The sequence below is a fragment of the Podarcis cretensis genome (assembly GCF_951804945.1).
Source record: "Podarcis cretensis genome assembly, chromosome: 6".
NCBI lineage: Eukaryota > Metazoa > Chordata > Lepidosauria > Squamata > Lacertidae > Podarcis > Podarcis cretensis.
In genome coordinates, this window is record NC_137175.1 from 11077174 (window position 1) to 11221352 (window position 144179).

The 144179-nt window shown below is 43.2% G+C and overlaps 2 protein-coding genes across 4 annotated transcripts in view; one reads left to right on the top strand and one right to left on the bottom strand.

Moving 5' to 3' along the window:
- Positions 1-256: 256 nt before the first annotated feature.
- OSBPL2 (oxysterol binding protein like 2) lies at positions 257-67582 on the bottom strand. 3 transcript variants are annotated; one of them, XM_079979578.1, is made up of 15 exons: positions 67438-67572; positions 52808-52907; positions 34672-34808; positions 17188-17323; positions 15845-15920; positions 14845-14979; positions 14034-14131; positions 12824-13006; positions 10904-11011; positions 9432-9521; positions 8689-8812; positions 7520-7639; positions 5476-5599; positions 4646-4736; positions 257-3301 (listed from the first exon to the last, which is right to left on the bottom strand). In XM_079979578.1, exons 3-15 carry the CDS (start codon positions 34706-34708, stop codon positions 3199-3201), a joined length of 1425 nt encoding a protein of 474 aa, XP_079835704.1. In that variant the 5' UTR covers positions 34709-34808; positions 52808-52907; positions 67438-67572; the 3' UTR covers positions 257-3198. The 3 variants fall into 3 exon arrangements, with proteins under 3 accessions (XP_079835704.1, XP_079835705.1, XP_079835703.1); XM_079979579.1 differs by lacking the exon at positions 52808-52907 and having other exon boundaries at positions 67438-67582; XM_079979577.1 differs by lacking the exons at positions 34672-34808; positions 52808-52907; positions 67438-67572 and adding an exon at positions 28309-28433.
- A 75598-nt stretch (positions 67583-143180) lies between these two features.
- The window catches only part of HRH3 (histamine receptor H3), a 24453-nt gene continuing 23454 nt past the window's right edge, over positions 143181-144179 (top strand). Inside the window, exon 1 of the mRNA XM_079979661.1 lies at positions 143181-144095. Within this exon, the coding sequence (XP_079835787.1) occupies positions 143849-144095 (247 nt within the window). The 5' untranslated portion in view covers positions 143181-143848. The remainder of the gene's footprint in view (positions 144096-144179) is intronic.

Below are 144179 nucleotides of genomic sequence, written 5' to 3' on the forward strand. Positions count from 1 at the left end.
AGTTAAAGCTTTTAAGGGCCTCAAACTTTAGTGTGTATTTTAATCGGAATCTATTCTCGTGCATTATATTTATATAAATTCCTGACCTAGCAATAGGCAGATTAGAAATTAAAGACAAAAGCGGGAAAATGTGTTTTCAGTTTTATAAACAAACATTTTCAGTGCAATTCATCATTTACAGAGTAGCAATTGCTAAACTAAACCACCCACTATTTTCTCCAGGATAGGTGGCAGCTCAGACTTCCTCTGATTGGAACCTACCAACTTTTCTTCCCACTATGTGTTGAATGGATCTGTGCAGGCACCACCATTGTGGTCAGGAGTGTACCTGGGAAAGATGGGCAGGAGGTCTAACCTGTGGGCATGACTCACATGTACGTATACCAAATGCAGAATGGAAGTAATGGAAATTATTCCCTTAAAAATCAAAAATCAAATTGAGCATACGAATGGAAATAAAGCATGGATTTTAAACAGTTACATATTTAAAAACTGGAGAATGTCTTTCATCTTGAGATGCAAAAAATATCCCTTGCCAACTTATTTTTAAGCTTTAAGCTGGGGCAACTGCATTTCTTCTGCAATTCAAAATTAAAAGTAATCCTTGCAAGCATTAGTGTAGCATGCCACAACTTGTCTATATGCACAAGGTGGGAGTAGCTGTAACTTTTTAAAAATAAAGATATTGGCTTAAAATTCATTTTCCTCTACCATTGGCCAGAAGAGAGGAGAGAGAAATTGAATGTGGGCATCTTCCCTCCCTCCTTCCTGCCAGCTATCTGTTGGGAAAAGGGAGACAAAACAAAAAACTCAATGCTGTCAAGACTGGGACAAATGCTGGGCACAATATGAGCAATGCATTAATTGTTCATGAACAATTAACATAGCATTAGGAAGCAGGTGGTATTCATTCATTGCAAGGGGAAATGGGAAATATACAAACTACAGTGGCACGAGCTGGGTGGTCCAGATGACCTGAGGGAAGGGCTTTCTCCATACGTTTTAAGCCCTGCTGAAATAAAGAACATGAAGCTGCAATACTTGGCAGATTAATGCCCAAGGACAACATCAAGTTTAGTGCTAAAAACAAGGCACGCTAGTCAAAGACAGTTCTCTCAGTAGTGTCTTTCATAGGCACCGACTCCATGGGGCCTGAGGGGGCCCGAGCCCCCTCAAAAATTCGTTTGGGGGGCTCCGCCCCCCCCCCAATAATTTAAGAAAAACAAAGCCACTCCTGATCTAGAGAGGGGGTGGGGTTGTGGGCTCTCGACCCATCAACAATCTCGCGGGGCTGGCGTCAGCCCCGCGAGAAGCGGGGATTCCCCCTAGCTCATTAATATTCACCGCCCACGGCAGCAGCCAATCGGCTGCCGCAAAGGGCGGGCCCTCACAGGTTCACTTAAGGTCGGGGCAGCCCGGAGCTCGCCCCTTTCGTTCCCCCAGCAGCAGCGGTTTGGAGGTCTTGGGCCCCCCCAATATTTTTTATAAGTCGGTATGGGCCCCCGCCCCCCCAATATTTTTTATAAGTCGGCGCCCCTGGTGTCTTTTATTGCCTTGAATGTTTTCATGGGAACTTCTTTGCTGGAAATATTAATGTAATGTGACTAAAATAATGCTGCAGTCAAATTTTCCTGCTCCATGGGCACTGCAACAAAATAGCTATGCAACCCCAACAGCTGTTTTTTAAATAAACGTCTCTAAAGCTTTACTTCTTTAGATGCACTTCAAATTTCAGGTCTTGGGTTGACATCTGCAAGTATGATGCTTCAAAATATATGTGAAAAGCAGATTGGACACCTTAAATATATAAAGTGGTAAATCTAGAATAGCCAAAATGCTATAGCCCCTCATATTATATCCACATAATTGATCACTAAATTGTCCTTGCAACCCCTCCTGATGTCAGTAATTACAATGAATTTCACAAGGAGCTTCTCTCTAATTTCATAGATTTCACAAATTTAACCATTTGTTTTTGAAAATGTTTTAAAATGGGTGAATTGCCCACCTGATTTTTCTTCAAGCCCACAACTAGTCAGTAATGTTTACCTGACTTCTAGAAATGTATAAATAACCAGAAAAACACTCCCCTGTCCATGACTCAAATAGCTCAGGGATTATATGGCTTTCCCAAAGTTTAAATCTGCAAAAATAAATCCACTCTCAAGAAAGTTCAATGAAAGCTTCCGTTAAAATCATCCAGCTTTAGCCAAAAGGTAGCAAGAAGGAATTGCTTTTCAAGAATCAGTCCTGACACAGTCAGTGCTTCAGAACAAGCATTAAAAAAAACCACACCAAATCATGACCTTTTTGCAGATACATTCCAAGTAAATCCAAAGAGAATGGAGTGTGTGCCTAAAAGGAGTGAATAATGTCAACCTGCCAAAGCAGGTATGTCTGAACAGAAGCAAAAATGTTGTTTCTTACATGTTACACACAAAGCACCCTGGTCCTATAAATATTTCCAGTGTCATGTGTTTTAAAAGCAAAACATTCTGAAACTTCAAACAAGGAAGTGCCTGCTATGAACACCTACAAACCATGCCCAACATTCAATGCAGAAGTTTGTTTGGGGGGCGGGGAAATCACAGGTACTTCATTTCACTGATAATCACAGTGCCCTAAAATTGAGGCAGAACAGAGTAACAGCTTCCAAAACTGCAAGTTAAGCCTAATGCTATATTTGTCAAACTTTTAAAATTACAGGCGATTCAGAAGACTCCCAATAATTCCAGTTGCTCCGATTCTCATTAGATACCTTTCCAATGGCCACAAGCATATATCTATCGTACCGATTCACCATTGTTGCTCCAAGTTCAGAATACTTAAAAGGCATCTCTTACTGCTGACACTTAAGAAATTCCTTGGCTATCATCTTTATTTAAGAATTTACACGTTGGAGTCAGTACTGCCTCCCCTCTGGCTACACTGCATTAGTTCTGGCCAAAAATAAAATGACAAATAAGGGGTATCAAACAAAAACGTGCAAACCACTTTCCTCTGAAACATGATAATTTCAGGTTGCAGCTTTAGGGAGACATTTTGGCAATCAAAATTGTGACAATTCCTTCATTGATGACTGATAATTTTCATTAAAATTTAGCTTTAGAAAAAGGATGGTTTCTGGTCATGGCGGTGCCAGAGTCACTGGAGTAAAGTCTGCCGAACCTGGGCAAAGGAGCAACTGCATTCAAGATTTCAGTATATATCTGGACAGTCAAAGAAGTTTCTATCAAAGTACCCTCCTGAGTATAACCAGTCAGGAGTCCCAAGGTATGGATTGGTGCCCTGATAAAACCATCTGTGGAAAAAAGGAGACAGTGGGTTGGGGAAATGTTAGGTGCAACCATAAAATACATTAATAAAGCCTAACCTCTGTTGCCTAAGCTCTGGTAACCTCCAGGCTAAATGACTGTACAGTGGTGCCTCGCAAGATGAAAAGAATCCGTTCTGCGATTCTCTTCATCTAGCGGTTTTTTCGTCTTGCGAAGCAAGCCCATTGACGGCTTAGCAGATTAGCGCTTTTAGCGGTTTAGCGGCTTTTAGCGGCTTATTGGCTTAGCGGATAAGCAGCTTAGCGGCTTAGAAAAAGGGGGGGAAAGGGGGGAAAACCCGCAGGAACTCGCAAGACATTTTCATCTTGCGAAGCTAGCCCATAGGAAATTCGTTTTGCGAAGCACCTCCAAAACGGAAAACTCTTTCGTCTAGCGAGTTTTCCGTCTTGCGAGGCATTCGTCTTGCGGGGCACCACTGTAATGCGTTATACATAAAGCTGCCTTTGAAGATGGTTTAGAAACTGCAGCTGTTGCGAATTCAGCATCCAGATTGCCGACTGGAGCAAGACAGTCCAAGCATATAAAACCAATTCTAGCACAACTACACTCTTAGTCTCCAGGCTCAATTCAAAGTGCTACTTTTGACCTATAAATGCCTACTTCATTTTGCCCGCTTTTGTTGCACTATAATGCAGGAGTGCAGATGGTCCAGTATAAATCTGCAGCTAATGCACCATTACTGTGTGAATGATGTGTCACAGAACACACCCACACAAATGCTCCAGTCTGGAGGGTCCCACAGCCATACCTTAACCTGTCAGAGAAGCATGGCCTCTGTCACTGGAGTATGATTAGAGTTATTACTTGCCCTTCAGCAAAAGGTCCCCGTGTGGGTTACAGCAATATAAAATACAGCATTGAAACAAATCACAACTAGAGTAGGTCCTATCTATCTAGTGTAAAATGCCAGGGTAAAGAGTTATGACCCTTCACTGGCTTTAAGGAGAACTTGCAGGTTCCCACCCAACAACCCATCGGAGCATTAGTCAGTTGCCAGCACTATTAACATTAGTATTAATAACACTTATTGAGCACACTGCCGTAGGAGTACCAGAAAAGGCTGCACTGCTTCTCTCTACTGCTAATTAAGAAGGCGCAGGGATTTCTGAGGAGGAAAAAGACTGCACAAACCAATTCTACACTACTTTGATCCTTATACCAACCTCATCTAGTTTCTCTGTTCACACAAACAGCCTCCCTCCTTAGAGTAAGCATGTTACCAACAAACATGCACTTGTGGTAATCTTCATATGGCCATAACTGCAAACAGCCTAACTGCACAGCCAGTTTCCGTTTCCACCATTAGTTACCTTGTTCTCCATTCGGTTTCATCTTTTGCACGTTCCTTACGAGCAGCTCTCTGCTTCTCTTCTAGTCTCTCTTTCTCTTTGCTAGCCAGATCTAACAGACATTTTAATAGGGACTGATTACTTTATAAAATAAGGAGAAAAAGTACAAAGGAATGGAAGGTAGAGAAACAAAATCCAGATAGTTTTAAGAACACATTTAAGGAAAGCTCACAACACAAAGCAATTTTTTCTCATTCTACTCAGACCACCACCTTAAACTTGGTCGCTGAAAGATGCCCAGACTTTGATTTTAGCAAGTTGCCCAGAAAGGCAAATCCCATAATTGTGAGGGGTCTGCCAGCAGGAAGCAAAGCACCGCAATCCATTAACAGCTGCACCCTTCCATTCACCAAAGCAGCTCTACTAAAAAGTAACACAGCAGCATGACTGCAAGATTACAAAGGCACAACTGTCAGGTCTGAATCAAAGAGAAAGCACTTCAGCCTGATCACTAGACGAAGCTGGGTGAAAGGTGGCTGGAATTAAGCCAACAGGGAGCTGTTCCGGAGTATCATTTTATAATTTGCAGTTTTATTATAATATGTGATACCTGAAGCTTTAAGTAGTCCATAGGCAGTTACGTGGGTGACTACTTCCCCGCCCCCCAGAGGCCCATTCTACCATCCACCTGCCTTGGGAACTTACTGAAGGGCAGGCTATAAATTTCTGCATTAACATAAATGAGAGGAAAGAGGCATGCAAAATGGCAGAATATAATGCTTGGAATTTCTAATCTGCATGGGCAGGCAGGCCGGCAGGCCCACTCCTAAAACCTACCCACTCACACATACCAATTTCTCCATTCTCCATGTATCTGATGTCTGGCCTCAATCGACAGTCAGTGGGAGCCAACACTTCTTCCATGCCTTTTTCTAGTTCGTTGAGACTGACGGCAAAATTGGTGAAATTGTACATCTTGAACGAAAACAAAAATGTGTTTATATTGTCAGGGTGCATCGACATTTGCATCCTCTAAAGATGTGCTATGGCATTACCCACCAGTGCTATGCAGAGATAAGCGAGCAAGCCTTCCTCCTAAACAAAGTAACAGTGAGTGCTTGGGTGGAGATCCCCTCAGGGGAAGCACTGAAGGAAAAAGTGCTTTAGCCTTTCATGCAACGTGATTCTCTCCCCCTCCCCTCATTGGAAACTGCTATTAGCTGCTATGGGGCAAAGAAGACAGCATTGCTTTTAAATTCCATATATAAAAAGGTAAAGGTACCCCTGCCCGTACGGGCCAGTCTTGACAGACTCTGGGGTTGTGCGCCCATCTCACTTAAGAGGCCAGGGGCCAGCGCTGTCCGGAGACACTTCCGGGTCACGTGGCCAGCGTGACATCGCTGCTCTGGCCAGAGCCAGAGCCAGAGCCAGAGCCGCACACGGAAACGCCGTTTACCTTCCCGCTGGTAAGCGGTCCCTATTTATCCAAAATGTGCTGTGCTTCCTCAGAGGGCCTACTTTTATCAGAGAGCTAACAGCACAATCCTAACCTAACTCAGAGGTAGGTAAGTCTTGTTTCATAAAATGGGGGTTATATTCAGGTAAGTGGAGTTAGGACTGCAGCCTACTATGCTAGGAGAAACTGCTGAGTCATTTGTCCGAGTCCTGTATGAACTGGTTGAACACTGAATTTGCCAAAAAAAGCAACCCAAAAATCAAAAACCCCTCCGATAGAATCATAAGCAACGTCTGCCCAAGAACACAGAGATGGCAAGGCAATCAGAGATGATGAAACACAGAACAGAAGCAATGTGAGAATGACCTGGAAGAGGTCATCTCTATTTTAAAAGGGGGGGGGGCAAATTCACATCTCTCATAACAGCAAAAGCAGCACAAAAGGAAGCCCATTAACAACAGTCCTGCCATTGAAAAACACGCAGCAGCCAAATGGAATCCTTTCAGTCCACAAGGACAAAATGTGGGTTGATCATCAATATTAGAGATGTCTGCTCTGCTACAGGGAACGAGCACAGGAAACAGTCCAAAAAATGGAGTTTTCTATTGTGTCTTGTACAGAGATGATGCAAGAAGTGACCATCAAAGTGAAATATCAGTTTTGGAGATCAATACTGTTTGGTTGCTGTGGAATACGTTTTGAGCTCGGAAATATTGTCTTTGGCAACCTGCCACAGCATTTTTGCACAACTGAAGAATATGCTTGTGCATTAAGGCATTTTGGAAAAGCTTGTGTCTAATATCCAAATTTAAATCAGCAGAATTTCAGTTATCTCTCTCATTCTGCCATAGTACTACCAATCCTCATTATGGCCAAACAGGAAAAAAGTACAGATAATGAAAAAATAATCTTGAGGCAGGTTGAGCCACATATATTATGTGGGTACATCAATAGGCAGCATGGCAAAATACTTAGCTTGGAATGACCTCAGAGTTAGTTTCCTTTTCCCCTATAGTTCCCACACTTTTAATGTAATATAAAAGAGTACTGGTAACCATCTCTACCTGGTGTTCCTTAAACCTTCCATGATAGGCAAAATAAAACATCTAATAACAACACTATTAATAGTAACAATACAGAGTCCAAAGGTCAAGATAGATTCTCTCTCGTTTGGTTGTAGCAGAGCTCAAGAGTAACAAAAGGTTTGTTTGTTCATTCTCTCTCTCTCTCTCTCTCTCTCTCTCTCTCACACACACACACACAAACACACAAACACACAAATTCTTACAGTAGGCATGTGGCTGATTGCTGTGAGAGCTGAATGCTAGACTAGATAGGCCTTTGGTCTGATTGTTGTAGTGTGATTAGTCTACCTTACTTGAACTAGGTCTGTTGAATTATGTCCCTGCTCCCAATATACCAATTAATAAGCAACTTACCTGGGATGAATTTGGTGGTCTAGTGCTTATCCTCCAAAGTAACTTACTGCCAGGTACAACTTGCACAGTCTCTTGGATCTCTGGCATATCATCTGCTTCATCATTATCAGGATCATCACTCTTGAAACAAAGACATAGTTCAGGGAAAATAAGAAGTATGTCAAGTTCAAAATGACACAGCATCTCTTCTCCTGCCCCCCTCTTGATTCTCATGCTTTATCAGGGCTTTAAATCCTGATTAAATGTGATATAGAGCAAGGCCAGGGAAGGACAAGACACAGCCTCTCCTTCCCCTACCTGCAGCATATGGTTAATTAGGTTTTGGGTTTTTTGTTTTTTTAAAGATGTAAAATAATCCTAACTGAACATATGCCCTGCCTCTGAATTGATTTGGGGCCAGATTCCCAGGTGTTCCCCAGATAGGTGGTGATCTGGCGCCCCAAATCAGGACTCCAGGACAAGTTCGGATGGGGGCTGTGAACTGTTATATTCTATTCCAGCCTCCATTCTCTTTTCTTCTGTTTTTGTTCATACAAACAAGCAAATAGTCATTTCCCTCCAAGAACCGTATGTAAGCTGAGGCCCAAGAATGGGCCCCTCTCAAAATAACAGGTAGTAACTCCCAAAACACAAATACATCAAGAAAGGAGATTGGATATTGGTACATTAAAATCTAGCTCTTGATCCCAGGAGATTTACAATCCACAGAGTACAGAAGAAGCGGGAGACAAAATGAAAACCTGAGATTGTTCACAGAGGGGCTCTATTAAAGGGTTTATTATATGCCCAAACAGAAAAAGTCGCAGAACAGCATAGCCTCAATTTACAGCTTTACAGATAAAAAACCCCAACGCATCAGTAGCATTCTCATTTTTAACAATCTAATGTGAAGACGATAAGATGTGATTAAACTTGGACAGCAGCTTCTCCTAATGCTCATTCCAGGCAGATACTGAAGTCTGTGGGAGTTCACAAAACACTTTATTTTGGAAGATCTGGACCCTTGTCACAAAGATAATCAAGTATAAGCTTTACTCAGTCCACCTAATACTGCATCAGTTTGGTTCCTTCCAATGTTTCCTTTTTGAGGAACACCTCATTTAAGTAGAAGAGTTTAAGTTTAAGAGTTTAAGTCCTCCTCCTGCCATCACAACATCAACAACCATTACCGGCTTTGGTTTCCTCTGGTCACCACCTCTCCTCTCGTTCTTCTTGTAGTTTTCGTAAGTGGAAGGATCAACACACCACAAACATTCTGTCCATTTGCCATAGATCACTGCAAGTTTCTTCTTACTGTTTATTTTGAAAAATAATAACACTGAACATAACTAAAGCCCAGACTGTATTTGGTTCAGACCAAACTATGAGCAGAACTGCATGTTACTCTCAGCAAGGAGCTGATGCTAAAAATGACACCCTGTTGAGCTCACTGTTGCTCCTCTGTAACATGGAAGATGAGTCACTTGCATCTCAATATCATCAAAAAGTGTATTTATCCTTCCTACCATCAGAAGGCAACAAATGGGGGGGGGCAGGTTTGGAAATGAACAATATGACACCACCAGGACACAGGAAGTGATCAAAACAATTGCAGGGGAAAGAGCAATACGAGGGTGTGTTTTCTGTAGAGTTCAACTTGAACTTCCACTCTAAGATTATATCTTCTGGTAAAATAAAATAAGGGAAGGGAATATTGCAGGTTTACTAAGCAACCTTATATTTACATTTTCCACCCAGGATGTCAGTAACATATTCTTCAAACAAATGTTTATTACAGAAGCTTGATTTACATCAGCTTCTGTGGCCAGGTATGTCTGCATACTCCCTCTCAAATTTTCCTCTAGCCGAGCTCAAACTAGAGTAGGGCAACTGAGCTCAATCCCTGAACACGTAAACAAGCACGTAGACTTACTTTTTGTCCTGAATGTAGCCCTCTATTCTGTGAAGCTCTTTCCCAAACAGACCACATGGTTTAAAGTTAAGGATACATTTATCTCCAGTACTGCAAAAGGAAAACAAAGTGTAGTTAACAGATTAATTCCTTGGTGTTGAATCCTCACAAAGTTCTTGTAAAAGCCTTCTGCCTGACACCAGCATGATTTCGGTAGTCACTGTGTGATCACTACAACCATACATGCAGAGTTTCAACAACAGGTTTAAGATACAATGTGATGCCGTACAAGTAAAAAGGAAAGGGGAAGGATGGAAAGGTATGCATGTACAAGAGGGATTGTGGCTGCTGTCTTGTGAAAAATGGCAACAGATCTCCATTGCTCCCCCTGGGCATGGATTTCAACTCCATGACATTTAAGTCATCGTCTGAAGGTTTGGTACAAGAGCTATTAAAAGGGAAATATAAGCAAAGAAGAGTGCACCAAACTTTCAGGCTTCTTTATGAAAGACAGGAAGCTTATAACTGGGTCTGGGAGCCACATTCTCCTTTGGCCAACTCTCTGGGGGCTGCATCCCAGCGGTGGGTGTGGTCACCCCACTCTCTCTCACACACCTACATACTGGACACACCAACACCACAAGCTGCTCCTCGGAAGATCCATGCACATTAGCCAAGGAATGCAAGGTCCTTTCGGCTCATCAAATGGTCCATCTGACAATGGTATAGGGGATGATCTGCTTCCTCATTAGGGCACTGGGCTCCACCCTTCCCAGTGCTAAGTTAATTTTAATTTTTTTACCCACTGCTGTAAAAGTCAGTGGCATCGTGGGGGCCAAAAAATATTTGCTTGAGAGGTTGGACCCCACATAAAAATCCATACAGGCGAAATTGTCAAGGAGGTAATGCTCAGAAAAAAAATTCCAGCAGAAGCAGATCACATACACGGACCTCCAAATTAGCAACAAATCTTTCAAACACAGGAACATCTCTACCAAACACAAAGGAGATAATAGTGCACACCCATTCAAATCATTATCACTTAACTGCTCCCCAAGTGACCAGAAGAAAACTGGACTTCATTACAATTGTGCCACTTAATGGAGCTAGAAGTATTTTATTTTAATTCATTAATCTATACATACTGTAAGATAGGAGTACAGTGGTACCTCGGGTTAAGAACTTTATTCGTTCCGGAGGTCCGTTCTTAACCTGAAACTGTTCTTAACCTGAAGCACCACTTTAGCTAATGGAGCCTCCTGCTGCTGCCGCACCGCTGCAGCACGATTTCTGTTCTCATCCTGAAGCAAAGTTCTTAACCTGAAGCACTATTTCTGGGTTAGCGGAGTTTGTAACCTGAAGCGTATGTAACCCGAGGTACCACTGTACTCTGTTCCACTTTCCAGTTTTTAAATGACACATAGTGGCAAAAATTGAGTTCCGTGAAGGTAAAGAGTTGGGAATACAAATGAAATAAAATAAATAAAGGATACCTGTGATTTATAATTTCTACTGTTCCATACTGTTCTATCCAGAGATGGCCAATAATTACATTATGTACACAGCAAGTAGGATTAGTCCATGTGTAAGCTTCATTATGTCTGTGGGGGAGAGAAGAAAGGCCAATCAGATACCAGGGACGCTAAAAGCAGAGAATCTGAAAAGAGAATCCAAGCGCTCCAGATCATTTCCCAATGAACAGCTCCTGTTTTTGTAGCGGTCTCTGCAATGTTCACCCTCAGTCATTGTAATTGTGCAATGTTCTGAACAGATGGAAGGCGAATAAGCAATTGAATGAAAGAAAAGAGGCTTGTTTGAAGTTCCTTAATAATCTGAATATGTGGGTAGTATCTACTGAGAGCCCTTGCTAAAAGAAGCTTGAGTTAAATCAGCAGACAGAAATGATTATTTCTGCTAAGGTGTTTATCGCCGGTGTCTTGCACTTCTGTCAAATCTCTCTCTTTTCTAGTACTAAAAGCTCTTGAAGCATGTTAAATGTAATCAACATGCAATTTCACCTCTAAACATGCAGTAATTGAATTCAAGATCTCATAATTTTACACCAAGTTACATATTATGCACATAACAGCAGTTTAGATACCCATTTAGATGACAGACATCACTACTTGTGAGGACAATCAAGAGCAGGTAGGTGGCAAGGAGAAAGAATTCTTAATTCTTTCCTCCCATACCTTTCCCATTTTCAATATCTCCACCTGCAAGATTTACCCTCCTGGGTTCCGAAATGCACGTTAATTTAAAACTGTGTGATGCATTGAGGGGACAGTATGGAATGAGGAAAGGGTTAACCACCCCCTCATCACTTCCTAGTCCCTTCACTGGAAGCACCTTTTCGTAATCTAAAATGGACTCATGGGCTACTGTTACATGCATTTGATTGTATGTGCAGTGTGGACCTTTGATACTGAGGAATATGCCTCCAAAATGGTGCAACAACTTCATTCTGAGAAACTGGCAAATTGCCTGCCCTGGGCAGGGGTGCTTTTGGTTGCAGCTTTGTCACTGGAGGCCCCAGTAGCCTCCGTGACTAGAAGCAACTTTAATCAGCTATGCCTGGTGCAATAGCTTCAATAATTCCTGGACTAGGAGAGCCTGAACACACACACACACACACACACACACACAATGTGTGTGTGAAAGATCAATAAATATGGCTGGAATATTGATTTCAGCAACAACATACAGGTAGCATGTGAGGGTTTAAATCTGAGTATTGAATGCTTAAACTGTAAAACGTGCTCTTGAGACAAATAGATTTCTGTACAGAAATACTTGCTGTTTGGCTCTTAAGCTCGTCTATATTTTCTATTTTGACTTTAGCTATTACATAAAGTATCATTTCTAAATTCTGTTTTCCATGTATGTCAAGCATCTCAGTAGTTTATTATCTTTTGTATCCCAGCAGTGCTCAGACTTATCTGTTTGTCCTTTATATTTTCTTATTGATATTCAACAAAGCAAACCACCAAACTGTTAAATCAATTGATGCCTATTTTGAACCAGTTGTTATCCAAGTCCAGGACAGCGATAACTTTGTGTCATCCATAAACAGCAGAGCTCTTGATCACATATCTCATAACAGTTTAAGAAGAATTCACTTTTTTTGTTTCAGTAAATGCCAACTGCCTAAGGGTTGAGGGGTAGGGAATGAGGCCCAAATGTTGAAGTCATGTGATTGTGTCATCATCTGCAGAAGTCTCAACCAATTCACACACTGTAATTTATGTATATGTGTTTCATCTCCTAGTACACTGCAAAAAAACCCTCAAATTACCTAAGCTCAACTACTCACAGGCCTATGCAAACCAGAGAAAGATCACAATACACTATGCATTTACATGAGACAGTTTGGAGGTCATACATAGGTAACAAGAGAAAATATATATACATACTTTAGGAGTTCCAATGTTATTGTTCCCCGTGGCTCTGCTTCTACACTCTTCCCCCAGAACTTCAGTTTAGGGTAAATTGATCCGTGAAAAATGAAGTCTTGGTTTAAGCCTTCTGAATAAAAAGCACTGATAGGTGGGTGATGACTGACTTGTTCAGAAATAAACCTAAATCCCAAATCCTCCCTACAAAGAAGAAAAGGCAATGATCAGTATAAATGAGACAGAATACCAGTTCTGAATTACTGCTGTACAATCCAACTGCTCTCCCCTACAACAGCTGGAAATAACTCTGCCCCACTACCCATGTTACTTATTAGTAGATAAACCTTTTTAAGCACTGTGATGAGGTAGATACTTGAGTATTAAGTACCAATATCATCACCAGCAAACTATATAATACCATTAATACAACAAAAACATGTCTACATGGGAATTTATGGCATTCTTGGCTTGGCACTTGAATATAAAACAACACAACTATCACATACACACGCAAATATTTTGGGCGGTACTGCACCCTGCCAATCAGAGTTCACTGAGTGGGCCCAGTGTGACATCCTGAAGAGCCGAATGCCCTCTGAACATTGAGGGGGCCAGCCTCCCTCTAAAAAACATAGGGGGCTCTGAAACTGCCTTTGCCCCTAGGAGCTGGGACATGCAAGGATTTTTGCTTGAGCAATGGGACTTTCTCCCTTATCTCTTACCCACCACCAAGGTGTGGAGCACAACAATGGATACAACCCCTTTCATTTGGTTTTCCACACCCTTCATCCATGTTTATCCACACCATCAGCTAAACAATGTAGCTAGAGAAGCCTGCGTGTAGTCAACATGGGGACTGGGATTTCAAAAATCCCCCACTCCAGAGCCCATACAGAAATGCCATAAAAGGACAGTAAAGATTCCAGTAGGAGATTATGGTGTAGTTCATAAGCAACCCCAATAGTCTGGGGCCCTCCTGAGCACCCTCTTTATACCTCAAGAAAATCTTCTTAACATTCATATTTTGCACAATTTCTAAACAATTAGACGGCTGGTCAAACAGCATATCTGATACAGATCAGAGAGTTTTGGCGAACATTTGAAATAGTTTACATTAACAAAGACCAAGCAGACTTTACACTCCTAGAAAAACCCATTTTGTTCAAGCCAGTTGGAATGTGTATATCTCAAAGGAAAAACAAGACTCTGACAAAGTTGGTATTCTCACCTGATTAATTCGTATGTTTCTCCAAGAAGAGGGTTAAAGGGTTTGCCAGTTCTCTCCCACTGAGAGGCTACAGCAGAAACTGCAAAAGCAGCAACAGCCTGCAAAAAGCATAGTGGTAAGGAATCTTAATGTAAAACAAAAGGCAATCCCAAATGGGCAATTATGATTTTTATATGCTGTAATAACTTTTCCTTTACTATTCTCAAATGGTGTTTAAATGTTCCCTAAACAAAAAAGACCAATTGCTTCTGGAGATGCAATCTTCTCTCTAAGCCACAGGTGAGGAACCTCTTCCAGCTGGACCTTTTGCTTCCCCAAGTGTCAAGAGTTTGATCCAATTTGACAAGTGGATGGGGAGACCAACTGGTTCATCACCTGGTGTCACCATGAATTAGGTGCATTTAACCTCTATATTTGTAAGAGTTTTTAGTGCTGTGAGGATAGTCATGTCTAAATTATGAGTGCTATAATTGTTGGGGTTTAATAAAGCAACAAGATCCTTTACGGGATTTTAATTTCTATACTGTTACCTCTGGGATCTGGTATTCTGCCATTTAGCTCAGTTCGTGACAGATTTACAATAATTTTGAAAAGGTGCTGCTTCTGCAATGGTTGAGAGACCTGAACATAAAACCTTTTCATGATACTTACTGAAAATTGCTAAACACTCAAATAAGCAACTTATTAGGACATTCATATAAGCTTGCTTCCTATAAGCCCCCACAACTCTCTACATAGGCAGGCAGCCAGCCATCTTACATGCATGATGGAAAGAATTTGAAGGACAAAGCTGCATGATAGCTAACATTACCTGCATTCTTTCTACCGAGTTTGAATGACTGCATGCTTTATTAATGAGGTATGTGTGTTCCATATATTCTGTTATCCGCTGGAGGAAGCTCAAGGGTTCATTGAAGGCAATGGGCATGGTTATCTTAGACAGCTCCTAAACAGTACAAGAGAAAATGCATACAATATGAATAAGAAACAAGGGCTTGAGCAACTATGATAAAATGCAGAGGCATGGTGTATAATGGAGCATGAGACATCAGCTAAAAATCACTGGCAGCCTCCTACTAAAGCAGCAGATATACAGAGAATGTGGTTAAAACAAAATTTAGAAAGCTTGCACTATCACAATAAGCATTCACGCCCCAGATGTCTTGTCATGTGTGCTAATGGCAAGAAAACACAAAAAGGTAAAAGAAATATTATTGTTAAATATCACCTGCTAGCTTGCCTCTCAATGCTGGGTAACTGTCTACATCAGGCAATTCATGGGACTGATGCACAGTAACAGACCAGTATCTTCAAAATATGGAATTATAATCACAGATACATAAATAATGTAATGTGAAAGCATAGTCTGAGGAAATATTTCAAATGTGTGCTCAACACGGAGCAGTACATTAAGGATTTAATTTGTATCAGGACTACCTACCAAATCGTCACAAAAATCATTTAAAGAAAAAGATTGAAACTTAAAAAAAAAACTTTAAAAGGTGGGAAAAAGAGAGAAAAGAGGAAAAATTAGCAATTAGGACCAGAAGAGTCAAAGTGCTGCTATTTCTTTTACAAAACTATCACTGCCTTCATTACCAGAACAAAGAGCAGTAATAATATTATGTATTTTTTGTACTTCAGTATGGATAACAGAACAAGCCAATTTCACTCTTTGCTTTCTGCATTGTACCACAACAGTTCTGGTACTTCTATTTTGCATCTGCAAACTTGACCTTTGCCCTCACTAAGCAATGCAAATTTTATCAAAAGCACCAGGTAAACTACATCAGTATGTGACAGTAACTCACCAGTCCAATGCATTTTTTTAAGATACTCCAGATACTGAAATCACTCCTAGTGAACATTGGTGCAGGTAATGATGTTCTGTAGAGGGGTGGGAGGGAGAGAGAATAGCAGGTTAAAACCATTACTGAACTCTTTTTGGTAAAAGCATCCATCTGCAACTGTCACTTCTAAGTCCCAACAATGTAGTCCTTACTCATGCAGAACTCCAATCAATTATCCAGGATTCCAGCACTTTGTCAAAACCACACAACTTTATGATGTTGCAAGAACAATCTTCTCACTGCTTACATGCATTTTTAAATACACCCAGAGGGAAAGACAAAGAAACTGATTCTAAGATTGTGATCTTAGGTATATCTACTTGAAATGAAAGATCCATTCAAAAGAATGAGACTGACGTACAAGTAAAATAAATGCAGGTTCTAGAACTAGTATTAACCATGCAGAAGAAAGCAAGAGAAAGTCTTGACAGTGAAATTAAGCTGACAAGGTCACCTGACTGCATTAGACTAGAATATGAGCACTCTATTTGAACTAAAGCTAACAGGCAGCAATCTAACCAAGGCCACTCCAGGCCAGTTCACATGACGTGGCAGCCTTGAGTTCTCACTTGCTTACATATGGCAAGTAACAAGTGCCTGTTACAAGTGAGTCATCCCCATTTTATTTAGTCAAGGAGATTAAACAAACATACAAAACTTCATTTTGCTGCTTTCCAAAAGATGTGACTCCCCCATCTTCAATTTATCCATAGTGTTCTCAAGTGATGATGTGGGAGACAGCCTTTAAAACCAACAGTTGCTGCTAGTTTTGTTATTGCTGCTGTTGTTATAAGCTGCTTTGTTTTCCTCTTTTCAAAAATAATTAGGTCAAAGTTTTAGAGAGAGAATTATTTTTGTTAAAAACAACCAAACAGAAATGTTTCAGGCTGCAGTACCACCCACAAGTAAGCTAGCTTCTGCTTCCCTTCCCTATCATAATTCTTAGAAGCGTTTCCTTAAGTTGTGTATATACAGTGGTACCTCCGGTTGCACACAGGATCCGTTCTGGAGCTCCGGTCGGATCCTGAGGAATTCACAACTGGAGATGCCTGTTCTGCGCATGCGCGCGTTACAGCAATTTTGCGCATGACGAAACCCAGAAAAATACTTCCGGGTTTGCCACATCCGCGTCCTGAAGGACACGCAACCAGAGGTGTGCGTATCCAGAGGTACCACTGTAGATGTATTTAAGCCTCTCTTCCCAGGAAGTGGCAAGGTTGCTTAATGGATGTCCAAACAAAAGAACCTGCTATGATTTGCATGAACCAGATAGTAATTGCTGTTAGGCCTGCTTTGGAGAATACCTGTGTTTCTTGATTCCATTCTCTTGCACTGGTCCATCGCCATTGTGTCTTCCAGTTCTATTACTTTGGTGGGCATCCACATCGACTTTATGAATTGCTTCTGAAAACTCCCCTGAAGAATTATCAGAATCAAAGCCTGTGTAAATAAAGTGCAAAAATTTGTCTTTAACTAGGAACTAGTAAAGGCAAGGATGCTAAAGGCACGATCAATTTGAATACAAAGCACATGTATTTCTTCAAAATGCTGGCACCTTATTTTACTAAGCTAGTACCCAACTGATTTGTGTTATAGTCACTAATGCAATTAACCCAAGTGTGGGGTATGTGTGTACATGCATGGCTGGAATAACTAAATTTTATTTTACTCCAATATGAAAGAGTGTGCATTTGAAACATTCCAAGCTACCTCCTGTGCTTGATTAATCCCCCTCCCTCGTAACTACCTGTACTTCTGCCAATCAGCTACAATGGCCAGCTGGCTTACACACACAAAATATATTTTATTGGGAGGATAGTCATTCTGAGCAGAGAGCAAGCTTGGTATTCTAGAACACAGATGGGCAGTCATTGGCCCAGAGGCTGTATGCAACCCTGCCCTTATTTGATGCAGAACCCAACATCTCCTGAAGCTGTCTCATTCTTCCTCTGTATTCCTCCCTCCATCCTTGTTTGGCCTGGCTTTTTAAAGAACCACTTCCCCCTTTCAATGTAGTTTCAGAAAAAGTTGAAGGGGCAGAGTTAGGGAAAAGATGTCCCCTCCGCACATGAGCTGTCTGAGAACAAACTGGTAAACTATATGTATTATACATAACGACTTGCTTTACTAAGAAATAAATAAATCCTCAGTATACACATTTAAGAGTAATCCCATCAACCCAATAGGGCTTAATTCTGAGTAGACTTGAACACACGTAAGCAAGGAGAGAAATGTCAAATAGTGCCCCAAGATAACATCATCCCTGATGTGAAGTAAGTGGCAGCACTTCATGTCTGCTCCACCACAATACTGTTAAAAGGAAAGTCTGGAGTTTGTAGCAATACTGTGGCTGAGATGGACATGCAACTTTCCTGATTTTGCACTGATCATATCAATATGGACTTCCTGGGGAGCCAATGTTCCTTAGAATTAATTCTGGCTCCTAAAAGTTGAGATATTTTCCCCAACACTGTCCATGAGTGACTAAAAGTAAAGTAGCCCAAACTAATCCTAATTCCACATATATGTTGATGGGTGCTGAAATGACAGTGATTGCCCAGGAACAAGACCTTCAGTGCATAGGAGACAGCTCAATGAAGATGTTGACCCAGTGCATGGCAGCTGTGAAAACAACAAATGCCACGCTAGGGATCATTGGGTGTGGGGATAAAATAAAGCTGCAAGTACATAATGTCATTATGCAAAGCTATGCTGCAACCACGTTTGAAATATTGTGTACAATCCTGGTCATCTGCCTCAAAAAGGATTTTATAGAAATGGAAAAGGTTCATAAAAAAAGGAACCAAAATGATCAAGGAGATGGAGAATTCTCAATGAGGAACAGTTACAACATTTGGGGCATAATTTCAATGAACTGTTCCACAGGGCGGGTGCCACTACCGAGAAGGCCCTCTTCCTGGTTTTCTGCAACTTCACTTCCCTCACTGAGAGAAGTGACGCTGCAGGGAACCAGGAAAAGGGCATTCCTAGTAGTGGAACCCACCCTGTGGAACACCCTGCCATCAGATATCAATGAGATAAAGAACTACACAACTTTTAGAAGACATCTGAAGGCAGCCCTCTATGGGGAAGTTTTTGAATGTTTGATGTTTTATTATATTTTTATATTTTGCTGGAAGCCACAGAGAGTGGCTGGGGAAACCCAGCCAGATAGGCGGGGTATTATTATTATTATTATTATTATTATTATTATTATTATTATTATTATTAACAACTCTAAAGTGTTTAGGAAAAAGTCAAAAAGGATATTATAAAGGTGTACAATGTATGTACACAATGTGAACAAATTAGACAGCAAAAAAACACCATGTCTCTTAAAATACGAGAACTTGGGTAAATCCAACAAGGCTGAATGTTGAAAGATTTGAAACAGACAAAAAGAGCTAATTCTGCACACAGTATATAGTTAAACTCTAGAATATGCTAGCACAAGAGGTAGTGATGGTCTCCAACCTGGATGGCTTTAACAGAGGATTAGACAAATTCAGGTATGAGAAGGCTACTAATGGCTGCTAGCCACAATGGCTTTGTTCTACTTACACAGTTGGAGACAGAATGCGTCTGAATACCAGTTTCTGAAAGGGCAAGTGGGGAAAGTGCGCTTGCACTCAAATCCTTCTTGCAGGCTTCCCATGGGCATTTGGCTGGGCACTGTGAGAACAGGATGCTGAACTAGACAGGTGTTTGGCTTAATAAAGTAGGGCTTTTATTATGATCTTATGATAAGACAGACTGGATCACATGTTTAAAGGTTAGTATAATCCTCCTTAGCTATCCTTTGAGCCAGGGGTCAGCAAACTTTTTCAGCAGGGGGCCGGTCCACTGTCCCTCAGACCTTGTGGGGGGCCGGACTATATGGGGGGGGTGAACAAATTCCTATGCCCCACAAATAACCCAGAGGTACATTTTAAATAAAAGCACACATTCTAGTCATGTAAAAACACCAGACAGGCCCCACAAATAATCCAGAAATGCATTTTAAATAAAAGCAAACATTCTAGTCATGTAAAAACACCAGACAGGCCCCACAAATAATCCAGAAATGCATTTTAAATAAAAGGACACATTCTACACATGTAAAAACACACTGATACCCGGAATGCCCCTGGGCCGGATTTAGAAGGCGATTGGGCCAGATCTGGCCCCCAGGCCTTAGTTTGCCTACCCATGAGCTATACATTAGCACTGGGTGTGGAAATAACCAAGGGTGGCATTAAAAGCCAACAATCAAAGTTTAATGCAGTATACTTCCAAGAATATTCCCCAAGCTATTGCCAAAAACAACACAATTGCATCAAATCAAAAACTCAGAAATGCATTTTCCTTTTCAAATGTCTTTCTTGGCATAGAACATGTAAACAAAACTGAATTGCTTAGAATTTGTTCTTTTCTTAACAAAAATATTCTCTCTACCCAAGAATATTCTGTAAACTGCATAAGTGACAGCATTCTGAAATGAAGTTTCCTATTAATATATTCTACCAATTAACCCTATTCTCTCCCCTTCCCCACTTTGCACCCCCTTCCAAGTTTAGGGAAGACTGAGATACAGGATCTCATCCTTTGTCGACAATGGACATTTGACCCTTCTAGCATTTTACCTGGAGAGAATATGGCAACAAATATAGGCATTCACTCCTAAACAGACAAATAAGCAGACTCATGTACTCGTGTAATTCTTTCATTCACTCATCTGGCAGAGAAGCATATGTCAAAGTTGTCACTGCAGTGATGGTCAACATAGGCAGTGATCTATTAAGAAGCCAGTCTAGGCTGACTGATATATCTGCAAGCACAGTGGAAGCCTGGAATCCAGGCAGCACAAATGCAGTGTGCACTGCTAAAGTTCCAGTATGACTAGTGTCCTGTGTGCTACCAAAAAGTGAGAAGACATGCATGTGCTTTCCATTAGTATAGAAGTAAGGAATGACTTTCCTCACTAGTGGATGTCAGGAAAACATGTTTTCAGGATGCAGCTTCTGGGCCAATCTACCACCCCCCTATGATCCACACAAGTAATCCACAAGTGAACAACCTATACAAGCTTTCAATGATGAATTTGGAAAACTGAACTATAGATATGTGCTAATACAGTTTAATAGGCAAGAAGAGCAGCCACTGGAAAAGTGTATTATGTAGCACTCTTAAGTGACCAGAAGATACTTTGGTCATACCTTTACCTTGCTAGAATAAAAATGTCATGGCTCTTTACAGCACTCTAGTTGAGCAGGTGGCGCTGTGGGTTAAAGCCTCAGCGCCTAGGGCTTGCCGATCGAAAGGTCGGCGGTTCGAATCCCTGCGGCGGGGTGCGCTCCCGCTGCTCGGTCCCAGCACCTGCCAACCTAGCAGTTCGAAAGCACCTCCGGGTGCAAGTAGATAAATAGGGACCGCTTACCAGCGGGAAGGTAAACGGCGTTTCCGTGTGCGGCTCTGGCTCTGGCTCTGGCTCTGGCTCTGGCCAGAGCAGCGATGTCACGCTGGCCACGTGACCCAGAAGTGTCTCCGGACAGCGCTGGCCCCTGGCCTCTTAAGTGAGATGGGCGCACAACCCCAGAGTCTGTCAAGACTGGCCCGTACGGGCAGGGGTACTTTTACCTTTACCTTTAGTTGAGCATAAAATGATTTGAAGGTTTGATATGCAGGGCATAGTAGATGCTGCAAGTTCCATAGTTAAGAACCACAAGAATAGGAAATATACCTCCCCACTGACTTTATACGTCAACTCATAACGTAGGGTGGGTTTGAAACAAAGCCTAGAGAGGTTCTAAACACTACCCATGTCAACAGAACTACAAACCTATTCAGCACTGGTAGAGAGATCCAACCACAGAAACCAACACAAAAATTCAGCAGAACACTTCTTGTGAAATCTGGACAATAATAAAGATTAAAATATACCCCGTAATCAACTTTTTCTAAAATGTCCTTTTCAATTTCTTCCATCGTTTTGATTAATGTACTGATCTCTCTATCAAATCCAGGCAGGTTGTAATTCAACTGAACATTAGCTGGTCATGCAGAAAGTATCACACACTCACTCTGTGCTCCTTTCTTCTTCTTGTGTGGGATTGCTGCAGCTTCTAAGGGTCATTCCATTCCAAGACAGAAAATTGAAGTTCACTCTTTTAAGGTGTACAGTCAACTAAAAAAACCACAGCCAACTGTAGATTCTTGATGTGTATGCCTGTACAACATACACATCACAGAACACACAGAGCACATTCATGTCTTGTATTTTTAGATGTACACTTTAAATGTAAGGCGTAAAGCTCCCCAATGACTTTATTTTAAAAACAACCACCTTGTATTGGTCTGAATAAATGCCACACACACACACACACACACAAAAATCTGGCTTCTAAAAACCTTAGTGCAGCCTCTCATTTTACATATCTCATTTTACAGTTGCAGCCTATGTTCAAGGGTGGCTTATATTCAGCCCAATACATACTGTATTTGTTTGTTACAAAAAAACAAGCAGCTGCATCTCAAGAGACAGCAGCTAAAAGCTTGGTAAAGCATGTGTTAACTGTTTCATCAATGCAGCATCACAGTCTTACATAAATATTATGACACTGAAGGTTAACCCATGAGTAAGGATGTTGAGATTTGCTATGTGCACTATCATTTAGGCATTGGAAAAGGTAGCATTAGTCTTCAGTAATGAACTCCTATAGCAACTGATGATTTGGGTTAGAAATCTACAGCCACATATTGTGGGAAAGAGAGAACAAACATACAGTGGTGCCCCGCAAGACGAATGCCTCGCAAGACGGAAAACTCACTAGACGAAAGGGTTTTCCGTTTTGGAGGTGCTACGCAAAACGAATTTCCTATGGGCTTGCTTCGCAAGACGAAAATGTCTTGCGAGTTCCTGCGGGTTCCCCCCCCCTTTTTCTAAGCCGCTAAGCCGCTTATCTGCTTATCCGATAAGCTGATAAGCCGCTAATAGCGCTAATCCGCTAAGCTGTCAATGGGCTTGCTTCGCAAGACGGAAAAAATGCTAGACGAAGAGACTCGCGGAACGGATTAATTTCGTCTTGCGAGGCACCACTGTACTGTAAAAGTTGCCACAAAAATTACATATTGATTTGCCCTCATTTCCCTGTTGTTGTTGTTTTAAAAAGACCACAAACAACCTTACAAGCCTTTGCAAAAAACAGATTTGGGATTCAGATCATACACAGTAATTTGCTCTAAATTATAGGCCAACTCCTATGAAAGCCAGTAGTGATTGGTATCCTGCTGGAAGTCAACAGGAACTCCATTTACTCTGCAATGATTTGATAGGCCCAGGATTTGCTCTTTCAACATCCTACTTTTTTCCTGCTTACAAGAAGGGATAAGCTATTTATCTGAGATAATGAGCACAGTAAGTGGAAGCTATGATACTTCAATGAAGAAATGATCCATGCCATTATGGTTGGTGCCAATACAACTACCCAAGATTAAAGGTAAAGGTAAAGGTACCCCTGACCATTAGGTCCAGTCGCGGACGACTCTGGGGTTGCGCGCTCATCTTACTCTATAGGCCGAGGGAGCCGGTGTTTGTCCGCAGACAGCTTCCAGGTCATATGGCCAGCATGACTAAGCCGCTTCTGGCGAACCAGAGCAGCGCACAGAAATGCTGTTTACCTTCCCGCCAGAGCATTTATTTCATTGCACTTGACATGCTTTTGAACTGCTAGCTGGAAAGCTGGGTCCGAACAATGGGAGCTCACCCTGTCGCAGGGATTCGAACTGCCGACCTTCCGATCGGCAAGCCCCAGTCTCTGTGGTTTAGACCACAGCACCACCCACACCCAAGATTAGGAGCAACCTAATAAAATAAACACATTCAGCATCTTCTACTGACCACTGGGCAGAATAATCTGTAAATGAAATCGTAAAGAGCCAAATTTTCTATGTTGCTTAAGTAGGATCAGGTCGGAAGTAAGGACGTAACCTATTGGTAGTACTGGGTAATTTGCCCAGGACCAATAATAATATATTGTGTGATGTGCCACGTGTTTTAAAGAAATGGGGCAGGTGGTTGATATTACTAACCTATCCATGTAGTTTGCATTAGCTAGAGCCACAAGGAAAACCAATACAATCAAATGTAGTATCTGACTAGGCTTGAACTGGTTTTCATTTTGTGTGTTGTTACTTGGGTCTAGCCACCTAAAAGGGGCTCCATTTAGAAAAAAAGAAAGGCAGCCACACACTAGAGATAACATGTTTCATACCCCATCAGAAGCACAACCCACTGATTCTACACAATGAATTACTAAGATTATAAAAGAGGTTTTCAAACTGTCCTCTTTCAAGGCATCATTTCACACAGAGTTGATTGGCAAGAACTCCTTGCATTACAATGGATTCTGGGCAGGGTGGCCAGATGAAAAAGAAGACGTGCTGCACCTGCTGAAATTATACCTTCTCAATATCTATTGTCTCCCCACACCCCCAGTCTGGCCACCTAAGTTCTGAGGCATGTTTAAGCATGCAGAATCAGTTCACACTGAATGATGATCAGAGGCCTATTCAACCTCATCACTCTGTGTGTGTAAACTCAAAGTGCATCACAGGCTATATAGCACTTTGCTGTGATTGGCCATTGTAGGGGAAGATTGTGAGAAATGGGAAAGCTGTCTTTCAGGGATGATTGTCCACTGCTTCGGATGTTCTCAGTGAGGAACTTGAGTAAGCTTCTGAGAAATCTAGAGTTCCCTAGAATGCAGTTCAAAAAACAAAGATAAAGCATAAAGCAACACGTACTACATGGGTAAAATAAAATTTAAAGGCCTATCTTCCTTTTTTAGTGTGTGTCATATATGCTGGTAGTAGCTGGTTAAGATAATGGAACCAGGGCCCTACTCTTGACAATATCAATACTAAAGATGGATCTAACCGACAAAATATTGTCTGAATACTGATTTTTTTAAAAAAAGTGTTTTTTTTATATTTGTCTTGTTACTTCAGAATCACAAAGCTTACTTTTTCCTTTTCTTTCCCCTCTATTTAACTTACAAGAGGGAAAATAACCGTATACTAAAACAGAGGTAACAGGTGGTGTGATCCTGTTCTATTATTTCTTGGTGTAACTGCTAAAGGTGATGTCACTCATTAATCCACACTGCTGTATCAGAGCATTCCCCTAAGTGTAATTACCTAATGATAATCAGATCCCAAGGTGTCATAACACCTAAATTGGGAACAATAATAGTAGTGTTCATGGGGAGCTTGGGTGATTAATCTGAAGAGCTACTTTTAGCACATGTGTCAAACACATGAGAGGCACTCTCAAATGTGCTGTACAAAACAATAGCAAGTCTTTAACTGCCAATTCAAACAAGATACAAAGTTAAGAAGAAATGTTAAAAGCGTGCATTCTTGTGAAGATAGGATCACACAACTAAGAAAGAGCTGTAAGAATGATCTGTAAGGTTTTACTAGGACTTTAGATCCTGGGCAGCATAAAAAATTGGTGCAATGTTGTTAAATATCCTTTTAATAAAACTTCCAGAAGGGTAGGTGTGTTATTCTGTTGCAACAACAGAGAGTCTTGTGCCACCTAAAAATCTAACAAATTTAATATGGCAAGGGTCACCAACATGGCATCCACAGGCACAAGTTTGCCCTTTACCTCCTATTGTGCTTGAGAAAGGAGTTTAAAAATATTCCCACAAAAATCCACATTGTCCCACCTACATTGAACATGCCTTCTTAAACCATGCTGACATTTAACTGGGCCTGAGCATTACATGCCCACCCTTCCACCTATTATTTCATTTTTATTTTACAAAATTTATACACCGCTTGATTACAGTAAAACTTCTAAGTGGTTTAAAAAAATTATAAAATTATAAAAAAAACCAATTTAAAACATTTGAAAATAACTAAAATTAACAGTAAAAAATATTCAAAAATGACTGTATATGTTTCTGGATATGTTTTCCTAAACAAAAAAATTTCCCAAAAGTTTGCCTAACGAAAAACCAGGTACTGAAAAGAGTACAGCGAAGGCACCTGCCTGATGGCAGGAAATTTCAAAGTGTAGGTGCTGCCACACTTTCTTAGAACTGTGGAATGAGTATGTGGCAGCTGTAACAGCACCAGCTCTGCAGATGAAAGCAGTCAACTGGGCACATATTAGGTAAGGTGAAGCCACAAGTAAACGGTTCCTAAGCCATCAGGGACTCTACATACCACCAGTTACCACTCTGAACTTGATCTGGTAACAAATCAGCAAGTGATGCAGATCTCAGGAGCAGAGGGGATATATGCTGATAGGGTCTCACTCTTGTCAGCAATTGCACTGCACCATCCTGTATTAACTGTAGTTTCCAGGTCTAGCATAAGGGGAGCTCCACAGAAAGTGCACTGCAGTAATTCAATCTTGAAGTCACCAGGTTCCTGAACTACTGTGGCCATACCCTCCGGGTCCTGGAAAGGCTGAAGTTGTTGTACTAAGCACAGCTGGTAAAAAGCACTTCTAGCCACTGGTTACTTGGGTCTCCAGTGACATAGCTAGATTTTGAAGCATGCCTGCTCCTTCAGGGAGAATGCAAGCCCACCCAAAACAACAAATTGACCAGTTTTTCAGACATAGGAACTACTTGTCCACAGTGCCTCCAGGATTCAAGCTAGGCTTATTTTCCCCTCACCCATCATACCACTGCATCTCAGGTACAGTGGTACCTCGGGTTACAGATGCTTCAGGTTACAGATGCTTCAGGGTACAGACTCAACTAACCCAGAAATAGTGCCTTGGGTTAAGAACTTTGCTTCAGGATAAGAACAGAAATCATGTGGCAGCAGCGCGGCGGCAGCAGGAGGCCCCTTAGCTAAAGTGGTACCTCAGGTTAAGAACAGTTTCAGGTTAAGAATGGACCTCCGAACGAATTAAGTTCTTAACCAAAGGCACGACTGTACTGGTCAAGCAGCCTATCCTGATTCAAATGTTATAGTGAAACAAATCAAGAGTGTCACCAGCATACTGATAGCATATTGCCCTAAAACACCTAATGACTGCTCTATATAGATATTAATTAACACTGGAGATAAAGTAGTGCCTTGCAGGACCCCATGACATAATTACGGCGGGGGGGGGGGGGTCATCAGCAAAAAGCACTCTTTTAATGTTACTCTCTGGATCTGGACCAGATTCACTACAGCACAGTGCCCCCAATTCCTATTCTATGGAGCTTGTCCAGGAAGATGTATGGTCATAAACTTTTGTAAACTAGAGTATTATTATTATTATACATAATAGCTAAATAAATATACAGACATTTAATACACTGCCCTCAAAGCCTGGCAACCACCATTGACAGTGCCACCATAATAAACTTTTGCAAACTAGAGTCCACATTATCAGATATTTATTTAGTTATTGTTATGTATAATGCATACGCATTCCGATTTAAAAGTTGGTAAACATTTCATACCAAAACTCTAGTCCATGGGCATAGCCAAGGGAGGCAGGGGGAAAAACTGCCCCCCCATCAAATAAATAAAAATACTTGACCAATTGCATCACAGGTAACTCAGTTCTGCCCCACCCCCCAAATAAATCCTGGCTACACCCATGCTCTAGTCAGGTGAGCTCAAGATGAATGAGTAAATTGACAGCAGCTACATAAACTTAGCTAACTGAAAATAATCAGACAAAATGCCAGTTACCAATAACTACCGACTTAGCCAAGATGAGTTATTTTTACACCAAAGCAGGATTGCCCAAATTTCAAAAACAAACTTTGGATATTACAGTTTGTTTTTCATTTTGTTGAAGGATTTAATTCCAAAGCTGACTTATACTGAACTGTAAAAAAGAAAGCTATGTACAACACCATATACTTAAGCACATTTTACCCCTGAATAATTTTTGGCACTATGGCCTACCTCTCACAAATATAAAATCCTCAGCACCCTCAACAAATTACAGGTCCCAGGATTTGAAGAGTGTGTGTTTTAAATGCATGGCAGGTACACAGAACAGTGAGGAAAGACTGTGAGCATGATGAAAAAGTCATAGCTAGAAATCTTATAGTAGATTTTTTTAAAAAAGAAACACATACAGACATCACATAAAAAAAAAAAATCTGAATCCATGGAATATGCAAACTGGAAAATGCTGGTCACTTGCAATTCTCAAAGCACCAGCTGGGCCTACTTAGGAAAGAGCATTGCTACTTATCTTAAGTTGGCACTATTGTTACACCTCTTCAGGAATATTTTGGGAGACTAGATAGAGAAAACAGAGCAGAAACAGTTTTGTTTCTTGGGAGGCTTATCAACCATGACTAGGAGGACATTATTTAACTCCTTAACTTCATAATACAAAGATACAAGAAAATTTTAATAGCTTTTAAGAATGGATGAACTTCACCATAAGAAAAAAGAGAGAAAAGGTGACTTACTAACAAATTTGTTTTTAGATGTCTTCTTCCTCTTCCACATCCTGTAAAGTAAACCTAGCTCCTCCTGACTAATCTCCACCTCCTTGAAATCCCAGAGGCAAACTACAGCCTGCGTCAGAATACAAAAGGAATAAGGCCGCCCTTTTTACATGTAACCATTTACATAAGTGTCAGGTAAGCAGGTCAGTAAGATGGAGGCTGAATCATAGAAAATCAAACCAGGAATCTTTAGAAGAGGGCAACTAAGAAGGAAACCATATAGAAGAATCACCACAGTGAAAGGTGAATCCTTTATAGGCTGTTTGTCTCAAGTCACAACACACTGAAGACAAATATTTTTCAACAGATAAAATGTTAAAATCTTCCACACAAGATATGCCTTCTACTAATTATAATGCAATACATTTGGAATGCAAAATATGTAGAAGCCTACAAGTCATCAACAGAAGGCTCTATCCTTGAAAAATGTGGCATAACAGGAAACAAAAAAAAGGTATGGTGCCATTTGGCTATATAGGTTATATACCTGAGTTTCTAACACTGGCTACAGCTATCCCTCACAATAACCAATACCAAGGTTCTATTGATTTTTTTAATGCTTTATTGAAATTAAAAGGAAACAACAAACAAAAGATTTTTCCAGAAAAAAGAAAAGAAAACGGTAATATTTGTTACATCATATCACAATAAGTTCTTCCTGCATTTCTAACGACTTCCCATCACCCCATCTTGCATCTACCACTTAATCTATCTAGGGCATTGTTTGTTTTCATTTTCTTTTGTTAATTTTCATCAGTAATATATTCTCTTATAATTATCCATCATACCACAGAAGTCATATTATTACAATAGTCCTTAAGATATTTTTGTACATGTCCCATTTTCTAATGAATGTTTGATCGATGTGACCTCTCAGTTTCTCTGTCATTTTTGCCAACTCAGCATATTCTAGCAGTTTACTTTGCCACTCCAGTTTAGTTGGAATTTTCTCTCCTTTCAAATTCATAGCGATTAGGTTCATATTGATAGGACCCCTAAGGCTTTCCAGTTCTGCAGGCCAAACACACTCAGTTTAATCAGCTTTTTCATGTTACACAGCTTTTTAGACATAGGATGCTGCCTTATACCAAGTCAGACCTTTGTAAACTACTTCAGTCTTGTCAGTCTTGCCTATGCAGCACACTCTCCAGGCTTTCAAATGGAAGCCATTTCCCAGCCCTACCTGGAAATGTCAAGGACTGAACCTAGGACCTTCAGCATTCAAAGCCGATGCTCCACCACTGAGACAAATTATGACCCCAACCCTTAAGTAGTATTGTAACTCTGAAGTCTTTTCCAATTTGAAAGGTCCTTCTTGAAACAAGGCACTCAAAAGCTAACTCAGACCTTCAAGCATTGTACAGAATTGTATAAACCTGTAATACCACATGCCAACTCATGTGGGGTTGTTATTAACTACAACCCCACAAACATCTGGTCAATTACTAGCTATTTAATCATCGTCTTCCATCTTATATACATGGTTCCTCTACAACCCCGTTCAAAGCCATTTTATTCCTAAATAGTAAGCCAGAACTAAATGGTGCAACTCAGCAGTCTGATGTTAAGAGGAATCACTGTGGTGAATTACGGTGCCAGCCATAAGATGGCACTTGGGGAACAATGCCCTATAAAAAAAGTCAGAGTGGCATTTCACTTGAGTTAATAGATCTTAGTCTCATGGACCATCTCATTCATTCTCATATATATATATATATATATATATATATATATATATGTTGTTGTTGTTTAGTCCTTTAGGACTCTTCGTGACCCCATGGACCAGAGCACGCCAGGCACTCCTGTCTTCCACTGCCTCCCGCAGTTTGGTCAATATATATATAGTTACTGATCAGTTTATATCAGAGTTCTCAAAGCACAGCTAGGGCTTAGCTAAGATTGTGCAGTTGGTACACAGAAATACATGAACAGAATTGTGTATAAAAGCAAAGGAGAGCTGTCAAATAAATGAATTCAACGTAACTAAATAAATAAATAGAAGCTTACATATCTCTCATGGTTGCCTCATACAACAAACAAACCAGGATCTAGAGACACTTGACCTGAAATGTTTAGTGAGTCAACCATCAAAGATCAACTCATCTCCTCAGTAATAGCTCCAACCAGTTAGAAACCAGGTAGAAACTAATCTCCACCTAGAAACTCAAGCACAAAATGTGTCCCATAAGCAACTGGGTGCCTCCCTGCTTGCTTTTATACACAATGCCATTCCCTTATAGGCAATATTAGGAAGAGCTGCCACAACATAAAACTGAGCCTCATGAAAATCGAAATCGCGTATATTTGAAACACAATTGGAAAAGCCTGCAAACACCCCGTTCTGCCCCCTTTTGAGACATTTTTGGGTCACTTCCGAGTTTGGCGCAATGTGTGTTTGTGCGGTTGCGCACATATCAGGCACACCTAAAATGGCTGCTACCTGTAACAGAGAAACAAAAGTGTGGAAAGGTTGTATGAAGTGCTGTTTTCAGAGTCAAGGAGAAGGTCTGTTAGGGGAGAATGCAAAAAGTACAGAACCGTGAGAACTGTAAGGTAAAGGTAAAGGGACCCCTGACCATTAGGGTCCAGTCGTGACCGACTCTGGGGTTGCGGCGCTCATCTCACTTTATTGGACGAGGGAGCCGGCGTACCGCTTCCAGGTCATGTGGCCAGCATGACTAAGCAGCTTCTGGCGAACCAGAGCAGTGCACGGAAACGCCGTTTACCTTCCCGCCGGAGCAGTACCTATTTATCTACTTGCACTTTGACGTGCTTTCGAACTGCTAAGTTGGCAGGAGCAGGGACCAAGCAACGGGAGCTCACCCCGTCATGGGGATTTGAACTGCCGACCTTCTGATTGGCAAGTCCTAGGCTCCGTGGTTTAACCCACAGCGCCACCCGCGTCCCTGTGAGAACTGTAGTGTTCTCCTAAAAAGCATTATCATGGGAGTCTTTTAGGTTGTGACAGAGACAGTATCAGAAAAAGGTAGCCCACTCTTTAGCCAAAGAGACGTCCAGAAGCGTATTTTTTAAAAAAGACATGAAAAGTCCTTGCCAGCAATTAAAAAAACCATGATAAAGAAAGGAAATGGATTGATAAGTAAAGAAAGAAATTAGGTACACAGGTATAAATTCTTAGTTACAAGTTCTGTCAATGACCAGATGGGGTGGGAAAATTCATGGATAATATGCGACAAAAGCTGCTGGTCTCTTAGCCCCACCTATGGAGTAGCCCTGCAGTCCCTCCTCTATGGCTTCTGAGCAGAGCTGGTGATGACCCTGCTACATGCCTTCTGTTCCTTTGTGGTGGCTTTGTGCAGAAATGATCCTCCGAATTATTTGATTTGTGCAACCTGGCCCTACAGAATTTGACCTACCCACATCTGTTCCTGTTAATCAAAATCAACCAAGGAGACTGTTTATTATCTAATCTATAAATTACGGTAGATTTGATGTCTGTTATTATTTCATGTATTGCAAACTGCTCAGAATGCTCCATTCTGGAGAACTATACAAGTTTAGAATTAATTACACCCTTCCCTCCAAATCTCATAACAGGTTTTAACTTCTCATGGTGGGACAGGGATTTATTTATTTAACTTTCAAGGAGATGAACTAATGCAGCTGGTGGCTAAATGCTGAGGCTACCAATCAATCTCAACTTTACCAGAAACTTACTAGATGACATTAGGTAAACTGGTCCCTTAGATCCCCACTTCCAATCTGTAATGTGATGATTTAATCATTTTTATTAAAGATTTTCTTGGTCTACAAAAATACGTGCTGTCAGGACTGGTGGTTGTCCTCTTCAGATCACCACATAAACGCTTCTTGTTCTTTTATAAAACTTTTTATTGCGTATTAACAAAACAATCTTATAAACGGTTCTTAAATATTATTCCTCAGAGTCACTTATTTCAGATACCTTCTGAGCTCTGCTTCTCCATGACCAGCCACTCTCAAAATGTCAAACACGCCCTTCCCTTTGTTTTCCCACTCTTTTTTCTAACCTCCTGGCTAGAGCTGGCCTGTATCTCCCCTCCTCCGAATCTGAGCTAGAACTTAACCCTTGCCTTTCCTGGGAACAGCCGGTCCCTCCCTGTTGTTCCCCTTGCTCCCTTCTATTAGATTCACTGCTCTCCTTCCCCCCTTGGGGAATGCTTTCTCCCTCTGAGAAACTGGAAACTTCTAACTCTTCCCTGACACGTGCACTGTCTCTTTTGACATAATACTGACCTACCTTGTAACAGTTAAAACAAAGCAAGACACTATATAACATTTTATGGAACTACAACCTATCCTTAAAACTTGAACTTTATTCTAGTGCTCTGTGAAAAGAATTATTGTTAGTGTTGATAGCAATTAAATTTCCACTGGCTCTAGGAATCTAACACCTAATGCAACCTACAATGCTGCCAAGAGTGTAAAATAAGGTTACATGTCATTCGTAGGTTCTTGAAGCAGAGCAAGGTCAGTGGCTCACTTATTTTAGGAGATGAATACAATTAACAGAGCCACCTGCTGGCAATAAGTGCGGTGGAATTTGTTGATGACTGCCACAATTACGTAAGTTGAAATGGAAGCAAATTTACTGAGAGTCAGAGACAATTCCTTGATGCTGCTTTTATGGCTGCAATCTACACTCTTTACTGGAGTAAGATTCATTAAGCTCAACAGTACCTACTTCTGAGTAGACATGCCTAGGACTCTGGTGTAACAAACATGCCCAAAAGCAGTTTATTAGCAATCCTTTGGCTTGTAGTAAGTTGACTTTGTATTCATCCAAAATAACCAAACATTTGACATAAAATGCAGTGTAACCACATCAAGAGCAGGCAATCTCCCATCCACCAAAGTGGATCTTTACAAACAATATGTGGACTGGTATGGTTACGTCCCCCTCTCAATTCCCTGAAGCATAATTACTTATATAGACAAGTACAGTAAGAGTTGCTTTTTTACATATATACTTTTATTTACAGAAACAGTCTCACAAAGAAATAGTCAATGAAATATTGGAGGGGGGGGGAGAGAGAAGAGCAGAGGGAAGAACAAGACAGACCCTGACAGTCATTATGTTTGGCAGGTGACAACAACCACTGCTTCATGGTTTAAAGTCTGTATTCTATAGAGGACAAAAGTATCTGCAACTAGGAGTTTCCCCAAAAACACAAACAATGTATTTCCAATTAAAAAAAAAATCTATTTGCCTTTTTTCTAGTAGTAAACATGTATATAATGCAGGTTTGCTCCTAGGTGTAGCCAGGATTCGGGGGGGGGGGGAGGCTTTATGTTGGGGGGGGCCAGAACTGAGATATATGTGATGCAAATGGTCAGTTAGTTAAGTATTTCTATTTATTGCTTGATGGGGAGGGGGGGGGCTGACCTCCCTGCCCATGCCCATAAGTTTGTGCTAGTTCTTAGACAGTAAGTTTCCAGTAAATTGCTCAAGTCCATGCCTTTCCCTCCGTTTCCAAACAGTTTTGGAAACCCCAGCTCCCTGTTTTTTCAGTTGTGTCTTCTCCTTCTAAAGCAATACTCTTATCTAAACCTTCTTATCTTCCTTTTATGAGTCACCACCCTCATCAGCTATGAGATGGCCATTATAACTCAGTTTTCCATTTTGGTAGAAAGGAAAAGTCAGGAAAATAGCCAAATTGAAAATATTTTATTAGAATGGTTGAATACATTTCTGTTTCTTTCTGTAAATGATAAATGGGGCCTGCAGCTCCATCTCCCATCAGCCCTGACTACTGGAAATGCTGGATGGGGCTGATGAAGTCCGATAACAGCTTGAGAGACACAGTTTCCCAACCCTGTGGGAATGTCTACCCTCACCAGAATTCACATTTCAAGGTTCCAACCTACCATGTTCTTCCTCATGAACTGTAAGCTGCAAGAATCTCAACCAATACAATTCACTCTTATGCCTTCATTTTTAACGTTTCCTCTCCGACTGACTATTGATTCCACTGTGGAAACAACTTGGTTTTTTTCCTGGGAAGAATTGATTTTTGGAGTGAGGGTGGGAGAGGGGATTGAAATACTGTACTTATTTTACTGCCTTAACCATCAAAAGATGCATTTTAACTTACAATAACCTAAGACACAGTATTAGGCTATGTAGCATATTCATGAAATGCACAGAGCAGTCCTATGCACATTTACTATTAAGCAAGCTTGGGTATTTAAGATAAAGCCACAAAAGTATAGAGATCTATTATTCAAAACAGACAGGATTCCTTCTCAAACTTTCCTCAAATGTTTAATATATTAAAGTATAATTTCCTTTAAAAAGACAGAAATGCACCAATCTCTACTCACCTGTGACGGCATCATAGAATTCTTCTTCACTATTCATTGTAATGTTTCTTCTGCACCAGCAGGTTACTTTCCTCTAATGCATGTTGCTCTTGGTGAGAGATAACTTTTATATGAAAAATAAAATCCGTCCAGATAATCTGTTTGGAAAGGGGAGAAATATAGTGTTTCAACTTCTATTTACATAGGATAATTCAATGGACCAAGCCCACCATTTCCATATATAATTGTCCAGTAGCACCTTAGAGACCAACTAAGTTTGTTCTTGGTATAAACTTTCATGTGCATGCACACTTCTTTCATATCTGAATAAGTGTGCATGCACATGAAAGTTTATACCAAGAACAAACTTAGTTGGTCTCTAAGGTGCTACTGGAAATATATATATATATATGTCAACTGCGTCAGACCAACATGACTACCTACCTGAAACAAAAGGGGAAGGGGAGAAAAACCTGTTTCCCTTTTTAAAAAACATGTGGCACACTGTAATGATTCTTTTCATGTACAATGCCATTGAGATATTATTTAAAATATGTATAATCCTCATTCCATATTTAAAGCAGCTTACAATAAAATAATCATAACATTCCCTCAAAACAATTATTTCTATCTAGCATGAATGCTGAGGCTCCTTACACCAATATACCCACATAGATTGGCTATTATAACCCATCAGGTAGTGATCCCTGAAGGTGCAAGGTATCACAGAATCATGGAATCCTAGCATTAGAAGAGACCCTGAGGATCATCTAGTCCAACCCCTGCAATGCAGGAATCTCAACTAAAGTATCCATGACAGTCATCCATTGTTTTCTAAATAAGTCAACAACTCTCCAGGCAAACTGGAGTCCCCCTTGTGTTCTCCCCTTAGGGTTGATTCTGGAATCCCTTCCCCATTCCATAGGCTCCAGTGTCCTGCTGAGCTCCACACCCGTAAATTTCCTGTTCCCTAATACAGCCAATGGAGGAGACTCTTGAGAGTCCCACGGACTGCAAGAAGATCAAACCTATCCATTCTGAAGGAAATCAGCCCTGAGTGCTCACGGGAAGGACAGATCCTGAAGCTGAGGCTCCAATATTTAGGCCACCTCATGCGAAGAAAAGACTCCCTGGAAAAGACCCTGATGTTGGGAAAGATGAAGGGCACAAGGAGAAGAGGACGACAGAGGATGAGATGGTTGAACAGTGTTCTCGAAGCTACTAACATGAGTTTGACCAAACTGTGGGAGGCAGTGGAAGACAGGAGTGCCTGGCGTGCTCTGGTCCATGTGGTCACGAAGAGTTGGACACAACTAAACGACTAAACAACAACAACAAAAATACAACCAAAATGAACAAAAAGGTAGATTTCTCCCTCCTCTGATTTTTTACACACACACCCAACTGAAATTCCCCTACTTCCCTTGAAGCCAAAAGTCACATGGCACAGCAGCAGCATTTATCTCACAACCTCTCAGAAGCCTCATAATTAAACCATTTCATTGTTTGTTCCTTGTGTTATATATTCTTTTGGTAACATTCATTTTCTCAAAAAGTTCCAACTTGTCTCTGCCACCCTCCGAATGACAGCACTCTGGTAACCAGGCTAGACAAAATGTTACACAACCTTGACTCCAATGCATTTTGATTAGTGTGCTGGTTTGGACCAGCTCTTCTGAAGCAAGAACATCCTGTGTTCCCAGCACATTTGAGCCAACTTCTCCCAATGTTAAGAAGGGCTTATTGCCCAAACACAGAAAAGAAGTCAGAAGACTTGTTCAGAGATACACATACCAAGCAAGCATGGTAACAAGCATCTTGAAAATAGGCAGCCACCTGCAGCAGATTTTGCTGTGTTTATTTTTCCATAGAAGATAGCCCAATACCATGGTGATGACAGATTGTGCTAATTTATTCAGGCTTCGCTGACTTCTTGTTACAAGATCATTATCTGCCTTTCACAAGGCGAAACTGCTTAATTTTTGGCAGCAAACTGGATGGCTCAGGACATTTTACTATAAAAAGGTTCAATATCTGGAAAAATAAACAGTATACCGTAATTACTACTGCTTTAAGAGAAATCAATTTGCTACTTTTCATACTTGCAGGCTCAATGTTTCCTTTTCAAAATCAGAGGGGAAAGCCCAAAAGTAATGAAAGGCAGCAAACTGACTACTAAAAGCGGCAGGAATAATACTGCTTACTTTTTCATAGATTCCTTTCTCATTGCAGCTACCGCACCTCTAATAATTTGTTAAGCAACAGTTACAAGTATTTCTCTTACAACACCAACAGATCTTGTAAAGGCTTCAGTGCAAATGATTCTACTGCCTTGAAATCAAGCTATTTATAATATACCTTACACAGTATATTCCAGTGAACCAAAGGTAATCTAGAAGTTGTGAGCATGCTTCACAAGTGACATCCACAGTTGAATGTGGTGGCGATGAGGAAGAGAGAAAGGGGTTAGATTGCTCAAATTCTTGAGATAGCACTGAAGAGGGTGGCCTGAATATTTATGAAATAGTTCACTTTTTCTTGGCAAAATGCACTGTAAATTGCATACATCCCAAATAACTAGGTTTTTACACAAACACACACACACACACACATATGCGCACACATACACACACCAAATACAGGTAATGGATCAGATCTCTCACAGCAGCACTAAATTAATTCTCATGGAATCTGAAAACCAGTTTCTCTTTCAGTAATAGTTCTGAATGCATGAACAAACAAGATAACAAATCTTTGAGACTTTCAGAGTCTACTGGTGCTACCCTTCCAGCTTGAGCTCTGAAGGCCATACCTTCTAAGCAAACATGAGAGCAGAAATTTATCAGAAGAGCATTTGAGATCCTCCCCCAAATAGCATACCTGATAATAATTTGCTTATTTCAGTTCTGTAGAAAGCTACAGAAATAATTTGCAAATTAAGCTGAACATGTAGCTGCTAATTCAGGTCACAATGGGGTAGGTAACCCATATCTTTGGTCTGATATGCTCATTTTCAGGGTGGTATGTCCCACTACAATAGATGCCTGTTTAGGAATGACAGTAGTACCATCTTGCATGTTTACTCTCTAAGTTAGGATTTATATGGCCATGTCACCTCCACACATAAAGCCAACTCTTGCATTCATATAGACTGCACAGTCTATATGAAACACCTGAAAGGATCCAACATAAATTCATGACTTGCTCTACCAGGAAAGCACTCCTGATTGATCTATTTTTGAAGGAAGCAACAGCTCAATAAACTTGATATGAGGCATTAATATCTGCAATTGCCTTTCAAAGTTACTGTTAAGATTAAATTTCTTTTCTGAAAAAAACAAATGAAAAATGGGAAGAGATACAGCAAAAAAACACACATTTAACCACCTGAAAGACATCCTGGTCAAAGATCTCAACAGAAAGGGGGAGGGGGCAGAAAAAGAATCAGCCACCTCCAGACATGAAGACATGATCAGTTTTCTTGTTTATAAACTGTTTTAACAAAACTAATAGAGCTTATGTAGCAGCCTTTTCTGTCCCACTTGACTAATCCCTGAAGTTTCATAAGTGTAATGAAACAGGTTGTCCAAGATGTTATAAATACCAAGATGCCCTGGAACACTGCGCAATGCCATTTGAAAATAAGATTTCTCAACCTGGCTTCTACAAATCAATGAAATATTCAAATATAAACTTGTTGAGAGCTTGTGGATCAGAGACCTTACTTAAAAAAAATAGCACTTCACCAAATACTACCTGATAAGATGTCTTAGGGAATACACATTATGAGATATAGCCAATGCTAGTCCTACAAAGAATAGACTCATTGAAATTAATCAATAGGACAAAATTAGGTCAATTTTAATGGGTCTACTTTGATTAGGGAGGCAGTGGAAGACAGGAGTGCCTGGTGTGCTCTGGTCCAGAGGGTCATGAAGAGTCGGACATGACTAAACAACTAAACAACAACAAACAACTTTAAATAGGACTTGATGCTCCATGTGGGAAAACAACTTGATGCTCCATGTGGGAATAAGATGAAAAGGTCTGTACAAAAAATGCCAAAGACATTCCAAAGGGGTATAAGAGTATCCTGAAAGTTAGTACATAGAAACAAAAGAGATGGGCCTTAAAGTGACAAGCCAAACACTAGCCACCTGAACACCAAGCACAGAGTAAATACAATCCAAATTTCTCTTCTGTGGGTTAATTGTCATTAGTAAGTGATGTCACAATGATTTCAGTGGGTCTACTTTAAACATGACCAAGTCTGGATCCTACCCGTATTGTCCAACAACCTTTCCTTTACCTAATGTCTCAGAGTGAAGTAAAAATCACTTCAGGGTGGCTAGTTCAACCTTGACATTCTAGTAGATCTGAGTAACTGTGTGGGCTAGTAGACAATCTGTACTTTGTGCCATGCTTTACATTTGTTCTTATGTGAAGATATGTAAACACCTAGTAATTGAGTTAAGGGTTCATTCCCCAGTGTTCTGTATAAAATAATACTCTGTCATGAGTCTATGGAGGTGTCATGGAGGAGGTGGTCAGAACCTGAGGAGGAATGGTAAGGGCTCAGGGAATTGGAACTGGATGACCCCAGGGAGCAGTTTGGGATAGAGGAGTTGAGATCAGGATCTCAAGAAGCATCAGAGTCCAAGGTAGGGATCAGCAGTTTGGGGAAAGGAGAACTGGATTCTGGGGAGGACCAGTTGGGTTGGTAGTGAAAGTTTCCACACTTACAATGTCAAACTCTCCCAGTGAAAATGTGGAGGAGCCACCTCCAGTGTTTCCTCCTGCCTATATGGGGCCTTTCTGTACTGGAGAGGCAAATGAGAGTAAGTCAGATTACTGACTGGGCAAGAAAATGACAGCTCCAGCACTTGCAGGTTCAACTCACTTGAAGAAGTGCCTGCTTGCTTGCCCAATCTCAAGATCCTGGCTACTTGCTATACAAACAGCATGTGCCAAAAGCTGTGCCTGCCCCATCTTTCAAAAAGACGAGGCAGTTGGCTTGTCATTTGTTAGATATATGTCTTAACTTGTGCACAGCCATTTATCTGTATCTCTTGCGTACCTGCTGTACCTTGTAGCCTATGCCTTGCCAATGAACTGATCTGATCTGGACATTAAAGACTTTCACAGAAACTGAACTGGGAGAGTTAATTGTCCAGCAGTGAAAGTCAAGGCATACCTTATGATTTCTATCTTCCAAATTCTTGCTCTATAAGCTTACACATAAGCCTTGTAGTTATAACTTCTCTCCACACCTTTAAAGTAAACACCAGCCACATATTTATCCTTGCACTACCCAAAGAGTGGCATTTATGTTAGTGTGAAAAATGCATTACTGCCACACCATTCTTCTGCTGAACACTGAGCATGAAAACATGGCCGCAATGAGACAAAACATATTATCTAGCAGTCCACTAATTTTGGCTTAGAACCCAGCCAACATTTTTGTTCATCAGTGACCCTGCCGCTCCTCCATGTTATCCAGTACACAGAAAATACACAAAAATGAAGCAGCAAACTTTTCAGTTCATCCCCACCAAAACCCTCAAAATCAGAAGCAGTAGATGCCTCTTCCACTGTTTCTGATCTTCCTAACTATCTAGTATGAACTAACTGTCTCATCTCACACTCAACATTAGAAGGTAAAACAGTAGAAAAGACTCACACGGCTTCTAATTTTCTCCAAAGCACAGCAGAAAACAAGAGATGAAACCCTGCCCTTTCACAGTTTTAGTTTTTTTTAAAAAGGTATCCCACCGAACAGCCTATTCAGGCTCTTGTGCACATTCCTGAGAAACTTGGGAAAGGGAGGGCTAGTTCCTCCCACCTCACTCAAAGTGAAACCAACACCTCCCCTTTTCAGAGTCCTCTTCACATGCACACAATTACCTAAATTGTCTGGTTTACTACAGTTTGTTTTAATAGTATCACTCGCTTTAGTCTTTAAGGCACCAAATTTATGGCTGGTATTGACAACCATCTTTGTGGGCCTCTGATTTTATGTATTAAACATATACAGCTATTAAGGAATAAACTTGGGGGGGGGTAATAGAAATTGGACCTGTAACAAATGTGGCAGTGTACCCTCATCACCTAGCAGAAGTGCTGTTCAAAGTTCCAGCCTGTCAGCCATGCACTCATCCAGGATACCATATTATTATTATACTATACAGTGGTACCTCGGGTTAAGAACTTAATTTGTTCTGGTGGTCCATTCTTAACCTGAAACTGTTCTTAATCTGAGGTACCACTTTAGCTAATGGGGCCTCCTGCTGCTGCCGCGCCACCGGAGCACGATTTCTGTTCTCATCCTGAAGCAAAGTTCTTAACCCGAGGTACTATTTCTGGGTTAGTAGAGTCTGCAACCTGAAGCGTCTGTAACCCAAGGTACCACTGTATTATTAGAGACTCAAGCAGGGCATTCCACTCCCTCAACCCCAGCTTTGTTTTCTTTTCCAACTGACAGTCAACATTCCATTGTTACAGAACTCAATCCTTACTGGGCTGTTTTGGGGAAAGGGATCAACTGTCCCCTTATGTCTCTCCAGAAAACATGTTTGTACTTCTGCATGTCCTGAAGTTCCCCTGAGCATGCCAGTAACTCCCCATTTGTTTCTTAATGATCCCACTGGCATTCACTACTTGGGTTCCCTAGTAGGAATAATCTCTCTCACTATTGCATAATGTCTGCTTGCTCTCATCAGCACACTACATTCTGTTCAAATGGTAAAATTTGAAACTCGTATAAAGATATTGGAACAGAGATAACACAACTAGTGCAGCACCTCAAGAAGCAAACATTTATTGGCCATAGTGAACACTTTCCAAGAGAATAATACCAACCCACATTCAGTGTTCAAAACTCCCATTGTTCTAGGCGCATTTTGCAACAGGGAATTACATTAGGGAGAGCAGTTCTTTAGCTCTGGGCATAGTTCCACGCCTAAGATTTCAGATTATAACTGCAGAGTGGAAGGAAAGGAAGACCTTTTTCTGCCTCCCCACTTTCAGCTACTCTCTGAAGACTGGAGAAGAGACCCTCCTAAGAATATTGGGGGGGGGCAGGGGAAGGACTAGGCCATGTGAAAAATGAACATAATATTTTAGCTGCAACTAAATTACAGTGGTACCTCTGGTTAAGAACTTAATTTGTTCTGGAGGTCCATTCTTAACCTGAAACTGTTCTTAACCTGAGACACCACTTTAGCTAATGGGGCCTCCCGCTGCCGCTGCGCCGCCGGAGCACGATTTCTGTTCTCATCCTGAAGCAAAGTTCTTAACCCGAGGTACTATTTCTGGGTCAGCGGAGTCTGTAACCTGAAGTGTCTGTAACCTGAAGCATCTGTAACCCAAGGTACCACTGTATATGGCTGCAACAACTGAACATCTAGGCATGCTTTTTTATAACAAAAATACAAAGCTGAAAATGAATGTTTTCTGCTTTATATTCTTGTTATAAAAAAGGATGCCTAGACGTTCAGTTGTTGTAGCCATAGCCTAGTTTTAAGGTGCCATTTAGCTCCTAGCTTTCATATCTCAGTTTCTAACACTGCTCACATTATAAAGGGCTTATAATGAACCTACTCTCAGCAGTCAGAAGCATCATAGCCAGACACCAGAGAGAAGTGTCATGAGTGAACATGGACCAGTGGTACCAAATTGTATGGGAAACAGCCTTACTAGAAAAGCTAACCAACAGACTGAAACTAGCACAGGGACAAATAGAAGAGGTATGGCTCCCCTTTATTACATACACAGTCCAACAAGACAACAAGAACCCACTGACAGCATATGACTCAATCTTTCTTTGGCGATCACTCGTAGCCAAGTAAGATTGTCGGCCATGAACACAGTCTTAACAGTGAGTCTGTGGGGGAGGGAGATTGTTGGGTTAAGTCAGCCATATTGTTTCATATTTCCATATGAATCAATATGGCTAACTTGACCCAACAATCTCCTCCCCTTCCCCATGCAAACAAATCTCACTGCAGTCAACTAAAAACAACTAAATGATGCCCTGTCAACTAAATGATGCCCTGGGCCCCATCCAATCTCTTACTACTGAGGAAATATAATAAATGAATAGACGGAGAACCTATCAAAATGAAGCTGACATAAAACCCCCACATATGAACCAAGGATTATCACCCCTCCTTCTGCCCCAACTTTATGCTGTATACAACATTAGCATCTCACTTTAAATGTAAAAAAAGATTCTACAACCCAAAAAAGAGACGAGGCATGTACTATTAAAGAAAATCTTTAACAAAAAAAATTTTTTTTTTAAAAAAAGGAAAGAAACAAGCATTTCTCTAGTACACTTACTTAGAGGTAAGCCTCAGTAAACTCAAAGGACACATACTTCCAAGAAAAAGGTATTTAAGAACTGAGTGAAAATGATCAATCCCTAAATTTGGCCACAGACCTTCCTCGGTGTTAAGGTGGCATAAAACTGGTCAATGTGAAGTTTCTCTCTTGCATAGGAACCGTTCAGGATCTCTTTACAATACACTTATGTCATTCTTGCTATATCATACAGTATTCTACAAAACTTGGGCAAACTACAGACTGGTACATCCTGATAAATATATCTATATTGCATTCAAGCATTATTACTTCTTCCAAGTACTCATCCCTCTTTCCTATTACACCATATACAAGCATGGTTTATGCCTTCATTTTTATAGGAGGAAAGCGCTGTAACTTAATTAACAAGCCAATCCCATGAGCCTATCTGCATCTACCAGCTTTGCATTTTTATCTCTTTCACCGCACTCCATGGCTAAACTCCTGGAAGAAGACTAACACTGGAATCCTATACATATCTAGTAAGAAGCAAGTCCTACTGAGTTCAGTGGGATTTTCTCCCAGGTAAGCAAATACAGGATTGCAGCCTCACTGAAAGCCCCATAAAGATAAAGGTAAAGGTACCCCTGACCGTTAGGTCCAGTCACGGACAACTCTGGAGTTGCGTGCTCATCTCACTCTATAGGCCGAGGGAGCCGAATTTTGTCTGCAGAGTTATGTGACCAGAATGACTAAGCCGCTTCTGGCAAACCAGAGCAGCACACAGAAATGCCGTTTACCTTCCCGCTGGAGCGGTACCTATTTATCTCCTTGCACTTTGACGTGCTTTCAAACTGCTAGGAGGGTAGGAGCTGGGACCAAACAACAGGAGCTAACCCCGTCGTGGGGATTCAAACCGTCGACCTTCTGATCGGCAAGCCCTAGGCTCTGTGGTTTAAACCACAGCGCCACCCGCATCCCACTGAAAGCCCCCATAGCCCCTCCCATTTTGGGAGCCATATGTGCTTTCCAATTCCTGAAATGGCAGAACTTGCTCTGGAGAACTTTGTGTACTCACTGTAGAGCAGTTTGTGTCACTTCAGGAACTAGAAAATTATTCCACGCTCAAGAAGTTACCGTGACAACATCCACTAAGTTCCTGCTCCCATGTTATGGCTGCTTTTATGAACTCAGTGCATCTAGCAACACACTAATAAAACATTAATTATTGTGACAAATGACCGCAACAGCTCTCGGTGAAACACACAAAACAAGGCAGATAAAAGTCACTCTCTGGGGAAGCATTTTTCTGTCAGTGGAAACATAAGATGACACCAATAGTTGCAGCTAATTAGAAGAAAATGCAGCATGTCAAGAAGAGTCTCTTTTCAAGACAAAGAGACTGAGTAAATTTGTACTGCCCATTGTCCCAGAAAACCTGAAGCTAAAGCTACACATGGCAGTTTCCAACTACAGTATGTTGTGTTATCATTGAGAGGGCACTTTCTTGGCAAAGTTAAGCAATTCTCCCCTTTCACTTCAATGGAATAGAGTTAAGCACATGCTTGACTCTCCTATGAAAATTAATAAAACTTAAGCATTTTAGCTCTGGCTATCTTGTGCTCAAAATGTATAACTATATTTTTATATAAAACATAAAGTCTTGACACCTTAAGTCTTAATCTTCAGATTCCTCAACTATTAAATAAATACATATATTCAAGGATGGCTAGTACCCCAGTTTTAAACATTTATGCAAACTTTTTTAAAAAAGAAATGTCATCTTTTTTTTCTTTGAAGCTTTGAGCTCCATCATTAAACAAAAACAAAAACCTAGTTTCCCTACTCAAAGTAGGTTCAATCTAAATATTGATAAGTTAAGACTTGTGAACTGATTCAGGCTACAATCCTATGCACACTTAACTAGAGATGAACCTCAATAAACTAATGGCCTTTATTTCTGAGGAAATATGTTTAGAATTCCCCTGCACATAAGTCTCTTTCCTTATGGTTCTACAAAGTCTAAAGTAGTTTCTGTAGCAGTCAGTAATGTCAAAGTAGAGTAGCAAAAGTTAAAGATCAACAAATAATCCAGAACAAGAAAAGTATATTGAAAAGTTGATATGAGTGTTTGGGCCAGGAAGGCATATTTAATTCCTTTAATGCTATCACCTAAATTGCATAAAGAAATTAAACAGATTTACAAATGTTTGGGCCCAACATTTAGTTAAAATGCCCTGTAAGTTAGTACTATAATCAAATTCAGACACATTTATTCAGGTTTAAAACCTTCTCCTATTTTTTTCTTTACATGCTAATGTAACAAAGATCCACCAGAATGACAGTGCAGCCCAGGGCAGAGTTTGATCAGCCTTTTATAATTACAAGTGAACTTGCATAAAGATAAAAATGTCAACGGACTTACATGCTCTCTCTCTGCTGCTGCTCCCAGTTGAAATTGAAAGAATAGTCAAATGTCATTGGCACATCCTTAAAGACATTCCTGGGTGTGTTGTGATTCCCTGTTTTGCCAAACGACGCACTAGGTCACTGAGGGACATGTTGGTACACACAGGTTTAAAACCTACACTTACACAACGGACCTTAATGTCATTGGCACATCCTTAAAGATATTCCTGGGTGTGTTGTGATTCCGTTTTGCCAAACGACGCACTAGGTCACTGAGGGACATGTTGGTACACACAGGTTTAAAACCTACACTTACACAACGGACCTTAACCAACTCTCCACGATGTTTTTTTAGATGTGGTCATTACACCTCATGTAAATATGCATTGCAGGTGAAAGAGTTTTCTAATAAAGAAGGCTTTAAGTTTGTTTTGCAATCATTTGCCACGTGCGCCACTTCACGCGTAATTTACGTGATTATGTGCAGTTGTGGGTTATTGTATGTAGGACCCGCCATTAGACCCATCAGGGTCAGGATATCTGAGCATCGTTCCAGAATCAGAAACGGTGTTGTTGACGTGCCTTTGGTACAACACTTTACTCAAGCGTCACATTCTGATGAGGATCTAACATTTTTTGCCATCTTGGCACATCAGGGACCTATAGATTAGAACAAGCTAAAAAGATTATTTTGCAGAAAGAAACGAGATTTATTTTTCTACTCAACACTTTACATCCTTCAGGCTTGAATACAGAATTAGATTACAGCTGTTTTTTATGAGTTATTACATGGTTAACATCTTAAAGGAATATTATCAATTTCTTTAAAAAGTTATTTGTGGTTTTTAGTTAAAATATGGTCTCTTTGAGAAGCATTTATAGAAATTATAGCCACCTGTGGTTGTAGCCAATATTGCCTCTCTCTATATAAAGAGGCATTAGGTTAAAGATCATGATGACTGAATCCATTATGTTCCATGTTTCTGATATACAAGAATACGGTATGTAAATTTATTGTTTAGTATGCGTGTTATGTTACTTGGTTTTGTATAAAATTACATCACATTATGTTCGTTTATATAATCCAGAGTATGCACAGTTGACGAAGCCCGGTTGGGCGAAACAAGGAATTATCATGGAATTCTTGTCTTATTTTCGGCATGTGCCATTCTTCCAGTTTTTCTTCTGATACCTACATACAAGGAATGCTAGAATTCTTAAGCATCTTCACGTGGAACACCAGAAGATTGGTATAAGAATTCCACACTGTGGATACTGCCAATATAAGAACTGAATAGATTGTATTCCCTGATCTATCTGATGGACTCTAATTTCTCATGTTTTGTTTATATAATACGTTGGTCTATAGAACCAGGGACGCAGGTGGCGCTGTGGGTTAAAGCCTCAGCGCCTAGGGCTTGCCGATCGAAAGGTCGGCGGTTCGAATCCCTGCGGCGGGGTGCGCTCCCGCTGCTCGGTCCCAGCGCCTGCCAACCTAGCAGTTCGAAAGCACCTCCGGGTGCAAGTAGATAAATAGGGACCGCTTACCAGCGGGAAGGTAAACGGCGTTTCCGTGTGCGGCTCTGGCTTGCCAGAGCAGCGATGTCATGCTGGCCACGTGACCCGGAAGTGTCTCCGGACAGCACTGGCCCCTGGCCTCTTAAGTGAGATGGGCGCACAACCCCAGAGTCTGTCAAGACTGGCCCGTACGGGCAGGGGTACCTTTACCTTTACCTTTATAGAACCATATATTTTGATATATGTTGAATCACATTTAAAAAGAATTTCTATAGTTACATACAGCCTGTTACGTTGTCTGTGTTATCAGCTGCTCCCAGTTCGCCACCACAAGCAGAACTGAATGAATGGAACTACATTTCTTGGACACTATTATCTCCCTAATCCTGTAAAGCAGGGGTAGCACCTCTGGTGTGTTGATATTTTCACCCCTCCCATTGACAGACTCTCCTGATCTGATGTTTTGAAAAAGGAGGGGGCGGAAACTGCTCTTCTACTCTTCTGCTACTGACTGACTGCTTGACTCTGTGTGTGGAGAGAGTCTCATCTATGTAGATGGCTGAGTGGGAGATGTAACACTCATGTAAGCCAATAGTTCGTTAGTTTGTAGTAGCTATTAGAAATAAAAGGAGTTATACTTCACAGCTAGCTTCCGCGTTATTTATACTCTGCATGAGTCTGGTGCTCACAATGCACAGTTGTGGGTCCAATGCACTGGGACCTGCATTCCAGGATTGGAAGGTCTCTGAAAGTGCTCCAGTCGCCTAGCCCAGTCAGGTCAGAACCAGTTATTGGGCCCATTCGCTGACATCGGTTGAAAGGCGTACTGACATGGAGTTCATGATGTGCTCCTTCTGAGGTAGTTTGTCCACCTTTAGTCCCCACCCCGCACTCAGCTCTCACCTGTGGCTCCTAGATGTTGAATGGTCTCTTTAAATGTGAATGTTCATTATTGTTCCACAAGATGTGTATGTCTTTAAGGGCCAGAGCAAATAACGAGACCCAGTTTTACAGCTGTGAAACAGTATAGCAGGTGCTGCTAAGTTGTGTTAATTAAGCTGTGTCAGCAATTGGGTATAGTATATAAAGAGCAGCACCTAGCTCGCTCAGTACCCTGGGGGATGGGTTGGTGGTTGGGTCATGCTTGTGGATATATTTAGCGTAAAAGGAGTTTTTGTTATTAAAACCTTGATAAAGTTATTTTTGAGTTCCTTGTAATGCGTGGTCTCCCCAGCAAGCTTTCTGCTGTGCAACTAAACTGCAAATAGCCAACACTAGAAGGTGTCAGCATGCAACAGTGGTCACATGCCAGGATCAGCTTCAACTGGCCGGGTAAACCAGGTGAGGGTAGCCAATGGGTCTCAAACCCTCAATGAGTTACGGACTTCCCCCGCATGTGTAGACAGGCTCAAGTGGATTGAGCAGATGAGACAAATAGTGGGTCCAACAGTCATGATGGTGGTTTCTGCACATGCTGCAGAGGGAAGTGACGGGCAGATGGGGCTCAACAACATAGGAAGGTAGCTCTAATCCTAAATCTCCTCTGCGTTGCGGGATATCTTCAGGAGAAGAAAAGGCTAAGGAGTACACCCAACACAAATCTGGAGTGGAGTCTCTAAGACAGTTGGATGGTGCCTTGCATGCCTCTTTCCAGCAACTCCTGCAGCAAAGTTGGTGCCATACATATGGCTCTGCTTTTCTTTGAACCACATCAGCAAGGCTGAGAGGAGTCTTGTCATCTGGGCAGTCCAGAACCTCCACACACACTGCCCAGGCATGTGCTCTGGGGAGGTCACTTTAGTGCAGCTAAAATAGCAGTTCAACTTCACCCAAAAAGGTGCATTCTATTGCCTTTCGAGGCAAATGGATAGCAATAACGACAACCTACACTTACTCCACCTGTAGCAAGAAGGAATTGTTGAGCCTCAAGCCCATTCCCAAATTTTCCTCAGGGCAAACCTCCTGAACAAGCAATGTTCCACATCAGCATTTTTGGAAAGCTTGTTTCCTAGGATACTTAAAGAACTCTAACAGTTTGAGCAGATCAATACATATATTCATAAGTTTTCTCCTTACAGCTCTGATAAAAAAACATCAAAATGTAGCTTTTCAACTCCAAATGACAGCTTCTCTTCCTATAAGAACTGATTTATTGAATTAGGTTACCAACTGCTTTCATCTAACAGCCTTCCCCAACCTGGTGCCCTCTGGAACTCTGGCCAGCACAGCCATACAATAAAATGGAATATGCACAAGGTACAATTGTAAATCAAATGTTCAATTCTTTCAATTCAATATATAGGCTGTGACAATACCAAAAGCAGCATGGTTAAACCAAAAGATACAGTTCTAGTTGATAAGTAAACCTTTTTCCTTCTCTGAACTGTTGCCCATATAACAATAATGTATTCTGCATCCAAAAAGTGCCTTGAGAAACTACACTAAATGAGCAAAAGCCTGTAAACAAGCAAAATACCTTGTTGTCTACATAAGCAACAGAAAAAAGGTTTAAAATCTAAGATGCCAGTTGGAAACAGAGACAAAGGATACAGCTACATTTCTTGTGAAACATTCTATCATTAATATTTGAAAACATTCTAAACCTTTCATCAAGTACAGTATAGTTCTGTGATTTCCAGTTTCATGGTGTGTTTTTTTAAAAAAAAAAACCTGAAAGATTATGTTCTGGACTACTGATGCAGACTATTATGTTTCACCACCACTGCTGTACATACAACTATCTGATATGAAGCAGCAAACAGGAATAACGCAATCCATAAAATTAATCATTCTTCCAGGTTTCAAGCACTGGGAGACACTGTAATGCTTCGTGTAAATTTGTGGGGGCTGGGGAAAGCACCCATTCTCCAAATATGTAATGAGATTTGAATACAGTACTAGTATTAAAATCAATTTCAAATACAAAACAGACCCAGACTGGAATAAAAATATCCACTTAAAAAGCTTGTTGAAAAAGGAAAGTCTTCAATAGGCACCAAGACAACAGCTGTCTGATGTGCAGTGGGAGGAAGCTCTAAAAGGCCACCTGCTGTCACAATAAACAAGATTCCTACTTCATACAGAATGGACCTCTTGATGAGATGGTATCTGCAGGGTGCCCTCTCCTGCAGAGGACAATGATCAGCTGGGTATATAAGGGGTGAGACAATCTTTTAGGTATTCTGGTCCCAAGCTACAAAGGACTTTGTACACCAGTACCAGAACCTTAAACTTAGCCTACTAGCTAACTGGCAGCAAGTGTAGCATTTTCAGCAGTAGAATAACATTATGGCAGTGACTGATCATTGGGCAGCCTACGTTAATGCATTCTACACAAGCTGTAGCATCTGAGCCCACAGAGAGTGCATTGTAGTAATCCAACATTAAGTTTACCACAGACAATCGAGCTATCCTGGTCCAGAAACAGTTGCAGCTATCTTTCCTGCCAAAGCTAGAAAAAGGCATTCCTAGCTACTGAAGTCACCTAAACTTCTAGTCAGAGAGATGGATCCAGGAGCAACCCAACTATGAGCACGCTCCTTCAGGGGGAGTACAACCCCATACAAAACAGGAAATTTCTCATTCTCCCTGTAATCCCCTGAAAAGCTGCTCTACAAGTTGAGGGATCCTCCAGAACAACATGTGAAGTGGTGCTTGGGTATGCAGGAGTGAGAAGGGGAAACTGGCAAAAAATCATTTCCCCTTCCTCTGGTGGGAGGCACCAATTGATCAGAGACCATTCTGTTCACAGAAGGGCATGTCTGGATCCAATCCATTATGATTTGATTGGGGGTTTTTTAATCACATGTTTCCATATGACCAATCATACTGAAGGGGTGGGGAAACTATTTTGGTTGAGATGTTACCCACACATGCCAATCTTATAAGAGGGTTTTTTTCCCCCCTGAATGAGAAAGAAGGGGAAATGTCTCTTCTAAAGCAATTTCTGCCACCCATGGTTTTAATGTACCTGCATTAAGAACAAACAATGGCTGTGCACCATTTCAACTGATAAAGTGTGGTCTTTTTTTAAAATCAACTAACTAAATATTGAACCCTAATTATTCTGCTTCATTAACTTTTTTACACAATGTGTACAAATTTTGACATCAGCTTGCAGTTAACCTGTGTACTCAAAATTCAAAACAACTGCCCTGAGACGTTTTATATTCATTTGCCTTTGAACATTTCTAGCAAAAACAGAGGGGGGGAGTGAAGGGAGAATCACACCCTTTTAAAAAGCCTCTTCTTCATACCTTTCACTATGCAAACACAACTAAATTATCTACTAGTTCATTTAAAGCAGCCTGGACAGGCTAATTGACTTAACAGTACTGTATTTACAATAAGGAAGAGGAAAGATTTCAGAAGTTCTGCCAAAATTTCTAGCTCTGGAAAACAGAGATGTTACCCAGAAAGATTACACCAGTTGGATACAATATTGGATACAACACTTGGCCACAAATTACAACCTGGGAAATCCAACATGACCACCAATCTGTCTTTATGCATTTTTCTACTTTGGGGAAACTTGCTATGAACCCAGTTTACCTTTGTATGGTTTGTTTAGGTTTATTTCACTGTACCTACATAATGGATTTGCTTTGTTTTAGTTATAGTGCAATAAATTTCCCAAGAGATATATAGGTCAAAGTTTCAGAAGTCTAATGTTTGACATTCTCACATTATGATCAATTTAAGCTATGATTAATTAACAATTAACTCTTAATCATTATAGTTCAGATATCGTATTTTTCGCCCTATAGGACACACTTTTTCCCCTCCAAAAATGAAGGGGAAATGTGTGTGCGTCCTATGGGGCGAATGCAGGCTTTCGCTGAAGCCTGGAGAGCGAGAGGGGTCGGTGCGCACCGACCCCTCTCACTCTCCAGGCTTCAGGAAGCTATCCGCAAGCCGTGGGAGAGCTGCACGAAGTCGCACAGCTCTCCCACGGCTTGCAGAGAGCTGCCTGCACCCCGAAGCCTGGGGCACGCTGAGCTCAGCGCCCCCCAGGCTTCGGGCTTCCCACGGCTTGCGGAGAGCTGCCTGTTCTGGGGGCTGGGGTTGGGGGAAGCTCGGGCTTCCCCCGCCCCAGCCCCGTGCCTGGGGGGGGGGAATAATTTTTTTTCTTTATTTTCCCCCCAAAAAACTAGGTGCGCCCTATGGGGCGAAAAATACGGTACTTGTCAAGCACTGATATTTAAAAAGAGGAATATTTTCAACAAAAGCACCAAAACATTACCTAATTCATTTGTCAGGTCAATTCAAGCTTGGGTCAGTAGTCTTATCAACTACCTTAAAATGTTAAAGACACTAATAATTGTGTAATGGTCTTCTACCAAGTAGAGAATCACCTACGTACATCAGTTGCTGAAATAATAAATTCAACAGATGGTAATTCAAATATATTAAAAGTTTTTTCCTCATCTCATCACGATCCCCAATGAATAATCAAATTTCCTTGGTTTCCTAATTGTGTGAACACTAGTACAGTTACTTCCACCTATTTGCAATAATATAAAGTTGATGGGGTAAAATGGCCTCTTGGGTCCCAAAACAGAAGCACATTGGTCAAGTTTACATCATCATTCCAGACTACATAAGTGTCTCTCTCCTTACAGGATCCTGCTCTCTTCCCTTCCCTCCAGGCCTTTGTCCTGGCTTATTTTCCTGCTTTGGTAACTTGACGTTAAGCCAGAATTCCCTGTTTCAAACAAATGGAAGGCTCTGGATTGATACAAGCCAGAATCTTCTCACCAAAGCTAGAGAACAAAGGAAGGAGGCAAAGGCAGAGAGGCCTAATTCTCATTCTCAACTTTATAAACTAGTAACAGCTGGGTAAGAATACAAGTTCTTGCCCACTAGATAATACTGCTCAAAAATTAAACAGCCTAGTTAATACAAAGGACATGTGTAATACGAATCTTACCTGTCAAATTAAATTTCACTGTAACATTGATTATATGATGGACTTGTAGACAGTCATTTGTACTGAAAAACTTCACACCTTTCGCTCAAGCTGTGAGTACCTAAAAATAAAAAATATTAGTATAATTTTAAAATGGTATTAGAGATGGCATTTCCCCCCACTACAAAGCCAAAGTTATTTGAGGCTGTTTACCTGCTCTTAAGGTGGTAATGGCAATTTCCTAGCCACAGAAGTGGGCCAGGAGACAGTTTCAGTATTTGCCCCTTCCAATGAGCTCTTATTTACAAATAATGTATGTTGCATAGATGAACTGACTGACAGTGCTGAAGGGCAATCAAGAATTACCACTTCCTCACTAGAACTTTGCCTAACTGTAAGCCCACTGGGTACCTGCATGCCCCAATTCCTTCATCCTAATTTGATCTTCCAAATTCTGGAATTACTACAACATAACAGTACCTATGGAAACTTCCTCACTGTGGTTTCTTGACACAGGAAGGCTTAACAGTGCAAGCTTTTAGAATCTGTGTTTCACTCTGCCCAGTGCTTTACACAACAAAGAAAAGCTAAAAATTAAGGAAGTGATTGGGACACAGGTGGCGCTGTGGGTTAAAGCCTCAGCGCCTAGGACTTGCCGATCGAAAGGTCGGCGGTTCGTATCCCTGCGGCGGGGTGCGCTCCCGCTGCTCGGTCCCAGCGCCTGCCAACCTAGCAGTTCGAAAGCACCTCCGGGTGCAAGTAGATAAATAGGGACCGCTTACCAGCGGGAAGGTAAACGGCGTTTCCGTGTGCAGCTCTGGCTCGCCCGAGCAGCGATGCCACGCTGGCCACGTGACCCGGAAGTGTCTCCGGACAGCGCTGGCCCCTGGCCTCTTAAGTGAGATGGGCGCACAACCCCAGAGTCTGTCAAGACTGGCCCGTACGGGCAGGGGTACCTTTACCTTTACCTTTAAGGAAGTGATTGCATGCAGCTATGTCAACCAATATTTTTAACCATATCCATAAGCCCAATATGCTATATTTAGTGTCTTAATATGATTAATTATTATTTGTCTTTAAAAATGGAGCCAGAGAATAAAGCCAGCCCTCTTGTGACATCTCTTCTGCTTCTAAATGAAACCAGGCTATTGTCCAAATATAGTTAGACTGAAGTGATAACGTGAGAAAAGCAGAGTCAATTGAATGGCTGTTAAGGATTAGAAATTAAAATTTATACTGAATGCAGTATTTATATTCTGGTTCCTTACAAAACAGACACAATTGGGCTAATCCCAAATATTTCACTAAACTATCAGCAAGCATATATGCACTAACTTTTCTCCCATTGCTTCAATTCACGTAAGATTTTTTTAAGTAAAGACATAATGCAAACAACATCAAACATACTGATACAAAGGAGAGAGAAAAGGAAAACTATAATGTGGTAATCCAGACATCCAATATAGGAAAGTCAATTTGTTTACCTTTTTTTACATAATTTAAGATTCAAATTATGAATGAAAAGGGAAGTCCCCAATATGTTTCTTTGTTGTAAAAAAAAAAAGAGATACACATATATTTAAAACTTACTTTACAGACAGTGCTGAAGACTCTTCCTAACTTCAATTTTAGAATACTTGGATATCCACCATATCAAATTTCTTTCCAGGGTTGGTGTGCTCTCTGATGGCCCTTTTGCATTTATTTAAATATTTTTTTTAAAAGACTGCTGATGTGTAAAAGGTTCCAGCAACAAGAGGCTTTTTTAATGTAAGTGGAATAGCTCAAGGGCAGAGTGCCATAAATTACAGCCTGATTTGCCAACAACAGGAGGCCCTGAAAAGATGCTAATCTGCCTGCACCAAGCAAAGCTTGAGCCTAATTGGCTGCCTTCTAGAGTTGATCCCCAATCATACAACCACCAAGGAAGTACTACAGAGGGAAACATTCTAGGTCAGAGATGGAGTAACTCTGCACTGAGTGTTTTGCACACAGTGGAAAAGGCAAATGCTATATCAGACAACAACACTAGCTTACATATCTGGCTGATTTTATATCAATTATGAAAGAGCCAGGATTATTAAACTGTATATTGATGGAAACACCACTACAAATAAGTATTTGTGTCAAATCTTTCCTTCAAACAAAGTGTAGGTTCAGTATGTTGGGTTATATTTAACTAAGTTCTACACAGAGTAGACCAGGTAAAATTAAAGAACCTAAGTTAGACATGTTCATTAAGTTCCATGGGTCTAACACTTGAGTAGGACTAGCACAGAATACAACCCAATATCTGTTATTTATCATATCAGTACCGTGCCCTTTCCCAAAGGAACTCAGGGCAGTGTTGTCAGGGAACCATGTCTCTCTGTCATTTTAAACATGTCTCTAGCAGCTCGATGCAAAAAGAACTCCATTTTGTCTTTGAATGTATGATAGGCTGACTTTTAGATACCCAGGGTAAGAAATCCCTCCAGTAATATAGATTATGAAGGCATAAGACGTAAGAGCCCTAGAATATGCAGGTTCTTTCCTCTCTGCCTAGGTCTTAATGGAATCAAATCATACAGGCACATCCATTTATCAACAATCGATCTAGAGTTCAGACTTAGGAAAATCTCCAGGGAATTTCCAGGGAACTGGAAAACCTACTAGGAAACAGATTAACACCCATTAAACTTAAGAACAACCACTGTTAGAAACTCAGATAGGCTAGGGTGACTGTGGTTGATTATCAGTTAAACACCTGGTTAGTTCAGATTACAACCTTGAGCTACTCCATGTGCCCCAGGAACAACACATCAGGTATTTTTCTAAGTCTAGTATTTGGTCAGGACTACTTCCCATTCCAGGGACATGGGTGGTGCTGTGGGTTAAACCACAGAGCCTAGGACTTGCCTATCAAAAGGTCAGCAGTTCGAATCCCCGCAACGGGGTGAGCTCCCATTGTTCGGTCCCAGCTCCTGCCAACCTAGTAGTTTGAAAGCACGGCAAAGTGCAAGTAGATAAATAGGGTACCGCTCCAGCAGGAAGGTAAACGGTGTTTCCGTGCGCTGCTCTGGTTCGCCAGAAGCAGCTTAGTCATGCTGGCCACATGACCCGGAAGCTGTATGCCAGCTCTCTCGGCCAATAAAGCGAGATGAGCGCCGCAACCCCAGAGTCGTTTGCGACTGGACCTAACAGTCAGGGGTCCCTTTACCTTTACTTCCCATTCCAAAATGAAACAAGGATTGCATTCAACTTTTATTCAGAGTAGACCCATTAAAATTAGCAGCCATGGCTAACTTAGGTCAACTAACTTCAGTGTGCCTACTCTGAGTAAAAGTTAGTTGGATATGACTGCATATCCCAACCTAACATTAATCCTAACTAACTGGCATCAGCATGAAACGTCACAAAACAAGCCCTTGAAAACAACCTTACAGCGCAGATGTGCTGATGCCCTTGCAAAGATAAGAAAGATAAATTACAGTTGCATACAAGCAGCAACCCTGAAACAAATATCAGGAGGTTTTAGTGTAAGCAGGACCAATGAAAAAAGTGCAAATGAGCCAATGCATGACAATATCAGTAGAGGACACTGAACAGCAATATTAAGGTATATTCACTACTACATTTGGTGGCAAATTACAAGCATGTGGCACATACCAAAAGACACACCCCCCACTCCTTTTATACTTTTCATAATCTTGCCTCTCTGCATTATAGGAAGCGCTAAGAGTATAAAACATATATAGGGGTTCAAGATACACACCAGTTCCATCACTGTGATCAACTAACCTTCTGTTGCATTGAAATAACCCTTTTTTCCTAACCTACTTGAGACAATCTCAGGTTAATTGATTGTGGGTGAAAGGAAAGAAAGAGAATTTTTTAGAAGGCATGTAATCCAGAGAAGTCAGAGAGACACTTGTTGTAGCATAAATATGTGCATTCCTAAGGACCCAGTACTATAGTTCTAAGGCTTGTAATCTAAGCCATGCTATGATGTGGGGTGGAAAAATAGCCATTTTATAAGTTCATTAGGAAGAATGAATGGATACCAATTATAAATACAATATTAGGTTAGGTTGGCAGTAAGTTGTATTAAATGATTTTCATCTGATTATCCCTACTAAGTATGTGAGACAATAAATGTATAGCACTGTTTTGTAAATTGGAATGAGAAAAATAAAAATGGGAGGTCAATAGCAATCACTAATCCACCCCCATTTAAATTTAAACAACACAAGGTAAATACATGTTATTGTCTTTTACTTTTTTTAAGTATTTGAATAAGAATGTCTACACAATATAACATTTAACCACATTAAGTATGTTTTAATTTCCCCTTCAAATACTGTATTTCAAGTCAAACACTTGTGTTGTATTGGGACCAAAATAAAAACAGGGAATACTTTCAATGTTTTCTAAATACAAATAAAACAAACATGTTAACATGGAAAAGCAGGTAGTTTTCCAATGTAAACTGGAACTTTCTGATGACAAGAGCTGTTTGACAGAGGACAGACTACCTTAGAACATGGTGGACTCTCTGTTATTGGTGTTTTTTAAATAGACATTGGATGGCCATGAGAGATTTTCAGTTACGGTTCCTGCATTTCAAGGGGTTGGAAGAGACTCTACAATTCTATGAATCTATTATTTCCCTAAGAAATTAGTCCAGTTTTCATTTTTCAATTCAAAATTTTCAAGAAAACACCACTAAAGCCATCTTCTTGTAAAAATGAATACAACCCACTTCTGCCCAAATATGCAGTTCAGTGCTGGAAAAATCATACATATGAATGAAACACGGTGAGTACACTTCCACAGTAGCTCTTCTGCTTAATATATATATGGTTGCACATCCTTAAACTCAGGCTCGGCTAAGTATACAGATCACCCAAGATAAGCAGGCAAGTAAAACTAGCCCCATCAATAAGAAATAGGCATAATGATGGAGATACCAGAAAAAGCCTCTCTGAAGTGAGGTTTATACAGATATAAAACTTGATGAGCTTTTCAAGCAATTTGCCCGCCCGCCCCCAGCACAGATTATGCAGAAATCCTTCCATAAGGATTTAACTGCTCAAGTGTCCTTACTTTTCATTCCTCCTGATTTTAGTTATGCATACCAATTACCTTCTATTCTTTGCATATATGGTCCTTGATTATATGTAATATTTTACTGATTTATTAATTTGGGGTTGAGGAGGAAGAGTACAGAAATTTACAAATAAATAATATTGCATAGATTTGTTATATTACACAGTGACCTTCCCAAAAGATATACCAGGTTCTTCAGTTTCGCCCCTACACCTCTGAGGCGGGAAGGGTTCACACTGCAGAAGATAAGATGTTCTCAGTTGCAACAATATTCCATACATCAGGGGTCAGCGAAGTTTTTGTGACTTGGGCCGGTTCACGGTCCCGCAGACACCACGGTGGGCCGGAGTGTGTGTGTGTGCGTGCGCAAACACTATTTCCGACACTCCTTCTGGTGTGGAGGAGGCACACACAGTTTCCCATTGGCTGCAGGAGCTTGCTGCAGCCAATGGGAAGCCAGCCAGCATCGCAGAAAGCAGTCCCCGCTCTGCTCCGTGCTGGTTTAACACAGCGCACGGGAGCCAACCACTGAGCGGGCGGCAGGGGTCCCCAAGCAGGTGGCGGGGGTTCATGGGCTGGTTAAACAACCCCCATGGGCCGCTTGTGGCCCATGGGCCTTAGGTTGCCGACCCCTGCCATACATCAGTATCAAGCACTTTGGGAAGGCTGGGATTTGGCAGCAAGAACTAAATCTAACACATTATTTGCACAATTGCTGCTTCTCAGCATATGCCAAGCTTCAGATAATACATCAAAGCAAGCTACAGTATACATACATTCTGCATTGCCCAGGAAGCCCATCATAAGAGTATTCATATTGGCTCCACAGACATCCTATATACTTTGGACATATTAACTTTCAACAGAATTCAGAATGCCTAATTGCTGTCTAAAACAACTGAGTTTTGCAATTGAGACTGCACTGCAAAATCCAAGGTGTTGCTTGTCAACATAAAATATCTCACGTCATCTCCATATCTAACCCTTTCAACTGTACAGAATAGTTTTAACTGTAAACCTCATTCATAGTCACAAACACACTGACTGCATTATTCTTGCAATGAAAGGAATAATAATAATAATAATAATAATAATAATAATAATAATGGTTTAAATTTTAGTGTTATGCAAATGAGTCTTGGGGTCCCTTGTTCTCCACTTCTCCACTCTCCACTGCAGCATAACCAGTGTCAGAAATTCAGATATGTAAAGCTAGGTGCCAAATGTCTCCTTAAACCAAGGTTACAGTCACCAAAATGGAATGTCCAGTTCCCATTTGGGGGCAAGCCAGCTCTAAACTCTTATTTTTCAAATGATGGACTGACTGTGATTGATTATCAGTTAAGCATCTGGCTACTTCAGATCACAACCTTGAGCTAGTGAAGAACTTTGAGAACTTAAAAAAGAAAAGTCACTTTATCCAGGGACCATCCACATATACATTGGGCTATTCCTACCTCTTTTTCTTAATAGTGACATGGACCATTCATAGCATAGGAATATTCTTCACAACTCAGACCAGGGTTTACGTGGTTTATGAAGATGACTTGTTTCAATAAATCAAAGTTAGGTTTAAGCACATTTAAGTTTGGATGTTATACTACACTGTGGTTAACTGAAAACAGAACCACAAGTTTCCAGCCTCATCCTCATAGCTGCACTAGAGGAGACCAGAACAAGGAGCTGATGAGCCCATGGCTCATTCAGCAGGCCACTGTAAATTAAATGTTATCATGTTCATGACATTGATGTGGCTAAGAGGGCAACTTGCACAGAACCTCTTTGGCGAAACAATAGCTAATCTAGGATTTGAACCCAGGCTCTAATTCAACACTGTCCAGGGATACCTTATCTTTCACATGGTCATGCAATACACAGTAATGGAAGTCTTGTATCTGTTATACAAACTCCTGTTGTCCCACAGATGTAGTTTTGATCGCTTCTATATGGCTAAGGGAGCAATTCTAATTATGGGAAGCCAATGTAATTCACACAGCCTTAAATTAAGCCAGTGTAAAGTACACAACTAGATGTTGTAAAGAAAAATATTGCATAGGAACCTGGAATGTAAGAACCATGAACATGGGTAAGTTGGAGGTGGTCAAAAATGAGATGGCAAGAATAAATATTGACATCCTGGGCATCAGTGAACTAAAATGGACAGGAATGGGTGAATTCAGTTCGGATGACCATCATATCTACTACTGTGGGCAAGAAACCCGTAAAAGAAATGGAGTGGCCCTCATAGTCAACAAAAGAGTGGCAAAAGCTGTACTGGGATGCAATCTCAAAAATGATAGAATGATCTCGATACGAATCCAAGGCAGACCTTTTAACATCACAGTAATCCAGGTTTATGCACCAACTACTGGTGCTGAAGAAACTGAAATTGACCAATTCTATGAAGACTTACAACACCTTATAGAAGTGACACCAAAGAAGGATGTTCTTCTCATTATAGGGGATTGGAATGCTAAAGTAGGGAGTCAAGAGATAAAAGGAACAACTGGCAAGTTTGGCCTTGGAGATCAAAACGAAGCAGGGCAAAGGCTAATAGAGTTCTGTCAAGAGAACAAGCTGGTCATCACAAACACGCTTTTCCAACAACACAAGAGACGACTCTACACATGGACATCACCAGATGGGCAGCATCGAAATCAGATTGATTATATTCTCTGCAGCCAAAGATGGAGAAGCTCTATACAGTCAGCAAAAACAAGACCTGGAGCTGACTGTGGCTCAGATCATCAGCTTCTTATAGCAAAATTCAAGCTTAAACTGAAGAAAGTAGTTAAAACCACTGGGCCGGTAAGATACAATCTAAGTCAAATCCCTTATGAATACACAGTGGAAGTGAGGAACAGGTTTAAGGATTTAGATTTGGTGGACAGAGTGCCTGAAGAACTATGGATGGAGGCTCGTAACATTATACAGGAGGCAGCAACGAAAACCATCCCAATGAAAAGGAAATGCAAGAAAGCAAAGTGGCTGTCCAATGAGGCCTTACAAATAGCGGGGGAGAGAAGGCAAGCAAAATGCAAGGGAGATCGTGAAACATACAGGAAATTGAATGCAGATTTCCAAAGAATAGCAAGGAGAGACAAGAAGACCTTCTTAAACAAGCAATGCAAAGAAATAGAGGAAAGCAATAGAATGGGAAGAACCAGAGATCTGTTCAAGAAAGTTGGAGATATGAAAGGAACATTTCGTACAAAGATTTCCATAATAAGGACAAAAGTGGAAAGGACCTAACAGAAGCAGAAGACATCAAGAAGAGGTGGCAAGAATACACAGAGGAATTATACCAGAAAGAAACGGATGTCTCATATACCCCAGGTAGTGTGGTTGCTGACCTTGAGCCAGACATCCTGGAGAGTGAAGTCAAATGGGCCTTAGAAAGCACTGCAAATAACAAGGCCAGTGGAAGTGATGGTATTCCAGCTGAACTATTTAAAATTTTAAAAGATGATGCTGTTAAGGTGCTACACTCAATATGCCAGCAAGTTTGGAAAACTCAGCAGTGGCCAGAAGATTGGAGAAGATCAGTCTACATCCCAATCCCAAAGAAGGGCAGTGCCAAAGAATGCTCCAACTATCGCACAATTGCACTAATTTCTCACGCTAGCAAGGTTATGCTTAAAATTCTACAAGGAAGGCTCAAGCAGTATGTGGACCGAGAACTCCCAGAAGTGCAAGCTGGATTTAGAAGAGGCAGAGGAACCAGAGACCAAATTGCAAACATGCGCTGGATTATGGAGAAAGCTAGAGAGTTCCAGAAAGACATTTACTTCTGCTTCATTGACTATGCAAAAGCCTTTGACTGTGTCGACCATGGCAAACTATGGCAAGTTCTTAAAGAAATGGGAGTGCCTGATCACCTCATCTGTCTCCTGAGAAATCTCTATGTGGGACAAGAAGCTACAGTTAGAACTGGATATGGAACAACTGACTGGTTCAAAATTGGGAAAGGAGTACGACAAGGCTGCATTTTGTCTCCCTGCTTATTTAACTTATATGCAGAATTCATCATGCGAAAGGCTGGGCTGGATGAATCCCTAGCCGGAATTAAGATTGCCGGAAGAAATATCAACAACCTCAGATATGCAGATGACACAACCTTGATGGCAGAAAGGGAGGAGGAATTAAAGAACCTTTTATTGAGGGTGAAAGAGGAGAGTGCAAAATATGGTCTGAAGCTCAACATCAAAAAAACGAAGATCATGGCTACTGGTCCCATCACCTCCTGGCAAATAGAAGGGGAAGAAATGGAGGCAGTGAGAGATTTTACTTTCTTGGGCTCCATGATCACTGCAGATGGTGACAGCAGCCACGAAATTAAAAGACGCCTGCTTCTTGGGAGAAGGGCAATGACAGGCCTAGACAGCATCTTGAGAAGTAGAGACATCACCTTGCCAACAAAGGTCCGCATAGTTAAAGCTATGGTTTTCCCAGTAGTGATGTATGGAAGTGAGAGCTGGACCATAAAGAAGGCTGATCGCCGAAGAATTGATGCTTTTGAATTATGGTGCTGGAGGAGACTCTTGAGAGTCCCATGGACTGCAAGAAGATCAAACCTCTCCATTCTGAAGGAAATCAGCCCTGAGTGCTCACTGGAAGGACAGATTGTGAAGCTGAGGCTCCAGTACTTTGGCCACCTCATGAGAAGAGAAGACTCCCTGGAGAAGACCCTGATGTTGGGAAAGATGGAGGGCACAAGGAGAAGGGGGCGACAGAGGACGAGATGGTTGGATAGTGTTTTCGAGGTTACCAGCATGAGTCTGACCAAGCTGCGGGGGGCAGTGGAGGACAGGAGTGCCTGGCGTTCTCTGGTCCATGGGGTCACGAAGAGTCGGACACGACTAAACGACTAAACAACAACAACAAAGTACACCAGATCCATACATGGTTCAGGAGCAGGGCTACTGCCGGCAGAGCCAATCTAGTCCTAACAGAGGGGAAACAAGCCTTTAAAATACAGTTTGACCTATACCACACTTTTTGCCAGTGCAAGTTCCACTGGGCTGGTAGGTCACATGACTGAAATGAACCAAGTCAGGAACCAGCACAAGTTCCCTCAGCCCAGTCTCCCACACAACACCCATTTTGCAAAGTTTACGCCAGTGTAAATTCTGTCAGTCTCAGCTCAGCCAACTTAGCCAGAGCTGGGGACTTATACCAGCTGAACTAGGTATCTGCTGGCTAAACTGGAGATTTGACACATCCTAACTCACTCAACCCAGCGGATCTAGGGTGGCACCCTAAAGCAGTAGAAATAGGGGTGCATAATAGCCATTAACACAATCTATGGAGTCCATTCCCTTTACTGCATAACTACAAAGATTATTACTGCTTGTGTTCATACTTTGCAACAGAGGTGGTCCATATAGTTCCAGTAAAGGTAAAGGACCCCTGACAGTTAAGTCCAGTTGCGAACGACTCTGGGGTTGCGGTGCTCATCTCGCTTTAGTGGCTGAGGGAGCCAATGTTTGTCCACAGACAATTTTTCCAGGTCATGTGGCCAGCATGACTAAGCTTCTGGCAAAACCAGAGCAACGCATGGAAACGCCATTTACCTTCCTGCCAGAGCGGTACCTATTTATCTACTTGCACTTTGACGTGCTTTCGAACTGCTAGGTTGACAGGAGCTTGGGCCGAGCAACGGGAGCTCACCCGTCATGGGGATTTGTTCCAGTAAGAGGTGTTAAATATTCACCCCACTGGATTTTAGTAGGGTCAACAAATCACAGCAGTTGGTTTTTCTCCCACTTCTAAATTCCAGGGTAGATTATCCCATTTGTAGGATCCACCATAAAACCCATAAAACCCTTCCTTTACATACGCTTTTCTCCATTTAGGAAGCTGAGTATCTTCCAAGACAAGGAGGATGTGATATATTAGGGTTTTTACTTTCATGCCTCATGAAAGCAGCCTCCTGTCTTATCCAAAATGCGGGTCTCTTCTTCATATCTTCAGGGAACAGAAGATCCAGATAATAAAGTTAAAGTCTAATCTCTAAACTAAGGACGAAGCAATTGTTCTATACTTTAAGATGGAACAAAACCAATCTGAAATATCAAGCGCATTCAGGATAATAGCCCTCTCTTTGATTTTCACCACCTTACCTATCCCTAAACTGGTGACTTCAAAACCAAGTCTTACCATTTGATATTTTCAAATCTTTAGTTACAATTCAGATTGGAGGTGAAGCAGGAGGCATAATTTTCCTATTTCACCATCTCTACAAGAAATAAAAATATACGTCGCTGCCAATGGCTGTGTACTGGTTTAAAATCCTCAATTATGCCAGAGATATAGATGGCAACTACATTCACATGTTCCAAATAGTCTCACAAACTGCAGCAGGAATGGTCAGCTATGCAATAAGGAACAAGATACAGTATCCAAATAGAAGGTCATTTCTGCTCCTATGCAAGATAGTCTCACTAGAGCCAGAGGCAGTCTCCAAGTTAGAAGGGACAAGGGACTTGCCACACCCCAAGGTACAAGGAAGTTAATTATCTTAGTGCACCTCCAGTCTAAAGTGAATTAGTCGAAGGGACAGGGCAGCAGATGTTATAAACAAATCTAGAGGTCTATTATCCCCTACAGTGCTATAGGCTATTCCCCAGGCAAAAGTCTCTCCACCCAGTTCTTTTCAGAGGAAGGAAATGGTTTCTGTTGTCACTGATACATCAAGTTACACCCTGGAGTAGGCCGAGGCAAGTTGTCAGCAACAAACAGAAGGGCAACAAACCTAACCCCAAGAATGACTCCTGCCTCCAGGCAAGACTGTCTGACTATTAAACCCTTAATGATTTGGGGCCAGGGTTGTTTTTTTAAAGTAGTCATCACTCATTCAAACCTACTAACCAATAAAATCAGTTTGGTTGATGGGTGCAAAAGATAGGGCTTTCTTGGTGGTGGCCTGGCAATTGTGGAACTCACTTCCTATTGCACTACTACACATTTAGCGCAAACCTTAAAGCATGCCCAGAAAACTCGTATTCCAGACTGCCTTTAACAATGTTTATGCTATTGATTCTTGATGCTCCATGCTTCTTCGCAATTTTGCCTTCTTATGCTTTTGATACGTTAAATGTATCCTAATATACCGGTATCTCATATCATTGTTGTACACCACATTGTGAGGGTTATGCACTAAAAGGCAGCCTATAAATACTTCCAATAAATGAATGTTGATGTCTATCCCCACAGCACTGGTAGCAAATTAGGTCCCACACTTACAGACAGGGATGTTCCCCTCCTTGACCTGTAATGAACTACACACTTTTGGCTTTAGTGCCAAAAGATGTGAAATATTTGCTATTCTCCTTTCTCTGCTTTCTTCCTTGCATTGGGAAAGTTGCAATTCTTCCTCTAAGAAAAAATATCACATCTTAAATGTCCAGGTTCCAGAGATGAAATTTCAGTTTTGATGACAATTAGAATCTGTTCACCACCTCAATCTAGTGAGTATAAAACCATCAGAGAAATATAGCCACACGTTCATGAACGGGTTCCTCTATCCCCCAAAGGAGGAATGAATAGCAGGGTGCATTCGGGCTTATGATGAGATACCACATCCACAAACTTCAAAGATCACATTGGGTTCCCTTTGCCTAAGGCAGTGTTCTCAAACCTGAAACCCCAGTTGTTGTTGGATTACAATTCCCATTATCCCTAGCAGCACCAGTGGTCAGGAATGGTGGGAGTTGTAGTCCAACAACAGCTGGAGATCCAAGTCTGAGAAACATTGTCCTAAGGTAAATGGAGCAATGCAAACCAAGAACATTGAGGAGGTTTTAAATCACAGTTGGGGAACATGAGGCCCAGAGGCTGATTGTTATCATGCAGGCCTCTCTATCCAGTTGTCAAAACTCTAACAGAGCACACCACTCCACCAGTCCTACTTCATAACTGCTTCATTGTTTTTGTCTCATCAGAATGTGTCCTAGAACTTTTATCATGTTTCTTGATTGCCTGGACAGAGGGGCATGTGTGCATGTGTAGAATGACTGTAGAAAGGTAAAATGTAAATTCATTGCTTCACCAACTTTTCCCTCTGGCACTGACAGAGCATATGTGCACCCCCCATCCCAGACTGCCCAGATGAGAATGCAGCCCTCCATCTAAAAAAGGTTCCTTACCACTGCCACAAGGCCAAATCATGCACTCAGCACCAGGATTATCAAAAACACAACCAGCCTCTCATGATGGCCCCAGGGAGTTGGCACCTATGGCCCACAGCAGTCTTGCGACCAGAACTACCTTATCTGCAGAAATCAGCAGGTGAAATTTTTCAATATGCAGAGATCAGCATGTACAGAGGTACTAATAAATGTCTGCAGATCAAGATGCTGTTCCGAGCACAGGAGCAGGAACCCCAGCAACGCACACACAAATAAGGAAGTTGGCAACCCAACTCAAAAGCAGAGAAGTGGAAATCAGATGTAGAAATGCTTGCTTGGACTTGCGGGAATGCGGGGGGGAGGGCAACGGGGCTGAAATGTCGATGGATATGTGTCTGTAAAGGGCGAGCTTGAACCCTTCAACAACACAGGGGCCTTATGAGGGGGGGGGAACCTCCTCCCTCCAAATAACATCTCAACCTAGGAGTGGCAAACAGGAGCATAAGAAACTGCTTTACAGACCACTGGCCCATCTTAGCCCAGCCCAGGAATGCCAGCTAGGCCCCACGACCATGGGTGCCCAGGGCCGTGGGTGCCATGCCAGGATTTTTGTTAGGGTGGGCAGGCAGGCTTTTACCGGGGGGTGAGTGGGCATAACCTCAGTTTTTAAAGTATTTTTATTGATTCTTGTTGACCTTTGGGGCGGCTGGCCCCTACATGGGGAATTTTGCGTGTGCTCAGGCACCCAGGAAACTGGCACCTACATCCCAGCTCACACGGACTGGCAGCAGCAGCAGCAGCAGCAGCAGCAGCCACCTTACCTGCAGGCGCTGGGCCCCGAACCTGGGTCCTCCTGCATGCAAAGCAGATGCTCTGCCGCTGAGCTGCAGCCCGACAGGGAAGCTGCCTTGCAGCAAGTCAGGCAAGCGCTGGCCCTCGGTACAGTCCACGAAGAGGCCGGATCTCGTCGTCGTCGTCCCTCCCCCGCCCCCACCCCGAGCCCTACCGGGGACTGAGGCGCTAGGGACCGAGCCCACTGGGTGCGAGGCACCTGCCCGGCCACGGAGCCACGGCCCTCCCTCGAGGAGGGAAGGCACGGGTCTGGCCCCTCACCGCCCCTCCCTCCCTCTCCGAAACGAGCCTGACGAGTCCGAAAAGGACAGGGCCTCTTCTTCCCTCAGAGTGGCCCTGTGAGGGGAAGGGGGAGAGGCAAAGCCTCGACGCTCTCCTCACAAGTAGCTCCTCTGGCTCCTTCTCCTCAGGCGGGCCGGGAGAAGGTTGTTTTTTTGGGCCCACCCGCCCCCCCCTCGCCCCGCTGTGGGGCTCCAGCTGTTTCCCTCAGGGCCAGGCGCCCAACCGGGTCGGGAGGTGAGGGACCAGAAGGACGGCGGCGGCAGCGGCGGCGACGGTTAAGCGCCCTCGGCGGTTGGTTACCTGGCACCGGCCTCTCGCGGCGCGCGCGCTCGCTCGCTTCCTCACGAGACCCGCTTGACACCAAGGCGGAAGTGGGACCCTCTTTTTCGTCGTCGTCGTTTTCACCCCCTTCTCCCTCGCTATCTCCCTCGCCCTCAACCCCGCCCTCAACCCTCTTTTGACAGGCAACCGGGGAGCTTCCAATCGAGCCCCGCCAAAGGGCCGTGACGACATTAAGCCCGCCCCGCGTCCCTCTCCTCCCGAAAGCCCACCAATAGGCCGCGGCCTATGCTAATGAGAGAGGGAGAGAGCGGCGCTGCAGACACACAGGCATCGTCTCTCCCACACGCGCGCGCGCGCGCGCGCGCACACACACACACAAACACACGCCCGCCTCAACGGCGCGCGCGCGCATGCCGCACGCTCGCTGGGGCGAAGGGGGCTTCGGCCAATGGCGTGCTCAGTACGGGGCGTGGCCATGCAAATAAAGGGGGGGGGGAAAGGCGAGAGAGGGATGCTTTGCGAAGCATCCTGAGCGCTGCGGAGGGGCTGGCCAGGCATGCGGCGTTGCACATCCCTAATGTGTTGCACGGGGGTCTTTGCACGGCGTGGGGTGGGGTGCTTGGCTTGCATAGCCAGGGAAGGTTCAGAGAAGTCCGTCGAAAGGGTCAAGGGGACGGAGCGACTCGCCTACGAAGGAAATCGGCGTGATGCAACGTTTGCGGGGCGACGGGGGAGGCGGCGCAGCATGGTGGAAGTTTTCGAAATCATGCATAGAGAAAGTGGACTGGGGAAAGTTACTCTCCACCCTGCTCTCTCTCATTTTGTTATTTATTATTTATTTCGACCACTTATATACCGCTCGTAGTTAAGCAAAACTCCTAAGCGGTTTACAACACATCTTAAATAAACAGTAAATACCAAAACAAAAAGGAGATAATTTCTACGTTCTGTAAAGCTTAACTAAGCAGAACACCCTCGTCAGTATCAAAATAAACATTGCCTCATAAAAACATAGCTGTCAACGTTTCCCTTATTCCGAATAGGATTCCTCACAAGAAAAGGGAAAAGTTGACAGCTATGACATAAAACTCAGCTGCAAAAATAAAATAAAATAAATGCAAGAGCTCATATAACAAGATTTCCAAGTAAGCTGAATGTTGTAAGATTCAGGACATGGGAAAGAAGTGCAGAGTTAAACCGTGGAACTCCTTCCTCCAGGAGGCAATGATAGCCACTGACTTGGATGGCTTTAAAAGGGGGTGACACAAATCCACAGAGCAGAGGTCTGTCATTGGCTAGTAGCCATGCATAGCTATGCTCTGCCTCCAGCAATGTTTCTGAATGCCAGTTGCTGGAAACCGCTGAAAGGGGAGGGGTCTTGCCCTCATGTTCTGCTCACTGGTTTCCCACAGGACCCTGTGAGAACAGGATGCTGGACTAGATCAGCCACTGGCCTGATCCAGCAGCCTATTCTTACGTTCTTAGGTTATGTTCACTCCTTTTCCTCCTTCTTCTTTTGCATTGCATTAAAGCCTATTCATCTCTTCCGTTTTTAGGTGGTGCAGCGGCTGTGCATGTGTGTTTGGAAGCAAAGCCCACTCTTGTTTTATTCTGATTAACTCCCCCAAGTTTGCAAAGGGTTGCAGCCTTAACAGTGCACATCTGTAATCCTAACTCTGGCTACTCAGCAGTAAGCCCTGTTGATTTCAATGGAACTTACACCCAGGTAAGTTAACCAAGGAAACTCAAAATAAGCTGTACTATTGGTCCATCTAGCTCAGTATTGTCTACACTAACTGGCAGAGTCTTTCCCAAATCAGATTCTATTACCCTTCCCCAAGCAGAGTTAGGGTCACAATCTAAGCCTGTGTATGGGTGTTCGAAAGTAAACACCGTTGAAGAAGGCTCACTCCCAGACAAGACTCAAGTGCTAACCCTACTTAATTGGGAGTATGCTCCAGTGAATTCAGTAGGCTTACTTTTGAGGAGACACAATTTGGAATTGCACTGTGCATGCATGCAATTGCAGTCTTAACAGCACAATTGTTTGCATGTCTACTCAGAAGTAGTTCCTTACTCGCAGGTTAAGTCTAATATTGCAACCCTGAAAACAAAACCAGAGGCAGTAGGGCTTATTTCTGAGTACACATAATCAGGAGGGTGGGTCTCTCTGTAAATGCAGAAAGTACCTCTTCATACAACAGGTAGACTTGCATTGTTTGTGTTCATTACTTGCAGAGCTCACAATACGAGTTTGGCCTAGTTGGATGAACAGATATACCTAATCGTAGCCTAGCCTTATGCATGTATGCTCAGAGGTGAGCCATACCATTTTCAAAGGCTCTTCCTTGCTATTACTTGCTGGTAGGTAGGTATGCATAGGTTAGCTGTCCCAGGCAACAAGTAACCCCACCCCATTGAACACTGTAGAACTTCCTTCTGAGTAAATATTTATAGCGTTGGGCTGCAAAGTGTTCTAATCTATTACCATATATTTAAGTTTCATATTCTACCAAAGTTCTTGATGATAGTTATCAAAGCAAATACTAAACAATTCACTCTTTTTAAATCCAAAACTACGGTATACAGATCCTGCATACAGTCAAGGAATGCTGACTCACAGCCTGTAGCTGCCATGTGATTATTATTATTATTATTATTATTATTTATTGAATTTACCGTATATACTGCCCTATACCCAGAGGTCTCAGGGCGGTTCACAGAACAAAATCAAAATATAAAACCACAAAATATATAATCAAAATAAAAACAACAACCCAATAACACCCCCCCCAAAAAAAACCCCACATTTTAAAAGGGCATGTGATTAACTTATGAAGAGGTGTTTGTATATATATATATATATAAAACACAACAGCACTTTGTCATAGTCATTGTATGACTCACACTCTCTGTTGGCATAGCTCTTTACATCTCGAGGATTCTGTTGATTCATTACAAGACACCTCACGCCTTCATTATGCAATGTTAAATCCACAAGCATGTGCTGACAGCACTTGGCTGTCCATTCTATGCCAGGCAATTAACTGTAATGAGATGCACGAGCTTTTGCAACTTCAGAGGAAGATGAATAGACACAAATCTTTAAATCAGAGGTGGGGGACCCTTGTCAGCCTGAGGGCTGCGTTCCCTTCTAGGGAAGCTTCTGAGAGCCACATGCCAGTGGTGGGCGGGGCCAGAGGAAAAGTGGGTGGAGCCAGTGCCAGTGTGGTGTAGTGGTTAAGAGAAGTGGACTCGTAATCTGGAGAACCGGGTTCGTGTCTCCGCTCCTCCACATGCAGCTGCTGGGTGACCTTGGGCTAGTCACACTTCTCTGAAGTCTCTCAGCCTCACTCACCTCACAGAGTGTTTGTTGTTGGGGAGGAAGGGAAAGGAGATTGTTAGCTGCATTGAGACTCTTGAGGGTAGTGATAAAGTGGGATATCAAATCCAAACGCTTCTTCTTCTTCTTTGTTCAGTAGGCAAATTTCTGCATGCACCCTTCTCTAACCTGCATCCAGGCAACTGAGGGTCATCATCACAATTTTAGGATGCATTCCAGCCGGGCAAAAACATTCCGGGTGCAAAGCAAACCCAATGAGGGGTGCAGCTCGGGAAGAGTTTTGAGGGCAAGATTATGAGGGCTGCATTTGGCCCACCCAAATGCTCTAAATTGAAAAATAAATCCTCTAGAACAGCCTTTTGGATTCCTAGATGTTGGACTACAACTCCCATCATCCTGACCAGTAGCCAGGGATGATGGGAGTTGTAGTCCAAAAACATATGGAGACCCAAGGTTGAGAGAGGCTGCTCTAGAATAAGTAGTGGGGGGGTTAAGACTGAAAGGATGACTGCACAGACGTGGTGGTTCCCTCTTTTCTGCAGCAAATGTGATCAAACATAGATGTAAAAGCCACCTTTCTCCACAGAGCCTATGTAGCAAATAAGTTGTATTGCAGGCTGAAACTATTACAGCTATCCATTCTAGCAAGAAAAATCCCATGCAATGGAAGCTGAAATCCACTGAAAGCATGCTCAGGACAGACATGCCAATACATATTTTTAAAAGGTGGGGGGAAATGGAAGTTCCAAATTTCTGATGAGGTTTCAGCTTAATTCAGTTTTGAAACTATTTTGTGCCTTTGGTAGTTCTAAAGTGGAGAATATCCTATATTCCATGCGCTCAAATCAATTAAAAAAGAAAACAGTTAATTGTCAGGAGGAAAGGTTTGCTTTTCCATACTGTTTCACACAGGTTCTTATATCCTAACTGCAACAGTTTTGCCTTCTTTCTCACAAGACAGGAATGTGCGCTTTCCTCTATGGTGCTAATTTGCAAGGCATTTGCCATGTGCAATCTCTTCCTCTACATGCACGCAAAGTTTTTGTGTGCAAAAGAACATAAGAAGAGCCTTCTGGATTACGCCAATGGCCCATTGAACCTATCATCCGATTCTAACTGTGGCCAGCCAGTTGTCTGCGGCAAGCATGCAAGTAGGAGCCAAGTAGAAGAGCCTTCTCTCTGCCTGCAGTTTCAACAGCAACCGGTATTCAGAAACTCTGAACACTGTGGCCCCTACTGAAATCAATGGCTTACTTTCAGGGAATCTTATAAACTGGGTTACTCTTTCCTTGTTGTTGTTTAGTTGTTTAGTCATGTCCGACTCTTCGTGACCCCATGGACCAGAGCACGCCAGGCACTCCTGTCTTCCACTGCCTCCCGCAGTTGGGTCAAACTCATGTTTGTAGCTTCGAGAACACTGTCCAGCCATCTCGTCCTCTGTCGTCCCCTTCTCCTTGTGCCCTCAATCTTTCCCAACATCAGGGTCTTTTCCAGGGAGTCTTCTCTTCTCTTCTCTTCTCTTCTCTTCTCTTCTCTTCTCTTCTCTTCTCTTCTCTTCTCATGAGGTGGCCAAAGTATTGGAGCCTCAGCTTCAGGATCTGTCCTTCCAGTGAGCACTCAGGGCATTCCTTCAGAATGGAGAGGTTTGATCTTCTTGCAGTCCATGGGACTCTCAAGAGTCTCCTCCAGCACCATAATTCAAAAGCATCCATTCTTCAGCGATCAGCCTTCTTTATGGTCCAGCCCTCACTTCCATACATCTACTCTTTTTTAGATTCCCCTTGTTTTTAACAAGAAATATTTTTCAATGATACGGCTGCATCTAGACACATCAAAGAAGTGTTTCCGTTTAAAACGCTGTCGATTTAAACAGGGAAAACAGGTACAGTGGTACCTCGGGTTACATACACTTCAGGTTACAGATGCTTCAGATTACAGACTCCGCTAACCCAGAAATAGTACCTCAGGTTAAGAACTTTGCTTCAGGATGAGAACAGAAATCGTGCTCTGGCGGCGCGGCAGCAGCAGGAGGCCCCATGAGCTAAAGTGGTGCTTCAGGTTAAGAACAGTTTCAGGTTAAGAACGGACCTATGGAACGAATTAAGTACTTAACCCGAGGTACCACTGTAGAGAAAAACAGGACCCCACATCACCATCTCTTGGTGCAATGTTATATCACACACATAACACACATAAATCACTTTTTCTTTATCAGGGTAGCTGAGTTCATGGTGTAATACACTTGCAGAATTACTGAATAGTGTGACATTTTCCTTTTTTCTAGCTTTTCTTTTGATTCTTCACTGCTCCGACAAGCAGCAGAAGAGCGGGGGAGATGGGACACACCATTTTTAATTCATTCACTGTACACACAATAACGCAAGTCCCTGCCCAGATGAACTTATAATCTAATCTTAGGGAAGGAAAAAACAGCAGAGGAATAAAAGGGACAGAGAGACAAAGGTCACAAAATACGTTTGTAAATTCATTTTATACTTACTTTATCATCATTATCAGTGGGGAAGAGGGAAATTGTCTCTCTCAGCCTCCTCATAAGATCTGCTTCCTTTCATCCAGCTTTAACATTAACATTCAGGATCCGACCTGATCCGTAACTGAACCAGAGTATGCATAATTTAAGCTGCTGCTCATCTGCAAGCCCACATGGTGTAAAGTTGGGTGGATGTGTCAAATTTAGTTCCTCTCTTGTTAAATACCCTAAGTAAAGTTTGTAGAAGAAAGCAGCGATTCGTTTGCTGTAGCAATTAATAAAAACTTTTGCCAAAGTCAAATATAAATACACAATTTGCTTCTAAATTCAGAAAATAAACTAAGGGTATTCAGTTACCGGGCTTTGGTATACTGTTTCAAATAATGCAAGGTTCAGTGAACTTCACTGACACCCTAAGAGAGTTTAAGCTAGATACTAAATCCAATCTGGAATCAATGCAGATCAAATTTCCTCACTGCCAGACGATCTCGTAAACAAATTGGGAAGTTGTTGTGAGCAAGAAACCCACAACTTAATTCATTATTTCAGTTTAAATCCTGAAAGAATAAATGAGCATGTCCCAAGCCAATAGTGTGGGACACGGGTGGCGCTGTGGGTTAAACCACAGAGCCTAGGACTTGCCGATCAGAAGGTTGGCGGTTCGAATCCCCGCAACAGGGTGAGCTCCCGTTGCTCGGTCCCTGCTCCTGCCAACCTAGCACTTCGAAAGTACATCAAAGTGCAAGTACATAAATAGGTACCGCTCTGGTGGGAAGGTAAACGGCGTTTCCATGCACTGCTCTGGTTCGCCAGAAGCAGCTTAGTCATGCTGGCCACATGTCCCGGAAGCTGTACGCCGGCTCCCTTGGCCAATAAAGTGAGATGGGCGTCGCAACCCCAGAGTCGGTCACGACTGGACCTAATGGTCAGGGGCCCCTTTACCTTTTTACCCTTAAGCCAATAGTGTCATTCCAGATTTGGTTGCTATCTCTTAGATTTGCTTTTTAAAACTTGGCCTTAACCCCCCCCCCAATAGTGGAATTCATCTGCAAAAGTTCTGCAAAATGCAGCAGTATCAAGTCTTTCTTCCTGAATGAACCTACAGAGCAGGATCTGTCAGTTAAGTTAAATGTTCACCTGAAGGGATAACCAACCGTCATGCCAAAGACATATTCTGGAAAGGATCTCTACCTATCTGCAGGCGAGCAATTACACCAGGAGATGGTACGCCTGTGGTACTTAATCTTTTACAACACTGGGTATAATTGTAACTTTCACACGCACACTGTGCTTCTTAAAACCTGGGGCAAGAGGCGAAGAGCTCCATGTGCCTGTGATCTCATAAAAATGCGAAGACCAGCTTCCTTGTCTTTAATAGCTGCTTAGTGGGGAGAGACTTGGGAGATGTCTCAAATGTTGCAGATGTGAGAAAAGCAGTTAGAGGGCTAAATTCTTTCCTTTGCCCAACAAATGTTAAATGTTCAGGAGCTGTGGCCTGCTTTGCTTCTGGTTATCACCCAAAGAGTGACCCAGTTAGAGCTGCCAACTTTTGGGCTAGACCTTTCTCCTGTGCATTTGAGAGCAGCTCAGTCTGCAGGCACAAGGAGGTAATAGTGCTTTCCTCCCAGCTTTCAAAACCCGTTCCATAGATCAAACTGCTCTTAAAGACAAAGGAGCAGACAGACCGGACCAGGGTTTTTTCTTTTCTGTTTATCTGGCAACCCTGGGGCCTGCAAACTTCTTCAAGCGAACGTCAAATCATTTCTCAAAACTCCTAGAATGGAGATCCATGGTCAATGTGCCCTTGTGTGTTGTCAGCAAATAGTTCTCTCGGTTCATAAAAAGGTAAAGGTAAAGGTACCCCTGCCCGTACGGGCCAGTCTTGACAGACTCTGGGGTTGTGCGCCCATCTCACTTAAGAGGCCAGGGGCCAGCGCTGTCCGGAGACACTTCCGGGTCACGTGGCCAGCGTGACAAAGCTGCATCTGGCGAGCCAGAGCCGCACACGGAAACGCCGTTTACCTTCCCGCTGGTAAGCGGTCCCTATTTATCTACTTGCACCCGGAGGTGCTTTCGAACTGCTAGGTTGGCAGGCGCTGGGACCGAGCAGCGGGAGCGCACCCCGCCGCAGGGATTCGAACCGCCGACCTTTCAATCGGCAAGTCCTAGGCGCTGAGGCTTTAACCCACAGCGCCACACAGACTTTTTGTTTAAAAGATGCTCTGTCCCACTTTTCTTCTGCTGCGGTAAAAACGAAAAAGGATTGCACAGGGCTCATTCAGAAGTGGGTTGATGCGCATTAAAATGACAAACGTGGTTCGATGTCAAGGTCTGTCAAGTGATGCACATGCGTGGCGCGGCGGGATAATACCAATTTCAGAAACATGCTAATGGGATTTGAAAGCTGGTGGTGACTGCCAAAGACCTTGGGGTCACTGTAGATAGTTTGATAAAGATGTCAATCCAGTGTACAGCAGGGAGCCCTGACCATTAGGTCCAGTCATGACCTAATGAGGCTGAGAGTGAGGCTGAGAGACTTCAAAGAAGTGCGACTAGCCCAAGGTCACCCAGCAGCTGCATGTGGGGGAGCAGGGAATCGAACCCGGTTCACCAGATTACGAGTCCACTGCTCTTAACCACTACACCACGCTGGCTCTCGCTGCCTAGGTTGGGCAAAAGATTCCTGCATTTCAGAGGGTCGGACTGCATGACCCTTGTGTTCCCTTCCAATTCTACAGTTCTATGAATCTATGATAAATAATCAAGACAATATCAAAACCAACATCGTGATGAAAAGCAATTGACTTACATTAAACATGAAAGAAACATGATACTGCAATAATTGAAATAACAGTTAAAACAGATTGTTGGTTCAACTTCTCCCAAAAGCATCCTTCACCATGCACTGGGAAGCTTATACTGAGTGACAGGATCAGGAAGGTGCCTTACACCAACTAAGACCATTGGTCCATCTACATTAATATTGCCTGCACTGACTGGCAGCAGCACTTCAAAGTTTCAGGCAGGGTACATTCCCCAAACCTAGCTAGAGATACCAGGGATTGAATTTGGGACCTTCTGCATGCCTAGCTCTGCCACTAAGCATTACTGTATTTTTCGCTCCATAGGGCACACCGGACCATAGGGCGCACCTAGTTTTTAGGGGGGAGGGAATAAAGAAAAAAAATTATCCCCCCCCCCCAGGTCCAGGAGCGGCGGCAAGATTGCGCGCAACCTCACCACCACTCCCGGAGCTTGCGGGACTGGGGGCTGGGGGCGGGGAAGCCCGAGCTTCCCCCGACCCCAGCCCCCAGAACAGGCAGCTATCCGCAAGCCTTCCAAGCACAGTGGGAACTCCCGCCGCCCTCAGAAGGCTTGCGGATGGCTGCCTGAAGCCTGGCGAGCACAGCGAGAGTTGGTGCAGCGCTCGCCGGGCTGCAGGCTGCTGTCCGCAAGCCTTCGGAGTGCTCCGAAGGCTTGCAGATAGTTGCCTGAAGCCTGGAGAGCGAGAGGGGTCGGTGCGCACCGACTCCTCTCGCTCTCCAGGCTTCAGTGAAAGCCTGCATTCGCTCCATAGGACGCACACACATTTCCCCTTCATTTTTGGAGGGGGAAAAGGGTGTCATATAGAGCGAAAAATACGGTATATAAGAGGGCATTCCAGAGCTTGTGGTCAAAGTTTGTGCTTCCCCAGCAGAAATCAGTTTTTGGAGGCACTCACAAGAACTCAGATGCTGGATGTTGTGTATGGGGGAAAGGCAGTTCTTAAGCTATCCAGTCACAAGTAATTTCAGCTTTAAAGGGCAAGAAGAAGCACCTTGAACTGAGCCAAGGTATGAACTGGTCATCGATGCAGATGAAACAGGACTGCAGTTATGTGTTCTTCCCATTTCAGTTAATAGTCTAGAAGCAGCATTCTGGCCCAACTGAAGTTTCTGGAAACTTTTCAAGGGCTTTTTGCCCAGGCATCATGTTCTATGCTTAAAATAGGCATCGTCCTCTGCATGCTGAGAGAAATAATTATCAGGCTTCCCCATGGAGCACTGAGGAATTATCAGCATTCACGGAACAGATTGATGATGTGCATTTAAGATATTTTGAACATTATTTTCATTTGTGTCTGAAGTGGAACTCTTAGGCAAAGCCCAGGTATTGTTCTCCCTTCAAGCCATTGTGTATTTATTGAATTCCTGAGACAAGCATATTCTTATCTATTATAGTGATAGAAATTCTTGAACCATCTATATGAATGCTAATGATACAGAAGTTTGAATTAAAGAGTTCCGGTGCTCGTGGGATAGCTTCTCCCTAGGCTGTGAAGTTCAAATTGTGTCTTCCTCGGTTTCCTGAAAAGTGAAGAACTGATTTTCCCCGTCATGGAGAAGCAAGCCAGAAAGTTGCTTTCTGGTTTCCCAAGTTACTAACATGGGGCACTATTCAGTGACCATATCCCATCACTGCATGGATTCCTCTTTGCTTCCCCCTATCTCCTCCCCATGTGCATGCCCTGTGCCCTCCCCAAATCTGCTCCAGAGGGTTCGGGGAACCCCTCGAAAAAAATGGGAGTGCATGGGGGGAGAGAAGAGGGGAGAATGTCCCGATTCTCAATGAGAAATCCTTGAAGAACCTTAGTAGTTCATTGGATTCCATCCACACAGAGTCTCTTCAGTTTTCAAATTGCTAGTGAGCACTGAGAGCAACACTATAGTAATAGTAGTAATAATAATTGTAATGGTTCTAGGGGGTTGCTCGTGCGTAAGTCATCGCCACACCTGGCTGAGTTACCTGGGTGAACCCTTTCTGTCCGGACAGCCACCCATCCGTGGCTGTCTCAATCGCTGGCAGAATCCATCAGTGGGCGTTTCTTGAACTTCTTCCAGCAAAGAAGTTCTTTGATGCCAAGTCTCCGCCTACTCTCCCTGCGCGGAAGTCTTCTGCGCAGAGAGGGTGTGGGCAGCGGAGGACCCGTGCTCTCCCCTCTGGTCTCCGGTGAGGAGTCCTGGAGCCCCCTCACCGATTCCCCCCTCTGCCCCCCTTCTCCACTGGTGTTGCGCTGATTTCCTTCCCCAGCAGATGGGCTGTCCCTCTTCCTGCTGGGACCCTCTCCGCCATCCCTCTGGAGCCCTCTCTCCTCCTCTGTCTCCAATGGCAGTTCCCTGACAATAATAATTGTTGTTGTTTAGTCATGTCCGACTCTTCATGACCCCATGGACCAGAGCACGCCAGGTACTCCTGTCTTCCACTGCCTCCCGCAGTTTGGTCAGGCTCATGTTTGTCTAAAGACCATCTAAAAGTGTGGCGAGCTCTAGTGAACACCACAATTTTTGTTTTGTCATAGCATTAAGAGCTTTTGTTGGGAAAGCTATTCCCCAGATGTTATATGGGATAGAACTCTGGGGGTGGAACCAGAGGCTGTTGGAACGGCTTGAAATTTTGCAAAATTATTATCTCAAGAGGATTCTAGGCCTTCCTCAAGGAACCCCGGCAGCTTTCTTGAGGGTGGAGGTTGGATTACCCTCTGTGTCTGCCAGGGCCCACTTAAGATTCCTACGATTTTACATCAACCTTGCAAACACTTCAAACACCTTATTGGCCAAACAAGCCTTTGTATCTCTTCAAAAGAACACCACTTGGCGTCAAAACCTATCTGAGATCCTGGTTAGATACACCCTACCGGAGTTTAATACTCTCAAACTGTGGAGCCCGGACAAAGTTCGGGAATGGATCCTGGAGAGAGACGCCCCGTTAGACATCACAAAAATACAGAACCCAGGGTCCTCCCACTGGTTTCCCCGACTGAAAACAGTCAAAACCTGTGCCAATTACTTGGCGAATATCACCAATCCCACCCTTCGGAGAGCTTTCACCATGGCCCGTTTTCAAACCATTCCCACGGCCTATCTGTCAGGCAGATATGCAAAAATCCCAGTAGAGCAGCGTATATGTCCTTGTCATATGAGAACCAAAGAGGATCTCACACATTACATGTTGTATTGTCCCATCTATTCGGCTTTCAGGGATGTGATGTTACAAACTATTCCCAAATCAATAGTCAACTCTGAGGACCAAGTAAAGTTTTTACTGGTGGACGCTGATCCACGGATTTCTCACGTGGTAGCGGTCTTTGTGGTGAAGGCTATGAAAACTAGGGTATGGTTCCTGGATGAAATGGTGAGGTCCCTCCCATTGCTCTCCTAACCTGTTGCTGTATCTTCTTTCCTGAATGGTAGGGTTTTTTGGGTAGTTTCCTTTGCTGGGACAGCATGGCATGAATTTTAGCTTATTTTATAATTTTATTGTTTATCTTTTTAATAATGTTTTATGGTATTTTGTGTAAAGGCATGGACCTCACAAATTCAATAAACTTGTTGTTGTTGGTCAGGCTCATGTTTGTAGCTTCAAGAACACTGTCCAACCATCTCGTCCTCTGTCGTCCCCTTCTCCTTGTGCCCTCCATCTTTCCCAACATCAGGGAAATAATAATAATAATAATAATAATAATAATAATAATAATAATAATTTATTTGTACCCTGCTCAGCCGCTCTAGACTGCTTTCTCATCACAGCACTCCACAAGTTATCTGCTCAGGACCAGACACGAAAATGGGTAAAAGGTAAAGGTAAAGGTACCCCTGACCGTTAGGTCCAGTCGCGGACGACTCTGGGGTTGCGGCACTCATCTCGTTCTATAGGCTGAGGGAGCCGACATTTGTCCACAGACAGTTTTTCTGGGTTGCTTCTGGCGAACCAGAGCAGCACACAGAAACGCCATTTACCTTCCTGCTGGAGCGGTACCTATTTATCTACTTGCACTTTGATGTGCTTTCGAACTGCTAGGTGGGCAGGAGCTGGGAATGAACAACGGGAGCTCACCCTGTTGCAGGGATTTGAACCGCCGACCTTCCGATCAGCAAGCCCTAGGCTTATCCTGTGGAACTTTTCACTTGTAACACTAGCTATAAAGAAGGGCTGAGCTCTTGTGCCATTCCCACTTCTCAGCCAGGGATAGCTGCCACAGCTCCCCCAACTCTGCTGAGGTCTGCAAAATCTGCCCCTTTACATATCTCCGTTGAACATGGAGGAGCAAACAGAGCCCCACCCCCAATGGACGGTGCTAGTTAAATCTGCAAAGCAACATCTGCTGCAACATCTGTTTCCCCAATAGCAAGCAGCACCCCCAGCCAAATGAAGACTCCTGTTTCTGAGTCCTTTGCTGGGTACATTCTGTTGCATTCCCATTTAAAAAACCAAAAACAAATTACCTTGCTGAAATTAAAAGTCCTACAACCCACATCACCCCATGAATATAATCCTAAAATTAATTTGTGAGGTAGGGGAGGAAGACACACCATAAGTAGAATCTGAACTCGGGACATCTCATCTTCCATAGCTTTTTGACTGGGAAGGTAGCAGATGGGGCTTTAATGCTCAGCAAGTTAGAGACTTCCCCTGCATTCAAAGACAGGCCCTGGCAGATTGAGCAGACAAGACCACTAGTGAGCCCGATCGTTAAGAAGGCAGTTTCTGTGGGATGTGACACATAGATAGCAGTCAAGTACAACATTCCTAGAGTGGACATGAAAGGGGAAGTTTGCTCCAGTCAGTAGAAAACTTCCTGTTTCCTCCTGAGCTGGGACAAACGTCCTCTGCATGTGACTAGAGGTGGGCGTGATCTTACTTGCCCAGGTATCAAAAAGGGCAAGGCAAGCACCACTCTCTCTCTTCTCCATCTTGCTTTCAACGAGTGAACAGCAGTCACTGCCTATCTGCAGTCACTGGGACTAACTCCCATATGGGGTAGTTCCACGTGTATATACTTTGTAACATAAGTCTGCCTTCAGGGATCCATCTGTGAACTGAATGTGTGAATAAACTTATTTTATAATACTTTACACAAGATTGTGTCATGTCTATTCTTTTTAAGGGGGAGAAAAGGGGATTACCAGGAATCCTATATTGAAAAAGCTTAAACAAGCTTGCAACAAGCTAACCACTGTGTGTTTAAAAGGGGAATGCAAGTTAGGAAGAATATTATTAAACAATATATCCTCTCCTGCCTCCCTGAACATTCCCAGTTTCTGCACATGCTGTCGAGGGAAGTGGGGGGGGGCAGATGGGGCACATCAACTTGGGAAGTTATCAGAAGGAAAACTCTGATACTGAAGAAGAAGAAGAAGAAGAAGAAGAAGAAGAAGAAGAAGAGAGTTTGGATTTGATATCCTGCTTTATTACTACCCGAAGGAGTCTCAAAGCGGCTAACATTCTCCTTTCCCTTCCTCCCCCACAACAAAAGCTCTGTGAGGTGAGTGGGGCTGAGAGACTTCAAAGAAGTGTGCCTAGCCCAAGGTCACTCGGCAGCTGCATGTGGAGGAGCAGAGACACGAACCCAGTTCACCAGATTACGAGTCTACTGCTCTTAACCACTACACCATCCTGGCTCTCACCTCTGCTGCCTTGCAGGATATCTTCAATAGAAGAAAAGGCTAAGGAGGAAGCCCTACACCAATCCAGAGCAGAGTCCCTAAGGCAATTGGATGACATCTTGCATGCCAGCAACTCCTGCAGCCAAGATGGCAAACATATTGCTCTGCTTTCCTTTGGACCACACCAGCAATGCCAAGAGGGGAGTCTTGTCGTCTTGGCAACCCAGGACCTCCCTACACACTGCCCAGGCTTGCACCCCAGGGATGTTGCTTCAGTGCTGCTAATGCAGCAGGTTGACTTCACCTCCAGAGGTGCAGTCCATTGTCTCTCAAGGCAGAGACCGACAACAATGGCAAGGAAGTTTCTGACACTGACTGACAGAGCTGGTGCAAACAGTCCTGCTCACAAAGTCCAGAAAACAAGGCTGATCCCAGGGGAGACAGGGAAAGGATACATGAATGACCTGAATAAACCACACAGCACTTAGGTTCTAGATGGGCTGTTTGCTGTGGTGGGCAGGCACATAGTCTATGGTCTGTGGTCCTGCCTTCAGAAGCTGTTTGGTGGGAGCAGGACAAAGCTCAGTAGAAGATCTCAGGTTCAATTCTCAGCATTTCCCATAGAGGACTGCTGCAGGCAGTAGATACAGTACTGAGCTAGGTAGATCAATGGTCTGGCTCGCTATAAGGCAGTTTTGTGTATCCCTAACTCCAATCTTCTGATGGGAGCTGTAGTCCAACAACCATGAGAAGACCACCGGTTCCCCAATCCTGTTGTAGGTAGTCTGAATGAACAGAAATCCTCTAGTGAGCCTGCAGTGATGTCCCTGGGCTTGTCTAGCTAGCAGGTGGGCACATGAGGGAGAGACTCCATCAGGCAAGGCCTCCTTCCACCTGCCTTGCCCCACCCTCCGACCCTAGGAGTCCTCATAAGGAAGCTGTTCCTGGAGGAAGAACTGTGAGGGGAGAGACGCCATCAGGCAAGGCCTCCTTCCACCTGCCTTGCCCCACCCCCTGGCCCTGGGTCTCCTCATAAGAAAGCTGTTCCTGGATGAAGAAGTAAGGGGAGAGACTCCATCAGGCAAGGCCTCTTTCCATCTGCCTTGCTCCACCCTCTGGCCCTGGGTCTCCTCATAAGAAAGCTGTTCCTGGAGGAAGAACTGTGAGGGGAGAGACTCCATCAGGCCTCTTTCCACCTGCCTTGCTCTACCCTCTGCTTCTCAATGTGTATTATATTGTTTTATGTACTCTGGCTTGCCGTTGTTTTATTGATTATAGTTTAGATATTATTGTAACTGTTGAATGGATTTCTGTTCAACTTTTATATGTTGATATTATTATTTTATACTATTCTAATGATTGCTGAATGTTACTTTTTTGATGGAGGTTGCCTATTTTAAAGTTATGTTTTATTATCACATTTTTATATTGCATTAGATTGTTATAAGATGTACATTTTTTGCTTCTTCAGTTTGTAAACCGCCTTGAGTATTGTAAGATAGAAAGGCGGTATACAAATTAAAAATGATAATGATAATGATAATGATGATGTGTAGAGGTGACACTGTTCTGATGAAAACAGAGCAGTTCCCCCCGATCCAGACTGTAACTGGGCTACAGCTCCTTCGAGAAATGCATAGAAGGGTGATTTTCTGAGTTGCGGCTTCCGGCATCACAGCCTGTGACTTCCAACCCCAAGGGATCAAAGCAGGACAGGAATGTTGGATCCTGACCCAGCCCAGACAGGCACTGTGCTGCAGGATTCTAGAAGGTCTGATTGTTTGCCCAGTGAGCTCCCATAGGGGTTTTGCATCATGCTTGTCGTAAAGATCTGGAGAGAGTTTACCTAAAGCCTACGTGAGAAGCCAGTAAGTGCCCAACGCTCCCAAGTCCTTCACAATCTTGTAAAATGCTTTGTATTTAACCTGAGTATTAAGCAGCCCAGTTTAATCCTAGCTCCTAACTGCCACCGCCCCGCCCCCCACAATATCCTTCACTGCTTGTGAGGAGCTGCTGTCAAGCATCCAGGAATCCCAGGAGAACACACCACACAAGAGAAATATTGGCCTGTCATCCGTGGATTTAGCACTTATGCAACACCCCAGTGAAATAAAAAGATAGTTGTTATTTTTCTGCTCTTCGCTGGAATGTAAAAAGCTGCTTTTTGGAGAATCGAAACACTGATACAATGAATTCACTGCAGACAAGCACAAGTTTGTAATTAACCTATTTGGACCATAGAATCAAAGGATTGTGGAAGGGGTTCCCGAGGGTCATCTAGTCCAACCCCTGCCATTAGGCTTTGCTCTTTGTGTATTTGCCCCTCCCAGAGTCGGCAGAATGAGATGAGTGCCTCAGGCAGCAAACGCTGGGGGCAGTGTAGCAGGAATAGCCACACCCTTCTGTTGGAGATCAGCGTTGTGTGTGCCATGTCCAGCACCCCTACCAGTGGAGAGCTACCTCACACAGCTGATCCCTGCCGAAGCTTCTGGCGTTTCAAAACACCGTGCAGGGCTCTGTGCAAGCCCTGCATGGTGCTTTGAAGTCCCAGCTTCGTGACTTCAAAGCACAGTCGCATGACATCACTGTAATCTCAGGTGATTGACAAGTGGGCAGCCCCACCCTCCCTTCAGATTTGGCTAGATGCAATAAGGATTATGACTCGCAGCCCAAAGGTTCTCCCTACCCCTGCTGTGCGGATAACAAAGCCCCATTTCCCCTACCCCTTTCTCCTGCGGTGTGTTCACAATTGCACATGCATTTTACCAGACTTTCACCAGGGAGACCTGTGTCCATTCCCCATATCCAGCTCATGTGCAATGACTGCTCGAGGAATGCAACTTCTTGTTCCTTGACCAAGGAATGAGAGCTAAAATTTGTTGACCCAAGTGGAGAGGGGAGACAGTTGGATGAGGAGGCACACAGAGGGCTCCTATTCCTTGCAATAGCCTGGAGGATGCTAGGAGTCTTCTTCTTTGGCGATCACTCGTAGCCGAGTAAGATTGTCTTCCATAAATACGGTTTTAACAATGAGTCCGTAAGTGACTGTAGTGGCCAATTCTGAATACACACGTCCTTCCACAGTGGGGACATTGGTTTCCAGGTGCAAGCTGATCACGGTGTGGATTTGCCAAGTGTGCCTTCCTCTTAGTACTTTTCTCCCTTGTGTCCTGAGTTCGAGTGTCTTCAAAGCCCATGACACCTTTGGTAAAGGCTGTTCTCCAATTGGAGCGCTCACAGGCCAGTGTTTCCCAATTGTTGGTGTTTATACTACATTTTTAAAAATTTGCTTTCAGACAGTCTTTAAACCTCTTTTATTGACCACCAGCATTACGCTTTCCATTTTTAAGTTCAGAATAGAGTAGTTGCTTTGGAAGATAATCAGGCATCCGCACAACATGACCAGTCCAATGAAGTTGATGTTGAAGAATCATTGCTTTGACACTGGTGAACTTTGCTTCTTCCAGTGCACTGCCATTAGTTTCCCTGTCTTTCTAAGTGATGTATATTTTTTCCCCGGAGATACCATTGATGGAATCTTTTGTGGAACTGGAGATGGCGTTTATAAGTGGTCCACGTTTCACAAGCATACAGTAAGGTTGGTAGTTCAGTAGCTTTGTAAACAAGCATTTTGGTTTCCCTGCGAATGTCCCAGTCCTCAAACATTCTGCACTTCAATCGGGAGAAAGCCTCACTTACAGAGCTCAGGCGATGCTGGATTTCAGCATCAATGTTGGCCCTTGTGGAAAGATAACTGCCCAGGTAAGAGAAGTGATCAACATTTTCCAACATTATACCATTGAGTTGGATTTTTGGCGCTGCAGAGGGGTTATGCTTGTTAGTGCAGCACTTTGGTTTTTTGGATGTTGAGCAATAGGCCAAGCTTTTCGTAAGCTTCTGAGAAGATATTTAGGATGGTTTGGAGGTCATCCTGTGAGCGTGCACGCACTATGTTGTCATCAGCATACTGAAGCTCTATGACAGAAGTTACGGTAATCTTACTCTAGGGAGTAGGGAGTTGAAGACAAACCTGTTCTGCAGCATGGGATTTCTCTCTACTTACAGAGGCTGCATCCATGATGCACTGAATCGAGCACATTAAATAGGCACACTCTTTGGATTTTTAAAATTTCAATATTTCTTCACTGATTTGTTTTCTCATAAACTTGCTTACCTAAAAACACCGTCAACTTATTATTATTATTATTAGCAATGATCCTTGTGCTTTTCTTCCTCCTCCAACTCCTTTAAAGGCCCCTGTCTTATTTTGCAAGTTCTTGTTGACTTTGCCTAGCTCCTCAGCTTGCCTTTTTAATATTTCAAGCTGAGTGCTTTCAGCCCCAAGATGATGGATCATCCTACAGCATCCATCCTTGATTCCATGTCTCCTGTGAAAGCTTTTCTGAAAGATAACATAATACTACCCCCCCACACTGCCTTTGGCTTTCCTTCACAATTGTATTTTTGTACGCTCCTCCCAAGGTGTGACTTTTTCTGTTGCTCAGTGGCAGAAAGCAGGTACTTTGCATGCAGAAGGGGCCATTGCTCAGCTGAAAGAAGCTCTGGTTGCAGCTGTGGGGAGGGAAAATTTTGCTGCTTGAAAGGGATGAATCTATCGCTTTTAGTTTCCTTCCATTTCTCCATTTTGCAGTCTTAAGTTCTGTTCTCCATATTTGCACATCAGTCTGTGATTTTCTTTTTCAAGTGCTCATGAAAATTGATCAGCATTTTGGTGCAAATTTCCCCTAATATATACAGTTTAACATGCTATTGTGCACAATATACACATGACTGAAAGCGTTTCCCCTCCAGTACAATTAATTTCCCTATGTTATTTTAGCACACACACATATATTTGTGTGTGTGTGTTTGTGTGTGTATTTATATGTATACATGCATTTTAATGCACATTTTACCCCAGTAAATGCAATTTTGTAGACGTTACTGGACTGGAGAACCACCTTGCAAAATTCAGAGAAAGGCGAATTTTGAAGGGAAGCTGCAATTTGGTTCAGGAAATACAAATGATGCAAGATTGCCTTGAAATGCAAACTGATGTGATCTGTATCCCCCATCCCTATCTGAGTTGCTGTCACTCAGAGCAAATCAACCTCCCCCAACCTGGCAACCTCCAGATGCATTGGACTACAACTCCCATCAGCCACAGCCAGCATGCTGATGAGAATCGTAGTTCCAAAGAAGCAAACGGCACTAGGTTGGGAAAGGCTGGAGCAAACAATGCTGGACTAAATGTACAAATACTTTAACCAGGCTTTTCTTGCTTTCACTCTTGCACAGCACAGCATCTGGATCCATCAGTGTCCTCGCCACCTACAGCACCATCAGACATGCTGTCCATCTTGTTTGTTTTCTTTTCAAGTGCCTTGCATGCTTTCCTGCTGAAACATTTGCTCAGTGCTCTTCCTCCCTGCCCGGTTTACCGATGCTCCAGGGAGAGGCTACTCGCTTAACAACCAACACTCTGCACAGACCAGTTCTGGGGACAGAGGAGGGCGTGGCTTTGCGAGTGACACAAGAGGCAGCCAATCAGTGCTGCTTGAGCGCAGCTTCTGCTGGGAATCAAAAGAGCAGGATCCTGCCTAGCACAGTCTGGGGGGAGAAGAAAATGGCTCAGGAAAATGGTTCACAGAATATCACAAGGACCCTTCTAGACTTGAATCACCACTCAGTTGATGCATGTTTGCCCCAGCTCACATCAAGCATGGTTTGGCAGCTGCTGTGTGAGAGCCGGACCATAAAGAAGGCTGATTGCCAAAGAATTGATGCTTTTGAATTATGGTGCTGGAGGAGACTCTTGAGAGTCCCATGGACTGCAAGAAGATCAAACCTCTCCATTCTGAAGGAAATCAGCCCTGAGTGCTCACTGGAAGGACAGATCCTGAAGCTGAGGCTCCAAGACTTTGGCCACCTCATGAGAAGAGAAGACTCCCTGGAAAAGACCCTGATGTTGGGAAAGATGGAGGGCACAAGGAGAAGGGGACGACAGAGGACGGGCAGTGTTCTCGAAGCTACCAGCATGAGTTTGACCAAACTGCGGGAGGCAGTGGAGGACAGGAGTGCCTGGCGTGCTCTGGTCCATGGGGTCATGAAGAGTCGGACACGACTAAACGACTAAACAAGAACAAGTGGACCACACCCCACTGCCAAGAGCTCCTCCTCTTTACTCTTGCAACCTGCCTGCTGACCCAAATCTCACTCTGGCCCAGGCCATGGTAGTGGGAGAAGGTGGTCCAGTCGGTACAACTGCCTGCTTGCTGATTGGCTCTCTGCCTGGCAAGCAAATGGGTAGCAGCTGCTGGTGACAACTGCAGTAAGGAGGTAAATCTCCAAGAGGGAGGGTGCCATGGTCGCTGCCACCACCAATTTTATAAGTCGGCAATTTGCCATTTTCAATAAGCTGTCAAGAGAGTTTCATTGGCAAGGAAAATAGAACAGACACCTTAGAAACAAATAATAGAAAACAACTAGCAGGCAGTCTTTTATCTGTAATCATCCTGAAATACATAGGTGGAAATGAAAGATGAGAGTGAATAAAGCCCATCCTGTGGTGTTCTGGGGGAATATTGATAAAAATAAGATAAGTGAAGAGAACAAATGAAAAATATGCTGTGGGAATGACAGCTTACTTTTCTTTTCAACGAAGGTATAGAAATACCCATATTTAAGGAGGGGAGCCTAGATGTCATTTTTATTGTGCGCTTGTGATGGTTTGCTCTCATGATAGTACTGGAGCAGCTATTCTTGTATTGCAGGAGGGGGTTAAATTAGATCACCCTTGGGGTCCCTTCCAACTCTACAATTCTATGATCCAGGATCCCACTTTCAATAGGTTTCAGGGCAGACATCCTGCTTTGTTGCTTTGTTCATAGCTTCCTGTTGAAATCCTGCAACTTCGCGCACCATAAATGCCCTGGGGTGTGTTCGCTGCCCTGCTTCTATTGTGCTATAGTGCAAGAGTGCCCCTCCAGGGGGCAATAAGGTGGCAATGCTGGGGAAGCTTTGCAGAACTGCTAATAATGTGGAATGATGTGTGTAGACAGTCCATTATAGATTCACCACTCATGCACTATTAGTGCATCAATGACATGTTGCGGGATGCACCTGCAAAAGGACAACACCAGTCAGGAGACCCTCCAAAAAAACCCACAATACACGAACCATGCTCCAAATGGGGATGGCTGCCTATGCATTTTTAGAAATGAATGGGGTTTTTTCCTTGCAATAAATAGGGAAGTGGTTAGGAGATTCCTACCCCCCCACCCAATAGTAAAGTTTCTGCTGATCATAGAAAAACTCCAGGTTATAAACTAGCCACCCTGACCACAAATCACATAGAAGGACTTCATAAAAAAATAGAGGTTGATCTGAGGCAACAGAGATATAGAGAAATAACACACCACATGGGTTTTCTTCACTGCTCCAAGCCATTCAGTTGTACAACTGTACAGCTAAATAAATGTCCACCCACATTAGTGCAATCCTATTGTTATGTACTGAGCTGAATCATAGAACAATAGGATCCAGAATGCAGCAGTCTGATTGATTCGCAGGAGCCACCCAATCCAGCTCCATGTGGAAGTGAATCCGCGACCTGATTGGCCTCCAGGAGCAGCCTGGAATTAGCTAAATGTTTTGGGGAAAGTTTCGTTCACTGCTACTACGAGCTGAATAAAGAGCATGAAATTCACACTCGACTCCGAGTATATTTCACCTATATACCAGTACATGTTTACTCACAAGTACTGTGTTCAATATGGCATACTCCTATTTTTTAATAATAATATTTTATTCTTTTTCCCCATATAGAAAGTTACATTTGTTACTCAACCATTATATTCCAATTCAGCAAAACTAGTGACTTCTCGCTCACCCAACATCGATGTTTATAACAGTCAATGCCTCCCAAGTCTCAGCAGTAGACATTGCCATGCAGATAACATCCCATTTTCCTATGTTGTTGCCACATGACATTCTGCAGATCATAGTGTCATCAGCAAGGCCACTTCTGGGGAGTTCAGAGAACTACTAGGTGCTTTATATGGGGAGGCAACCCTTTAGGCAACCTGTGTGGCTCAGGGCTTTATATATTAACAACAACTTGAAGATGGCTCAGCAGCTAACGGGCCACCAGCGCCAGGAAGTCCATTTAGTGTCTAGGCCAGCAAATTATGCACTTCCTACATCTTCCAAATCAACCTCAAGGGAAGCCCCAACAGAGCACATTATAGTAATCCAGTTGCGCAGCTACCAATGCATGAAATGACAGTGGCTAAGCTAGCACTATCCAGAAACATGGATACACCAACTGTAGTTAGGAAGAGCTTCCTTCTCCTTGTTGCTTGTTGGCATATGAGCACTGAAGGGGAATGTTCCACACAGCATCTTATGGAAGATCAAACCTCTCCATTCTGAAGGAAATCAGCCCTGAGTGCTCACTGGAAGGACAGATCCTGAAGCTGAGGCTCCAATACTTTGGCCACCTCATGAGAAGAGAAGACTCCCTGGAAAAGACCCTGATGTTGGGAAAGATTCAGGGCACAAGGAGAAGGGGATGACAGAGGACGAGATGGTTGGACAGTGTTGATCTATGGGCTACTACGAAAATGAGGCTGCATTTTAAATTATATTTTAACCTGTATTTTAAATTGGGTTTTTTATTGTAATTTTACTGGTGTTAGCCGCCCTGAGCCCGGCTCTGACCGGGGAGGGCGGGGTATAAATTATTATTATTATTATTATTATTATTATTATTATTATTATTATTATTAAAGCTACTAACATGAGATTGACCAAACTGCGGGAGGCAGTGGAAGACAGGAGTGTCTGACGTGCTCTGGTCCATGGGGTCACAAACACTCAGATATGACTAAATGACTAAACAACAACAACAACAATAGTCGTCGTAAAAGGTAAAGGTAAAGGGACCCCTGACCATTAGGTCCAGTCGTGACCGACTCTGGGGTTGCGGCGCTCATTTCGCTTTATTGGCCGAGGGAGCCAGTGTATAGCTTCCGGGTCATGTGGCCAGCATGACTAAGCCACTTCTGGCGAACCAGAGCAGCACACAGAAATGCCGTTTACCTTCCCGCTGGAGTGATACCTATTTATCTACTTACATTTTGACGTGCTTTCGAACTGCTAGGTTGGCAGGAGCTGAGACCGAGCAACAGGAGCTCACCCTGTCGCGGGGATTCGAACCACCAACCTTCTGATTGGCAAGTCCTAGGCTCTGTGGTTTAACCCACAGCGCCACCTGCGTCCCTAATAGTCGTTGTAGTTGTTGCTAATTTGATTCAGCGCAGCATTCCCCGTTCCCCAAATTGTTGGTCTCTAGGAACCAAGGCAGTGCTTTGTGCTTTTGTTCTAATTTTATTATGACAATGCAACATTACTGCCTTTCTCAGTACAATAATTCATTCCCTAAGCATGTTTGGGGTTTGATCATGGATTGACTGGTCTTCCAGTTGTGTTCCTGTTGGTTTGCCTCTGTCCCTCTTTCAGTTGTTATCCCTTGCAGTCTTGCAAAGATGCAAAATATCTCCTAACTTGCTTGAGTCTCTGTGCTGTTCCTGTATTGAGCTTCCTCTAGTTTTTGCGGGGGACGGAGGAAGAGAACTGGGAGAGGGAAGAAGCTTGTGTGACGTCCGTGTGTGTGCTCTCATTACTATTCACAGCCCTGTCTCTCAAGTTCAGCCTTATTTTTGTCTGTGCGGCTTACTTTTAGAAATGTGAGGGGAAGCAAGTTATTAGACAGCAGAATGGTTGTCAGGAGCAAAGAAAGGAGTCTAGGAAAGAGCAGGACATCAGAGGCATTAATTAAGCTGTTAGGAGCCAGCCAGGTTAGCTGCCATGAGTGCATCCGGTGAAAAAGACAGAGGCAGCTCGTTAAGAAAAAAAGAAAACTTGATGGCTTTGCTCAATAAATGTACAGGACTAGGAGATTCTGGATTTCCTTTACAAGGGCTCCACTAGAACGACACAAACTGCTGCAACCACAGCTAGGAGTGGGACTGCGTGCAATTGCAACCAATTACCTTTGCTCCTTTACCTTTACCTTTACCTTTACCTTTACCTTTACCTTTGCTCCCAGTCAAGGGCTGAGTGTTTCTGGTCTGACATTCATTAAGCCACAGCACACTTTTCTCCAGAATGTGATAACACATTTGCAAACAGCTACTTGCCTTGTCGGGACGCAGGTGGAGTTGTGGGTTAAAGCCTCAGCGCCTAGGGCTTGCCGATCGAAAGGTCGGCGGTTCGAATCCCTGCGGCGGGGTGCGCTCCCGCTGCTCGGTCCCAGCGCCTGCCAACCTAGCAGTTCGAAAGCACCTCCGGGTGCAAGTAGATAAATAGGGACCGCTTACCAGCGGGAAGGTAAACGGCGTTTCCGTGTGCGGCTCTGGCTCGCCAGAGCAGCGATGTCACGCTGGCCACGTGACCCGGAAGTGTCTCCGGACAGCGCTGGCCCCTGGCCTCTTAAGTGAGATGGGCGCACAACCCCAGAGTCTGTCAAGACTGGCCCGTACGGGCAGGGGTACCTTTACCTTTACCTTACTTGCCTTGTCCCCTGTGCTGAGTCATAATTGCCTCCAGGTTGAAGCGAAGGACAAGGAACTGATGACCTTCCAGATGTTGACAGAGCCCAGCTCCCAGCAGCACCAGCCAGTACTGCCAGAGGCCAGGGATGGTGGAAATTGTAATCCAACAACATCAGAAAGGCTGCGGGATGCTCATCGCTGTTCTAAATCCGCAGAAAGGAGAATCAGGTATGGGTGAACGAACAGTCTGGTGTTAGGTTCAGCCCATGACTGCACCAGGAAATTGATAGGCTTTTAAAAATAAAAATAGGTTGGCTTATAGTTTATATATACAGAATTTAAAAGATTGGAAGCAGGAGTTCCTTGGAGCTGTCTCATTCACACATCACTACTGTTGCTTAAAAGGAAAAATAAAACACAGATTTAGAAGGGGGGAAAGGTTCTAATGGTTAATATTCACAAGGATGGCTTTGGATTCTAAGCTACATGACTAGAGCTGGTTTCATTGGATCCCTGTGCAAGAGAGAGGGAATTGAGAGAAAGCAAGGAAGGGACGCGGGTGGCGCTGTGGGTTAAACCACAGAGCCTAGGACTTGCTGATCAAAAGGTCAGCGGTTCAAAATCATGATGAAAAGGAACATTCATTAAAAAACAACAACTTGAAAGGAACTGAAGAACACGGGAGTACAGATGCTAAATAATTCAAAATTGATAGTTTCACAGAGAGAGTAGAAATATTATTAGTTATTAGTTTCTAATTAATCCACAGTTATTAATCTCAAGAAGAGTTGGACACAACTAAACAACTAAACAACAACAACAACATTAATTTATATACCGCTTAATGCCAAAATAGGCTTCAGGTAAGTGGTCTACGAGGGACGCGGGTGGCGCTGTGGGTTAAACCACAGAGCCTAGGACTTGCTGATCAGAAGGTCGTCGGTTCGAATCCCCGCAACGGGGTGAGCTTCTGTTACTCGGTCCCTGCTCCTGCCAACCTAGCAGTTCGAAAGCAGGTCAAAGTGCAAGTAGATAAATAGGTACTGCTCCGGTGGGAAGGTAAACGGCGTTTCCGTGCACTGCTCTGGTTCGCCAGAAGCGGCTTAGTCATGCAGGCCACATGACCCGGAAGCTGTACGCCGGCTCCCTCGGCCAATAAAGTGAGATGAGCACCGCAACCCCAGAGTCAGCCACGACTGGACCTGATGATCAGGGGTCCCTTTATCCTTTACCTTTAAGGAAGAGGAAGGTTGGAGCTTGGGAATTCAGAAAGAAAAAACCATGGAGTGTACTTTCCTTTGACTGTCTTTTAGTTTCTACTCTGCTCTCTACTGACTGGAGACATGCAAGGTTGCTTATACCCAACAGAAATCAGAGAAGGTAGGTTCCACCAGACTGTTTGAGGACCAAAACAGTGGGACCAAAAAAGTTTGCATATCCTGAAGGACACAACGAGGCTGCCACCTTGAGATGCTCACATGACCCTGTCATGTGTTCAAAGAATGGGGGAGCAGGGTCACACACACTGACCATGCCACCTAAAACTGATGTGAATAGAAAATCCTCCCTTCTAAGGTAGCTGATTTTCCTTCTTAATAGTGATCTCAGTAAAGAAATTAGAGCTACCTCCCAGTCATAATTTTAGTTGGTGAAAATTCCAGAAAAGGATCCTGATGCAATGTTTAGCAATCCTGTTCCATCCACAAAATTTAGCACTTGTAGACCTTGTAATACAAAATCTTAAACAACCAGCCAATTTTTCATTTGTCAACTCCATAAATTAAAATAAAAGAACAATGTAGGGCTTTTGCTCCTTTTTTCTGCTGATGCTCACATCCCTATGATCCCAAAACCACAATATTCACAGTGATGACACAACACCCTGTGTTTTCTTCATTTGTCCCGATTGACAGCAGGAAACCTGACTGACATTTGTTCTGATTCTGCAATTTATCAGCGGGTTTTCCCAAGGAAAGCAGCAGGACAAAAGAAAACCTCTAGGAACCTGTGCCTGGAAATCACAAACCAAACTGAAAGGTGAACAAGGCCTTTCTCAGACAGAGTCAGAAGGAAGAGCGATAAGTAACCCCAGGCAAGGGCGGAGGAAGGGGGGTACGGTGGGGGCAGGCCGCCCTGGGTGTCACCGCTGAGGGGCCTGCAGCGCGCCTGAGCCACGCGTCTCTCCTGGGGGTGACGTGGTGGCTTGGGCGCCCGCAGGCTCTGCGCTGCCCCAAACGGTCTGCCCGCCACCTCCCCCTCAGCTGTCGAGCGGCTGGGTGGGACGAGGCAGGCGGACTCCTCGGAGGCCACACGGAGCATCATGCTCTGGCTCACCCCACCCCCTGCTCCGCCACTGACCCTGGGACTAATTTGTCTCTTAACATTTTATATATATGTGCACAGTTACAGGCAGGTAGCCGTGTTGGTCTGCCATAGTCAAAACAAAATTTAAAAATTCCTTCCAGTAGCACCTTAGAGACCAACTAAGTTTGTTTTTCGTGGTATCTGAAGAAGTGTGCATGCGCACGAAAGCTCATGCCAAGAACAAACTTAGTTGGTCTCTAAGGTGCTACTGGAAGGATTTATTTTTTTTATTTTGTTTTGAATATGTGCACGGTTAAAGAAACAAAAAATTCCATCCAACATACAAATAAGACGCTTCTTGAGCTTTTAAATAATGGAATGCTTGTCTCCCCTGTTAGACAACGGCAGGTTACATTTTTAAAAAGTTCTACACACACACACACACACACACACCTTCCTACAGTTGTGCATTCTGCATTAGCAAAGAACAAGTTTAATGTACGTCACAAGCAGGAACTCTGATCTGCCCAGGTCTTCTGATTACAAGGAAGAACCCAATGCCCTTACAACTGTACAGTGGTACCTTGCAAGACGAATGCCTCGCAAGACGAAAAACGCGCAAGACGAAAGAGTTTTCCGTTTTTTGAGTCGTTCCGCAAGACGAATTTCCCTATGGGCTTGCTTCGCAAGACGAAACGTCTTGCGAGTTCTTGCGAGTTTGTTTCCTTTTTCTTAAAGCCACTAAGCCGCTAAGCCGTTAATAGCCGCTAAGCCGCTAAACCGTTAATAGCCACTAAGCCGCTAAGCCGCTAATAGCCGCTAAGCCGCTAATAGCCGTGCTTCGCAAGACGAAAAAACCGCAAGACGAAGAGACTCGCGGAACGGATTAATTTCGTCTTGTGAGGCACCACTGTACTCACACGTTAAGGCCTTATCTCGCAAATGCGGAACAGTTTTAAAATACAGCAGAGCTGCTGAGAAGTGGTTTGAACACATCTGGAGACAAACGGATCCTTGGAAATGCCCATCTGGATTCCGTAACTAGAATTCTTAAGATTCCTATGGGGGAAAGTGCCAAACTGATGGAAAATCTACACCTCTGGACAAGACTGGGTTTAGAAGGCTGGAAAGAATAGAATACACGCATCAAATATGTAAATAAGTGTGGGGACACAGTATGCAAAACAACCTGGCAGTATGGAAATATATCTTTTGTTTTACTCTTATTTGCATAAAAACAAAACTGCAATTTAGTGTAAAGTTGTGGTTTCAGTTACTTTTCAAGCTTCTGTTTTAAGGGGGAAAGAATTTAAATATATTTCCATTTGCTGCTCCAGCCTCTTTTCTTTTGGATGCACTCCTAATTATATTCTTGACAGCAGCCAACTCCAAAAAGGAGAAAAGAAAGCTGGATTTCATTTCCTTGAAAACAAAAACTTAAACCATATTAATTTGAGCTTCTTTCAACCCTCTTTCGTGTAAATTAAACTCAGCTTATGCCACCCATTTGCATTTAGTGCCTCTGAAGTAAATCTTCTGAAAGCAATAAGAGAAGATTTCGTATTATTTTAGTGTGGTGGGGCTGATTTGGAAGCCCACATTCAGCAATGCACCTTTCCTCCTTTAGAAACGCTCTGGAAAAACTGGTTTTGCAAGCTAACTGTACAAACTGCATATGGAATGCACTAATAATAAGCTACGATCTGCGATATCACCAATATGCTCCCGGCCCCACTACCCAGAGCAGTTTTTGCACTATTTTTTTTTTTAAAAAAGGTTGGAATTAAAATGGAAAAAATTAGATGAAGGCTAAAAATGGAAATAATCTCGCCTATGCTACTTCAGAAAGAATGGGTGTCCATTGTGAAGCCTGGACAGGCTAACAGCTGATTAAGCAACTGACTTCCTGGTATGTATGTGTGCATAGCAAGTTGCAGGATCCCGCAGCAGGTGAAGAACCTGCTGTGACAACTGTATAAATATTACAATATTCCTAGGCATGCTACACTGGAAATGGACATCTAAAGAATTCTGAAGCCTCCGGGTTCACAGCAGTTGGTGGTTTTAATGTAGTCAGTGGAGGAAGAAGGGCAGATTCTGGTTCCTAAAATTTCACAACAACTACAGACAAGCAACGATTAAAAGTATCGATCAGTTATAAAACCATCACGAATAGCAGCAGTGGTTCAACACCTCCTGAAACCTAGAAATTCAATCACCAGATGTCCAAGAGAACAGATGTATTTCAACCTGGTACTGGAATACCAGCATTCCATGTGTTCAGGACAAGGGTGACTCTGAGCATTTAATTTCCCAAAGGAAAAGACAAGATGGCACCCTACAGTTCACTTACAGAAGCCGACTAGACAGGCAGTTCAATCTTACTTTCAATGGTACAGTGTCCTTTGTGGCACCCAAAGGTCTTCTGTTTGAAGGGTTGCCTGGTCCAAACCCATTTTAAAGATAAACATCAGGCAAAAGACCAGGTGCCTTGTACTGGTTGAGAATCTCAGGTGAGATACCCATGCAGTGGAAGTTGATCCCAGTACCAGTCACCACACGGAAGCAGAAAAAGGTTCAGATAGTTTACTACTGCAGAAGATAAGGCTCAGTAAAACAGTTCTGGACATAGATATGCACAACTTGTAGGCTTTTGCGGATACAGATATGTACAAATACATACAAATATCTCCATTGCTCTAAATAAGTTCAGCAATTCAAGATGTAATACTGGACAAGTAACACCAACTAACAGACAGGCTAACTGCAGACTAACAAACTGATACACTGAGCTGACATGCATTAATCACAGATATAGTCGCGGCACTGGGCCATTACCATTGCAACTGGCTTGGCTGACCTTGTGCCTGTGATTAGTTCATCCATGGGGTGATTTATGCTCATGAAGGAAATTGACCCCTTCTCATGTCCAAATACTTCAACAGAAGTTGCTCACATGTTGTTAGCTCCTGGACAGCAGATGAGCAGGCCTGTAGATTACCTGGTCACACTCTTGTCTATGGCATATTTTCATTTGAATTGTAGTACTCTAGTTGGCTGGTATTCAATACTAGGCATACTCAAAGTAGACCCACTGAAGCTGTAGACATGACCAACTTAGGTTAATTAATGTCAATTGGTCTAGACTTAATAAGATTTAGTTGAAGACAGTGCAAAATTCCTGAAGCTAGAGCATGTCCTGCATGTTTGCGTGTCCCAGAGTATATTCTTTTAAGGCAGTTGCTTTAAACATAAACAATATGGAGAAACTCAGAAATGTTGATTATCCAAAAAGGAAGAAAGGAACTAAAGGGAATATACATCTGTTGCATTCAGGATGTTGTTGTTTTTATACCTCCTCAAGTAAAACCTCTCTGAACATCTTCTAAGCCTGAATAAAAGAGCTTTGGGAACATGTTCAGAAAAGTTCATTCACGAGAATGCACAATGCATATCCTACTACTCAACTTATTGCTGGGAGGTCTGCTTTAAGGTACAAAGCAGAGGTACACGCTTTTTTCTTTTTGCAGGGAGATGACAGAGCCACCAATAGGGCACAATGTGTGTGAGAGAAGGAAGAGGACCAAACTAGCAATAAACAACAACTGATGGAGAAATGCCGAAAGGAAGAAAGAAACAGATCACAGAAACGTTTTTATAATTCTAGAAGGAGCAGAATCACTCCAGCCCATTCCAACACAGAACTCTTCCTCAAGAGTCACACAGGAGTTCTTAGAAAATATTCAATTCAGTCTCATTAGTTATTTGGGGAACTTTTTATCTGGGAAAGAAGTGAATCTCAAAATGCACCAGGCATATGCCTTTTTGGATAATATAGGTTTGAGTTAATGTTGTTTCAAAATTCTGTTTCATATTACCTACCTAAGATGAGCCCTGCTGGATCAGACCAAAGGCTTACTGTGCTCCACATCCTGCTTTCCGCAATGCCCAAACAGGGCTTGAGGGCAGTTTTCTCTGCTACCACTTTTGTTCCTCAGCAACTGGGAGGGGCCAGAAGCAGATGCATAGCTTGTTGACAAAGGATTCATAGCCAGAAGGGAAAGGGAGCATGTGCTTAAGCTATGTGCTAACGCAAGACACCAGTTGTGTAGACTGAGGAACAAGTTCCATGGGCAAGGCTTGATAGGCAGGGATTGGCTCTTTTTGGAGTGTCAGTTGACAGAGTATTCAAAGCATAAACTTCAGTCTGCTAAATCTGCCTTGGAAAAAGAGCTGTGGTGATGCAGAATGTAACTTGACACACATAAAAGTGCTTTGAGAGTCAGAAGGAGGTGAGGGAATGGAGTGTTTGTGGGATAAATAAGCCTCATATAACCAACATTCTTAATCCTAATGCATGGAGGGGTTAAGACCATAGAGTAAGCAGTCCTGCCAGGCTTAGCTAGGTCCCATGCCCTCATCTTGGGAGGAAGGGCTACCAAACTCTGTTCTCCCACTTTCCACATCTTTCCACCATGTGAACTCTTCCATTAAGGATGTCTGAGCTAGATTCTCCAAGCCCAGACCGTGTGGCTTAAGCAAGCCATCTTTGTGTTTCTATACAAATAATTTAGAAACTCTTACCATTTTTGAAGGTAAGTTGCACTGCCTATGTTTTCTTGCTGCTGTGTATGTAAGCACACATGAACCTGACCTTTGAAGAGTTTGTAAGTAAACCATTTTTAACTTTCCAAACATATGGTCTCTTTCTATGCTAAAGGGAAAGTGGACAATTTTGGAAGAAACTTGGAAGGGGGTATTTTAAAGGTCTAACAGTTTATATTTCCATGTTTTGTTGAAGGACATGCTTTATGACCTCCTTATCTGATGAGATCATTGGAGCAATAGAGACGCTTGAAAGAGTCAAAATGACAGCAGTAACAGAATCGCTTATTTTGTCAAGACAAAAATGGTACAGACACGCTAATGCTCATTGCCTGCCCAGCCATAAAAAAGACACACACACCCTTCTGGGCTTGCCAGCCTTTTTACACCCCCTGGGACGGCCTATCATCTGATTTCCCAGAAAACATGTGATTTACGGGAAATGGTATAGAATTTAGCTTTCGTTTCTCCATATTTGGACTTCCTTGTTTCACGTATGTCCAGTCCCTCCTTTCCTCCTTTTTGAGCCCCCCCCCCATCTGGGGTTACAATAACCTCCATTCAACCTTGCTCTTTATCTCTACCCACCCAAGCCAGACATTCCTGAGATAGGCCTATTTTCACTGTAACATCTTGCTTAGAAGAAAAAGCCTTGTTCTTCTGGCTGGTGAAACCCCCCCCCCCCCCTTTGGGATAACACATGAGAGAGAAGAAAATGCCTTAAATTGTTTTGGGGACAATATATATAGAACAATATTTTAATGGCCCTTCATTGTGATTTTAAATCTCTGCTGGGGTGCTCTCATGAAAGAATACTTGCCCAGGGAATTCTTCTTTTATTTTCCCATATTCTTTAACCAAAAAAAAGCCAACAAAGTCATCATACCCTGGCTTGAGGAAATACCTTCAGAGGAGGGTCTGGCATGCATACCTGAAATATACTCAGAGTCGCAAAGTGATTTCATGCTCTTTATTCAGCTCATAGTGGTGAGGAGGAATGAAAGTCCCCTCAAAGTATCTGCTTTATATACATTATTTACACAATGGGCTGCACATGATTGGCTAATTCCGGAATTCTACTGTAAGCCAATCAGGTTGTGGATTCACTTCAATCTGGAGCATGACTGGGTGGTTCCTGCCAACCAATCATACTGCTGCATTGTTCTAGGACCAATCAGACTGCTGCATTCTGAATCCTATTGTTCTAGGACCAATCAGACTGCTGCCTTTTGGATCCTATTGTTCTAGGACCAATCAGACTGCTGCAGTTTGGATCCTATTTGACTCAGTACATAACAATACCCATTCTGAGGAGCACAGCATGGAGAAACAGGTGGAGTCAGTGAAGCAGAACCCAGACCATTTGGCATTACAATCCCACAGCTATAGAAGGTCTGGACTTAGAAACTGAGGACTCATTCACAGTTCCACTTGCCCTGTGCTTCCAAACGATTTCCCCTAAGCAACCTCCCAGCTTCATGATTTAAACTCCACAAACTTCTTCTTACTACTGTAAAGGCATGCCCTGCAACATGTTGGTTCCCAAAACCAGGGAACTTCCTGTCTATGCTCCGGCGTGAGTCATGTGACTCGCACCAGAACACAGAGCCCCAAAGATGCATTTTTTCTGTGTTTTGGGGTGCTTCATGAGATTGCTGCCCCGAAATACAGTGGTACCTCTGGATACGAATGGGATCCATTCCAGAACCCTGTTCACATCCTGAGCAGAATGCAACCCACGTCTGCACGTCTGCGCAGGTCACAATTCACTGCTTCTGCGCATGCACATGATGTCATTTTGAGCATCTGAGCATGTGCGAGCGGTGAAACCTGGAAGTAATCCATCCCGTTACTTCTGGGTTGCCGTGGAACGCAACCTGAAAACGCTCAACCTGAAGCGTATTTAACCCGAGGTATGACTGTAAGTGCTTCTTCAGGGCAAGATCTCAGTACGAAATCATGAGATCACAGCAACCCAAATGGGCACTGTGCCCTCGTGGGAAAACACAGCATGTCCAGGTTTTCCCCGGACACTTGTGGGGTATGTAAGGGCAGCCAAGAGTGAGTTTTGACTCCCTCATTTACCAGCACAGCCATTATTTCATGTGCTCACCACAAAAACTGGCCAACTCCTAGCAGGGTAATTATATACCAATTCAGTGCTAGGTAAATTATTAAAAGTGATACTCAGCACGACTGTTACTGCAAATGCTGGACTAGTTTATTCCCATTAAGAACGGTGTATTTTTAGGCCTCTAAATTACAGCCTTTGAATGCTGAAAGCTCTTCACTTTCTGCTCCAGCACTTTGACTTTAAAGAGTCAGTAAGTAAACTGCACTCAGGGTGCAAATCAGTGGAGAGGGGGCTCCACACTCCATCTTTTCGGGAAGGGCCTCTTGCATATATCTCAGGCAACAGCATATTTATTTTGTAAGCTGGAGTTTAATTTCACATGGAGACTGGTGAGAGAGTCTACAAGCTAAGACTTAATGTTCCCTCTCCTGAATTGAATGGTGTGGGAGAGGGGAAAAACTCCCATACAACCTCATCATCCTGAATGTTCGAGGATCTCCGTTTTGGGACTCTCTTCCCCCTAGCAGTAAGTCCCAAGACATGAGCTCAAAATATCAAATCACCCTTCAGGCATGAAGTCTATGATGGGAAGGAGAGCCTGTGGCTGTCAAACATTGTTGGACTCTCATAAGTTCCAGCCAGCATGGCCAATGGTCAGGGATGATGGGAGTTTAAGACCATATATTTTAATCACTGTCATACCACAAGCCGGAATTAAAATTGCCGGAAGAAATATCAACAACCTCAGATATGCAGAGGTTGTTTGTAGATGTATCACATGCAGGATATATCTTTATATCTATTAGTCTGCACTTTTACAAGTTTTCCACATTCACCAAAACACAAACAATACATTTAACATTGTCTTCCCTTTCCCCGCTTCCATGTTTCATTTTAGTTATCCTTTGCTGCTGCATATTCTAATTATTCCATATTCTTTATTTTTCAGTATTTTTAAAAAACTGCCCTACCCCTGTTCCTTTTAACAACAGCACGAGATCCAGAAATTAAGGAAAATACAGAAATTATTGGACAGTGTGACAAGGAGAGACTCCAAATAGAGCTTCTCATCCTCGCTCAACTGCAACACAACAGTCTTGCAGTATTGCCAGTGGGGTCTTACTCTCCAGTAGTTGCTGCCAACACCTTCACACTTCCTCTTGCAGCCCAGATGGGGGGGGGGGACCTGGGGTACACCAAAGCAATTATTTTTTAAAAGGTTCTGAGTCGGTGCACCCAGCACTCTGCGGTCCAGATTGCTGGGGAAGCTTCCAGTTGTTTTATCCTAGTCCAAGATCAAAGCAGCCTGCTCATTGCCCTGGCAACCCTCCCTAAACTTTCAGTAGCATGAATGCCAAGTGTCAAGGCATATGGGGATTCTAAAACCCTGACGTTGGCAATCACTCACACCTCAGTGGTCAAGTTATGAAACTTTGTACAAAACAAGTAGTAGAGGAAAAGGAGGCAGACGGTCAAAACGGGACACAAAATAAACCAGAGCAATATGGCTCTAAAACTGGACCAATCCTAGCTTAGGCATATTCATTTCTGGTTTATGAAGGAGGAGGAGGAGAAGGGGGAGGTTTGGATTTGATATCCTGCTTTATCACTACCCAAAGGAGTCTCAAAGCGGCTAACATTCTCCTTTCCCTTCCTCCCCCACAACAAGCACTCTGTGAGGTGAGTGAGGCTGAGAGACTTCAGAGAAGTGTGACTAGCCCAAGGTCACCCAGCAGCTGCATGTGGAGGAGCAGAGATGCGAACCCGGTTCCCCAGATTACGAGTCTACCGCTCTTAACCACACTTACATAAGTAAGCAGCAAAGATAACTTCATGGGAAGACTGGTCTGGATTCTTAGAGTAATAGAATTCCAGAGTTGGAAGGTACCCCGTGGGTCATCTAGCCAGACCATGACAAGTACTTAGTGAAAAAACTTGAAGAAGGGACCAAAAGTTTGCACAGGTGTACAAAGTCACTCTTAATATTTTTGAGCTATATACGGTCCAAACATTAACTAGCGTAAAAATAAGTGTCCCCTGATTATTGTTATGTGCAGACTGATTTCACAAAGTTAAGTTAAGCTAAGCAGATATATAAGATTGATTGTTTAATTATTAAGATACAAATCTCAATAGTAAAGTTACAAAATAGTAACAAGGAAGTCACACACGGGTGGAGGGAAGACAGAGGGCAAGAAATAAGAAATGGATAAATGTTGGTACATAATGAAATGTGAAAATGTGAATTTAAGAATATAATGTATATGTATCATTATGTAAAGATTTCATATATGTATTGCAACATTAATAATAAATAAATGGGGGGGGGAATAAGTGTCCCCTTTGCTTTCTGAATTAACAGCTTTTCTGTGCTTTACGTTCAAGTGAATGATTTGATCAACGCATCCTCACCTGCTGTTTGGGCCAAGGCTGAGACTTCTTCCATTGACATCACATGTAGCTAGGGATTTATTGCTGCAGGGATGCCCTCTGCTCCTCTAAGGCTGGTGCCAGATTTGTCTGAGACGTGTGGGCATTGCTGCCCTGCTACGCATATGCAATAGGTATCCAAGGAAAGAGCTACTACCTCAGGTGTTGCATGGGAAGGGACCTATCTTCTCTTGTTGCTGTTGGTAACTCCACTTCTCCTTCATTGCCACCAGGTGCTCCTTAGCTATGGCTCTTTCCTCCAATGAGGACTCCCTCTCCCATGTGGCTCAGTACCTGGTGCGGCTTAGTTGCTTCAGTTCCTTCAACTTTCTCTCTGTGTGTTCTGTGTCTCTCCGTCAAAAATAATAATAATATATAGGTGGAGGGAGAGTATCAATGCAGGAAAAAACGGAGGAGGAAGTGATTTATTAGGCCCAATGCGTTTCATCAAAGGTCTTCTCTAGGGGCACTGCCAAAGAAAATTGTAGACACAGCAACAGCAACCCCACAATGCTTTCTGCAATCACTTATTTTCAAACAGGAGCCGTAGTTGGAAATAGAGTTGTCACTGTGCCCCTGAAGACCTTTATCAAAATGTGTTGGGCGTAATAAATGACATCTTTGTGCATCTGAGAATTCATTTCTTCTCCCCCATTTCCTCCCTTTCATACTCAGAACTAACAGCAAATGTTGCTTCTTGCTACCTCTAAGTCAAGGTTGTGAAGCCTCTGCATTCTGGGCCAGAAATAGTCTGGGGGGCCTAGGCACCTGCCCCATGGCCTTGCGTCCTTGCCTGCCCTCAACCCACCCACCCCTATCCTATGTATTAGTTAGGCTTGAAAACAGCCTCCTACTGCACTGCATCTACAAAAAAACCCCTCTCTTCTGATCCTGGGGTTGGGCTCACCTTCTTCAATGGGTGAGGCCAGAGTTTCCATGTTGGAGAGGCCACCTGTCATGGATGCTTTAGCTGAGATTCCTGCATTGTAGAGGGTTGGACTAGATGTCCCTTGAGGTCCCTTCCAGCTCTGCAATTCTATGATTCTATGAGAAGTCCATTGTGCCAGCGCCTCTGTAGCCCAAAGATTTTGCTTTCCCCTCTGAGGACTCTGTTTCAGAATTCTTGGAGGGACCACAGTCTCCTCTGCTCTGATGGAATCCATGACTGCTAAAGTAGACCAGGCCCCTTTAAATGAAGACTCTCCTCTCACTGAAGGCAGATCCAGCAAATGAGATAGAATCATAGAATTGTAGAGTTGGAAGCTACAGGCTATCTACTCCAACCCCCTGTGATGCAGAAATCTCAGCAGCAGCAGCTCCCATTTAAAGGCTTGGTCTGAGGATGGCTGCTGCTGAGACAACTTCTGAGCTCTGCTTCTGGGGCGTGGCCAGCCTGGGTCCTGTATGGAGCTGTCCAGGGAAGCTACACAAGCCAAGTCAAACTTCTGTACTGCTGAGGTCATTGCTCAAAACAGAACAAAGCTGCAAGCTACAAATATTGTGCAAATCCCCCCCCCCCATCATTCAGAAACCAGTTACAGTGGTACCTCAGGTTACATACGCTTCAGGTTACAGACTCCGCTAACCCAGAAATAGTGCTTCAGGTTAAGAACTTTGCTTCAGGATGAGAACAGAAATCGTGTTCTGGCGGCGTGGCAGCAGCGGGAGGCCCCATTAGCTAAAGTGGTGCTTCAGGTTAAGAACAGTTTTAGGTTAAGAACAGACCTCCGGAACGAATTAAGTAGTTAACCCGAGGTACCACTGTATCAGATTACACCCACTAGCCTTTTCTATAACTACTGCTTCAGATGGTGTCAGAAAGCATGCCATGGTCGCACCAACTCCATTCAAACCCTGCACAGCAGCTTGTCCGTATCTGCCTACCATGCCTCCCCAGGGGCAGTTCTACTATGAAACTCATGAAGCTTCAGGGACCCTAATCCTGGAGTTGGCCCCAGAAGCAACTTTAGTCCACACTGCTTTTTTTAAAAAAATGGGTCTAGTAGACCCAATTTGAGTTTGCATGACTCAAAATGATCAATTTTTATTTTTTTATTTTTTTTGGCCTCGGTCCAGTATACCTGAAGGAGCGTCTCCACCCCCATCATTCTGCCCGGACGCTGAGGTCCAGCGCCGAGGGTTTTCTGGCAGTTCCCTCATTGCGAGAAGCAAAGCTACAGGGAACCAGGCAGAGGGCCTTCTCGGTAGTGGCGCCTGCCCTGTGGAACGCCCTGACATTCAGAAGACATCTTAAGGCAGCCCTGTTCAGGGAAGTTTTTAACGTGTGATATTTTACTGTATTTTTGGTTTCTATGGAAGCCGCCCAGAGTGGCTGGGGAGGCCCAGCCAGATGGGCGGGGTATAAATAAATTATTATTATTATTATTATTATTATTATTATTATTATTATTATATATTGCAACAACTCCAACAGTCTGAGAGTCAGTAGCACAGATGTTGTAAAGGTTGTTGTAAATTACCCCATTGAAGAAGATAACAGTGGCTACCCAGACCTTGTTGCAAAGGGGCCCCCATGACAGTTCAAGCCTCAGGGCCCCCAAAATGTAGGTCCCCCCCATAGCAGAGGAGGACAGTTGGACTTCCCGCTCTGCATTTCAGTGTTACTCAGGCTTTCGACCCAGATCCACCCATATTCAGTGATTGAATTAAAGGTGAGCAGGGCAGAGGGAGCCTTCAGCAGTTTTTGTGATGGCCTTCTTAGGTACAGTTTTTAGAAGGATCAGAGGTAGGAGTCAGTGGTGGTACTTGTGTATTTCACTGGTGAACCCTCTATCTTTCCTCTCATGATTCAAGCAGCGTACTAGATTGAATTTCCCAGCAATTCCAATGGCATCTTCTGCATCTCTCGATGTCGCCAGGCTACAGCTGTGCAAAGGGCAGGGTGGAGGGAGAAAGATGAATGAGAACATAAATGCAATTAAATCCAAGGTCCTAATTTCCACCCAGCAGCAAAATCAAACATAGCTTGAAGAAGATGAAAGGCAAGGCAACGGAAGGTTGACTTATGAGAGCATTGCAAAAAAAAAAAAAATTAAAAAAAAATCAACAACCCAAAAAAGCACCAGAACAGAAAAGGCCCAAATGAGAATGGCTGAGTAATTCTACAATGAATAAAATTGCCTTTATTTCAATATAACTTCCTCCTATAATAGCCCAACTGAAACTAATGATGCAATGTTAGCCCAGCTTACTATCTAGCTAGAGGTAGTTCTAGGGTCTTTGCAAAGAGCCTTTCATGGCCAACAATTGATCTCGCATCTAAAGCCCTTGTTGGGGGGTGGGGGAACCCAGTGGAATATGTTACTAAAGCTTAATCTCCTGTTTAGGAACATGGTCTTTTCCCATTGTGTGGTCCAGCTTCAAGTTCAGAGGCTGGACAAGAGTACAGAAAGTTCTGCCATCCTAGCTTGCTTCATAATAATTCTGGACACATTTTTTTTGTATAGTCTGATTTGCAAAGCCCATACAATGGTAAGGCTTGTCCTAATCATCAGTGCCATTGTCTGTTATCTGATCAGGGCTGCCTAGACACATGAGCCACCAAGATCTGTCCGCTTGTGCATAGGCACCAAAGGAGTTCCATCTTCATTCTCTTTTTGTTGGTTTCTTTCACTGTCTCGCTTTCATCCAGATGTCACAGTTGCAAATTGCACATGCAAAAGGAGGGAAATGCTTTGTCTGTTCCGTAGGAGTGGAGGATATACAATCCATGGGGATTTTCTGGTATCAAGATTTCTCTGGTTTCAGAATGATTGCAACTGCTTGCGTATCGTCCTGGGAATTCAAGGTCAGTTTGTGCCCATGAATAACTTGGTCTTAGGACAATCCGTTTCCCTCAAGGGAATCAATCAGGTCTGTTGACAATCTTTTACATCTTTTGTGGTTGCTGGAGATGAGGTGTTCTGTATCAACACATCTTGGGGGAGTGCAGGGAAACAGAAGAACAAGCTGTGTATTATTTTCCACACAATGCAGTGAAATAAAAGGTGAATTCACATAGTCAATATGATCAATATGGAACTGATCCATGCTTATCTTTGTTCGCCATTCATTCCTCCCCAAAACAGTGATCTTGTTAGATGGCGAACCAATTTATTTGGGTATTTTAAACCTGCCTTTTAGTCCATGGACGCAGATACAGCATAGTTAGGTGGATCAAGAAAATCCAATTGCAAAGCAGAAAGAACAGCACAACCAGCCACCATAGAAATACATTACTTAAAAAGGTAACGCAGCCATGGGAAAATATAATAGAAAGAAGAATTGTTAACCAGTGGGACCTAATGGGAAAAGTTAGTCCTAAGTTGATTTCAATGGGACCTAAGTTCAGCAAATGGGACTTGGGTGGCGCTGGCCGGCTCGCCAGAGCAGCTTCGTCATGCTGGCCACGTGACCCGGAAGTGTCTGCGGACAGCGCTGGCCCCCGGCCTCTTAAGTGAGATGGGCGCACAACCCTAGAGTCGGACATGACTGGCCCATACGGGCAGGGGTACCTTTACCTTTAAGTTCAGCAAATTTAGTCTATCAGCAGAATTTAGTGCCATAGGCTGCTTCTAGACAACCTGTTTATTGAGAAGTCATGATGATTTGTTTGCACACAGTTTCTGGGGAGGTTAGACGATGCCAGCTATTTGTTCAGGATTCATTTTGATACATTTGTAGGGAGGTTAGATGACGTTGCACCAAGCAGTCAGTATCCCACGCTTTATAGGGCATTTCCCCCCACCTTATCACAAGTCTGATTTTTTTCTGGAAAAGCAGGTTTGTTGTGCAAGAGTTCCAAATCCACTTTAACTGAGCAACCTGACTTTGCTGAATTCCATATGAAAATAGCAGTTATTTGGAAGAGCCCACTGGTAACCCTAATTCTGCACTCAGGGAAGCTGCTTGCATAAACTATGCATATTAAACAAGATTCACATGTTGTTTGCATATCTTTTCATAGTTTATTCTGTCTCGTTTTAAAAAATGGAATTACAGTGGTACATTGGGTTACATACACTTCAGGTTACAGACTCTGCTAACCCGAGGGTTAGAACTTTGTTAAGGGTTAAGAACTTTGTTTCAGGATGAGAACAGAAATCGTGCGGCAGTGGCGCAGCGGCAGCAGGAGGCCCCATTAGCTAAAGAGGCGCTTCAGGTTAAGAACAGTTTCAGGTTAAGAACAGACCTCCAGAACGAATTAAGTTCTTAGCCCGAGGTACCACTGTATGTCAAGCACTGGTATCCTAACATGACTGTGTTCTACCTCCACTGTCAGAGGCAATATGCCACTGGGTACCAGTTCTTGGGAATCACAGGTGGGCAGAGTGCTATTGCTCTCATATTCAGCTTGGGGGCTTCCCACAAGCATCTGGTTGGCCACTCTGAGAAAAGGATGCTCGACTAGATGGGTCATTGATCTGATCCTACAGGCTTGTCTGATGTCCATAAATATTCTTGATGCAGGGGGTTGGACTAGATCACAGAATCATAGAACTGCAGCAGCTAGACTGGTAACTGGGAGTGGCCACCGAAACCATATAACACCAGTCCCAAAAGACCTACATTGGCACCCAGTACGTTTCCGAGCACAATTCAAAGTGTTGGTGCTGACCTTTAATGCCCTAAATGGCCTCAGCCCGGTATACCTGAAGGAGTGTCTCCAACCCCATCGTTCAGCCCTGACACTGAGGTCCAGCTTCGAGGGCCTTCTGGCAATACCCTCCCTGTAAGAAGTGAAGCTACAGGAAACCAGGCAGAGGGCCTTCTTGGTAGTGGCGCCCACCCTGTGGAATGCCCTCCCATCAGATGTCAAGGAAATAAACAACTATCTGACTTTTAGAAGACATCTGAAGGCAGCCCTGTTTAGGGAAGTTTTTAATGTTTGATGTTTTGTTGCTTTTCTGTTGGGAGCTGCTCAGAGTGGCTGGGGAAACCAAGACAGATGGGCGGGGTATAAAAAATAAATGATGATGATGATGATGATGATGGAAGGGACCTAAGGGTGATCCAGCAATGCAGGATGATCCCTGGGGTCCCTTCCAACTCTACAATTCTGTGATTCTGTGTCTACTCAGAAGTCCTAATGCGTTCAGTGAATAAGTATTGTTGTTTGCCACCCCAATCTCCAAGTGGTGCAAGACTCCAGAGGTTCCAGGCACTTACCCAGGGTTTGGTTTCCTTGGAATGGGGGACAGTGGAGACTGTGGTGTCTTTAGGATATATGCAATGTGCTCTACGTAGGGCTACATTTGAAGGTGACCCAGAAACTACAACTAATCCAGAATGCGGCAGCTAGACTGGTAACTGGGAGCAGCCGCCAAGACCACATAACACTGGTCTTGAAAGATCTACATTGGCTCCCAGTACATTTCCGAGCACAATTCAAAGTGTTGGTGCTGACCTTTAATGCCCTAAACTGCCTCAGCCCAGTATACCTGAAGGAGTGTCTCCAACCCCATCGTTCAGCCCTGACACTAAGGTCCAGCTCCGAGGGCCTTCTGGCAATACCCTCCCTCTAAGAAGTGAAGCTACAGGGAACCAGGCAGAGGGCCTTCTCGGTAGTGGTGCCCGCCCTGTGGAATGCCCTCCCATCAGATGTCAAGGAAATAAACAACTACTAGACTTTTAGAAGACATCTGAAGGCAGCCCTGTTTAGGGAAGCTATTAATGTTTAACAGACCACTGTATTTTAATATTTTGTTGGAAGCCGCCCAGAGTGGCTGGGGAAACCCAGCCAGATGGGCAGGGTATAAATAATAAATGATGATGATGATGATGATGATGATGATGATGATGTTTATTTACACACATATACAATCTGAGCCTACATTGGAGGGGTTCCCCAGAAGGTCTTGTTTCTCCCACAGCCAGAACCTTGGATACATACGGAAATCAAGCGTGTCTCTCACTCCAAGGCTTCTTGCCTGCTTCTGGCCCAATTTTCCCCCACACACAACTTTGGTCTTTGTCTTTCCTCATTACCAGCTAGGTGAGGGAGGGGACCTTCCTTTCTTATACTTCCTTTCTTATACTAATGACCCAGACTTAGGAATGTTATGGCCCTTGTCTGGCTAATTGAACAATGGGATCCTCCATTAGATTTTAAACCTTGCTGGGTCCAGGAATTAGATGGGACTCAGGAATTATACAGTTATACCTTGGTAGTCGAATGCCTTAGTTGTCAAACAAATCGGCTCCCGAATGTTGCAAACCCAGAAGTGACTGTTCCGGTTTGCCAACGTTTTTTGGAAGTCGAACGTCTGATGTGGCTTCTGATTGGCTGCAGGAAGCTCCTGCAGCCAATCGGAAGCCGTGCCTTGGTTTTCGAACCATATCGGGATTCGAACAGACTACCAGAACTGATTAAATGCGAGAACCAAGGTACGACTGTACAGTCTACTCCTCTCCTTAGATGCACAATAAATCCATTTTAGCTCTCAAGTGAAACAATTGTAGAGCTGTATAATGCCCATGGCCCTATTGTTCTAGCAGCCCTAATGATAAGAGACAGCCCATTTCCCCCCTTTTAAGCACCAATCAGATACAGCACCTTCACTCAGCTAAAAGTTCAGTAAGAAGCTAGACCTTTTTCGTTAACCCGGCAGATGTGCATTCAAGAGCGACAAATCTCGCCTACCTAGAACAGTTACACAATTAGACCTTAGCAGCGCAGATACTTGGTTTAGCCTGGCACATTTCTCCTGTGAGAACGGCTGTGAGCTTTGCCATCCATTTCAAAAGCTGCTCCCCAGGAAAGTGGCACTGCCACCTCTGTTTCAAGGACTCTGGCACATTGCCAGCCTTTAATTATCTCTGCTGATCTTTCAGTTGCAGGCAGCAGGCTTCCAGAAATGCTGTCAGGGAACACAAATGTGTTCGGTATGACAGCGAGGAAGCAGGTGGCATCACAGGCCAGCGAGAAGTTTGATGTTTGGAGATAACATGCCAAATTCAGAAAGTCAATATTGCTTTTTCCTGCTGATCTGGACTGTGAAATGTTAACTGGAGCAGCGGTGATGAACAGGCACCCAGTAAAGATCCTTGCTAAGGTCCGTATAGTAAAAGCTATGGTTTTCCCAGTAGTGATGTATGGAAGTGAAAGCTGGACTATAAAGAAGGCTGATCGCTGAAGAATTGATGCTTTTGAATTATGGTGCTGGAGGAGACTCTTGAGAGTCCCATGGACTGCAAGAAGATCAAACCTCTCCATTCTGAAGGAAATCAGCCCTGAGTGCTCACTGGAAGGACAGATCCTGAAGCTGAGGCTTCAATACTTTGGCCACCCCATGAGAAGAGAAGACTCCCTGGAAAAGACCCTGATGTTGGGAAAGATTGGGGGCACAAGGAGAAGGGGATGACAGAGAATGAGATGGTTGGATAGTGTTCGCGAAGCTACCAGCATGAGTTTGACCAAACTGCGGGAGGCAGTGGAAGACAGAAGTGCCTGGCGTGCTCTGGTCCATAGGGTCACGAAGTCGGACACGAATAAACGACTAAACAACAACAAAGATCCTTGCTGGGACATTTAAGATGTAATGCTTGGAGGACCTGAAGTTTAAGTCTTCTTTTCACACACATCATTACAGGAGGGTATCCAAAGCACTTGGTCTGCTAGTGGAAGGATTTACACTTGTGAAATGAAACTTCCTCCCCTCCACTCTGTGGCCTCCCCAAATCTGCTCTGGAAGGTTGGGGGAACCCCTCAAACAGATTCAGGGGGTAATGGGGTGGGTTCTATTGTGCAAACATGAATCCTTGCATTCACAGAATGCAGTCCTTAGTGTGACATTGGATACAACACAGAGAGGCCAACTGAATTAAACTAGACAAGAGGCCAGCCCTTCATCTATTTGATGGGCTGCCAAATCTAAGCCCGTTTTCAAGATAATGAACCCTAAGTATGGAAAGCAACAGGGCTTAACTCTGCTCCAATTGATGTACATCCTCCCGTTGTCTCAGGAATGCGTTCAGAGAGATTCTCCCCCTTACACTTTCCCATTTTGCTTCCTAACCTGAAAGCCATTGTAGACTCCAAACAAGGTGAATTTTGAGAGATTCAAGATTCAGGTAGGTAGCCGTGTTGGTCTGACGCAGTCGAAATAAATAAATAAATAAATAATTGTCCAGTAGCACCTTAGAGACCAACTAAGGTATCTGAAGAAGTGTGCATGCACACGAAAGCTTATACCCAGAACAAAATTAGTTGGTCTCTAAGGTGCTACTGGACAATTTTTTAATTTTTTAATTTATTTTGAGAGATTCAGTACAGACAAAAGGAAGAACTTCTTTTTCACGGAGAACATAGTTAATCAATCGAAATTGCTCCCATAAGTTGTAGTATTGGCCACCAACGTGAATGGCTTTAAAATGGGATTACGAAAATTCATGGAGGAGACAAACCTACCAATGGCTACCAGTCATAATAGCTTCATTGCTTCCAATAGCAGAGGCACTATGCCTTTCAATGTCAATTGCTAGCACGTCCAACCCCAACTAAAGAATCATGGCAAGAAAAATTGATGGACTATGCAGAACTGGCAAGACTGACATACAAGCTATGGGACAAGGATAACTGTGACTTTAAAGATGAACGTGAACCCTTTACAAAGTATTTGAAGACACAACAAAGCGAACTGGACTCCTTGGCTGGTTTTGAATAAACATTCACAAACTTTTTATTGATAATAATCAGCTAAATAGTTTGAGGATCTATACAACTGTGTAACATGCAGAAAACAGCATTTTTAGAGAAATCAAAGACTGGAACTGAGGGAAGCTGGGGGGTGGGGGTGGGTGGGTTTTGTGTGGGAGGGTGGGGGTAGGGAGGAAAAATGGGGGCAGGGGGAAATAAGGATATGTTTCTGGATAATATGTTTTGTTTCATTTTGAATAAAAAGTTATTTTTTTATTTTAAAAAATTGCTAGCACGTCACAAACAGGAGAGTGCTATTGCCCTCAGATCTGCTTCTGGGCTTCCCATGAACAGCCATGCAGGAAAAGAATACTGAACAAGATGATCCTTGGGTCTACAGGGCTCTTACGTTCTTAAATTGCCAGATTATTACACCACAACAGTGCTTCTGCTGCCCTTTCCATTGATGTCCTATTATACAAAATGCTTAACACAATGATTCAGGCCTGGTTATCAAAATCCCGTTTGTGATTACAGCTTTTTCACCTTATAATGTTAAGTGCTGTTAAGGTTCCATGTTCACTGGATATCCTAAACTACATGTAAGATACAGCGATTAATTCCAGTTGGCTGTGTTCCCTTTTTTCTTTGCCTGCCTGCCTGCAATGACCGACACCCCCAGTTTCAGACATTGTTATTCTGGAAGCCTCCTTGCATAATTCATTATCAGCAGATGGCATTATAGGTCAAAGGATGAAACAAACACAGTATAGTAGATGGCAGTATAGTTCGAAGAGTGACAGCTTCGCAATTTCAATTTGGCAAGGCAGCTTCCACTGGAACAAAACAGTAATGCGTTGGATTTGATGCTACAAATATTCTCTTCTTTGCCTCTGTGCTCTACAGTGGTGTAATACACAGTGGAAACTGTTATCTAGTGCAGTTATGCTTCGGCAATGGGAGGAGAATAGAGAAGGCTTATCGTTATATTCACCCACAAGATCTGAAAAGTTTGCCGCTATCCTAGGTGTTCGGAATAATATTATGAGAGCCTTCTGCCGGAGATAAGCAAGCCTAAGAAAAAGCTGCTATGAATGGGAGATAGGAGCTTATGAGATGAAGACACAGTAAGGAGAGTGATGGCCTGCTCATTCTTTGAAGGTGGCCGAATGTCCAGCTCTGCAGGGAAAGGGCGGCAGCTCTGTAGAACATCTGCTTTGCATGCAGAAGGCGCAAGGCTCAATCTCTCGCAGATCCAGGTAGGGCTGGGAACAACCTCTGTCTGAAATACTGGAGAAATACTCTGAAATACTCTGTCTGAAATACTGGCTGCTGCCAGTCAGTGTGTAGACAATAGAAGAAGAAGAAGAAGAAGAAGAAGAAGAAGAAGAAGAAGAAGAAGAAGAAGAAGAAGAAGAAGAGGAGGAGGAGGAGGAGGAGTAGTAGTTTGGATTTGATATCCCACCTTTCACTCCCTTTAAGGAGTCTCAAAGCGGCTACCATTCTCCTTTCCCTTCCTTCCCCACAACAAACACTCTGTGAGGTGAGTGGGGCTGAGAGACTTCAAAGAAGTGTGACTAGCCCAAGGTCACCCAGCAGCTGCATGTGGAGGAGCGGAGACGCGAACCCAGTTCACCAGATTACGAGACTACCGCTCTTAACCACTACACCACACTGGCTCTATACAGAGGGAAGCTTGAGAGGGTGCATAGAAATGAGCCTGGAAAACTTGCATCCATTGCTCTGCCTACTTTTGCCTCTGACCACACCCATCCCTGGCCTGTGGCCCCTGGGACGTTGCCCAGAAAGAAATGTGGCCCTTGGGCAGAGAGATGTTGCTTACCCCAGAAAATCAATGGCAACAGAAAATCTCTGTCACACAGACACATGCAGAAAATGAATATTCTGCACCAAACTCAGGGGAGTTTAAGGGTGCAGCTAGACCATGGATAGGCAAACTAAGGCCTGGGGGCCGGATCTGGCCCAATCGCCTTCTAAATCCAGCCCACGGACTGTCCAGGAATCAGTGTGTTTTTACAGGAGTAGAATGTGTGCTTTTATTTAAAATGCATCTCTGGGTTACTTGTGGGGCATAGGAATTTGTTCAGTATTTTTTCCAAAATATAGTCCGGCCCCCCACAAGGTCTGAGGGACAGTGGACCGGCCCCCTGCTCAAAAAGTTTGCTGACCCCTGAGCTAGACAGTCCCTATTCCATAGGCAGCATGGAGTAGTGGTTAGAATGGTGGGCAGTATCCCATAGCTGTGTGAAGCACTGGTTGTAGCCATTTCATTATAATTCCATACCCTCCAACATTTCACTGATGAAAACAGGAACATCCTATTCCATAATAATAATAATAACAACAATAATAATTTTACTATTTATACCCCATTTATACCCCCCAACACCTATAAAAACACAATGAAACATTAAACACCATAAAATTTCTGTATGCAGGGCTATCTTCAGATGGCTCAGGGGTCAGATAATTCCATAACCTCCAACATTTCTCTCCAACATTTACCGGTAGTTTTGTCCAAGGTTGCTGAGGTTTTTTCACAAAATCTCAAAAAAAGATGTTTTTGACCTTAATACCCTCAATCAAACTAAGGGAAAGTGAGACATTCCAGGAGCAAATCAGAAACCAGGGCAGCGTCTGTAAATCTGTCCCTGGAAAATAGGGACACTTGGAGGGTCTCTGATTCTTTGGAGCAGCACCTCATTTTGGGTAAAAAGGTTAGTGCGGGAAGGAAAAATCAACACACACGCCAATCCTCAATGTCAACAGAAGCTTCTCTAGATCCCAGCTATAAAGTTTTATTATCAGATCACCCTACCTTGAGATAAAGGTTGAAGTGCAGGATAAGGAGAGAAGCAATTTAATGGCAGGTGAAGAAGCACCTGCAGACACAGAGGCTGTTGTAAACTTCCACCCTTTGGCAAAAGAAATAATAATAGCAGCCTAGCAAATGAATCTGCCATGCAAGTTCCTAAAACATTAACCAGCTGTCCTGCCCATGCAAGTTGATGTTACTCAATTGCAGCACATTAGCAAAAGTGTGTACAGTGGTACCTCGGGTTACATACACTTCAGGTTACAGATGCTTCAGGTTACAGACTCCGCTAACCCAGAAATAGTACCTCGGGTTAAGAACTTTGCTTCAGGATGAGAACAGAAATCGTGCTCTGACGGCGCGGCGGCAGCGGGAGGGCCCATTAGCTAAAGTGGTCCTCAGGTTAAGAACAGTTTCAGGTTAAGAACGGACCTCCAGAACGAATTAAGTTCTTAACGCGAGGTACCACTGTAAAGCAGACGTTTTCAACCTTTTCAGGTCCACTGCTCCCTTGACCAACTACATTCTTTCTGCAGCACCTCTGTGGGGCTCAAGAGCCCAGTTGTGTCAACCTTTGTCTGCCTGAGTGTTCCCTCAGCCTCCTCTCTTCTCCCCTCTCCTTGGGAGTCCTCTGGGCAGCTGTAGCTGCCGCCCCTGGACTCTCGACTGCCCACCCTACCCCAAAGAGAGGTGCCTCCTCCCACGGTCTCACAGGGGCCTGGGAAAAAACCCCTGGCCAGCCCCAGAGGTAACATTCGTCTGCAGAGCTTGTAGCCAGGGCTGTTACAACAAACAGCTGTGCAAGCCTTTGGGAGGCAGAGACGCAAGAGGAGGAAGGGAAGGGAAAAGGGACATGGGCTAGTGTTGCCTGGGGCACCCCAACCATCATTCAAGGCACCCCAGGGTGCCATGACACACTGGTTGAAAAGAATAAAACACTCTGAGCAGTGCAGAAAGAAATGGAAAACAGCCCAGACACAACCTTCACGACCCGTAGAGTTGAAAGTACAAAAGCAGGGATCATTCGCCTAGGAACCCCAGGGTTAATTCTGTTTGTAACTAGCCATCCAAGGGGTGGTGGCGGAGGTGTTGCCTAGCAACCAGGCAGCGTGGCATGATCCTTGCTGAGATAACTCGAGCTCTGAGTGGCTACATCAGGAGTTATGAGGAAGCCAAGAACAAGGCCTGTAAATGAGACAAAACCCTTCTGTATTATTTTTCCCCATATGGTGTGCTGTTTTTATTCAGTGTCCCGCAGTAAAGTATTATTGGTTTATTTTCTCTCTGGACTCTGTGTTATTTCAGTGCCTCTTCTAACAAGTAGCAGAGGCTTTGGGGCAGAAACAGCAAAGGAAAGCTCTTTGCCATTCAATCCTCATGAACTTGCTGGGGGATTCTGGTTTATAATAATAATAATAATAATAATAATAATAATAATAATAATAATAATAATAATTTATTATTTATACCCCACCCATCTGGCTGAGTTTCCCCAGCCACTCTGGGTGGCTCCCAATCAAAACAGTACAGCGTTAAATATTAAGAACTTCCCTGAACAGGGCTGCCTTCAGATGTCTTCTAAAGATAGGATAGCTGCTTATTTCCTTCACATCTGAAGGGAGGGCGTTCCACAGGGCAGGCGCCACTACCGAGAAGGCCCTCTGCCGGGTTCCCTGTAACCTCACTTCTCGCAGCGAGGGAACCACCAGAAGGCCCTCGGTGCTGGATCTCAGTGTCCGGGCTGAACAATGGGGGTGGAGACGCTCCTTCAGGTATACAGGACCGAGGCCGTTTAGGGCTTTAAAGGTCAGCACCAACACTTTGAATTGTGCTTGAAAACGTACTGGTTTGCCGTTTTTGGTCAAGTGTTTGTATTACTGGGAATTGTGGGGACAAAGGGGGACTCAGCCTCCATACTTTTTGCTACAACCTCCTTAGCTACTATTTTCTTAAAAGTATGGTGGCATAATTTGGTTAAAACTAGGAGCTTGTGGATTTCATGAAGGACTCCCATCCCCACTTCAAGCTCTGCTTTAGTCTGAGCCATAAAATGAAGCTCCTTTATTGCTCTTTAATAACCAGTACTTTTCCACCTTGTTCCACCACAGATAGCATAAGGAAAACTCAGGGGTGGGAGAAGATAAATCCTTCCGTCCCCCAAGATTCCACAGTAACAACAACAGAAACTTCATTGCCCAAGCTGATGTTCAGTGTTTCCCATGGGAATATGCCACACCCATTTAAAATGGCAAAGAGATGAAAATGGAGTCAAGAAGCTTAGCTTTCCAATCCTAGTCCCAGGTAGGGATGGTCGAATTGGTCGATTTCAGCTTCTTTCAATTTCTCATTTTTCCCATTTTAAGGCCAGTTCTTCACATTTCAACATCAGTTTGCACATTTATTTATTCTTAAAGTACTCATGAAAATCCATCAGCATTTAATGCAAATTTCTCCGAGTATATACATTTTTGTATGCAGTTTCGCCAAACTAATACGTATATGTTGGTGTTGTTGTTGTTGCTGCTGCTGTTGTTGATTAAACTTGCTAGCTGATAGTAATCCCAAGGTCTCCAAGTGTTTTACAATGCAACATCATTACATGCTATTTTCTCTGGTGTATTCACTGAAGGATTCTGAGAACTGTGAATTTCGAAGGACGGCTGTGATTCAGTTCCCTTATTGTTTCAGTAGCTATGAATCGTTTTGCTCCATTTCTTCCAACAGCCTATCAAACCGAGGAACTTTCCCTTTTCACTTGCCTAGCACTGTCCTTGCACATTGTACACTTGAGCTGACGTTGTCCTTCGGATATTAATTCCAAGCATGCCCCGTCTCATGTGTCCTGTGCGAGAGAGGAAAGGAGAACGAAAGAGACAAGGAGGGTTGAAATTATATCCGCCAGCGCTACTCCCGCCTAATAGGCAATGTTCTGCAGCACTGATTGAAGTGAGACATAAAGGAAATGACAAAATAAGTGTGGCTTGTTTTTGGAGGTCCTGGTCGGAGGTTATTGTTGGTTGTGTCTGTAGCTAAGCGGTTGCACTTCCCTGTTGCTGGGGACTGGAACAGGTAATAATCGCAAGCGTATTCTTTTCATGTAGACTAATTCAAAGAAATTTGTGATTGTGCTGTGCTGCTGGTGGAGGCACACACCATTGCATGTTCATGCAGGAAGGAGCCTGAAGGAGCGTCTCCACCCCCATCGTTCAACCTGGACACTGAGGTCCAGCGCCAAGGGCTTTCTGGCAGTCCCCTCACTGTGAGAAGCCAAGTTACAGGGAACCAGGCAGAGGGCCTTCTCGGTAGTGACACCCACCCTGTGGAACGCCCTCCCACCAGATGTCAATGAGAAAAACAGCTACCAGACTTTAGAAGACATCTGAAGGCAGCCCTGTTTAGGGAAGCTTTTAATGTTTAATAGACTATTGTATTTTAATATTCTGTTGGAAGCCGCCCAGAGTGGCTGGGGAAACCCAGCCAGATGGGCAGGGTATAAATAAATTTATTATTATTATTATTATTATTATTATTATTATTATTATTATTAATCCATGGCATCAGCAGTGGAGCACCCACTTTTCACACAAAAAGTCCCAGGGTCAATCCCAAACATCCCCAGCTGTAAGATCCGCAGGCAGCTGGTGATAGGAAATACATCTGCCTGAGGTCTAAAGAGCCCCATACCACCTGACTAGTAGAGAATACTGCATTAGATCAGGTGTGGGAAACAGCTGCACAACACCACATCACATGCAAACCCCTAAGTGTCACAGGAAGGGGGGGAAGGGGCTTGTCACAGCAGGAGGGGGAGACACCCGCGACTCTTCACCAACTGGACTCATTTCTGCCTCTTGGCCTCTGTCCTCCCACCCTCCTGCTTCAGTTTCTGCCTCTGATTCTGGACTGCTCTCTGTCACAGACTCTTCCAGCTCACTAAACCCTGAGATCATATAACACCAGTCCTGAAAGATCTTCATTGGCTCCCAGTACATTTCCAAGCACAATTCAAAGTGTTGGTGCTGACCTTTAAAGCCCTAAACGGCCTCGGTCCTGTATACCTGAAGGAGCATCTCCATCCCCATTGTTCCACCTGGACACTGAGGTCCAGCACTGAGGGCCTTCTGGTGGTTCCCTCGCTGCGAGAAGTGAGATTACAGGGAATCAGGCAGAGGGCCTTCTCGGTAGTGGCGCTTGCCCTGTGGAACGCCCTCCCAGCAGATGTTTGTCCACCGTGGGTCCCTGCCCTGCACTCAGCTCTCACTTGTGGCTCCTAGAAGTTGTCAGCATGCGACAGTGGTCACATGCCAGGATTAGCTTCAACTGGCCGCATAAACCAAGTGAGGGTAGCCAATGGGTCTCAAACCCTCGGTGAGTTTGGGACTTCCCCTGTGTGCAAAGACGGGCTCTGGCAGATGGAGCGAACGAGACCAATGGTTGGTCCAACGGTCAAGAATGCGGTTTCTGCCCATGCTGCAGAGGAAAGTGAGGGGCTGATAGGGCTCAACAACATGGAAAGTAGCCGACTTGGAGAAGGAAAACTCTTGATCCTAAACTCTTAATCCTAAACCTCTGCTGCCTTGTGGGACATCTTTGAGAGAAGAAAAGGCTATGGAGTAAACCCTGAGTACTATCCCTAAGACGCTCAGATGGTGTCTTGGATGCCTCCTTCCGGCAACTCCTGCAGCCAAGCTGGTGCCAGACATATTGCTCTGCTTTCCTTTGGACCACATCAGTGAGGCTGAGAGGGGGGTTTTGTCATCTGGGCAGCCCAGCACCTCCGCACACACTTCCCAGGTGTGTGCCCTGGGGGGATCACTGCTAATGTAGTGGTTTGATTTCATCCCTGGAGACGCACTCCATTCAGTAGTGTAGCAAGCCGCTGGGGCACCCGGGACAAGTTGCCCATGTTGGAACTGTGCTGCTGGAACTGTGCCCTTCTTAACGCCCCCCACCTGGAGGGTGGCTGAGGGGGAGACAGCGGGCAGATGCCAGCCCAGCGCTGCTTTTGCAGGCAGTGCAGGGTAGGTGCCATGGCTCAGGTGCACTGCAGGCCCTCTGAGGCTCGCGGGGCCAACGTGTGCCAGTTGCGACCTTCTCTGATGCCCTGTGGTGGGTGGGAGGGACACACCACCTCAGTGCGCTGCAAGCCCAGCCCCGGGCTGTGCTGCTTTGGGGAGTGGTGTGCTGGGCTGTGGGGTGCCTAGAGGTGTGTATCTCCTGGACTGTGGCGTGTCATCCCCAAGGTAAGTGCCACCCAGAGCGCCCTGCCCCCCTAGCTATGCTACTGACTCCACTGTCTCTCGAGACAAATGGATGCCAACAGCAAAGATTGCTTGTCACAAGAGCACCCCCTACTGACAGGCAGAGAAATAAAAGCTTTGATTTGGTTTGTCAAAAAAGAAAAGGGGAATTGAGTTGGGGAAGGGCTGAGAACCATTACATTGATGTTTGTTTGTTTGTTTGTTTGTTTGTTTGCTTGCTTGCTTGCTTGCTTGTAGGCATTTGTCAAAATGGGAAAGAATGGACAGCTCACTTCTGAATAAATCTGCTCTGACGTCTGCTTGAAGTCCTCTTCCCTTTGCAAAGTGCCCGCTTATGCCCTGTCGTCTGTGTCCCTTTCATTCCCCTCAATTCTTTCCTTTCTGCTTCCAGGATGTGTATCGCTCTCCTTTGCTCTCAGTCTCGGCCCAGCAGGCCCCAGGCAAAACATCAAAGGGGAAATCTAAATGGATGAGGAATCAAAGATTGCAACCCAAAGCAATAGGTAATAGGGGAAACAAAAACAAAAACTTGCATTAGCAAAGGGGGAAAAAACCCCATAGAGGCTCGATGCAATATAATTATCCATTCCACACACCCACCCCCTCAATTTGTTAGATAGATGGATCTAAAGCTGAGCTCCATGCTGCCATTAGCCGGGAGTGAAGTGGATTTGAAAGAGACTTCATTAAAGCAGCTGATGAACAAGAAAATCTCCCGAGGTAAAGAGATACAGATGCACAAACAGCATGGCTGACTCTGCACTGACAGAGCACCATCTCACATGCACACGGATCGGAATAAGGCCGGGCTTTCTGAGATGCATTTTTCCTCTTATCCAACCTCTGTTGCAGCACAGACTGGGACCTGAAGGCACAGAACGAGACTCTTTACAAACAGATGTCATATTAAAGGTAAAGGTACTCCTAACCATTAGGTCCAGTCGCGGACAACTCTGGGGTTGCAGCACTCATCTCATTTTACTGGCCGAGGGAGCCAGCGTACAGCTTCCGGGTCATGTGGCCAGCATGACTAAGCCGCTTCTGGTGAACCAGAGTAGCGCACGGAAACACCGTTTACCTTCCCACTTTCAAACTGCTAGGTTAGCAGGAGCAGGGACAGAGCAACGGGAGCTCACCCCGTCGCAGGGATTCGAACCACCGACCTTCAGATCGGCAAGCCCTAGGCTCTGTGGTTTAACCCACAGCGCCACCCGCGTCCCTGATGTCATATTAGTCTGTTGCAAATTTATTGTAAACTGAATAAGCCTTCACAATATAGTACAAACCATATAAACAGTGGTCAGCAAACTTTTTCAGCAGGGGGCCAGTCCACTGTCCCTCAGACCTTGTGGGGGGCCAGACTATATTTTTTTGGGGGGGAGGAGAACAAATTCCTATGCCCCACAAATAACCCAGAGATGCATTTTAAATAAAAAGGCACATTCTACACATGTAAAAGCACACTGATACCCAGAACATCTGCAGGCCAGATTTAGAAGGCGATTGGGTTGGATCCGGCCCCTGGGCCCAAGTTTGCCTACCCATACGTATAAAGATGTACATTATGTTAAAGAAAGGCAGATTAGGCCTAAAAACAAAAGAGACGTGGGGAAAGGAAGGGAAAGAAAAAATGTAAGCCTCTTTGGGAAGGGACCTGTTCCCTTGTACTTTGCATTGTGTACACTGATAGTACTAAGCATGGATGAGTTAATGATGCTTATATTTATTAATTTAAGATTCTTATATCTCACCTTTCCTCCGATTTGGAGCTCAGGGCAATATTCAAAAGAAAGCATCATCTAAAGCACAAAGTTGTAACAGCAACAATTCAGCCACAAATAATGCCAATAAAAGCGCATCACAAAATAGTTTATCGCTTTATGCCAAACACCTGGTCAGCATAAAGATGCCTGCAGCCTTCCTGTAAAAACAGCCTCCTTGGCCTCCTTCACTCCACCTCCCACAGCCTTGATACATTTATAATTATTATTATTATTCTGCAGGTTGGATAACCTGGTCACCAACCCAACCTCTGCTGTGTCTCTGTCCACAATGTCCTTTCTAAATTTAGCCAGCAAACTAAGTTTAGCCACTAACCCCGGGAGTGGTGACCCTTCGTGAGATCTTCTCTAATGACATATCAAAGGTCTGCAGTCCCAGAGAGTTGAAAGAAGAAGATGGATTCTAAACCAGACTCTCGAGTGATTTAACACTAACAGCTTGTATTTCACCCTTCTGCAGCTCTCAAGTTTCCTGTAAGGACAGAGTTTGCATCTGAGTCAAAATGATAACAATGCCTCAGCATTGCAACACACAGCCCTGGGTGCAGCCTGGCTGGCTGGGTTTGCAAACTGAGCATCAACCGTCATGCAATATATTGAGAGACGTAAAAATAATAGTAGAGAGAGTTGGAGAAAGCCCTGGAGCAGATTTCAAGGGTGTGCAGAGAGAGGAGGGGAGAGGGATGTTACATTCTGCAGCTCAAGATAAATCTCCTTCAATTTTAATTTTATTGATAATTTTATCTTCCTTTTTCTTCTTTAATTGCGAGGCCAGAAGTTTGCCAGGTTTATTTGCAAACTCAAAATTTCTATGTCTCAACCATTTTATCTTCCATTCTATCTCTTCATTTATTATCATGGAGAATTGCGTCTGTAAAATTTTTATACTTTGCTTAATTAGTTCATCATCTGGTTTTTGGAAAAGGATCCTTTCCTTTTTTCTAATTTCCTCCCAGATCTCCATTTTCTTCTTCTCCTTTATTTTCCTTTGGAATGCGTTGTATAAATGCCTTGTTGTATAAAGAAGCCTCTTATGACGGCTTTACCCGCGTCCCAAACCATCTCAAGATCTACTCCTTGATTTAAATTATACTTAAAATATTCTTCTAAGATTTGCTTGGCCTTCTGTACAATTTTTTCATCGTCTAGCATACTCTCATTAAGTTGCCACCTTTTAACCTTTTCTTCTTTTCCTTTAAAGTTAACCCAGACCGCGCTGTGATCTGAAATTGTCCTTGGATGGATTTCTGCTTTTGTAATATTATTTAATAAATCCTTTGTTGTCCAGATCGTGTTGATTCGTCCCGCCGATTTATGTGGCTCTGAATAATGTGTAAATTCTTTCTCTGTTGGATTCTTAAACCTCCAAGTGTCGAACAAATTCAGGAGTTCTATTAATTGGAAAAATGTAGTTGGGAGTTTGTTCTGCCTCTTTTCTTTCTTCTTTATTGTTCTATCCATGTTTGGATTGACTACTCCATTAAAATCTCCTAATAATATAATTTCCCCCTAAATATTCTATGCCTTTTTCTTCCAGGAATTGATAGAATTTTCTTTTATTTGGTACATAAATTCCAATAACTATAACTTTTTCATTATTGATCTTAACCTCTATAATCACTGTTCAGCCTTTTTCATCATTGTAAAGCAGTTTTGGCTCCAGCTGAGGTTTTACATAGATTACCACCCCTCTCTTTTTTTCTTTACTTGATGCAATAAACTCAAGCCCCAATCTCTTATTTATTAATATTCTTTTATGTTTTTCCACTACATGAGTTTCTTGCAGACAGATTAGATCATATTTTTGCTTAACCAGAATATGTTCCACCTTGTTCCTTTTTGATTTTTCATTTAAACCATTTACGTTCCAAGTAATAAATTTATAATCCATACTTTATTTCTTATGATACATCAACGGGTTAAAAAAAATAATTACACATTCAAGGTCTCAGTATACATTTAATAAAATCCCTTCTTAGATCTGTCTCCTAACTCTCAACTGTTTGTTCAATTTCCTCTGATTCTCCCAACAATTGCCTTTTTCCTCTGAGGTCTTTCCGGTACTTTCTCCAGAACTTGTCCGCATCTAATGCCAACAAGCACTTTCTACGTTTCCCTTTAAAGAAAAAGGAGATGCCTTCAGGGTACTCCCACCTATAGTCCACTGCCTTTGCCTTTAGTGCCTCGGCCAGAGGTCTATAAGCTTCTCTCTTTTTTATCAACCGATTTGGGGTAATCTTGTGGACGATAATATCATTTCCTTCCGATTGGAATTTCTTCTTGTTACTAGCGTGTAAAATTCTATTTCTGAAATCCATAGAGTTAAAAGTGACTAAACAATCAGCCGACCAGTTGTTTGCTTTTGCTACATTAGATTTGACTCTGAATGCTTTTTCTATTTTTTGTGCTACTTCTGCTTCTTCTAGGTCTAACCAAGCTACTAGCTCTTTTGAGATTTTTTTCTCAATTATTTCCTCTGCGTTCTCTGTTAGTCCTCTGAATCTTAGGGTATTCTCCCTTCTCTGCATTTGCAACATCGCAATAGAGTCCAAAGTTGAATCCTGCTGTGCTTTCAGATCTGCAGTTTCTTTCCTTATCTTATCGCATTCCCTTTTCAACTCTCTATTTTCATTTTGTATTTTTTTCTGAGCTTCCTCTAGGTTCTGTGTTTTACCTTTAAGGTCTAGCACTATTTTCGTCAGCTCTGAATTTTTTTGTACTAAATTGTTGACCTGAGTTGATAACTCAGCTGCTATTTTCACATTTTCATCTATTTTAACTCCCATTAAAATAAGTTTTTCTTCTGTTGCTTTTGCCTTTTCATTTACATTATTTTTTAAATCTTGGATATCTTTCTTCAAACTTAAAATTAATTCTCTCATATCTAGTGGTTGATCCATGTCAGTTACAGAAGTTCTCCTGATTTGTGAGGCTGAAACTGCCGCAGAACCTGAAACAATTGTTTTTTTACCATACATCGCTAAGAAATTCAATTAGCTCACTAGGTAATTTGTTCTCTTTCCTTCTGTCTTACAGATTGGATATCAATTAAATTCAATCTTTCTTAATACAATCGTGTCAATATTTCCAATGTGATAATTAATGAATGTCAATTAAGTTCAATCTCTCTTAATACAATCACAACAATTTTACCAGTCTGATAGCAATCTTTGGCCTATGTATCCACTAATTCTTTATATTCCCAGTTTCACTAAATATATTTTAAATTGATTATGAACAATTATCTAATTAGTTACAGCCAAGCATCAATACAGCAATATCACAAATTCATCAGATCAAATAAATATAATAAATGATTGCAATCCTTGCGTTCACTTACTCATTCAGGGTAATAGATCATAATATAAATCTTTAAACAGGTTAGCGGTTCAGTTAATCAGCACCTTGCAACAAAGCTAATGACATCTGATGCTAATATCAGCTGCATTAGCTGCCAATAGATAGTGAAAGGCAAAGCAAACAAAAACAGAAAAAGCAACAAAAAACATAAACAAAAAACACAAGACAAAACCACACAAAAACAACCAGAAAAACAACAATAATGAAACAAAACAAAGAAACAAAACAAAACAAAAACACAAAACAAATTACAAAAGAAAGAAACAAAGAAAAGATGGGAGGCTAAGAGAAAAATAAAGCAAATGGATTCAACAAATGGACAAATGGATTCAAGAACCGAAGGAAATTAGTAAAAACTTTGCTAGTTTTTTCGGAAAACTATATAAAGAAGGTCCAGAGACTCTAGAAAAAATAATTGATTATTTGGGCAAAAATAAACTACCAATAATACCTAAGGAAAAACTGAAATCTTGAACTCACCAATAACAGCTATGGAGGTGCAACAAGCTATACAGAGATCAAAATTAGGAAAGACACCGGGCCCAGATGGTCTTCCAGCTAATTACTATAAAAAGTTAGAACAAGCATTATTTCTTCCCATGAAAGACCTAATGAATAATATTCTGGCAAATGGAAAGCTTCCGAAAACCTGGAAGGACAGCTTTATTACTCTTATCCATAAACAGGGAACAGATGCCTCAAACATGGCCAATTACAGACCCATTGCACTGCTAAATAACGATTACAAGATATTCGCAGACATTCTTGCAAATAGATTAAAAATGCTGAAAGAGATAATTCATAAAGATCAAACCGGATTTCTTCCCAGACGATTTATGCAATCCAATATTAGATGTGTGATTAATGTATTAGAATATTTGGATATTAAAATTGATAAACCAGCAGCTATTATGTTGGTGGACGCTGAAAAAGCTTTTGATAACGTGTCCTGGAAGTTTATGAAAAAATTAATGGAAGAAATCGGTCTGGGAGAAAATATTTGTAAAGGAATAAATGCCATCTATTCGGAACAATATGCAAAATTGATCATCAACGGAAGAATTACTGAGGAGTGCAAAATAAACAAGGGAACCAGACAGGGCTGCCCACTGTCACCACTGATATTTATCTTGGTGATGGAAGTCTTGAACAATCAGATAAGAAAGGATGAGCTTGTTAAAGGCATCACTCTGGGAAACAAAACATATAAAATTAAAGCTTTTGCAGACAATTTACTTGTTATGACTGAAAACCCTAAAGAAAGTCTGAAAAGAGTACTGGAATTGATTAAAGAATTTGGAGATGTGGCAGGCTTTAAGCTGAATATAACAAAAACAAAAATGCTTGTTAAAAATGTAACCACAGAAGAAAAGGACGACTTAGAAAAAATATTGGGCCTGAAAATCTCTTCAAAAGCGAAATACTTGGGTATTTGGATCACCCCCAAGAACATAAACTTATTTCAGGATAATTACATCAAAACTTGGTTAGAGATTAGAAGAAACTTGGTAATCTGGAGTAAACTAAAATTAACATTTCTGGGTAGGATTTCCATTATAAAGATGAATGTGCTTCCAAAATTAATCTTTTTATTTCAAATGATTCCGATACTGGGTGAAGCAGGTTGTCTCAAGATATGGCAAAGAGAAATTTCCAAATTCCTGTGGGAAGGGAAGAAACCTAGGATTAAACACCTGATCTTAATAGACATAAAAGAGAGAGGAGGCTTTTCCCTACCCAACCTAAAACTGTACTACGAGGCTGCCTGTTTCACCTGGCTAAAAGATTGGTGCACATTGCAGGATCCGGACCTCCTGGACCTGGAAGGTTTTGACAACCGTTGGGGATGGCACGCCTACCTAATATATGGAAAAGCGAAAATTCATAAAAATTTTACCAACCATATAATAAGAAAGTCACTCTTTGCTGTATGGGGAAAATATAGAGACCTGATGGAGCCTAAAGTCCCGTGGTGGACTTCTCCAGTAGAAGCCATAGCAGTAAAATGGAAAAATACTCAGGAAAGCTGGCCAATATATAAAATACTTCTAAAAAATGAGGATAACCAAATAAAATTTAAAAACTTTGAGGAAATAAGAGAACACATTTCAGTCTGGTTCCAATACCATCAGTTATTTGAAAAATTTAAATCTGATAAACAAAAGGGGTTCTCAGCAGAAATTTCCCGATTCGAATCTGATCTTGTAAATTCTAAAAGAAAAACTCTTTCCAAAACTTACCGACTCCTCCTTGACTGGACAGTCAAGGAGGAGGAGGTAACAGTGGCAATGGTGAGGTGGTCCCAGGATTTTGGCCATTCAATAACCATGGCCCAATGGGAAAATTTATGGAAGATCAATTGGAAATTCACAAACTGTTACACGATTAGAGAGAACTTTCAAAAAATGCAACATCGATGGTATCTAACACCATGGAAACTTTCAAAAATGTATTAAAATGTATCAAGTAATTGTTGGAGATGCAGAGACTCAGGAACATTCTACCATATGTCGTGGATATGTAGGAAAATACAGGTATTCTGGGAGAGTATACATGCAGAACTGCAAAAAATGCTAAAGAACTCTTTCAATAAAAAACCAGAGGCCTACCTCCTGGGAATAACAGATTTGGATATTCCACAAAAGAGGAAGGGTATCTTTTTATATGCGACGGCGGCAGCAAGAGTTTTGATCGCAGCAAAATGGAAGAGTAATGAAATCCCCTCTATACAAGAAAGCTGACAGAATATGCTGAATTAGATTTGGTTTATCAGAAAAAATAAAGAATAAATCAAAATTTGTTTCTAAATGGGAGGTTTTCAAAGAATATCTGAAAAATAAATATATTAGTTTAAATTCTGTTGCAGCATTCGAGGAACTTCAGTGATAGTTGCTAGGTAGATAGAAGAAATTAGATTTATTGAGAATAAGTTTAATTATGAAAAAATGTGTATTGGCAATAAGTAATATGAATTTGAAATATGGAATAGACGGGAAGTTGGGTCTTTAGTGTTAAGACCAATACATGTTTTATTGTTTGCCAAGAAAATTATGTGTCTATGGTTATTTTTGTAATTTGTGTGTAATTTGGTATTTGTTTTTGTGTGTGTTTTTTTTCTTGTTGTATAAATAAATATTTAAAAAAAGATAAATCTCCTTGTTTCCCATCACCAAAGTCTCTCCTTGTGACGTTTAGGGAGATCTATACCATATATTAAAAAGGGACGCGGGTGGCGTTGTGGGTTAAACCACAGAGCCTAGGACTTGCCGATCAGAAGGTTGGCGGTTCAAATCCCCATGACGGGGTTGCTCGGTCCCTGCTGCTGCCAACCTAGCAGTCTGAAAGCACGTCAAAGGGCAAGTAGATAAATAGGTACCACTCCAGCGGGAAGGTAAACGGTGTTTCCATGCACTACTCTGGTTCACCAGAAGTGGCTTAGTCATGCTGGCCACATGACCTGGAAGCTGTACGCCGGCTCCCTCAGCCAATAAAGCGAGATGAGCGCTGCAACCCCAGAGTTGGTCACGACTGGACCTAATGCCCAGGGATCCCTTTACCTTATACCATATATTTCAAGCAAATTCAGTGCACATTTAAAGCATTCTCTCCACCAAAGAATCCTGGAAACTGTAGTTTCCTTCCCACAGAGCTACAATTTCTTGACAAACTATGATTCCCATGATTCTTTGGGGGAGGTTATGTGCTGTATATACTGTATGCCTTGAATGTGCTTTAAATGTAGGGAGTGGATCTCAGTGTACACAACAAAAGGCCAGAGGGATGTTGCCATATCCAACATGCATACTAAAGATAAAAGGTAAAGGTAAAGGACCCATGGATAGTTAAGTCCAGTCGAAGGCGACTATGGGGTGCGGTGCTCATCTCGCTTCAGGCCGAGGGAGCTGGTGTTTGTTTGCAGACAGCCTTCTGGGTCGTGTGGCCAGCATGACTAAATCGCTTCTGGTGCAATGGGACACCATGACGAATACCGGAGCACATGGAAATGCCGTTTACATGATGATGATGTATTGAATTTATATACCGCCCTATATCTGGAGGTCTCAGGGGGTTTACCTTCCCGCAGCAGCGGTACCTATTTATCTATTTGTTCTGTAATGCTTTTGAACTGCTAGGTTGGCAAGAGCTGGGACAGAGCAATGGAAGCTCACCCCATCGCATGGACTTGATCGGCAAGTCCAAGAGGAGCTGCAAGCCCTTGCCCCTGAGTCTTGCAAGGCAATAATCTTAAATTCCGTGATGGTATTTATTTCCCTTCCCCATCCTGAGTTTGCCCTGGCCTCATCTCTGTACAGCATCACCTCTGTACAGCATGTCTGCAGTGCGCAGATTGGTGGTTAATCTTCAAGACTGATGACCAGCACGATCCCTAATTTAGTGAAAGGGTTTAGAAAGACATTTATTGTCTTTCTTTTCATTTGTGTAGGTTATGAAGTCAGGCCATACAGCACAGACATCTATATTAACCAATGCTACTACTCCCTTCACTGAGTAGATCTTGTCAATTTTTCATCAATTGCTACTTGCCATAATTCCAGATGATATCAGTGAGCCAGGGTTAAGCAGCCAGCCACCTGCCAATTTTTTATTGTTTTCTAAAAATATTTTTTAAAAACCAAACACACAAAATATATTTATAGATCTACAGCAGCAGCTTTCTCCTCTTTCTGTAGCAGTGGTTTCATATTAAGGCTTCTATCACATAATGGTTGGCTGTCCAGTCTTAAATCTGAGATAGCAGTTACTGCAGAAGAGCTCATTGTTTCGGATCCGGACTTCAGTTCTGGCCTGAGAGCCCCCAAGATTGCACTCACAAGCATTGCACTTAAAACAACGTAAATGATAGCGAAGACCAAGAGATTCGATGATCATGGCTGCTCCTTTGCCCAGAACATTTCTACAGAATGAGCACGCTCACTTTCCACTGACCAACCTGCTGCGTTGCTGAGTTCCAGACTGGGAAGCAGAAGTTGGTGACTGAAGTCCGGATCTATAAATATATTTTGTGTGTGTGGTTTTAAAAAAATATTTTTGCCTATCTAGCTCATGTAGAAAATTCATGGTAATCTTTCATTATGAGCTGTCAAGCAGCCAGTATCACAAAACTCTGCCATACCACCCACCCACATCCGGCCCATAACCTTTTAACATAGAATCATAGTTGGAAGGGACCTAAGCACCATCTCATAGTCCAATCACTGCAATCCAGGAAAAAGCAGTTTTCCCATATGGGGATCAAACCTGTGACCTTGGCATTATCAGAACCACACTCTAACCAGCTGAGCTATCCAGGCTGGCCTGTCCTGAGGCCTCTTTTCCAGCTGAGCAGCTCTCTTGTCAGTGTATCCCACTGGGGCATCAGAGTGTATCTTTCACACCAGTGGCACATCTCTCATTTGCTGGCATCGTGGGGTTTCCACCTTAAATCCCCTCAGCCAGCAAGTCTCAAGTATAGAATTAGATCCTTAATTATATTCACTCCGATTTACACAAGGGCAAAGTGTTAATCCTCAAATTAGGTTATTTTCTCATTTACTCTGGCAAAAATAAATCCCTCCGCTGATACACATCAAATTAAATTTCTTCAGGGCTGTATGACAAGAGTAACAGCTCTGAGGATTTGGCCCACGGTTTTGAGTGGCGGCAGGAAATTACTCACAATTAAATTTTGATACGCGGAAGGGAGAGATGAGATACTATAGAAAATCATTTGCTTAATTGGTTCAGGAAGTCTCTTAAATATTTTATAAAGACAGTGATTAGGTTCAAGTTGCCAGGGATTCCTAGGGTAATGGATCTCAGGAGAAGGCAACTGACCTTTACATTATGTTTCCTATATGTTCTTTCCTCTCATTATCAGCTACCGAGTAGATAAAATGGGTGAAGTTTCAACTCTCAGAGTTCTAGTTTTACAAGTTGCTCCAAGTTTTGGATTAACTGTGAAGACATAAGCGGCATTCTTGCTAAGGAAGACTTACCATGTTCTAAAAGGGCCCGTTCAGATGTGTGTTTTTCCTCCTTGCAGTAATGTGAGACTCAAACATACCTATCATCGTTTGGGGGAAAGTACTAGGTAAAAAGCAGAGACATCACCTTGCCAACAAAGGTCCGTATAGTTCAAGCTATGGTTTTCCCAGTAGTGATGTATGGAAGTGAAAGCTGGACCATAAAGAAGGCTGATCGCCAAAGAATTGATGCTTTTGAATTATGGTGCTGGAGGAGATTCTTGAGAGTCCCATGGACTGCAAGAAGATCAACCCTATCCATTCTGAAGGAAATCAGCCCTGAGTGCTCACTGGAAGGACAGATCCTGAAGCTGAGGCTCCAATACTTTGGCCACCTCATGAGAAGAGAAGACTCCCTGGAAAAGACCCTGATGTTGGGAAAGATGGAGGGCACAAGGAGAAGGGGACGACAGAGGACGAGATGGTTGGACAGTGTTCTCGAAGCTACTAACATGAGTTTGACCAAACTGCGGGAGGCAGTGGAAGACAGGAGTGCCTGGCGTGCTCTGGTCCATGGGGTCACGAAGAGTCGGACATGACTAAACAACAACTAGGTAAACTTGGAATATCCACAAGCTCTTCCAGGTCACCTGTTTATTGAGCATTCATCTGGATTTGCTTACACAAAGTTGGGAGGTAATAGGATGGTTTTTGTGCACTGAGCATTCAGGGTGATTTGGCTTCACGGAAGTAATACAACATAGCATCAAGCTGTTGCAATTTCACCCATTCTGTGCATTTCCCCATCACTCTCCTTGCCACAAAATATCCTCTCTCTTTTTGGAAGTAGTCTTGTTGAGCAAGAAGACAAGGGGCTGTATTCAATGTAGTGCTAAGTTAAAGTCACTTCGCCATATACTTATGCTGTGAAATCTGTGCACAAGCAGAATGCTATTGCACAAGAGAGTGCATTAACAGTTTGTGGGCAACATTGTTTCACAATAGATTGTGAACTCAGTTGCATAATAAGTTTCTGCTAATGCAATCGTTGCATTGGATTTCTCTGTTGTACAACATTAAAACTCTTCCATCCACTAGTGTCCTTGCACTAGCAACAGAAAATGTTGGATATAGCCCAAGAGGACCACTTCCACTTTAATTGTGCCACTTCAATTTGCCAGTATGTTATTGAATTCCCACATGCAAAATAGCAGCAATCTGCAAGTGGACCAAGTTCACTGTTGCATATGACTGCAACAATTCCATGACTGCGGAATAATTGTTTGGAGTTACCATAATTGTGGGTGGTTGTTGCAATCCTATGTTCTAGTCTATGGAAGTACTTCTTCCCCTTTCATACCATATTTCAGCCATATGAATATGGATGTGCCCCAGTCCTGTACCCTCCCAAGGAGGGTGATGCACATCTGAAATGACACCAATATATTGTGTGTTCTTGCCAGTCAAACCCATGTTTGAATATAGATGGATCTGTGATGTGGAAGCAATATTGCCTGTCCTATGTCATCGGTGGATGCAGAACCAGGCTCCTAGGATAATTTCATCCGCTCTCGAGCCTGACAAATTACAAGCCACTTGAGTCCTTTTTACTGGAACACCGGAGTTTGAATTTCAAATCAAAAGGGTTTAAAATAATGCCACTAAGATTTGTTTTATGTTATTGCCATATGTTTTTTTTTTAAGAGCAGGTGCACAGTTCAGTAAATCATAGGGACAAATTAGAGCTGGCTTCCCACCCCAGTGATCCCAGTCAAACCAGTTCATGGCAACTTTACAAGTAGCATGCTGTTCCAGAAAATAAGAACTGTTTGGCTGGGTCAGATTGAGGAGGATCCATTGAGTCTAATACTCCCATTTCCAATAACTGCCAGCCAGCTGCCCCTAGCAAGCTTACAAGCTGTCCTTTACAGCCTTGGAGACAGTTCTGCAGGGCTTGAAGGGGGCTCAGCTGGAGCTATTCAGTGCCACTCGGCAATGGATATCAGATCCCCCCCCCCCCAAAAAAACCCCATAATGTCAGGGACTTAGTAGGACCTGTGTGTGGCTGCCCCATGTGTTGAACTGCAGGTAGCAGACTTCTCAGTGAAGAACCCTCTTGATTGACTCCACTCCAGGATTTTTCTGGCAGAAAGGTGTATAAAGGACTTTCTGTTTCAGCTAAACCTTAGTGTTCCTGCATTCTTGGTCCTGTTTCATCCTTCTGACCTGCTTATTGGTGCTGATCACTGACTTGTCAGATGGCTCATCTCAGACTGATGTCAAGGTTCTGCCCTGCCATATAGAAGCTCCCCAGGACACAGGAAAGCCAATACAGGCATTGATCAGACAGGTCAGAATAGCTTAGTTGGTTAAAGTGTGGTGCAAAGTATTTCTGTGCAAGGAAGGAGAGTCCACCACATCCTGAGGGAGCCCATTCCACTGTCAAACAGCAATCTTTGTTTGATTTGGGACCTACCCTCCGGAGCAGGAGAAAACAAGCTTGCTCCAGCTTCCATGTGACAGCCCTTTAGATATGTTTGTCGGGATTCATGCCTTTATCAGGAGAAACTGGCAACTCTCCCAGGCACCTGGCATGATTCCCTGTTGACCTCCCTGGCTGCATTCCCCAGCAAGATCCAGGCGAGGTCTCGATAGGCGATCCTTCTCAGCGTGAGAAGAACACACCCCTCTTTCCTGCCCCCCCCCCCGGGGCAGGGGAAAGAGATAGACAGAAATGTATTTACATGCCTTTATTTCTGTCTTTGCAGCATTACAAAAAACGTGACTGCTCTCTTCAAGCTCCAGCAGTCTAGTGACAAACACTTCCTGGATAGGAACAAACGGAAGAGCTCATATTACACTCTGAGCTAATTCCGGTGCTTCGCACTGTGAATAGACTGTCCCTCTGATTTCCACTACAGTCCCAACATGTTTACTTTTCAAGCTAGCACTTTGCAGCTGCATTGCATCCATATCGTAACAGTTTATACCAGTTTATACCAGTAGGAGAGAGACTGCTAAAGGGCAGCTTTCTTACCCCTCTGGGACATCACAATTACCTCGTAAAATTCCCTTTCTGCACAACTCTCTGAGCTAAAAGAGATCCCCCCCCCACATCCTTTGCATTTCAGTTCTTCTATTATTTTATTCTAGAAGAGGAAGAGCACATGGACGGAATAATAAGCTACACCCATCTGGCCCTGGGGTTAGCCTGAGGGGGGAAAATATAAGCCTTCAGCCAAACTTTGTTCAGCGAGCCGAAATCATATTAAGCTGTAAGACTCATCTCTGAGCTTGCAGAAAGGAACAAATAAATCTGTGTGTGAGTCACAGGAGTGACCACTAAATCAAGACATGCTTAGAAGGGGATTATCCGTACAAATGAAACCCCTGTGGGAAAGATGAACTGGAAGGACAGCAGAGGGAACTCAGTACCTGATCAAGTGAAAAAATAGTCACTCCCAACCTAGTGCCCTCCAGCCATTTTAGACTGCAGTTTCTATCAGCCCCAGCCAGCATGGCTGATGGGAATTCTAGTCTAAAATCTTTGGAGTGCTCAAGGATGGAGACGGCTCACTAACATAGGGTTCGTCCACACTTCGGATTCTCCTGTTCCTTGAAAGCACAGATCCAAGAGACTTTCCACTTGGGTGGGGTATTATTATTATTATTATTATTATTATTATTATTATTATTATTTCTTCCCCCACTTTCCCCAGGAAAAAGTGCAGCTGACTGATGTTTGTTCTGATTTGGCAATAAACAAGTAGGTTTCCCCAGGGGAATCTGGTGGGACAAGCCGAAGTGTGGGTGAATGCTTGGTGTGGGCTTGAAGGCTTTCCGTTGCATGTGCAGAACTGCATGGTTGCTTGCACCAAATATGAAAGGGAAGGAGAAATAGATGAGTGGGGGGAAACAAAACTGAAGACAGTGTGATACCAATGAATATTTTTTTGAAGCGAGTCAGGCTCTCTAGAATCTGAGACAGAGATCTGTTCCAGGTTATTAGCGTCTTTTAACAGGAAACACTGGGGATTGAAGCAGCAGCACAAAGTTATCCCCCAAGCCTTTCTCGGCTCTGGCCAGGGATATTAGCTTCTAGCTTCACTCAGGTCTCAAGCCTAACAAAGCTACTTTTTAAATCTTGCAGTGTCCACTGCCTGATTCCAGCTCTTCCAGGTTCCTCGGCTGCCCAACAGCCTCTCCCAGTAGTTATCTAGTCGTGAGTACTTGTCTTCAAGCTTTAGGGGTGTAGCAAAGCCAAGCATGTAGGGCACTTTTTGGGAAATAGGCTTTTAGGAAATAGACCCACACTTCCTTTCAATGCTGTACCTTAAGCATGAGCCTTTTCTCCTTTAAGAGATGGAAATTTCTTGTAAATTTATTTGCATTCAACATCAAAATGACACAGGGTGGTGGTATCAGGTGCACCATCTCAGTAGAAAGAAATGTGGCTTTTAAGGTGGTAAATACATCGCCTGTAATTCAGCCATTGTTCATGTGAAATTTAATGCTGTATGGTAAAATATTAACACTTTGGTTACCAAAACCAAAGCGTTCCAAAACCAAGGCGCGATTTCCCATACAAAGTAATGCAAAACGAATTAATCTGTTCCAGACTTTTAAAAACAACCCCTAAAACAGCAATTTAACATGAATTTTACTGTCTAACAAGACCATTGATCCATAAAATGAAAGCAATAATCAATGTAAGGTAAAGGTAAAGGTACCCCTGCCCGTATGGGCCAGTCTTGACAGACTCTGGGGTTGTGCGCCCATCTCACTCAAGAGGCCGAGGGCCAGCGCTGTCCAGAGACACTTCCGGGTCACGTGGCCAGCGTGACATGGCTGCTCTGGCGAACCAGAGCCGCACACGGAAACGCCGTTTACCTTCCCGCCAGTAAGCGGTCCCTATTTATCTACTTGCACCCGGGGGTGCTTTCGAACTGCTAGGTTGGCAGGCGCTAGGACTGAGCAGCGGGAGCGCACCCCGCCGCGGGGATTCGAACCGCCGACCTTTCGATCGGCAAGCCCTAGGCGCTGAGGCTTTTACCCACAGTGCCACCCGCGTCCCACAATAATCAATGTACTGTACTATAAAATAAATGAGACAGTATTGTAGAGGATTAAAAAAAAAATTTTTAAATTCTTACCTGCACTGATGATAGTCATTTTTTGGATGAGGGGTTTTTCCCCATTTCTGTAGTCACACAATCAATCAATCAATCAATCAATCAGTAGCTGAACTGGGTTCCACACAGTCACAAAAACAAATTAACCAAAAAAGCCTCAAAAACAAAAATGCAAAATAAATAGCAAACACAAAAGCGCCAAATTTACTCCATACCGGAAGTCCGTTTCACTGTCAAAATGTTCAAAAACCAAGGTGCAGCTTCTGATTGGTGCAGGTGCCCCGGAAACAATAGCCGACAACCACATTGGGCGTTCGGCTCCCAAAAATGTTCGAAAACTGGAACACTTCCGGGGTTTTGGTGTTTGGGAACCAAGGCATTTGAGAACCAAGGTACCACTGTATTGATTTTTATGGGGGAAAGTGGACAAGTTTAAGAGTGGGCAGCACCTACTGGACTCACATCGCTGCCTGTTTAAGTGAGTTCACTTTCCAGCTGCTCAACCTGCAAAACTTCTGAATTATAAATAAAATGTGCATTATGAAAGGCCCTTGAAGACAGCACTCCGAGTGATGGGAAACTGACCCTGAAAAGCTGATTTCCCATTACTTGGAGAAGCAGAGAGGGGGAAACAGCACATTTGCTCAGTTTGCTGAACCCAGTGTTTTCTGTTGATCAAGAATTGACAGGGAGTGATATAGTGGCACTAAGAACTGCACAAGTAAGGGAAAGCTAATACTTTTCCCACAGCAGGGAGGCAGAAGAGGGTGGGCAATTATGAGCAGAGAGCTTGTGTGGAGGAAGAGGTAGCCATGTCATGCCAATAACTTCTCCCTAGGAATACAAGAAACTGTTTGCATGTTTAAATACATCTCTGCAATCTAGAAATCTGCTGTGTTTACTTTTGTTTCATGTCCTCCCTCCAGGAAGGCCAGTTGTTGTTGTTGTTGTTTAGTCGTTTAGTCATGTCCGACTTTTCGTGACCCCATGGACCAGAGCACGCCAGGCACTCCTGTCTTCCACTGCCTCCCGCAGTTTGGTCAAACTCATGCTGGTCGCTTTGAGAACACTGTCCAACCATCTCGTCCTCTGTTGTCCCCTTCTCCTTGTGCCCTCCATCTTTCCCAACATCAGGGTCTTTTCCAGGGAGTCTTCTCTTCTCATGAGGTGGCCAAAGTATTGGAGCCGCAGCTTCAGGATCTGTCCTTCCAGTGAGCACTCAGGGCTGATTTCCTTCAGAATGGAGAGGTTTGATCTTCTTGCAGTCCATGGGACTCTCAAGAGTCTCCTCCAGCACCATAATTCAAAAGTATCAATTCTTCGGCGATCAGCCTTCTTTATGGTCCAGCTCTCACTTCCATACATCACTACTGGGAAAACCATAACTTTAACTATACGGACCTTTGTTGGCAAGGTGATGCATTCAATTCAACAAATGTCTCCTTAAGCCATGGTTAGGCAAACTAAGCCCCAGGGGCTGGATCCGGCCCAATCGCCTTCTAAAAATGGCCCGTGGACGGTCCGGGAACCAGCATGTTTTTACATGAGTAGAATGTGTGCTTTTATTTAAAATGCATCTCTGGGGGTTATTTGTGGGGCATAGGAATTGGTTCTATTTTTCTCTCCAAAATATAGTCCAGCCTCTCACAAGGTCTGAGGGACAGTGGACCAGCCCCCTGCTGAAAAAGTTTGCTGACCCCTGCCTTAAACCAATACATGCCTAATTCTACACCCATGCAACACCGCACTTGACCAGTGGCACACAGATTTTAGAACTGGTAATGCAGCTACTAAACAGATTCCTAGCTGTGTTATGGGAGGGGGGGAGAGAAATCCTTAAATCCAAAGCATAATTAAATAAAATTGCTTTCCTAGTTTATCAGCACATGGAACCCTTTGACTTATAAACATGCAACTTTAGTCACCAGCAGCAATGGACTTCTTACAAGGTTTGTTGTCTCCTGCACATTTACATAAATCTACTCTCCCCCAGGCATTTTAAATGCCTTATCTCCCTGAACTGCCATAGTGGAAAGGAGACAGTGACACCCACTGTCCAAGCAGTAACATGACTGCAGATGTTTTGAGCTTTCCCACTGCTAGTGCAGACTTGAGTTACTGCTTCTTCAGATATTTATTTGGGCTGATGGGCTGCCTTATGCTATGGGCTCAGAGCAGGTTTCAGAGCTTTATTTACCTTTTTCCAATATCACAGTTTCCTGTCCCTGAAGGATTCCCACACTATTCAAGAAATGCAAAAGAACATTCATTTTAAAAAGCAACTTGAAAGGAACTGAAGAACACAGGGGTACAGAAGCTAAATAATTGAAAATTGATAGTTTTACAGAGAGAGTAGAATTATTATTAGTTATTAATCTCACTAAGTTATTAATCTCAAGAAGAGTTGGACACAATTAAATGATAACAACAACATTAATTTATATACTGCTTAATATCAAAATAGGCTTCAAGTAAGTGGTCCACAAGTATAAGAACCAATTACACAAGCATTAAAAAAAAAACATAATTAAAATACACAATTAAACTACGCAACAAAACAATCCAATTAAAATGATAAAATATGAATATTCATAATTAAAATATTAAGTAAAACTACACAGTAATTAGAATGTGGCTGCTACAACTTGCAGACTTAACATATAGAATAAGAGAACAAGAAGAACATATGTTTAAAGAAGATTGGAAAACGTTTATTGAATATATAGAAAATAATTGTGTGCAGCTGAAAATGCTGGCAGCATAAAGATAAATTCAACAGTGTGAATGAGTTTTGATGGGTGTAATAATGGAAAGCCCATTGGTATAGTTTTTGTAAAATATGCAGGGATATAAGCTAAGTAAAATAAACCATGGAAAGAGAAGAATGGAAGCCATTGATATCTTAAGTATGTAAAATGTTTATCTGAAATGGTAAAACAGAAAATGTAATAAAAATGTTATTAAAGAATAGCCCCAATGATTATGTTCTGTTTCCACTGTCTGAGCTGATGTGCCCCTGAATTTCAGTTTCCCCAATGCAAGTGCAGGGGTTCGTGCAGTCCTTAAGGTATCCTGGACCGAAATTTCTGTATTAATACAAGAACTTTTAAGCTGGCCTCTAAGCATATGAGCAACAGAGTCTTTGTTTTAGCAGAGCTGTCAGTCGTCTGCCCCCGTCAGCAGTCTAGCTACTGAATTCTGCACTAGCTGGAGCTTCCAGATCAAGGGGGAAAGGCAGCCCCACATAGAGCATATTATAGTCTGCATGTAATACGCGAAGTTGCCTTATAGTGAATCAAGCCATTGTGTCAACTAACCCAGTGCTGGCGTCAGCAGTCCAAGGTCTCAGGCAGGGGTCTTAGCCATCAGCTGCTCCCTGAGATTCTCTTCAAAGGTGATGCCAGGGAGTTAACCTTTTGTATGTACAGCATGCCCTCAGCTGCTGAGCGGCAACTGCTCTCGTGAACTCGTGCTGGGAATAACTCTGTCTGAAACCCCACAGAGCCACTGACAGTCTGTGTAGACAACAGTGAGCTAGATGGATCGGTGGCCTGATATAGCTCAGGTGGAGTCAACACACATATAAAACCCCCCCTCTGAAAATGCTTCCTTTTTTAAAAAAAAAATTGTTTTGAAAAATATATTGAATTTCCCATAGCTTACCATCGCCATCTAGTGTCAGATTTGTGTATTGCACTTTGCAACACACTTAAAACATTTTATTTGCAGCTGCATAGCTGAGTCCTCAGTCTGTAGAGCAGGAGACTCTAAATCTCAGAGTCATGGGTTCGAGCCCCACACTGGGCAAAAGTTTCCTGCATTGCAGGGGGTTGGACTAGATGACCCTCGTGGTCCCTTCCGGCTATCTACAGTTATATGAATGTTAATCTACAACCCAGTAGAATACAGCTTTCCGTGTTCCTATGTGTGCCCAGACTTTCCCTGTTGAGAAAAAGAATGTTCAGTTTTTGAAGTGGGGGCTGGGGTGGGGTAGAGAAACAAGGAATCCATCTCTGTCACTTCAAGTAATGTTTTTTGGGGGTGAGAAATTCAACAAAGCTGAACAATCCATCACTGTCACCACTATTAACTTTGGGGGGGGGGGGGAGGAAACCAAGCTGAAAACCCATGACTGTCACTCCTAACTATATTTGGATCTGAAACTTTTGAATAGCGAATTCTCTTAAATTCTATGTACCATTTATATGTACCTGAGGTTGGGGGGGGGCAGGACGCAAGTCATGTGCCTAGCGTCACTGATGTATGCCTTTCAAATGCCCTGAGCAAAGTAGATGAAGGTTTTCCTCCAAATGATGGAAGAAAAGCTAAAGCTAAAAATTATTGTTGTGGAGGGAATTATAGCATTGTAGATTTGGAAAGGGTAATCTAGTCCAACCCCTTCCAATGCAGGAATCTTTTGCCCAGTGTGGGGCTCGAACCCTGAGATTAAGAGTCTCATGCTCTACCCACTGAGCTATGGAGTCTCCGAGTCTAAGATGGGGTTATAGGATCCAGAAGCAGGATCTTAGGTACACAAAGCAAGGCAAGCCATGCCCGTCAGTCACTTAGCACAAAAGAGCCCCGATTGAATCCCAAAGGGATTCAAGGCTTGGGCTTCATTCCTTAAAGTTTAAAGAGCTCACTGGAGCTCATCAGTTGGTATCAGGCATTGTTGGTTCAATCATTCTGTTGCTGTGCCTCTTGCTATCTGACCTGGACTAATGACTCACTGTGGTTTATTGCCTTGGCTCTCAGCTATTGCAAAAGCGAGAGGAAATCATCTGAGCCATTGCAGCCATAAGCTGCCCTTTCGTGTGAACACCTTTTGTTGCTTTAGTTACCTCTGTGATGATCCTCACCTGGTGCTCTGAAATCAGTGCCGGCCTCTCTTGGTCTTATCTCTTGCCTGTTTTTGGTAACCTGTTCTTGCGTGCCAAACATAGTTAACAATAAGCACCATGAACAAAGGGAACCCTACTTCCCTTGCTGCACCAGAGACCTGAGTAGCTCAGAAGTGTGCTCTCAGATCCACACACAGTTTCACCAATAAAACGTCACTTGAGATACCATTTCTTTGGATACCATTTCTCTGAAGTAGGAATCTCCATGTATCTTGATGGCAAGTGTGCTCCGGTGAATCAGACTTAAGTCTGAAAGACAGCGGTTCAGATCCCAGATCTGTTGTGCGTTTTCGGATTAGAGACAAGGCATTTGCTCTCATTCTCAGTCCTCCACCTGTAAAATGGGAACAAACCAACAAACACCTGACAAAGATGCTGTAAAGTCGCATGCAATGACGTTTGTAATGAATTTGGCAGATTACATGCCATATAAATAAATAAAAACTAGCTGGCGATCGTAACGCATACCTGTAGCACTCGTTATTTTACTTTCCTTCGACAGAAATCTCTCTCTCTCTCCACCACACACAAAGTGTGTGTGTGTGAGAGAGAGAGATTTGCCTAGGAAATCTTGCAAACGTAGACATATTGATTATTAATGCAGTCTTCGCTAATTGTCCCAAAGTCAACAGTGCTGCCTCGTTGGCTGGGCTAATTGTATTTCGACCCGTGTGTGGATTTTACAAAGCGGCTTCTTAAGAAAGCAAGCGGCAAGTGAGACCAGCGGCTTGCAGGTTTTTTGAGGCTGCTAGCCAATGGCTGTCCAGCATGGAACTGTCCACAGAGGAGCTGGTTCTGCTCGGACTCGCATCCAGCTCCAGGGTTAGATGCTTGGCTCCACCTTTCGGAGGCAAAGCTCCGCTTTCGCCCAGAGGCTAGGCAGACCCTTCGCACGCTGCGCGAGAACCTGCAGCCCCAAATCCAGCAGAGTTCTTCTCACTTACTCTCTCTTCGTGGTTCTGCCTCTCAGGGAAATAAAAACGCAGCAAGAAGAAAGCAGAGGCAGAGAGGAAAAGAAAAAGGACCCGCCTCCCCACCGGGGGAAAGAACTGGAGACCACAAGAACGAAGGAACAGAATCTCTGTGTTTTAACATCTCCACGAGAGCTATTTAGGAAACGAACCGCTGGTGGGATGGGGTCTCATCATCTTTCGGGGTGCTGCTGAGACTTGTGGGGTGCTGGTTGTGGGTCTACAATGCAGGGGCAGTTGTCCTTGAGTCTGCCCGGCAGGAGCCAAGCCCCGGCAGCAGGTGTGTCGTCCCGCTCCCGGCTGGAGGTGGCTCGGACAGTTCCCACCCGCAGCCTGAGCCGCTGAGCCGCGTGGTGCTGAAATGGACAGCTCCTCGGTGGCTTTGCCCCTGAATGGCTCCGGGAGCCAGGAGAAGGCCGCTGGGGACCAGCTCTCCGGGCGCTTCTCCACCATGTGGACCATCGTCCTGGCCGTCCTCATGGCTTTGTTGATCGTGGCTACGGTCGTTGGCAATGCCTTGGTAATGCTGGCTTTTGTGGTGGACTCTAGTCTGAGGACGCAAAACAATTACTTCCTTCTGAACCTGGCCATCTCCGATTTCCTAGTAGGTAAAGTACCACACCTCGGCTTCACCTCTCTTCCTCCGTGGCTCATACTTTCGTACGCTCGTCTAACCGCGTTAGGAAAAGGGA

What these genes read in the sequence shown, in the direction of transcription:
- OSBPL2 (XM_079979577.1), bottom strand. Translation starts at nt 28,348, where the DNA reads ATGTGGAAGAGGAAGAAGACATCTAAAAACAAATTTGTTA. An exon ending in TAAAAAAATGCATTGGACTG is followed by an intron (nt 14,980 to 15,844) that starts GTGAGTTACTGT and finishes TGTACTGTTTAG; the next exon opens with GAGCTGTCTAAGATAACCAT. An exon ending in ATAACATTGGAACTCCTAAA is followed by an intron (nt 11,012 to 12,823) that starts GTATGTATATAT and finishes TCTCCCCCACAG; the next exon opens with ACATAATGAAGCTTACACAT.